This window comes from Urocampus carinirostris, chromosome 9 (assembly GCF_059441175.1).
Source record: "Urocampus carinirostris isolate Australia breed hairy pipefish chromosome 9, RoL_Ucar_1.0, whole genome shotgun sequence".
NCBI lineage: Eukaryota > Metazoa > Chordata > Actinopteri > Syngnathiformes > Syngnathidae > Urocampus > Urocampus carinirostris.
Genome location: NC_142357.1, coordinates 23,908,599 through 24,026,160, shown reverse-complemented (window position 1 = coordinate 24,026,160; position 117,562 = coordinate 23,908,599). Strand labels below are relative to the sequence as shown.

Below are 117,562 nucleotides of genomic sequence, written 5' to 3'. Positions count from 1 at the left end.
TGAGATAAAACCCAGGTAACAAAGTGCAAATTGTTAATTAAGTACGTAAGCATATATTTTTTCAAGATATCAAAAATACACAGAAAAATTGAATGAATAATCGTATTTCATTATCTTATTTATATTCCAAATCATTTGGGACTGGTTTAAAAAAATGAATGAATGATTGAAACTTCATTTGTAACATTATAAAAACAACACAAAACTACAAGTAAAAAAAAATAACAATATTAACGTAACATGTCCGAAAAGGAATAGGAAGAAGCATATGCTTATTCAATCTTACCCCCCAACTTCCTTAATAATTGTCTTATAGATAGATCTGTTGTTTATTTCCATGTAACAAACACCTCATTAATTCATATAGATTCTGAAGATCTACAGTTACTTCATCATGATCATTATGATCACATCACTATTTTTTTAACGTCATCAATACCACCATTGCTGTCTCGATAGTTTTTCAGTATATTTTAAAAAAAGAATATATTCTAATTACAATAATTCTTGTTGGTGCTCATGGCGACAACTCACTGGTTTGTGGTGTGTGTTGTCCATCATACAGAGTACAGTGGTACCTCAGTCCTAAACCATAATACATTCCTGGTTGTTGGTTGAGTACCGAAATTTTTTTTCCCATTGGAAACAATGGTAAGTATTTTAATCCGTTCCACCCCAAAAAAATCAGTAAAATATTAAGAAAACGTGTATTTAAACAACATTAAAGACCATAAATGTGTACATAATATATAACAAACACAAAAAAAGAAGAAATATAAACTATTTTGTATCGGTTACATACCTTTGAACAGTGGTGTGATGGCATAAAAGGATTGGGTGTAGGAAGGTTACTGCTTAGCCTTCCTCTTCTCTTTTAATAAAAAAAACCTTTCAATTTTCAGCCGCTTCTTCCTCTTTTGCACTATTTTTCTAAAGTGCGACATGACATTGTCATTAAAAATGTTCACTGCACGGTTTGCTACAGCTGTATCCGGGTGATATTTTTCAACAAAAGCCTGCAGCTCATTCCACTTCGCACAAATCTCATTCACCGCTGAACTCGAAAAATCCTTTCATACTTTGCGATTATTTCCTTTTTCAGTCCAATAGTTTGCCTCACTGTTTTCCTCTTATCCTTCCCTTTATCGCTGTTGTTCTTGGGACCCATGTTCAATAGCATGAACCATGAAAAAATAACTTCGAACACACCGTACCCATTCACTCATTGAAGGCCCGGATAGAAGTGGCGCAAAAGCTAGGCTAACTGGCACCGCAGAGTGCATCTCGGCTCTTCTCATTACATGCCAAATCTCATTCGATTCGACTATTTTTGGCTATTTTGACTCAGCTATTTTCGGTTGGGCACCAAATCCCGTGTCGAACATCGAAGCTTTTTTTGAACTAGATGCTTTCAGCACCAAGCTCCCATTTGACTGCCCTAACTATGAGATGAGCAGTGCCTGTCTGTTTTGTCTTCTTATTAAAATTGATCTTTACGTGATTGTATCCCCATATACTTATTCATTTAGTTTTTATATTTTATATTTTTGATTTTAGATCATTTATTCCTTATTTTCATAGAATAATTTTCTTTATGTATGAATACATCTAATTATTTAATCATTTGAATACATATAAATATAAAATACAAAAATACAAATACAAAACAAAGGGCCTTTGATGTCACAAAAGCAAAAGGGTGAACTTTCATCACAACAAAGTTGGATTTCAACCAAAATGATAAAGACACAAGTCATGTAATGCATATTGTACGGGTCGAGACCAGGTGAAAACATATGTTGGCCTGGAGAAAGATGGGTGCCACAAGGCTGTACTTGCCCAAGACACACCGCAGGAAATGGTGCCCCTTCCACTATAATGGTCAAGGGACCCAACCAACCAACCAACTATTTGATACTCAAATGTTTTCCCCAGTTAATTAGGATCTAGTATTAGTACTGCTACATGCTGCTGCCTGTCAATATCGAGATTCGGCTTATTTCTGAAAAGCGAGATGACACTTGACACTAAAAAACAATGACGACCAGATGATGAAGATGCTGTATCTGAGTCAGATCAAAAGACTTCTGCTACTGGCCATTATGGAAACCAGTACAATGTTTCATGCAGGGGAGGAACAAAAGAAAAGAGAAAAGAAAAGAGTAAGGTTGTAATTGTATCGTTAATCCACTGGAAGATACTTGTGTTTTTGTTTTTTTCAGGGGAAAAAACAAAATAAAATATTGTAAAACTTGAAATACAGATGAAAAATACAGAAAATTCCTAGATTACATCAAAATTATTAACCTAAACGAATGACTAGTAATACCTCTTGAGCCACCGTGACCAAAAAAGAAAAATTAACACTGTAATTCAAAGGAGCAATATTTAGCACCTCTTAACTGAAAAAAACCTTAATTGCAAAAATCAATATAGATTTGATAAGTGTTTGATAATGATACGTGAACATAAATTACCTTTAACATAAATATAAGATTAGGCCTACATAGAGGAAGCTGACAAAATTGTCTGCCATCTTGTATTTAACAGGTGCCTCAAAAAACATTTTCTTTTTTTCTGTTTTTTTTCCTACATTCATTTCCTTTTTCGATTTTATTGTATTCATCTTTTGTTCCTTTTTTTCATTTGTACCTTTTCACCTTCTGTATTATTTTTTTTAATCTGTACTTTATTCCGTCCATATTGCTTTTTTTTGCCTTTCTTTGTTTTTCTCTTTATTACATTTTTTCTTTTTTCTTTTTATTGATGTTCTTTTCTTCTCTCTTTTTCCTTTATTTCCTTCATTTTCTTGATTTTTAATTGTTTTCTGTGTTTTTACCTTCTTTCCTTTCTTTATTCTTCCCGTCAATTTTCTTCCCTTTGTATTTGTCCTTTGAATGGTAAATGGTCTGCATTTATATAACGTTTTCCAAGTCACTTCTTTTTTTTCTTTCCATTGTTATAGCTGTTCTTTTTTCCTCTCCTTTTTATTATGAAACGCAAGTCAATAAGATGAGAAGGCTAATGCTGCTTTTTGGTCGCTTTGATTCTCTATAGTTTTTAATCTTTGTTGTGATTTTTAGAACTCCTTTTTGGTTACACTTCACAAGAAAGTGACATTTAGTTTGGGATTTTTTATCAACATACTGGTGCTGGGAATTGATTTTTAAACATTTTCAACAGAAGGTGAAAAAAGTGTGCTGTGGCTCTAAAAAAGGTTGCGAAATGCTTGTCTATCCCAGGTGATTTTGAACAATCCTTGACTGCTTAGCCTTCAATTGTCAAATCCTCATCCATGACCATTTTAGTCTAAATTGACCTTAGCTTATTTTAGTTTTATCCCTGCATAACAAAATTTTAATGTGCATTTTCTTCTTTTTAAAAGCAACTTTCCAGGAATTGAAAAGTGCGCCTCAAGTCAGATTGCGGTGTTTGCGGTCGTTCAAAATGCTTCATTTGAACTCGTTTACTATCAGAGCACAGCACTCATTGCAGCCTTTGCACAACAATTCCCGTCAAAGGTCTTATCACAAGGAACATGATTGTACTTGTAAGCGCTCTCGTGGCGCAAGTCCGTACAAAAGTGGATTTGTAATCAACTGACTCCGTGTCGCTGCAAGCCATTTTTAAGGCCGATGCTATTACTGCTAATCAGACACTCTCAACCAGGGGAGCGGGGGCTATTTAGGGCTCAATAACCTTTTTCTTATGGCTGAATTCAAGCACTTTTTAAGAACCTTTGGTTCATGTTTCAAACTGCATTCGCTCAACTGTAAATATAAACCAGTTATTACATTCAATGCCCAACATGAAAATGTGTTCCCTATTGTTTGAGTCAAAAAAGGTGTTGGGTTTCGAAAAGATTCCACCCATGATTCTGAATGAAAGCATAATACTGAAAAACAAAGCTAGAAATTTGGAAGTGACATTCTTTTACAGATCTGGCCCGCATCAGAAAAGTAAGTCTGAATCCAGCCCCAGAGACAAACTGAGTTTGACTGCGCAATCGCCATTATACGCAACATTACACCCATCTATTAACTTAAACAATGTGAGAATACATTTAAATATGTTTTATATAAAGGTTGTAAGCAGTGTTTCCCTCTAAGCTGCACGCGTGCGCAATTGCACACGGCTCGCACATTCTCAGCACACAAGAAAATCTAGCCAGCGCACAAAAATCAGGGCTCAAAATTACTAATTAAGAAGCGACTTAAGTCAAAGTTACAGTGCATGAAGGTAAAAATACACGGGTTCCCCTGACGTTGTGTCCTAGATGCGGTATTTTGAAGTCGAGTCGAAGGAGAACGAAGTTGAGTAAAGTTAGTAGAGTTTGTCGGGGAACCGGCTTCTTCGGCTCGGCTCACTAAAAGCAACCGGCTCTTTCGGGTCCTAAACGGCTCTTTGGGTTGTTTTTGCTTCTTTAATCCCAACATGACCAAATATTATGTAAAATTTTGCACAAAATGACTTAAAGGAAGGGGGAATAGAACAAAAAAAATACCAAAATGAAAAAGTAGTGAAAAGCTGAGAAAAAAAGAAAAAAGGAAGAGAAAAAAGGAAACATTTAGAAAAAAAGCCAGAAAAAAAGAAAAGAAATGTAGGAAAAAAGTAAACAGAGAACAAAAAGAAAAAAGTAACAGCTCGGAAAAAATAAAAACAATGAGATTTTTTTTAAAGGAACTTAAAAAAAGTAGAAAAAAAACACAGAAAAAAATAAGAAAAAGTTTGTGTTGCATTCAAATAATTTCCAATTATATCAAGTGAATCTTGTTGCCAACATTGTACTTCCACTAAAAATGTGATTAAGTACAGTTCTGTATCTTACAACCGACTAAATAAGCCCCCAAAAATGTTAATACTATGCGACAAAATGTATCAGGAAATAAAAAGAAATGGATATCTTGTGAAAGAATTGTAAGAACAAACGACGTAGGCCGTACAACCTTTGCAATAGCACATGAGTCAATTCATTCAAAAGAGAAAAATAAATATGCATTGCCGGAAACTCAGCAAAATGTAACTTGATGTCAAGTTTTGACAATCAATTAATTATTTTGCCACACTTGGGATTATGGTTGCTCACTGTTGTTTGAAGCGCTGCTTACCGACCTTGTGTGAACACTCAGACCCATGGAAAATTAGAGGGAACATTGGTTGTGAGTATAATACAACAAAGCTTTGTGAAAGTAATTCACAACAAATTTCACTCTTGGGAAAAATGCCATTTTCTTTCTACCTATACCCCACAAAAACAATCCCATTTCCCATGATATGTTTATTACAGTAAAAAGAACAGATAAAAGAAAACAGTGTGAGACTAATTAACACATTGTCAGTGCATTGAAGTGCATACATTTTAATTCAAACATCAGACAGCGCTCGTTTTCAGCCAATCAGAACGTGAGGCAGACGACAGCCCGTGGCTGCCGACTTAAATCGGCCATCTTTGTATCACAAACAATGCACATGTGATCCACACGTGTTTTGTATCAAAATGGTTCGACGACGTGTCTGGGGCATTTGTAATGTAGATCAGAGGAATCCAGAACAATTGGTAGGGGTGAGGTTCGTCCTCGTTCCTCAGCCAAAAACTCGATTGGAGGAATGTTTGAGATGGATAAAGGCATGCTGGCGCGCTCCCGATCAACTCCATGTGCAGAGGATTGATGAGCCCCGGAACAAAGTTATTTGTTCTACAGTAAGTGTTTTATTTTTATGAAGTCTACGCTGCAGTTGAGTCAATTGTCAGTGAGATAATATGGTACCATAGGCTTGTGGCCATCGAGATTTTCTGACTTTGTAGTCAGATATTGGCGTACGCAGTTTAATGTGTATAAATAATAATGTCGAATTTGTATAAAATGAATGGATAACTTTATTGTATGTGTTTTGCAGTAATTAGATAAATATCCACTGTAACCAAGGCGGTCACTTTACTGTCATGAAGTTTGTAAGACACTGCAACGGCTTTACTTGCTTTACTACTTTGAGTACATCACCTGGCTCTCATTAGCATATGAAAAAATTAAATACAAGCGAAGGTGGCTTTTCGTCATTAAAGAAAAAAATAGTAAATATAAGATCAATAGGATATGCAATCCGTGATCCAGTGTATCAAATTCAAGACACTCTTGATGTAATTCTCGTATGTTCCTCGCCAGAGACCTTGAACAGATGGAAATAACACCAGTCGTTTCATAAATTTAGAATACTGGATAACTCAATGTATATCCCCTATATACCATTATCTCTCACAAATCTGAATTTATTTCTATGTGTAGTTGGTGTTGGGCTTCTAAATTCCTCATAGATCGCAAACATTTACCATCCAACCTTTTAAGGTTAGCGTTTTGGGACACCTTTTGCTATGAATAGAACTGTATATAACAATTGAAACCCTTTTCTACCGACTTTTGAGATAAGTTAGCATCATCCGGAAGAACTTATACAGCTATGCTATAAGGAATATCGACAAATATCGCTTGTGATAATTAGATACCGTAACTATGGTGCATGTGCCTCAGCGCTCGCTGTCGGATGTATGAATTCATATTATTGCACTATACCAAAATCTTAGGTCTGAACAGTGCAGTTCTATTATCAGACAAATGTGGTAGCTTTTGAGTTTATGAAGTGTAAAACGTAAACCAGCAGTCTCCCTGACAAAGCCCAGACAATTATAAATTAGATGTTTTTGTCAAAATACCTATCAAACACCATATCAACATATTTGCAAATTGTGGTCAAACACAAAAAACAACATGTAAAGAAGTGGCACAACGATTGTATTAGTGCACAAGGAACAGAGACAGTTTTTACATAGTTTCCCTAAGCCTTTCTTATTGAAATCTAACCTTTTAAATAGCTATACATTAACATATTCAAATAATCCAGTGCATTGGCAACAGAAATAACGGATTCTGACCAAGCATATTTATAAAAAAAAAAAAGAAAAAAAAAAGAAAACAAGAGTTTGTGTCTAGTACACATTGCTACGCACTTTGTGTTAACGTTGGGTTTGTGAACCCCTTTGTGACCATTTTGTCATTAAAAAGACAGTGTGTATGAGTTGACAACCAGATGCAAAACTGAAAACGAGTGCTAAAGAGCATAAGGAATAATACAAACTATGGGGACTCAAAGTGACCAAACCCCACTATTTTTGTTTCAATTTTTTGCTAAACCTTTGATAAGTTTTTGGGTTTTACGGGTACCCACAGCAATAAAATGGCCGATTATGATGTTGGCTCCCTCAAGGTGAGTCTCACATTTGCTAATTTTATCTACCTACAAATATTTCAAATTATGATAGTTCATGTATTATTCTTATATCAATTTTTAATTAAAAAAGGTAACCAATAGGAGGCAATAAATCATACACACTGTCCCTTTAAAAGCAATGCAAAAAAATGTGATCAACTTGACTAGCATGGATCAGTTTGATTACCTGATTACTTGTTGTATTAAAGGACTATCAAACTTTATTATAAATACCAGTGCACAGACAAATACTGAGTTCTTTTGAGTAAAATTGCATTAAAATATTTTGTAGTGCAGTCCTTAGATAGGATTGTAGGCAGCCAGAATGGTAGGAAGAATGTGTTCGGAGTACATGCAATAAAACACTTAAAATAAAAAATATGAATATTAACGTTGGTCAAATGGTTGCAGTTGCTGTAAACTAAGTAACGGAAAGAGACAGACGACTTTTGTCCTGTGCATTTTAAAAAGTGATACATAACAGTTAGATTTTTTTAAATGATTTATGTCGTAAGAGCTTTCTGAAGCACGAGGAATTGAATTCTCTCATCTGAAGGCTTCTCTCCATGGTCACCTTGCAAAATCAAAATCCATTTATGTCTTCTCTCCTTCTTTTGAGTGTCTACTAAAGTTTAAAGTTAACACATTGACAAAAATATATGAATGAAGATAGTAGATCCACTTGACGATCGATAACTTTTTAAATTATATTACTTGACTGGATTAGTAACAAGCAACTGTATGAGGTTCTATCAATGTTATAAAATAATCTGTTATTAATTCTTAACTTAACTATTTGTTACTTTTATTTTAGACATCAAAAATATATTTGAGGTTATTGGAGTGTTTCAATCAAAATGATTTGAGGGGCGTAGGGGTGGAAATACGGTCCAGCCTCACAACGTCGCTTCCAGCATCCCACCAGCTAAGGAAAGATCAGGCCTAAATAAAAATCCAACCTGACCCGGGCCAGCGGGCATTAATGCCCGACCCGGGCTGGGCCCGACCAATCAACTTCATTTGAAGGGCCGAGCCCTTAGAAAACCTGAATTTTTACATTTTATTTGCCTGCCTTCTGTCTCACTGGATTTTTTTTTTTAATTATCCACCCGTCATTTTTAATTGTTTCTTTTTCTTTGCGTTTGGGTCGGGCTCAGGCTTAGGACCTTAACTCTACCAGCGGGTAAATACCAGACAAAAGTGTATACATTTAGAGGTAATCAGGGGCAGAAAGAGCAGTGAATACCCCCAGTGAGGTCCGTGATGGTCCCGTCTTTAACAAGACTTTTAAGGACTTTGGTCTCCTCGTCAACGTTGTGCATCTTCTGCCAGAGCATGTAACTCATAGGCAGCTGGTCATAGTAATGCATGGGAATTTGTTCCTGGGACAGGTTGTAGCCAAAACCTGCAAGGCTCACCTCGTCACACAGCAAACTTGCTAGATTCAGTGCAGAGACGCCCAGGGTGGGTACATTCTATACAAGAAAAGAGAAAACAATGTACAGGTTATCAACTCATTCATTGCTAACAATAAAAGAAAAAAAAATCAAAGTTTGCCAAATATAAGCATCAGTGGGGCCCAATTTATTAAAACTGTTTCATGAAAGCCGATTTAGGCAGTTTGTTATGAGATTGGTGGTACGCTAAGGTTGACTAATGGCACCATTCAAATACAATTTGTTACTTGGGTTAAACCACTTAGATCAGAGGTGTCAGATATACGGCCCGTGGGCCAGATCAGGCCTTCCGACAGATTTAATCCATCTTGCGAGACAATGCTAAGAGAAGCATAATAAAAAAAAATGAGCCACATCACATCAAGCAATGACCTGCCATTTGAAATATCTCTATTGGGTGTCACCAAAGCCAGGCACCACTCCCAAAGCAAACCATCAACTGTAGCTTCATTTGCTGACTAACATTTATCAACCAGAAAACATTTGAGAAAAAAAACATTCCGGTGTTTTTTTTTTACTTATAGAAATTGCACGGAATTTGGAACTTTTTTTACCTGTGGCTGTCATTATTGCAACCTCCTTACGTTGCACGTGCAAGTACATGCATTTCCTAGACATGCTTGATTAACTCTTCTTTTTCCATCTTTCTTGGTGTTTGGTTTGGCATTTGGGCTGTGCTTACAACACACCTCTTCTTACTTTCACCATTTTCAATTTAAATTGACAAATACAAGAAAACAAACCCAACAGGGCTGACAAGCATGAAGTCACTGACGTGACAGTGTTTTTTCCTACAACGAGGCTCCTAAACTAAAATGATCTCGACCAGGGGTCTCCATTGTGGTGTCCCCTAAGGACCGTTCGGAAAATAGCCCACCAATGCTGGGTCTCATTGTGCTTTTCTAATAAAAGTATTTCTTATTCATTTACTGAGTCTATTTAACCATATTTTAATAATTAACCTGGTAACAACATAGTAATGACATAGTAATAAGATGATAAGTAGCCTAGATGGTAAGGCGCCCGCTTTGAGACTGGGAGGTCGGTGGTTCGCGCCCCGGCCGAGTCATTCCTAAGACTTAAAAAGTGGTCGGCGGCGCCCTCTGTTGGCTGCGGCTGCATCGGCTCGCTACAACGGGTCAGGTGCAATCGACCTTTCGTTCTGTGTACATTGTTACACAGAATGACAATACAAGGAAATTATTATTATTATTATTATAAATTGTTATTTTAGAAATTCATACAAATAATTTACAAGTCATGGGCTTCATGGAAAAAACTATATTCACGTATTGCTAATTATTTTAAAGAAATGAGAATCATCTTTATGGATTATTTTACAGGAAATACAACAAACTAAATTCCAATGTTTTGGGTTTATAAAGCGCATGAGCAAAAAATGTGAATTTTTCTTTAGCTAGCTATCTGTCTACCTTTTAGGCTTTCTAGCTAGCTATTTTCCTACTTTTTTAGCAAACTGACTTTTTTTGATAGTTAACAAGCTAAAATTTGGCCTCCTTTCTAGCTTGCTATCTCGTTTTTTTATAGCTTTCTACCTGCCCATTTATTTGGCTTTTCACTCTTTTAGCTAGCTATCTTTAAGTTTTGTTTTTTTTACCAGTTTACCTTTCTAGCTAACTACCAAGTTACTTTTTTTAGCTACTTAGCAAGTCAAAAAGCTCAGTTGTTATTTCAGAAATTCAAATCACACAGGGTGCCTTTTGCGATCATTAGTAACAAAAAGTAGCCGAACGCCCTGAAAAAGGTTGGAGACCCCTGATTTGGACAAAACCTCACAGTTTAGCTCCATGCTAACGAGACAGTTTAGTTTTAATTTGAAAAAAAAGAACACATAAATAGAAACACTGAATTCTGAAAGGTATGAGGAGAGATGCTGTAGGCTAAGGTATTTTATTTTAAAAGTAAATAAGAAATGTACTTTCTGTAAGTTGACACACCTGTTTTAGCACTTTGGGGCATATAGCCTCCATACTCCCTCCAAATATACTTTGGAAATGTCAAATCGAGGGTTGTTAAACAGTTACTATTTATTTTTTGTTTCATTTTGACTAATTCAGGGATAATAGAAACCAATTTGACGTTAGCTTAAATTTGGAAAGTAAAGGCTCAACAAATGGTCATGGGGTACGAGTGCAGGATGTAGTATCCTTACCATATCAGCTATCTCTATGCATACCAGACTTGTATGTGCTCCACTTTGAAGTTTTGGAGTAACAAAAAAATCTTACACCATTAGCAGGAAATTGTTATTAAAACAAATATTTAATATTTCACGATTTTATTGATTATTTTTTAGTATTTCTATCATTTTTTTTTTTTTTTTTTTTAAATAAAAGTACTTCTCAGCAAAATTATTTACTTATTCTTTCAAGCGGGAAAAAATATGGTATAAAAACAACAAAATAATACAGTGATAGCTCGGTACTCTGACGACTCTATATTTAAAAAAAAAATTGTTTGACCCCAAAAATGTCAGAGAAAATTAAATGGTCGAGTGACTCTTGCCCTGTCGGGTAAGTGTCATTTTGTCAGCCATTGCCAAAAAAGTGAACAGGGCAAGGAATAGGGAAACCAGTGAGAACAACAGATGATTTGGAGAAGAAAATTACGAAATACAAGATTGGTGTGTGAGTGTCTGCCATCAAACCACTGCTCAAATGTACAGTTAATAGTTAAAATTGTTTTATGTATTTATTTTCTTTTTAGGGAAAAGCGCTACGAGGCTGTACTCGCCCAAGACACACAACAGGAAATGGTGCCCCTAAGACCCTAATGATTAAAAGATGTAGTACACATCGAAATAATTTATTGTTCAGCTACATATTTTATTCATATTTTGGGTATTTTGGAATGCGTAGGAACGTATATAAGTAATACCGTTAAGCTGTAAGGGGAAAAATGTTTTGGTAGTTGAACGGTTCAGGTGGCGAAAACTGATCGTGGACGGATTATGGTAGAGTACCAAAGTATAAATGAGCAAACCTTCCCGATAGTAGGGAGGGGATTTTATTTTTTTCAGTAAAGACCGAATTACATACTCCGTTTATATTTTGTATAAACCACTGCAAATAGCCTACTCTCTCACTCAAATAGGTGTTCTGCAAAGGTGTCTTACCTGGTCCCAACCCCACAAACGCGTCGTAGGTGGGGAGAATTGCAGTAAATCCAACGCAGTCTCTTTGATGACAAGCGGATTTAAGAGTCTGAAGCGGTTACGTTCGAGTGGAATTTCCTCTGGAACGTTCTGCCAGAAGAATAGCCAGTCCCAAAGAGGCTGCAAGTCCAAAGCACGCTTGGATCATTATTACTTAATAATTAAGACAACAAAAACATTTTCTTTTCAAAAAAAGTCATTAATGGTAAGAACATAATCACCCCAAGGGTCAACAGTGTACTTCACCATTGACCCTGGAGAAGCCACGGGTTATGATTTTCCAAAGAAGAAATGGGTTCTCCAGGGTTATATTAACTCAATTCAATTCAGTTCACTTAAACATTTTGATGACTCTTATTTTACATAATAACTGTGACATTAACACAAAGAAAGTCATACGACTGCTAGTCCTCACCACAGCGAGCTTGTTAATCATAGCAGAAATCCAGCTGACATCCACCCCTTTGTATATCGCAGCTACAAACAGAACGTCTGGGTCTGTGTCAAACCATTGGGTGGGAGTTCCTTCTGGATAACTCATCCTGATGCTGGTTCGATTCCCAACGTCAGCACTGTACTTTCCCAGAGGGCCGCTGTTTAACCTGGGGAGGAGGAAAAGTCTTGCGTTAGCTACAGATCACTTCACTAGCATAATTTAATTTAGGAAGCACCAACATTAAAATAGTGTCTGAAATAATGTCTACCCGGACGCCCGGGGCGTGCATCATTTACGTCGGGTGTACAACTTTTCAAAACGTCTCCGCCCGGGTGGCCGACAACTTTTTCAAGAAAAAGAAAAACTGAAAGTTTTTTTTTTTCAAATCAAACGTTTGCTTTATTCCGATTTCGAAATCTTTTTTCGATTTGGAAATTTCGGAATTTCAGTTCATTTGGCAATTTGCATACTCAGCAGCCAATCGGAAGCCTGAATCGAATAACTTCCTGCTTCCAGACTTTCCCGAGCATTATAACGTAATGCATTTGCATATCGTTTTCCAAAGTAGGCGCACAGAGAACACAAGAAAGACGGATAAGTGGTTAGGTATCAAGCCAAAACCTCAGCCCCAGAAGAAAGATTCAAAAGAAGCTAACAAAATTTATGACGCTACAAAACGTAAACGTACGTTAAAAGCATCGTGGAAAGAATTCACGTGGCTTGTAGCAGACGACGCAACGCAAACATTGCATGAATGAAGATGAGTGAATACAGGTACATACAGATGGCAGATGGAAAACAGCGATGTCATAAACACGCAGTGAATGTTATAAGTACATTTATAATAACTTCATTTTAAAGAGTTGTTGTTATATATTCTGATTATCAATCCTTAATACTTCGCAACAATGTTTTTTTTTGTGATTAGTCATGTTATTATGTTTCAAGTTGTGAAAAATGGGGCAGGAAACTCTATGGCAGGCAACTTTTCAGAGTTGTCTGCCCTGGTGTCCGGTAACTTGTTGTGATGAATTTCAGACAATGCAATAAAACTACAAGAAAAATGAGCAAAAATGACAGCGAAAAAACCTTACGTAAATTGACCAAAAACAACCGTTAAACTGAAAAAAAACAAAGAACAAACATACCACTAAGAAAAACGCCTGAAAAATTACTCTGAAAAAGACACAAAAACAACACAAAAGACACAAAAACACTCATCCTCTTAATCAAGATGCCCTCTTTGACCTATCTCCAAGAAAAATTTGTTATCAATATTGGTCTGGATAAGCAGGATGTTATCTATACTGGTAGGGGGGAAGAGTTATCATTCAAACCTCATTTAAAATTCCCCAAAAATGATCATTTTGTAAATCTGTGTCATAAATCAAATACAATCCACATGTTAACCATAAAAAGAAAAGTGCTAACCTTATAATGATGTCGAAACGATCAATGGAAGGTCCCAGCTCCAAGCCTTTCAAAATGCCTCCGTTTCCAATGACAACACAGCGCTGACATGTATTTGGGCTCTTGTTAAACAGGGGTGCATCGTTTGCCTCAGGTAGCTTTTTTTTTTTTCAAAGAAACGAAAAGAGCACTAGGTTGAAAAATCCATAACAATTTTAATCCATCACTAAACAAGGATCAGTGGTGAAAACAGTACCAGTAAGCGATAATTTATCAAAACAGATTACCTGCTGAAGCAGATCGGGTATGGTTCCCCTCAGACCTCTGAATCCAAACGGGGGCGGATACTTAAAGAGGTTGCTTGAAAGCGGCATGTCCTTCCACAGGAAGGGCTCGGTCACATGAGTGGAACCGGTGAATTTAGACAAAAGCCTACGCCGGGTATTTCCATGCTGACATTCACGCCCCAGAATCTTCTCGACATGTTGGTGCACCAGCTGTGGCAAAGGTATTACGGTAACTTCCATCAATACTGATCAAATGGTTTAACACCATGTTTTTGTTTTTCACATCGGGCATGTTATTGAACAACTAAAACAAGTATGTGAAACATAGGATGGATTCGACCCGGATGATTTTACCTAGTCCCCCATAAGTTTTGGAGTATGTCAAAAAAGAAGCGTGTTCTAGGTGACTTCTATCAAAAGTTATGAGTTTTCAAACTAACGCAAAACAAATGTTCTCTCCAGATACTAGAGGACAGTGATGAGTTTGTAAGCGTGATGAGTTGGTTCAGTTGTAAAGCTCCATTCCCTCAAATGTTAAAATAAACTAGTTAATAATAAATTAAACATAAAAATCTTGGGCAGCACGGCGGCGCAGTGGTTACCGCATGTGCGGCACAGTTCATGTCTTGGGAACCTCCTGCGTGGGTTCAAATCCAGCTCCAGACTTCCTGTGCGGAGTTTGTATGTTCTCCCCGTGCTTGCGTGGGTTTCCTCCGGGCACTCCGGTTTCCTCCCACATTCCAAAAACATGCATTTCAGGTGAATTGGCCGGTCCAAATTGTCCCTAGGTATGAATGAGCGAGTGAGTTGTCTGTCCCCGTGTGCCCTGCGATTGGCTGGCAACCAGTTCAGGGTGTCCCCTGCCCACTGTCCGATGATTGCTGGGATGGGCTCCAGCACCCCCGCGACCCTACTGAGGATAAGCGGTGTAGCAAATGAGATGAGATCTTATTACTCATTGTTTCCGAATAAATGTGTTATGTTTAGAAAATATCCCTCATCCTCCATTATTATTACACGTAGGATAGGCTATTAAAGTTTGCTCAACAATAAAGCATAATACTCAAAAACATTTTCACTATGTTAAGTTTTCAATGGAAAATGGGTTAAACACTTTTCTAGAGGATTTAACCTCATTAGTAGCTTTAACCCCCTAGTATCGGTGTGTTTGACATAACTTCCATATTAGGAGTATTTGGTGTAAAGGGAGAGTATCTATTATTTAGCGCTTCTTAGTAAGATAAAAAAAATAATTGATACAAAAAATAAAAATAAATATTGATCAACGTAGTATATAAACTGTCCTTTTGCATTTATTTGACAAACCAAAAGCCTCTCTGAGAGGGAGCTGAAAAAAATGTCCACAATATTGCTGCTATGAGTACCCAAAAACCTTGCAAAAACTGAGGAAAAAAGAAAAAAATAATTGTGAAGTTTGGTCACTTTGAGTCCCCGTTGACTGTATTCTGCCTTGTGCGTTTTAGCACTCGTTTTCGGTTGCACGACACAATAGAGCAGGGGTGGCGAACACGTGGCTCTCGAGCCGCATGTGTCTCTTGGCCAATAAGAATGCAGCTCTTTGCCTCATCATATTTTCTATATACTGTGGCTCTTTGCCTTGTTTCATGTTTAGGTTTTTTTTGTGTGTATTGAGGGTGGACACTTTCCTTGAAATCAGCACTAAAACAATACTTGTATTGCAAGGAGAAGAATGTGTTATGAGAAATAATGTTTTTAATTGTGTGTGTGTGTGTCGGTGTCATGGCAGGTCAGTGCATGGTGTGGCTCTTTGACTCTCACAGTTAAAAATTTAGTCTCTTTGTGTCAAACTTGTTCGCCACCCCTGCAATAGAGTGTCAGATAATACACACTCTCCCTCTAAGAGCAGTTACTAGTATTGCCTATCCCAGGTAGTATAGAACATCCAAACGTGGATAAAATTGCCTTTGCCTTTTTTTACCATTACTGTAAGAAATAACATTAAATCCCAAACATACTTGGTAGAGGGGAGAATGATGCTTACCTTCTTATATTCGGGGTCGACATGCCAATCGAGCTTGGGTGTGACTTTCCCAGATCGTGATGTAACAATCACCAGGCATAGGACACAGAAAACAGCCGCTAAAAGAAGGGCACGTCTATAAAGAAACCAAAAATCAGAAAAGTTTAATTTACACAATTGTATTTGTGCCAAGCTCGAGTTTTGGGTGATTTTACATTACAATTCAAAAAGTTTGTGGTCGGTTAGAAATGTCATTTTTTTCAAGAAAAGCATGTTATGAAGATAAAATTAAACTAATATGAAACACATCCCATACATTGGTAACATAAATGACAATTTTCACTGCAAAGCTGTTTTTTTTGCAATATCTACATAGGTGTAAAGCGGCCTGTTTACAGCAACCAGCACTCTATGTTCTAATAGTACATAGTGTTGGCTAATTGTGTTAGAAGGTTATTTAATGGATGATCAAAAAAAAAAAAAAAAAAAAAAAACTACTAAATCTTTTTAGTCCAATAAGCAGGTTGGCGCCTTGCATGGCTGCACGGCCGCTATTTGTGTGTGAGTGTGTGTGAATGGGTAAGTGTAAGCACATTGTAAAGCGCTTTGGAAAGTCTTCATTGACTTGAAAAGCGCTATATAAATGCAGACCATGTACCATTTTAGTCAAAGAAAACATAAATCTTGCGTTTTCACATTTTTTAGATTTTCAAAAATTGAATTTAAGGTCTTGTTTTTAGAATAATAACAAGTCAACTTTCCTGTGTTCTAAGAATTAAAGGCTATTCCATGCAAGACATTGCAAAGAAACTGAAGATGTCCTTCAACGGTGTGTACTACTCCCTTCAGAGATCAGCACAAATACGCTTTAACCAGAGTACAAAGAAAAGAGGCAAGATGACAAGTACATTAGAGTCTCTAGTTTGAGAAATAGACCCCTAGCAGATCCTTTTCGAGCAGCTTGATTAAAAAGTACCCGCAAAACAACAGTATCAACATCTATAGTAAAGAGTTGACTCCAAAATGCTGGCCTTCAAGGCAGATTGTCAAAGAAAGGGCCATATCCAAGACTGGCCAACAAAAGGAAAAGATTATATCGGCAAAACAACACAGACACTGGACAATTCATTGGATAAACAAGTGTGACTTTTTAATGGAAATCCCGAAATTGTCTGGGTGGCCCTAAACTTTTAAATGGTAGTGTACGAGTACTACAATATTATAAATGTAAATTATAAACATATAGGTCATAAATACAACAACTTCCAACTACTACCAAAAAATCCCCTTGACCGTACTTTTAATTCATCAGACTTCTTGAACCAAGTACATGAAATTGTCTCTGCTCCCATATGAGTATGCCACATGCTACTTAAATTAACCCCACTTAGATGCGTTGGGAGTTTTTTTTTCTTTGTTCAGTCGACACACCAGTGCTTTTCTAGTGCAGCCACCTGACAGCATTCCAACTAGGCAATAAGTCAGAATGACTAATTGAGAAGAAAAATAAGCAGGTCAAAGTTATTTTAAAAAACCCACAAGCTGCCAATTAGGCAACTAGTTGGGAAGTGCTAACATATCCGTGTCAAACTTAAGGCTTGCAGGCCCGATCTGGCCCGTTGGATGATTTAATCTGGCCTGCCATAAATTACTGAGTACCGTATTTTCCAGAATATAAATCACAGTTTTTTTTATAGTTTGGCCAGGGGTGAGACGTATCTGTGAAATTATTAATACATTCTATCATCGTTCAGTTCAACACTTTTATTAGTAGTACTGTACATTACTTTACATGTTATTTTCACACTAAACCACAAGAGGGCGGTCTAGGCCTGTGTTGATCATTTCAACTTTGCTGTGTTGGGGGGAACATTTTTTTATTTTAAGTGACACCATGGATGAAATTTTGATTAGACTTTGTGATTTTGAGTGAAGATGATAGTTTGAGGAAGTATGTTCTTCATGCAAGAGTTTTATTTATTCATATATATATTTATAATCTGCAGCGCTTTTCCTCAGTAGGGTCACGGGGGTGCTGGAGCGCATCCCAGCCATCTTCAGTCAGTGGGCTAGGGACACCCAGAACTGGTTGCCAGCCAGTTGCAGGGCACACAGGGACAGACAATTTGCTCGCTCATTCACACCTAGGGACAATTTGGACCGGACAATTAACCTGACATGCATGTTTTTGGAATGTGGGAGGAAACTGGAGTTCCCGGGGGAAACCCACGCAAGCACGGGGAGAACATGCAAACTCCACACAGGAGGTTCAATCTCATGACCTCAGAACTGTGCCACACAGGCGCTAACCACTGCTCCGCCGTGCTGCCTATTAATTTATATATATATATATATATATATATATATATATATATATATGTTGTGTTGTTACTGACGAGCAAGTCAAAAGATATCCACGTACGTGTAACGTTAGTTTTCTTTTTTTAATTGCCTTCCAAGATATCATGTATGTTTTTAGTGTTTGATTCAATCAAACTAATTTCCCCCCAAAATGCGACTTGAACTCAGAGTGCGACATATACATGTTTTTTCCTCATTAATTATCCTTTTTTTTGGCTGGTGTGACTTATACTTATAAAAATATTGTATGTCAAGAATAGAAGAGTTTCTAGGTCATTTCTATCAAAAGGTACAAGTTTTTGAATAAATGCAGAAAAAATACTCTCTCTGGCCACTAAAGAGCAGTGTTAAATTTGTATAGTGTGGTGAGAAGGTTCATGTGTAAAACTGCATGCAGTCAACTGTTTAAAAAAAACAGTTAACACATTCAATGCAAAAAATGGGGGGAAAAAATCCCCATTCTTTGTGAATAAGTACTGTGTTTAGAAAAGATCCCTCGTCATCCGTGATTATAAAATGTAGGATAGGCTACTAAAGGAGACTGAATAATAAAGCATAATACTGAATAACAAAGCCAAAAAAAAATAGAGTTGACATTTTTTACTGATCCGACCCGCATGAGAACAGAGTCTGGATTCAGCCCCAGAGCAAAACTGAGTTTGACATCCCTGCGCTAACACCTACATCATTTTTTCATCAAATTACTTTTTCTTTAAATTTCGATTTAATCAACAACAAGAGGGCAGACAATATCAATGCCTGCTACCATAGCAAATACCAATACGTTGATAATAATAATAATAATAATAATTTCCTTTGTATTGTCATTCTTTGTAACAATGTACACAGAATGAAATGTCGATACACCTGACCCGTTGTAGCGAGTCGGTGCAGCCGCAGCCAGAGGGCGCCGCCATTATACCAATTAGGTATGTCTCGGTCGAGGCGCGAACCAGCGACCTCCCAGTCTCAAAGCTGGCACACTACCATCTAGGCTACAGGCAACGTATCAGTACTCACCCTTCCCTAGTATGAAGTAATTTCTCATTAATTCAACAAAGACAATTTTAAATCATAGTTTCCTTTTGTAATTAAAACACACCCTTTTTTTTGCTGTGAGTTACAAAACTTACCTGTGTACTACCCAACGTTTTGGGAGCCTCATGTTCCCGTCATTCACATCATAATAGGAGCTGATCTGCTTTTTTTGAGAAAATGAAGTACTTGTCCTGCACACATTGGAGAAAAATGGTTAACAGTGCTGTAATACTTTGTCATATGCAGTAGTGGGCCGTCAGGGCCTGCAAGGCATTCTCTGCTGACCTAAAAAATATCTTAATAATGAGATGTTGATTATATTTTGTCCATGAATAATTCAAAAATTGTTTGTCAGATTGCTTTAATTGCTTTTCCCCTGGTCGTGCTGCATCCAGATGTGTGCTGTAATATAGAAGCATTTAACCAATTACATTTCAGCCATTACTTGTAACCAGGGTCAGAAATCTACCCGGAGGCCTTCACAATCAGTTCTGCAGGCCCTGAGGCATAAAATAAGTGACAATAAAGCTGTTGGTTTAGCCAATCATATTCAGAGTTGGCGAACCTGTGCCTTTCAGAAAGCGACAAAAATTCAGCGGTTTCACCAACTATGATTGGTTACGGGGCAGTAATGGAAGTATCACAACCAACAAAAACATGAAAAAAATCCCCATGTCCAATGCTTCTGTCAAACAAACTTTTTCAGACTTTTCCCTGAATAGCATTGCAATTTTATGAGGTTATTATTATTTTTCATATATGTCACGGATGTAGCTGCAGTAAATGTTTTATAGCCATTAAATTTTTTCCACAAGCAGGCCTTTTGACATTAAAAAAGCGGTAGATGTTATCATACACTCTATTTTTACACACAAAACACAATCAGTCCCCAAAATATTATCTAAAAAAACAAACAAATAAATAAAACCTGCTTGGTGAAAACAAGAAGTGGCAAACTTTGACAAAAATGTCAATCTAATGCGATCGTTGGAGCAATTTATTTACGCACAAAGATTTTGTCTTGCTTCGAGATAAAGAAACTGCAGACCAAAATATTACTCTCTGGTCAAGATTATTTGTTGTTTAAATTCGGAGAGAAAAATGTTGGGTTTTTTTTTCTTTTTTTTAAGGAATGAAAAGCAGGAGTCCAACCAATAAAAATGTACTGTTGGTAAATATGTTCGGGGTCGGGCTGGTCTGGCTATAATGCCCGCAGGTCGGGTCGGGCCGGACCCTTAAGCTGCTCTCTGCCCAGTCTGGGAGACATTACTGGCTGGCGATACCACAACAGGGTCAAAAACATAATAAACGACTCTTCTCAAACCGGGCTACCAACTCTTTGACCTCTTGCCACCCAAGTCTCTTTGTCGCCCGATCTCTTCTCAAATCGGCGCCATCTTGATTCTGTTTGAGAGCAAGCACATCTCATCTTGTGATTTAGAGCGATTTATTACCTTTTTGTCAATTATATAGAGTCTTAAAGTTAGCATTAAGAGAAATGAAATAAAAAGGCGCTTCACATCCCTTAAAACAAGTACTACCAGAAAAAAAGGGTTTCCTTAGGGCCATAACCACCTTAAACAAGCACAGAAGACTGAACATTTATATCTTGCTAGTCAAATTAAAAAAAACACGCATTTTTAGGGAAAAATGGGTATCCATGTCTTATTTATAGACTTATTTGGGAAATATTATTGCACCACTTTTCACTCCACTATTGTTCTGATGCATTATATTTCATTGCATTACAACTTAAGCCATTCCCAAGCACTACATTGTAAAATTTAGGCCAATAATCATGACACTATTTTTATCTTCTTTTCCTCTTTTAAGTCTTTAAGACGTGTTTATCCTGTATTGCCGTGTCCAATCTCGTTTAAAACAATGTTCAATACATCATGAATGACAATAAAGAAAATTTTCATTCACAGTAGTTCCAAGCGATGCTCATACCCATGGAAAGTTACAGGCAACATTGGTCATGAGTGGAACAATCCATTAATTGGGTTCCATGCAGATTATTTCCATTAAAATTGTCTTATTGATGTAAACTTCCTGCTCCATTTTAACAGGATGTCTTCTAGTGCGGTCTTTTAAACCAGTGTGCCAGGAAACACTAGTAAGACCTCATCAAGTGTGCCAAAAGAAATTGCCCAATTTTATCTGGCAAAAAAGCATTCCATTGTTCACTATTTTTTCTTCCAAAGACCAGCAGAGTACCTGGAACATTCACCCTTATCAGTAGGGGGCAAATTATCTTTTTTTATAGTAATTATCTGCTCGTGAAAAGTACAGGGAAACATATTAAATAACCTTTTTTGATTGATGAAGCTGGTTGAGATTGCGCTGCAAAAATTGAAAAATATTCCAATGTAAAACTCTTTCTGGATTGAATTACTACTTTCTTATGTTACAAAAAAAAAAACTGAAAAACATTAAAGCAGGGGTCAAAAACCTACGGCTCACGAGCCATATATGGCTCTTTCCATGAGTACATTTGGTTCGGAGATAAAATTGTGGACATCTCAACTAAAGCATTACAATTATGATAAGCGAGGAGTCAAATCTATTGCAGGTAAAGATTATATGGTTCGGTCGAGTATATAAAAGAGCACAAACCCACTACAGTTTATAGTCCAAGTGTTACACCAACAGACTCCGTTTTGGCTGTATGTCGTAAAGAACCATTCATATAGAACATCATTAAACAATTTTGTTTCAATGTTGAAATTCTGAATGATAAAACCTATAGAAAAAATGTAAACAGCAAGAAACACCAGCCAAGCACACCGAGCAATCTGATTGGGTGAGCGCTAGGGGTGTGCGGAGTTATGCTCACAGCGCACTTGTCTGTCCAGCGCCGTCTGCACCGAAGGTAAATACGCCAATACCCTTGTTTGCAGTATTTTGTGACATTTTTAAAAAACTCTGCTCGCACCTCGTTTTGAAACCATTATTTAAAGAAAAAAAATTACGGTCAAAATGAGGCTCAACAATCTTAAGAAATTCCTGGAGGGAGACAAATTTAAAGTGGTATACAGAAGCTTCCCTTCTTACCAACATTCGACTTATGTAAAACTGTAGATACGAACATTTTTTTCGGGATTTCAAAAAATATCCGGACCTTGCTGTAATTTTTATTTTATTTTCCTCTTTAATTTTGTATTGTGTGCAACTCTTTCAGAGTACAGTACAGTACTGTAGTGCTTCTTTCTGCCGCTACCGGCGTGTGGTGGCGCTGTGAGAGGTCGCCCAGCATCCACCCCGAAGACAAAAATACGGCTTCTACTTCCTAGTTCGTGCGTAAAGATACTATGTGTACTGTATCTCTAGCGGGTTAAGAACTTTGAAATTTTTATGGTTTAATATCTCATGCATCCATTCAATATGGTTGGTATAAAGTGTAAAGAGGCATGCCGTTTCTTTTAAAATACAAGATGAATAAGAAAGCTTGATGCGGTTGAGAAAATGGTAGGAACGCTTTTTTTCGGCTACTTTTTACCACGGAAGAGGACTGCTTGAATCTCATCTTCCAAAAGTAAGTTAAACCGAACTTTATTTATCTTTATAGAGCATATTATTTTAGGAAATGTTTATGTTATAGTAACAAACAATACAGGTTACTTATACAAGCCTTAAACATACTAATATGAAATGAAATGATCTGCGTTTATATAGCGCTTTTCAAGTCAATGACTTCCCAAAGCGCTTTACATTGTGCTTCACGTTTCCCAATAGCGGCCGTGATCTGTGCAGCCATGTAAGGCGCTAACCTGTTTATCGGGGGTATTGGGGTTTCAGTGTCTTACCCAAGGACACTTCGGCATGTAACACGGACAAGCCACCCGTACAAACCATAAACACACATAATATAGCACTGAACCAACTTACGAACAAATTCAACTTACTAACAATCCTCCGGGACCTATCTCGTTCGTATGTAGGGCAGCATCTGTATTTGTTGATATGGGACGCAGGCTCTGGCATTGTTCTTATTTCATAAAATTGATCAAATCATCTAATACCACACAGTGAAATAAAATGTGTTGAAAAATTAGACTTTGTTTGGAGAGCAGGTTTGGATTGAATGTGTCTAAAAATATATAGTAGGACACTCTCAAAAAAGGAAAAATGCTTTTATGGCTCTTTTGGGTCAAAAAGCCCATAGGGAGCGCCGAAGAGCCAGATGTGCTTGTTGCAGCAAACTCTAGAGGTCACATTTTACACAGTGCCGCTTTAAAGTTGAAATCATTTTTTTTCTCTCTTCAATTTGGCATGTACTGTAGAAAGAGAATTTATTTGGGTTCCCGTAAATTGGGTCATTTTGTCAATAACCGCGCCACCGAAGTAAAAAATATCAGTTGTTTTTACACCCTATATATGAGCAGGGTTGGGTAGGGTTACTTTAACTGGAGTACTTTTGGATTACTCCAATACCAAATATGCTAATAAAAGACAAAAGAAACTAAATATGAATAAAATGATGACGCACAACACGTGGTAAGCTTTCTCTCCTGGCTTTGATCTCCAGCAAAACTAACATAAAATGCGACAGAAACAAAATGGAAATAAATCCAAACAGCTTGCCAACATCATTTTTGCCGTTCCATGTATTCTGTTACTCCCCAACCCTGCACAAAATTTAGTAATTGTATTCATATTTAGTTCCTTTTGTCTTTTATTAGCATATTTGGTATTGGCGTAATCCAAAAGTAATTGAAAGTAATCCAGTTAAAGTAACCCTACCCAACCCTGCATATGAGGCAGCGTTTTAAAACACTTGGTCTTTTTAACATTTAAACACGAAATATCCAAACTACATGTGATGTAGGAGAATGGCTACTTTGTCTACGGCAAATATTGAGATGTGCTAATAATGCACACATGTTCAGGTAAAATGACAAATAATACACTTTTCAGTCAAGTCATGCTTCTTTGTACAGCCCTTAATCACAAAAAGTCTCAAAAGGGCTGCATAGGCTACGATACAGCATAGCCCGATCTGAAACCTTCAGGACAGCGAGGGAAAAACTCAAAAACCTCAGAATGAGGAAAATAAAGAAACATTGAAAACGGTTTAAGAGACGATTGCTTCCAAGTAACCTCCATTCTGTCCCATTTTCCCCTTGGGGTAATTAAGGAAACATTGACTTTAACGACCGATTTATGGATGGGGTTACCTTATCATGAATCCCACTACGGCATAGCGTGAGCTTTGATTCTTGATATTTCTTTTAAAGTTGCTTTGAACCTTGGGAGTCTCTTTGATCCACCAACTGTCACATCTCCACTCGTCTTCGGCGATACCAGCGTTCCTACAACCGGAAGTGGAGAAAAGCACGCAAAACCTCGCGGGATTATAACGAGATTTTATTTTACCGGACGCATTGCACGTTTTTGATATTTTTTTTTAATAATTATTCAAAAATCAAATTAAGTCACCACATTTCTGAGGGAAACTCACTTTCTACATAAGTTCTGAAGAAAATTGAACATTTTCATTTATATGAATGAAGCGAGTTGATTTTTTAAGGGTCAGGAAGATGTCGTGCCAGCGCTTCGAAGTGTTTAAAAATCGTTCTTCAAAAAAAGAACAATATGTAATTGAATAACAGGGTTGGGTAGGGTTACTTTAACTGGATTACTTTCAATTACTTTTGGATTACTCCAATACCAAATATGCTAATAAAAGACAAAAAAAACTAAATATGAATAAAATTATGACCCGCAACACGTGGTAAGCTTTCTCTCCTGGCTTTGATCTGTTTGATCTCCGGCAAAACTAACATAAAATGCGACCGAAACGAAATGAAAATAAATCCAAACAGCTTGCAAATATCATTTTTGTCGTTCCATGTATTCCGTTACCCCCCGAGCCTGCACAAAATTTAGTAATTTTATTCATATTTAGTTTCTTTTGTCTTTTATTAGCATATTTGGTATTGGAGTAATCCAAAAGTAATTGAAAGTAATCCAGTTAAAGTAACCGTACCCAACCCTGTTGAATAATAAGCAAATATATACGAACTATCATAAAAATTTGCAATTTTTAAAATAATACTAAGTGGGTCAATTTATATTTGACATAAGAATCACAAATACATAGGAGCTGACATTATGACAGCCATCTTGGCCCCCAACACAAAAACAACCATCCATCCATTATCTGCACCGCTTATCCTCAGTAGGGTCGCAGGGGTGCTGGAGCCCATCCCAGCCATCCTCGGGCAGTGGGCAGGGGACACCCTGAAACAGTTGCCGGCCAGTCGCAGGGCACACAGAGACATACAAGCACTAGCTTCTTCACACCTAGGAACTATTTGGACCGGTCAATTAACCTGGCATGTATGTTTTGGAGTGTGGGAGGAAACCGGAGTGCCAAGAGGAATCACACACAAGCACGGGGAGAACATGCAAACTCCACACAGAAAGGTTCCATCTCATAACCTCAGAACTGCCGCAAACGCGTGAACCACTGCGCACTCATGGTGCTCATACAACCAATTCATTTTTTTTACTTTTTTCATTTGTTTCCTTTTCACTTTTACCTTTTCCCCATTTCTCTCATCCCTTTATTTTATCTATCCCACTATTTTTTTCCTTTTCTTTTTTTTACACTTTTCCTGTTTTTAATCTCAAAAGGCTGGTTAAAGAAAATGAGAGGAAAAAAATGGTCACATGTAAATTGTAATATTTTGTTTGTAGCACTTGTTATCAGTTGCACTACATCTAGTGGTCAAATGTTACACACTTTCCCTTCAAAGGAAAAAAGTGGCCAATACCTTTATCATGACAACCAAAAGCAATACATTGATTGTTACGGCTCACAGTCTTATTAATACTTTTTGTACAAACAAAATTGGCATGAAACAGTCAAACAATGCAAACTTAATTTCTAAGGGCACAAAAAAATCCTGCAGAGGTCAAAGTAAAAAATAGTCATATATAGCTAAATACAAAGAGATGATCAAGTATATTATATATCATTTGTACTTTAAGAATGTCTCTTTTATTTAAAAAAAAATACAAAATTTCTTGACATTTTGAAAATAAGTTTTACATTTCATTTTTTTTTCGTTAAAAAGATGTAGTTATACATAAAATGTGGCTCATTGCCCTTCTATCGTTCATGATTTGTACAATTTCGGAAAATGTGACATACAATAGCATCAAGATGTGTGCAGCTACTGCATTTGCTAAGTATACTACAAGTGGGTCTCTAGTTATGTTTTCGACAGCACAACCCACTGCCACTAGTGCTGAAAGCAGTTAAATGCTAATTGCTTCATGCTAATTAATTATGCTAATGTATATACGCTAACTGCTACATTTGAGCAAATAATGCTAACTGCTACATGCTAACAAGTGATGCTAATGGCCAAATGCTAACAGCTACATGCTAATAATTATGCTAACTGCTACATGCTAATGGATTTATGATAACATATATATGCTAACGAGTCATGATAACGAGTCCTGCTAACATTCAAATACTAACAACTCATTCAATTGTTAGCATCCACCATAAATCCATGGTTAAATTTCATGAGGGACATTGATACACTTGGGCCACCCTTGGAAACTTCCCTGGGTATCATGGTAACTCATCAAAATAAATGGGCCATCCATTTTGAACAGGCACATTCAAATGTTATTACAGTGTAATAACAGTATTAGGCTGCATCGGCTCACTACAGTTTAACTGTGCGGGTCAGATGTATCGACATTTCGTTCTGTGTGCATGAGCACAAGAATTACAATGAAAGTAAATTCTATTATATTCTATTATTATTTTATTACCATGAATGTGATTTTAGACTTTCAGCAATACATTCCCTTTTTGCAAACAATGTGCCCATCTCAAATTAACTTGCCAACACCGGGGGAGTTTGGGGCGCGGAGTCCCCGCCCAGAGAACCATGTTAAAAACTAGATACATCTGAATTGAAAATCTTTATGTTCACAATTATCTGCAAACAACTTAATGCTACCGGTTTTCAACCATAATCTTCCAGATCCATCACAACTCCGACATTGCCTCGGGAATTGTCTAGTTTGTTTTATTCTTGTATTAAAGATGCTTTGTCCTTAGGTGTCCTGAAAGGCGTTTTTGTCGGAACTTGGTACCATATTCCGTAAATGCCACGACATATGATGTGTATGCTGCAATATGTGCAATATTTTTTATGTTCCCCCAAAATACACACTTACATATGTAAATCGAAGACAACTGGTAAGTAATACAACAACCTATCTGTGGACATGGCTTTCAATTTGATCCTTTTAACAAGTTTACCCCTTCCCCACCTTTTTTCATTTTTTTTGTCTCATTCAAATTTTGATATTTTATAATGCAACTCCACTATTTTCCTTTCTGTCATGTTAAACTAATATTATGGTACTAGTAAAGTATTGAAAGGGTTACACGCATTTACCAACAGTGTAAATGAGATTGAGACGTTTTGAAAAGGCATTTTAATTTTATGACACACGACTTAAACATTAAAAAGACAAAATATATAATTTCTGGATGACAAAATAAAAAATATATGACTAAAAATCTTTGAGGTGCACCACCCCCTTTGTATGGAAACATTTCTGACGACTGACATCTTTAGTACACTGTATTTATATTACCATATTTCACAATTGCATTCGACCCAAAGACACCCATGATAAAGTGGTAAAAGTTTGACTTTTACATTTGGGACCATCACTGTCCGATGCATGATTCTTCTGCAACGATTGCACGAAGAAGAACCCCTGCTACTGCAGAGGTTGTTTGAGCTCAAAAAGTCCTGTCCCTCCTTTGACGACCTTCCCCGTTACTAGGCAGGCCGATGGCGAGACTAGCCGATCACTAAATCCTGTTAAGACAAAAACATTAAGAGGTATTATTATAACCGATTCTCCATGTTTAAACACATTGAGTTATAGCCAGTGTTGAGACAAATGCATTACAAAGGAACACATTCAAGTGCTGTAACTCCTTTTTCTCAATTTATAACTCCATTGTTGTTACTACTTTGTGTGATACTCACACAATTGACTTAAACTCCTGGCCAATAGGGGCACCATTTCCTTGTGGTGCCTCTTAAGCTAGTACAACCTGGCACTACCAGTCGTTGTGGAGGCCCTTTATTGGGTTGGGGTTTGCTCCCCCAATTGAAACAGATAGTACTGGTTTTTACAGTTACCATTAACAGGTAGAGCCTCCTGCTCCGACTCAGATACAGCACCTTCACCATTTGGTGGCCATCGTTTTTCGGTCCATTACTCCACTACATTATAAATGCAGATCATTAAGGTGTCATCAGATTGTTGAGCACCCTTGCTTCACTTGCATTGTCACGTACATCCCTCGAGCCGACAAAGTCAAACCCTAAAGGTTTATTGTGGGGGAAACTACTCTAAGTGTGCCTTTTAAACTATATTCTACACCACACCCAGTATATAACTTTATAGTTTTGTATCGTTTCTGTAGTGCTCAATAAGTGTGTGGTTTTACGATTTCACTTGGTGTTCAGAGACTAGCACCTCCAAGGTCAAAAGATTGCTTTTCCTCCCAAATTCCATTCATCTTTTCAGGTTTCAGTTCTGGAAGAGTTAGACTCCCAAATTTCAAGCAGAGAGCTTGCTTTTCTACTCACAGAAACGCATTGTTTTTTACAAAGTTCACTATTCCTATTGCTCATTTATTATACTCGCACACAATCTACAACCAACGTCATACACTGCATTTAAATATATGATTCCTGTCCGAACCAATCAGAAACCTTTTACATACACGTGGTTTATTGTGTCCTCCAATCATAATCAACAAGATCATATGAAAAAGAAGTGCACATTTCAGTCTGCGGAAGTATTTAATTTCAATTCAAGAACGCAACTTTGCCTTGTTTCAACGTGCTTGCTTTTCTTTACTAAAAGAGTTTGATTGTAACTTAAAAGTTTCTTATTTCATCCGGAAATGGTTTTTAACCTGACATTTATATTTTCATTTATTATTTATTTACCTACACATTTTCCATCTTTTTGTTTTACTTGCGCTGAAAGGAGAAGCCCTCCTATTTCTTTATGCTTTTATAATGACAATTAAGGCCATTCACTCATGAATACAATTATGGTAGCGCCGAGTGAGAGAACACTGAATTTTTCCTCATGGAGATATTCTCCCAAGGGTTACAAGTCAGTTTTTTTCCCCCTTGTTTGTCCGGGGTTTCAACCTGAGTATAAGTTGCACTCCCGGTGAGACTTATATGCGTAATTATTGACACACTGACATCATTGAGTTAAAAACATTACCAGTACATGTTATTTTAACACTAAACCGCAAGAGGGCGCTCAAGGTCTTTGTTGATTTCAACGTAGAAGCAGAAGGAAGAAGCTTTTCATCTATTTCACGAGTAGAGGGAGTTGTTTACCGGTTAAAGTGACTCAGGATACATTTTCAATTGGATTTAGTGATTTCGAGTAAAGCTGACTCTTTATGCTTGAGTTATCTGAATAACTTACAATGTTGCATCATTACTGACAAGCATGTCTAAGCTATGGACGTACGTGTAACATTAGTATACCGTGTTGCCTATTCTTATCTTAATTTCCTTTTCAAGATGACATGTATGTTTTTGTTGTTGGATTTTATTAAATACATTTCTTTCAAAAATGTGACCTATACTCAGAGTGCGACTTATACATGTTTTTTTCCCCTTCTTAATTATGCATTTGGCTGATGCAACTTATAGTCCAGAAAATTAGATACTCGCATTCAAGCCAAATTTACAACCATAAAATAAGTTATCTGGGAGTCAGCTTGTATGCTTGAATGTAGTTGTGTGCCACCAGTAACAAATTGTTGAAAACACATGAGGGGATGTGGCTTATGCAAGAGCAACAGAGACAGGAAATCAATAAAGAAGCACAACTTAGCAGTAAAGGTTTGCTGGATTTTGGTCTTTGTAAAATTATTTTTGCAATACACCATGCCTGAAAAACATCGTGGACAGTACTCAGAAATGGAGATGGCAATCTTTAAGTGGTTTGAAGACCAGAGACAAAATGGATATGGAGTATCTCAGCTATATCTTAGTTGGCAAGCTTTTAAGATTGCACAAGCCAAGAAATATGAAGAGTTAACTGCTTCCACAGTTTGGAGTACATGTCATCTTCCATTTCTTATGTGGGTATTTTAAAGCAGTTTAATGGGGTCAGCTTATAAGCGAATGTAGCAATTTGTAACTAGATAGTTACTTTCGGAGTAACGCGCTACTTTTGGGTGTTGGTAATCTGGGGGACTACTTCGTTATTTTCAGATGAAGTAAATAGTAACTATTTATTGTTTATCAGAAACACACCCAACACTGGTTCAAGCCATAGTAGTGTAATAATACCCCAATCACAACTCCTTACCCATCATGGTGGCTTGTTTGAGAAATTTGTAGCTAGTTTCGAAAGTCATCTGCTGCAGAGGAGAGGGGCTGGACCCAATTCCATGACGGTTCAGGGGCTTGTATATGCCCTCAAAACACATGTAGTCTGCTACCAGCGACAGATGTCTGGGGTCCACCTCGATACCTTGAAACGACAGAAAAACAGTAAGCAAAGCTTCTTTTAAACATCTCGGGGTTTTGCTGCGTGTGGTTTCCGTACCGTAAACGGCAAAGACATCTTTGATTTCTTTCTCAATGACTTTGAGAGCTACTTCAATCCCGTAGGTGTTCGCCATGGCGTGGACCTCATTGGAATATAACCTGTTGACGTTAAGGATCTGGGGAATTGGAATATTAACTATTAAGAAAATATAAATTAAACACAACAGTAGAAAATGTCTTTCGTGTTTTAGATACCAGACTTTTTAAATCTTTGAAATTACATTAAAAAATAGGGTCTTTTGAAGCTTTAGGCTATTTTAACTCAAAGTTACGACTGTTAATATGGTTCTAGACCGCTAGAGGCAGTGTTTCAAGCTCGAAGGTGTAACATTAGCATACTGTGGTGCTGAAGGTGGGGCGGCATTAGCTCCGGAGGGAGAGTGCTCGTCTTGGGATCAAGAGATCGCAGGTTCGATTCCCGGCTCCTCCGTGTTAAATGTTGAAGTGTCCTTGGGCAAAACACTGAATCCCTAATGCCCCCAATAAGCAGGTCGGCGCCTTGCATGGCTGCTATTGGTGTGTGTGAATGGGTAAGTGTGAAGTACATTGTAAAGCGCTTTGGGAGGTCTTCATTGACTTGAAAAGCGCTATAGAAATGCAGACCATTTACCATTCCCTGCTGGATGCAGGGCCTTTGGTGGTCGGTAGGGACGAAATAGAACACCAATTCCTCACTAAAAACACAGTCAACACGATGTTTTGCTTCAACTGCCCTGCTTGTGGGAACTCCAGCACAATTTTGGGCTTGGGTTCGTAATAGAAGTTATGTGCATTCAAGCGATAATCATTTGAAAAACTCAATTTAAAGGCATACCTATATTCTAATATAATAATATATAGAGATCAGGGGTGTCAAACTCATTTTAACTTGGGGGCCACGTGATAGAACAAACATTGTCTCGAGGGCCGGACTAGTAGATTAGAAAGAAAAAAAGAAATGAATAAGAGGAAGAGAGGGAGAGAAAAAGAGGACAAAGACGAATCAAGAAAGGGAGAGAGATAGAGAAGGGAGAGAGAACCTAAGAGAAAGAGAAATAGTGAGAGGGGGACAGAGAAAGAAAAATAAATCCAAAGAGAAAGAGAAACACTGAGTGAAAGAGAGAGAGAGGGGGACAGAGAAAGAGGGACAGAGAGGCAAATAGAGGGACAGAGACAGAGAGACGGACAGAGACAGAGACATACAAGTACAGCGACTTTGTGAGAGGCACCTGGATTTAGCAACATCAAGTGGACAAATTTCAACCCGCAGCTCTATTATCTCTTGCGCTTCTGAGCGTTCTCTCACGGGCCGGATTCAATCCCTTAGCGGGCCTGATCCGGCCGGGGGGCACCTGTTTGACACCTCTGATATAGATCATAACTGGAAAAAACAAACATTCAGACGCAAGAGGTTTTATAAGTTGAATTAATGCAAACTGCGTTTCTGGTTTTTGAACGCAGCAAGAGTCCAACGAGGGATGGCATCCATCTCCTGGTTTAAAATAATCTCCACCAAAATAATTTTTATTTTACATGAAAAGGCATTTTGGACTTTGTACCACTTGTTTTCAATTGCACTACACCAGGGCTCCCAGACCCTTTTCAGGGTTCGTACAACATTTTTACAGCCAAATTGAAAATTTTGAAGGACTCTTAAATCCAATGTACCAATTTCCCCAGTACCTCTAACCCCCAAACGTCTGCCTTCAGTCCATCTTGACGCTTGTTTTAATCACAGAATATATGACCTTCAAATGCTGATAATATTGAATATAGAAATAAACTCACATTACTGTGCTCGAACATCTTGTGCATGTTGATGCCCTCTGTGTTGAGAACCATCTCTTTTTCTCCAGTCTGTGTCGTGGTCTCACTTAGGAGGCATCGAGTCAGACCTTTGGTTTCCATGATTATGGCGTTGTGGGCCAGTGTCGACACAACTGACGTCAGGTCCAAGTGCACTTTGCTTACAGGCAATGCCAGGTCCACCTGGCAAAGAGGGGATGCCAAATTTGAAGACTTAATGGGTAAAGAGGTTTACCCTTATGTAGACATTGTGAGAGCTTACTTCACACCAGAGTTCCTCCGTGACGTCATAGCGGTATCCTTCTATTGCTGAATGAGAACCAAGGACCACATCCACTCTGGTCTGATCAATAGAGGCTTCCCCTCCCTGACTTTTTGCTCTTTTCTTTGACAGCAACTTCACACCCGTGGACTCCGTTTGGGACTTTTCCGCAATGTTCTCTTCATTCTCTTGCACCTCGTCTTCCTCGCCCTCATCCTCTTCATTCCCGCCTTCCTCTTCGCTGCCATAATCTACCTAAAAGGTAAGAGAGTAGAGTTCATTTTGGTGCAAAATGAGATTTTCAGGGTTTGTGAACCTGTTTCATGGCCAGATACAAACACTATTAAGGACTTTTAAAGCCAATTTTCCAATTTCTACAGTAGCATTAAAGGAAGAAATCTGGTGAATCATGCATTTTTCAGATTCACAAATATATCCACGATTTCCATACGCGATTTTTGATCAAGACACCAGAGTTTTACATGTCGAGTAAATCGCAAAATATATTTCTGGATCCTAACAATTAGTGTGTAAATAATTTCGACAGAAATCTCTTCCTATTAGGTTCTGGGTAAAGATTACGATAATATGCAGCTTACATTTTGGGGCGGCAGTAGCTCAGGAGGTAGAGCGATCGTTTTAGGATTAAGGGATCCCAGTTCGAATCCCGGCTTGTCCGTGTTACATGTCGAAGTGTCCTTGGGTAAGACATTGAACCCCCAATTACCCCCAATAAGCAGGTTAGCGCCTTACACGGCTGCACAGATCACGACCGCTATTGGGAAATGTGAAGCACAATGTAAAGCGCTTTGGGAAGTCATTGACTTGAAAAGCGCTATATAAATGCAGATCATTTCATTTCATTACATTTTGGAAACACTACCATAATTTTATTACAAGGCTCATAGGAAATGTACATAATCTGTATGTAAACCATGCACGAATACACATTTCATAATGCCCTCTTTAGGTGTTTCATGTAGTAAACAGTTATCAATAAAATCATTGATAAAATAGTCATCTTTGTGAATTTCCTTTCATACGTCTAGAAAAAAAAGAATTCCCATTGTTTTGCATACTTTGCAGCATGCTCTGCGTAGATTTGTTCCATGTTTTAGCCATTGTTTGTATTTTACCGTTTTCTAGCCAATGTTTAACAAAATGGCAGCCTCGGCATCTTGGGGGCCGTAGCAATACATATGCCAACGCCATACCAACCGATTCCTGCTGCCATTTGTCACAAGGGAGGAAGAAATGCAAAAGCAAATAGAAGCCACCAGAGCAGGCACGTCAAGGACATATTTTACCAGACTAGTTTGATTTTTTACTTAAAGCCCCAGTGTGTAATATTTGACAACTAGATGGCAAGGTACTGTCTAATAAGAACAAAAAACATTGCAAGAGCACAGCATAGCAGCAAGAAAACAATACAAATTTCTAAACCTATATTTTTTTATAAACGTTAACATTGCTAAGATAGTTTTGCCTAGTATTCATATCAATGTTTTTTACCGAATGAAAATTTTTTGTACTACTAGGAGGCAATAAATATTACACACTGATCCTTTAATGTGTGGTCTATCGGGTCAGACTGCTGAGAAATATGGCAACAGTTTAAAGGAATTACACTCAAAATTAAAGCACTTATCAAACCTTGGAAAAAAAAAAGAAAAAAAACCCAACAACAACCAAGATTCAAGGATTTAAGAATTTCAAGCATCCTTATGTACTCTGAATATGTTAAGTCCATTTTTGGTTATTACAGTCAAAGGTGCCTTTGAGAATCACATTTCTACAGGAAAAATGCTGACTCCCATTCTTCAGTAGCCATAAAACAGATTATAATACTGCAGTATAAGATCCATCAGAAATCCATAAAATACGCAATGGTTAGAAGTTTCCCTGATACGAAAACAAATGACATGCATAAAATGCATCCATCTGTTGGGAGTTTTTAAATTTTATACCTAGGGATTGGGATCATATGGCTTGTTCTTTTCATGAATACCTCTGGCTCTGACATAAAATTCACTTGTTTAACGCATATAGGCCCAAATGAAACACTGTTTCAACCACTAGGGGCAGGATCGCTGTAGCACTTTTTTACCTTTAAGGCGGGAAACAAATGTCACTATGATTTTTTTCCGCTTCACTTAGCCAGTGAGATGCATCAGAATACACATGAGTGTGACATCTGATTTATCATTCTCTGGATATTTTTTAAAGCGTAGTTTGTGCAATTTCCAAAAACAAACAAAAAAGAAACATGATTAGTAGGACTCTTCTGACGAATGCTTTGAGATTTCAAAGATTCACATCTATAAAACGGAATGGGGGTCAAATAATGACCACTCGATTCCGAAGGTAAGAACCGTGGCCGTGTCACGCAGCTGAAGGTGAATAGAATTATAGATTTCTTGTTTACAGTACTTTGTGCCATAATTACGAGATAATCACCATAAACAAAAATGGTTAACATCTTAACTACAAGAGAAAGACAATTTAAGTGGAGTATTTGTTGATATGGGGCACAGCTGCTGGCATTAATTATTATTATATAACTTATGAAATCTTAAGACATCACACAGTGAAGTAATGTATTGTGTGGCTCTCACTGAAAAAAACGATCTGTATTTTTCTATCATGTTGAGTCAAAAACGTCACGGAAACTTACTTAAATCAAATTACATTGAAAACAACAGCGAAAAATACAATTAATGCAATTCAATAGCACTCAGAGAAGTTTGATTCATTCTCTTACTTCCTCTTCCTGTTTTTCCTTTCTCTTGGCATCAGATGCATCAGCGTCGCCTTCATCCCCCTGGTCATCAACAATGTCCCGCTCCAGCTCTTCCTCCCCTTCATCCCCCTGACAACCGAAATATAATTATAGGGAACACATAAAACAGGGAAGCAAAATATTAATTAATCTCAAATATTCATATATGTCAAGCTGTACCCCTGCTGTGTCTGGCCCTGCCTCGCCGACATTGTCACTTAGGGTGGCTTTCCTGGTTTCCACGGCAATAGATGCCAGCTTGGCGCTGCGTTTTACAATCGCTTTAAGGAGGAGGGTAAAAAATCTGAGGAAAGAGTCAAAAATATTACTGTTAGATGTTTTCTCAAAAAAAAAAAAAAAAAATCATTTCCTGGAGAATGTTTATGGTTGACCTATTTTCCATGTAATCGAGAATTTGTCGTGGTGAGAGATCAATATCTTCAGAGTAACGGTCCGGATGAAGAAAGCTAAAAGTGATTTTAAAAATGCGCATGTTGGAGTGATGGCGACTCTGAATGCGCAGCGTCTCCACCACATCCACTTTGTGCAAAACCTGCCAATGAGTGAATGAAAACCAAAAAAGAAGGTAATCAGGTATACTAAAAATAGATAAATAAATAAATCCGTTGATACCTGAGCCAAGCAGACCCTAGTAAGTTTTCTCCTGAGCTTATGAGCTCTCTTCAAAGCCTTTTTGCTGTTGATCACCGGAACACTCATCATTGGGGTTTTGATGTTGGAGCTGGCCACCATCAGGATTTCTCTCAATCTGTAAAAAAAATAAAATAAAATAAAAAAACAACCATGTCAAACTTTGTGTATAAATAAACAACGGTTATAGCATCAAACATTACCGAGGGATTCCCAATGTGACGTTCATCTCTCCTCTGCCAGCAAAGTGGAAAGTGTTTAGAGTCATCTGGGTGGAGGGCTCACCAATGGACTGAGCTGCCAGAAGGCCCACCGCTTCCCCTGGATCACACAAGGAGCGCTGCCACTTGTAATGCAACAACTGTCGAAGCCTGTGAACAAAAAGACCATAATAACAGGACGTACTGTGCCTTGCAAAAGCATTTCGTAAGAACTTTTCGACATACTTCCATATTTCAGGCTTCCAATCTATGGATGCAAAACTGAAAATATTTTCCAAGAATCAACCCAGACCAGCGGGATTTTGTAAGTTGTATTTTATAAGTTTTGCACATCTTAAAACAGAAATATTTGCCCATTCTTCCTAACAAAACAGTTGATCGTTTTTGCACAGCATTTTTCAGATCTTTCCACAAAAATACTTTTGCTAGGCCCTGTAATAAGTGTAGGAGGGGCAGAGGTGTGGTATACCTGTCAGCATCCACAGCATGTGGATCCATTGTATCTCGATTCTGCAAGTATTTCTCCGTGATGTCATGAAAACTTTCCGAAACTGATCCAAAGTTCACATCAGGCCGGAATAAACCCAGGCTGGGCTCAGGGCAGCGGGAGGACTTTCTTTTGTATTTTGATTGCCCGGCTTCATCAAGAGCACGCCATTGTTCCATCAGCTGCCGGAAGACAAATATGTTAACAAGATTCAAGGTGCACAAAAACCAAACAACAACCTGCAGTACCTTCACAACAGCCACATCTCGGCCGCACATATTTTGTTTCACGCCGTTCCCGGTCTGGGTTAGTTTAGCTAACTTCTTTTGAGAATACAACAAAAATGCTCCTGTAGACAAAAAAAAAATAATTGACTGTGGTTGGTTTACAGGTATAAAGCAGGGGTGGGTTAACAGAGTTGAAGGTCGCATTGGGCTAAAAGAATTTGGTAGAAGGAGAGATAAAAATGACCGTATTTTTTGTAGCTACCGACTCAGTCTAAACTGATACGTCAGGAAATACATGAGGGAAATCGTTAATGTAGGATGATCAATTTCTCATATTAATGATGCTATATCAAAAAGACATCTACATTTTAAAGGGACAGTGTGTAATATTAAGTGCCTCCTAGATGTACAAAAAAAAATATTCGGTAAAGAAAAACATTGATTTGAATAAGAGTCGAAAATACATTAACTATCATACCAATGTTAATTAAAAAAAAATCATAGGTCGGGAGATTTGCATTTCTTTGACAAAGTGGAATCCCTACTCCTTAGTTTGCAAATTGTTTGATGTCTTGTTGCATGCTCTGGCACTGTTTTTTGTTCATATTAGACAACAGTGCCATTTGGTCATCAAATAAGACACCATAGGGCTTTAAGCATTTTTTTCACTGAAAATATTCCATTCATACAAAAAAATGCAAAGCAACTTTTTGAGGAAAGCAGCAACGATATGCATTTATGAAAAAATAATCATGCAGACACCTACAAGTCATACGTCAATTTTTAAGCACTAAATTCTATATGCAATTGAAAAACTAATGTAATACGGGTAGCTGAGAAGCGAGTTTTTTTTTTTTTTTGCATAGAATATCTTGATAAAATGAATACTTGTTTATTTTGTATTATGTCAAGAGAAATTTAGCCAGCTATTTGAATGCTGGGGAATGTGGGGAGAAAGATGGCACTAAAAGGAAAATATATATTTTTCCAAGTAGTACTGTTTTGGTTTTTACCATTTTATACATAATCTTATTTATTTTGTATTTTTACTTTAGGCAGGCCACATGTGATTGTTTGTTCACCCCTAATGTAAAGGCAACATTTAAGATGCGGACATCACCTCTGCGAGGACAAGCCAATTCATGCTTTGTTTTCCAGCGTTGTATGGCTGAAAAATGTCGACTAGCGCCATGTGGGTCCAATCGTGCCAAGGCCTGATCCATGCCTTGAGATTTAGTAATTACCTAGAGCCACATTAACATGAGTATTAATGAGTCAATGAGAAAACCTTTCGGTGCTTTAGCTTCATTACTGATGACAATTGGACACATAAAATCAATCCAGCATCTACATTTACGAAGACCAGAATTGTACAAAAAATAGCATTGACAATTCAATATTTGTGTGTAGTAAAATGTATCCCAGGTAGACATATCACAGTACCGTGGGGCATATTAACTACACTTTCACTATCGCAGCCATTTTGGCCAGTGGCACACACTGAGAAGGATGCACTGAATTTGACAAGGCTGCAAAAGTAACTACTCATTTACTGTACGACATTTTTCGGAACAAAGTGATAAACCACGCCCAGGATATTTGTAAAATGAAAAAAACAAACAAAACAAAAAAAACTTTTGTACACCTGAATATAAGCTGCGGCTGCCCAAATTGTAATATGAGATATTTGTTAAGATGATAAACGGAAATATTTAAAACATCTTTTTTTCAAACAGTACCTGTAGGATGGCTGCAATACAACACTAGGTAGGCACTAAAAGCTGCATTTTTTAAGGCCATTTTGACGTCTGTAGTTAAAACACCCTCTGGTGGTCGATTTGTTCATGATGCGCAAGAGGTTTTCGCTATTTATGTTTTTTTAAAAACCGTGTGAGTCAACAAGCAGATAAAGTTGTTCGTGACAAGCTAATTTCCGTAGAAAATTGGTGCGTAAATTAGCAGGCATGTGCATTTGTAAATTAAATTCAACCCACTTAGTGTTGCTGGTGCTTACGCCCCACTCAATCTACCAATTGGCAACATTGTACAGGTCACACGGTTCAAAACAAAGGAAAAAAGGTAAAGCTCAACAGTCTGGCAAATATATGGTATAAAATATAATAATGTTGCATAATTCCAATGCAGTTTACCTTAAAGTTGTCTTCAATAAAGGGAAACTGCCTTGGCTGAAGAAACTGTGTCTTGGGGATATCAAGCCCATCTTCACCATAAAGGAACTGGATGACAGACCCATCACTATCTCTCACTGTCAGATCATACTGTACCACCAAACCCTCTAGATGTTTTATAACACATCTACAAAAAAAAAAAACGGGGGGAGAGTAATATAATACATTCATCCTCTTCAGTTTCCCAAAGTTGGACTTACCTTTGAAGGTATCCTGATCTGGAAGTTTTTACAGCAGTATCCACCAACCCTTCTCTGCCAGCCATACAATGGAAGAAAAATTCCTGATGGTAACATAATCACCAGGTTATCAGTTATCACAAAAAAAAAAAGTCATTTTTTAAAAATGAAAACAGAAATAAAACCACACCTGTGGTTTGATGCCCGTGAGGAACCTTCCGGAAACAAAACCCCCGGCACTGGGCGCAGGGTCATATGGCTGGAAACAGGGTAGGGATTTCCCTGAGGGCATCAGCGGAGGTCTCCGACCCTCCAACTCAATCTGGCCCAGCAAGCACGAGATCTGAGACAAGAACACATGTTATTAAACTTTGAATGAACAGCAAAAGTCAAATCTCATTTGAGGATGAGACTATGTTTACCATACATGGAAAGATACTACCGGGCTTCCACTGAGTCTCATAAATGTCTACTATTAAAAAATATTTTATAAACATATATGAATGCAAAGTTAATCAAAATAACTTGCAGATTTCCCATTAAAATGATTACAAACGTCATGGTGTGTATTTGTGCAACATATTCGTCAGTCAGAAGGGATCAAAACACTGAGAAACGCTGATAAGAGCGGGAAAATCTACCTGCATGGTATTGACAGTGGAACCCTTGGCACCTGACTGGACCATCAGTTGGAGGTTGTTGTCTGGAAAGGAGGTGTGAAGGCCAATTGGCATACACACCTAAAAAAAAGACAACATGCTTAATGGAAATAAGGCGCCTTTTAATACACACTTCAGTGAGTTTGAGCGGACAGCTGTTACATTAACAGTTTGTGTGTAGAAGATTTTTATCCCCACATGCCATTTGGAGGCACAATGGGGCCCAACAACCACAACATTATTGTAGCAGCCATTTTGGCCAGTGAAACCCACTATGAAGGGTACACTGAATTTGACAAAGCTGCAATAGTTTTTAACATTTCAGCTGTGAACGCAGCCCTGATTGTATACCTCTAAATGTAACAGTGCTGACCATATTCGCTATTGAAAAAAACATTGAAAAGAAAAAGAAAAGGGATAGCATTAATAGTCTACATCAGAGGTGTCCAAACGAAATTGAGGGATCCAAGGAAAACCTTGGAACTGATTTTATGTAATTTAAGAAATTCTATCATATCTAGGTTTATTTGGTATTCGTTTTCTTTTGTATTTTGTTTAAGTTTGAAGGTAGGTTTATTTATTTAATATGTTCTGGGTGTTTTATGTTTTTGTCCGTTTTAAATGTACGCAGAGTTTATGACATGGAATATTCTTTTTGGGTTTTTTTTTTGGTCTTTTTTTGTGCTTGTTTTGAGTTTGGTGTGTTGAAGTTTATGTGTTTTTTGTGTGTATTTTGTTTGAGATTTGTTTTGCGTTTGTTTTTTGATGTTTCGAGAGATTTTCCCATGTGTCTTTTTTTGTGTTGCTGTTTTGTTAAGTTGTTTGTGTTTTGATATGCATTTCTAAGATACAATTTATGTTATTATCATATTGATACCAGTCTGTAACTATTGGAAAGGCATTCAAATTTTCTAGAAAATCGCACTGACCCATCACTGGTGAGCTATTTCAGGAACCCGTCCACAGGCTACTCAAGTCTTCATAGGGGACTAACTGGTGCAAGAGGGCCCCACGATAGAGACCCGTGATTAAAATGTTTTTTGTTTTGTTTGTGATTTGCTTTGTGTATGATTTTTGTTTTATTTTTTGAAGAGTTTTTTAAGTATGTTTTTGTGTGTGTTTTCCACGAGTCATGTATCATGCGGATGGTTTGTGTTTTTTATGTGTTTCGCATGAAACATAGTTTCCATAAGGTTAGTTTAGACATTTTACAAAATAAATGTAATGGAAAAAAATATCGTTGCCTTAAAAAATGATTAATTTGCATCTTTGGATATTTATATAAGATGTGCAAAACTTGTTAAGAGAAAGTCTATTTTTCCATCTATGCGAAAGTGGTTTCAGGGCTTGCATTTCGACACCCCTCTAAATGGGGTTGGGACTTTACCTTGTTGATGTCATTGTTCACACAGTTGGCCACCTCTTTAAATTTGTGGTCAGCCATACTAAAATCCCGCTGGTCTGGGTTGAGATGAGCATCCTGCCAGCGGCTTTTGGCTTCTGCTTCATCCACCTCCGGGGGGAGGTTAAATGCTGCCTGGAGGGCCTTTAAAAAGCAAAGAATGATCAAGTTACCAAGTCAAAATGTAAAACCTTTGCCAAGAAGCTGTTATCCTTGGAGAAAATAGTATTTGTGTGTAGCACATAATTATGCCCGGAGGCTATGATGGAGCACAACGGGGCCCACCGACTACACATTCACTATTGCAGCCATTTTGGCCAGTGTCACCCACTGAGAAGGACGCACTGAATTTGACCGGCTGCATTGATGCCGCTGTTAAACAATTCAACTAATGACAAACATTATGATGATCTGTTGAACCAAACAGAACAAAAGAAGCATATTCCTGAACTCACTTTGGTTCCAATTTTTAGTGAATCTCTGATAATGCTTCTCCTCTTTTTGTTGGCACCAGGTTTTACCAAGATATCCTCAACTCCTAGTGGAAAAATACATCAAAGGTAAATTCGCTCAAATATGCCTTTGGGAAGTTAAAGAAGATCAATTTACCTAGAGTGAATCCTCTGTATAATTGAAGGTAAGCAGTAAAAAGTCTGGCCAGACAGCTGAGCAGTTTTCCGCTCGTCTCCCCTCCGTAAAGTTCATAGCAACAATGCACCAGCCCATATGCAGAAGAACCATAGTGAGCTTTGTCCAGAACGCCCACTAACAACTCCCCATGCCGGATCACCACCTACAAAGTCAAATTCATTTTAATCGTAAAATTGCTGTAACTTTTACATTTCAGATGTACAGTAATCCCTCGCTGTATCACATTTTACTTATGGCAGGATTTTTGAAACTTTGCAGATTTTCATCGTGGATTGTGTTCTGCAGCCGAAAGACACGGTGAACGCCATCACGGGGCCAGGTCGCCGAGGGCTCTGTGTGTGTTGGGTGGGCGATTGTGTGCGCGACTCTGATAGGGTGGTTTATGCTGTCAGCCAAATAGCAGGGCGGGTGTACAGGCCAATGGGTCCACCCAAAATAAACTGCGAAGCATGGCAACAGCTATTATTTTAGCAGCTCGTTACATTGAAAATAAATTCATCTAAAATATCAGACTCTGATAAAAGTCAGAAGAGCAATCAGAAACACTGATCACCAGTGGGTGCTTTATGGACTGTTATCGGGTCCGGGAAGAGATTGAGGCGGTGTCAGAATAGAAAGCAACAGCAGGGCTATTGTTCCAGCCTACTGCTATGTAAAAACTCACACAGGGCACCCTTGCCCGACCTGTATCCCACTAATGACAGATCCATTACCCATGGAACAGATGACCTGGAGTTGCAACTTGTGGGAAGCCGCTAGATTCTTGACAGATGTATTTTAACGGAGACCTGGCTCAACTAAAGAATCGCCAATGCTAGTGTGCAGTTAGCCAGCTGCTCTCTACATTGTTTTCTTACACTGAAAGGAAAAGCCCTCCAGTTTTCTTTACTTTACTTAATTTAATTGTACTGTTGTATAATGACAAAAGACCAGTAATTTAACTGCAATTCTGTCTTCTGTGTTTTTATTTGCACATCCATCGTTTTTTTAGTTAGTTGAATACATTATATATTTTTTTGTATTGATATCTCATAAATGTTTTCACTTTGACTTTTTAGGAACGTAAACCCCTGCAAAAAACACACAAAAAAAAAGAACTGGAAGTGTTGGTGTGTAGGTACCTGCGATTCACACATGGTGTCAGGTTGATAGCCTTGAGCCGACCTTGGGGGAACTTGGATCCACGCTTTCCCGGGAATTTTTGATTTCCCAACCAGATTTAAAGGCACAGCTTTTTCTGGAATGACGTTGAGAAGGAGTGTGGATACCACCTAAAATAAGGCAAGGAAACTGCTTTATAGATATGGAAATAAATGAGCGTGTATGTCCACATTAATTTCATATTATTTTAGTGCCTTCCCTAAAAGGAAAAAATAATGAGGCTGATTTTTCTTCCTAGACATATTTTCTATTGTCACCTGAATATTTTTAAAATTCAAATATCTCCCATCTCAATATTTTTCTCTTATGTCAAGTCAAGTCATGTTTATTTGTATAGCCCTTAATCACAAAGAGTATCAAAGGGCTGCACAGATCAAAGACTATTGCGAACCATTATTACAGACTATTAACCTACATGAGGGCAAATGATACACATATTATCAACATTAAGTATAGGTTATTCATATGCTATAGAGTAGAAGTGTGTTTTAAGCTTAGATTTTAACATTTCCTCTGAGGTTGCAGATTGAATCTCAGGGGGAAATATTAAATATCAAATATTTAACATTTCGTTAACTAAAGGATTCACTTTCAGGTACCTTGAATGGAAATATGGTGACAGGAATTGAGCCCCACTACACTTGTGCTCATATACATTTCAAAAGGAAAATTATAATGTTATGGAGGACATATGTTTACATTAAAAAAACTCAGTTTATTCCCCAGGGCCATCACCACCCTAAACAAGCGTACATAACAAAGAAAATATTTTATGGCATTTTAATTGTTGCTAAATATTTTTTCACTCTATTATTACAACTTAAGCCAGTTTCAAAGCACTACCTTGTAATATTTTTTGCCTATTTATCCTGACATTCTTTCATCTTATTTTTCTTTGAAGTCCTTATTACAGGTTTAGCCTGGAGTGCAAAAGTTAATCTTGTTGTAAACAATGCTCACTATGACAATAACGACAGTTCAATTAAACATAAAATCTGGGTTATTTTTAATAATATCAAGGAAAAAAAATTCAAAAACTTAAAACCCCATTTTTTTTTTAGAAACCATTTGTTTGCCTTGAAATCCATTTTGTGAAGAATTCTGGTGACAACCTAAATAAAAAAAATCATGCTACCTGTTTCCCTGTCCATAATCTTTGTGGCTTCAATATCGCAGGTTGGAGAAGCTTAATTCTGCCCAATTTGTCAGTCAGTCCTCTGTACACAAGTTCGGTGTACTGATCTCTGGTGAAGAAACAGCCTCGGATTGTCATGCGTGTACCTGAAACCATGTGATCCTGAATAAGACCGGCCAATGGCTTTCCATCCTAATGAATGAAAAAAAATAATTATAATAATCATCAGTGATGCATATGTAACCATACAGTGCTGCAAAAACGTATTTGGCCAACTCCCAATTTTTGGGTATCAATGTATTTCACCTAAAACATCAACAACCGGAAATAATACATTGACTAGCCGGGAAACGTTTGCAACGTGCTGTACGAAATTTGGAACTTTTTCTGAACATGACACACTGCAAATAGTGAAATATACAGCAGAATAATTTATCGAGCAATAGAAAGTAAATTTGGAATTAGCCAGAAGCAGAGGTAACGATGAGTCTGCCGTAAGCGACGAATAAGCGGAATAAGAAAACTGTGCATCATCTATTGTGACATAGTGGATGAAGATGTTCTTGAATTTAGTGATTTGGAGTGAGACTGATCATTTGGTAAGCATGTTCTCAATGCTAAAGTTATCTGAATAACTCAATATGTTACATTGTTACTGACCCTATCCTGGCATGTCAGTCATGTAACGTTAGTACATCGTACACTTATTCAGCCTGTTGTTCTCCATTTTATTTTAAATTTCTTTTCAAGATGACATGTATGTTTTTGGAGTTGGATTTTATCAACTACATTTCCCCCCAAAAAATGCGACATACTCTAGGTGCTACCAACATGTGTTTTTTTTTCATTTTAATTATGCATTGTTTTGGCTGGTGTTTCTTATACTCCAGAGCAACTTTATAGCCCTAAAAATACAGTACCAATATTGGAACAAGTCAAGTGATTAATATGAAAAAAGGATGGTTGTTTAAACCAGTATTAGTGCTCATTTGTCTGATTCGCTTGATTTGACATATGCTAATATGAACTTTATACATGCATGTTGTCATCTACCTTTGGCACAAGGTACTGCTGGTTGGTGCTGACTAACGTGTAGGCCTCGGCTCGACCCAGCTCACTCTGGGGAAAGTGAGCGTTCATCTCATCTCCGTCAAAGTCTGCATTGTAAGCTTTGCAGTTGGCGTAGTGGAGCCTAAGGACCTTCAACGCACAACAAATGTTGCAATGGAGAAAAACGTAATTAAAGCTACTGGAATTGTTAACGGACTTCAGACCTTCTCTCCAGGCAAAATGCGAGCACAGTGACCCTGTATTGACGGTCGGTGCAAGGTGGGCTGTCTGTTTAACAACAAAACATCTCCGTTCTTGATATGACGGTTGACCTGGGAAAACAAAGACAGAATTTGTTCAATTTAACCCATTCAGAGCCATAACGTATAAATATGTTTTCCGAAATGTAAAAATGTTTTTTTTTCAATTTAAAAAAAAATGTTATAAAGGCTTTGGCGCTGCTTATCAGTAGCGGCAGGAATGGCGTTGAGCAGGTCTTTGCTGACACACTAACTCATTTCACTCCCTGTATCCACAGTATGGCAATGTATAGGCGGCCCATATGCTGAGTATGCGCAGTGTGGTGAGAAAAGCAAAAATCTAAGTACAAACTGTAACGCCTCAAAGCTTTATTCTTTCAAAAAAAAAAAGATGACTATGTTTCTTTGTCATCGTCAGGGCAGAGGAGGATGACGTTTTGTGCACATCCACGATCAGTATGGCGATCCAAATCATGCGATACCTTCAACGGAAACCTCGGACGCTGAAAAATCCTTGCAAAGTTCATGCATCGTTTATGCAAAAGTTTAGTGTTCTTGCAATTCGATTTTGCAAGCAAAGTGCCCTTGTGTTTATGGCAAGCACTGTTTGGATATTGGAGGTATCACAAACATACAGTATAATAAAAATAGTATTAACAAACAAAACAAAACACACCAAAGTGAAAGTTGTGCTCGAAATGCATTATTTCATTAAAAAAAAAATGTTCTCAGTTTTTTTGGAAATTATTATTTAAGAATTTAGTAATGTTAAACTGTTGTTTACCAGACAATGGTTAAGGCTAGAAACATATTTTTTTTCCTAATGAAAGATGGGTTCAAGCTTTCTTTTGATACGTCCTATGCCTATATAGCTAAGGGACCAAATTTTCTGTAGGCCTCAAAAAGTAGTCGAAATAGAAAAAATAGGCTTGCACCTGCACTTCCCATTTGAGAAAAACGTCTGGCATTGATTGAGTTAGTGTGCAGGTTAGAGGTAATATCGGGCCCAAAAAAAAAAATAAAAATCCAGCCTAACCCAAATCGGCCAGCGGGTATATAAGCCTGAACCCGGCCAAACGCAACAGATTAACTTGATTTCAGGGAACGAGTCAGAAGTAAATCTTAAGTTTTTTGTTTTTAGTGTAAAATCACATACATTGTCATTCAAAAACCTTACAATGTTGCATAATCAGTACACAAACTGTACAACAAACCAAAATAACCTGAAGCTTTACTTTGGTGTCCTAGTAAACTCTTGGCGCCAAAGTCTGCGTTTCGGGTTTACTTCGGTCCGAGTCCCTAAAATCAAGTGTGCACTTCGAAGTGCAGCACCGAAATGAACACCAAGGCATCAAAGGGCGCATTTCAGCAATGCAGCTAAATTAAACTGAATGAAATGGCAACAAAAACTGAAACATATTTTGCAAATTACAAGCAGCACATAGTGAAATATTAAGACGAAAAACAAGTTTAGGTCAAATTGTCGCACACTGTGACTTTTTACGGACTCACTATTTTCATCGGCATCTTGTGTGGACCCTGACAAGGCGTCAGCAGCTGCTTCGCAACCGCTTCTCTTTGTGCGTAGCTGCTGGATGACAAGATGGTTCTTCTACCATCCTCACTAATCACCATTGTCGCACCAGGGTGGACATTCGGACCATTCAAGACAGCCTGACGAAGCTGCTTCACGTTCCAGGGCGTAACCGGCTGAGGGTACGTCAACTTTGTGGCAAATACCTGTACATATATGACACGGCATTAAAAAATTGTGTAGAAATTCAACTGACGGAATGACTTATTCCAGCTCAACTAAGCTTACCATAGGAATTCCTATCTCATTGATTCCAATGTACATATCTGGACAGATGACGGATCGTGCAGCATAATCAACCCTTTTGCCCATCATGTGTTTGCGGAACAAGCCATCTTTTTTCTCCAGGATCTTTACATTTAAAAAAAGGAAGAAATAATCATGAAGGAATGAATTGGTTATAGGAAAGTACTAAAACATGAATGTAAACATTTCAGGTACTCTCGTATACCAGCATGTGTATAATTTTGATTAAAGGCTGGATATGATTTACAGTAAAATACAATGATTTCTAACTTCACATATTAGAATCATGCTCAACAAAAACTCTACGTGAATAGCAATTAAATACGTTTGAGGAGCATTATTAGTTATTGGTGTGTAGCCATTTTCAGAACTAATCCGGATTTTCTGTAATTACAATTGTGGCGGATATTCTATGCTGTATGATCGTTAACTGTTTTAGGAGTACAACATTTACGGATTTCATGTATTAGTAAGAATATTTTTCCAGCCCACGTTTTACTTGGCTGCAATAGTTGAGAGGAAATTGTATTACATTTTAGTTAGAAGCGCCTTTCAGGATCCCCAGGTCTCTGTACAGAAAATATTGAACAATGATAATAAAAATCAAATAAAAATAAGGTGTATTAAAAGAATGGGTGGGGGGCATGTGATGTATTTTTTGACAGGCTGGCAACTGTAGAGTATGTATCTAAAGTACATGTTGAATCAATAAATGGTATAAAAAAAATACTTTATCTTAAAAACAGTGGCATTAAAAACCCTTGATGGTATCATTTAAAGGACACCATTTAAAATTTGACCATTACATGTCGCTGTACTGTGTAGAGCAACCATAAAGTGAGAAGTAAAATACAAACTACGGAGTCTGACCAAACAGCAACATTTTTCTAGTTTTTTTGCCTTGCCCTTCACAAAGTTTTTGTCTATAAATACCCGTGGCAGAAAGTTACCGTATTTTCCGCACTATAAGGCGCACCTAAAAGCCTTTATTTTTTTCAAAAGCTGACCATGCGCCTTATAATACAGTGCGCCTTATTTATGGATCAATTTTAAAATTGCAAAGTTTTCCAACTAACTTGCAGCCGCCGACTATATTTTCCCCCGAACGCCAAGTAGTACGCGGTGTATGCTGGGATTTATTTACCGGCGTTTCATTGGCTAACCAACGTGTCAATCATCATTTGAATCGATCACTATTGGCTAAAGTTATTCGGAGGTCAAGGGGCGGATCCTTTTTATCATTTACAGGCTGGCATTGGCTTAAACGGCAAAGCCTGCAATTGGCCGAAAAAGATGTGTCAATCATCAGTTGAATCGATCACTATTGGCTAAAGTTATTCGGAGGTCAAGGGGCGGATCCTTTTTATCATTTAAAGGCTGGCATTGGCTTAAACAGCGAAACAAAGCCTGCAATTGGCCGAAAAAGATGAATGTGTATAGCACGTGGCTGACGGCATAGAGAAGGCATTTTTTTCTATTCTGTATTTGTAAATATTTTATTCTCCTGGATTTACTACCCTCATGGATATAAGAGGACATTGGCTGCACATTTTTATGAACACAACGACTTCGGTGAGCTACTCCGGGTTTTATATTGTCCCTGTATCTTGTTTCAGACTGAACTCGATGTTTCTGTGATAAGCGGTGCAGATAATGGATGGAATGGAGTGTCCATTTTTAAATTAAACTCAATTCCAAGTGTTTATTGTCATATGCACAGTAAAGTTGCGAGCGAAAAAGAAAATGGATACTAAGGAATGGTTGGCATTTCTTGAATCCCAAGACTTTAACCTTCCGAATGATCGAACGATGCATTTGAGTGACATCGTACGAACATCGCATCCGCACGTGTCCTCGACACGTATTTGCAAGCTTTGGGAATGTTAAGGTGGTAATAAGTTGGACTGAACTATCTGACTGTTTTGTCGACGTTCCCATTGTAGCGCCTTATAATCCGGTGCGTCTTATATATGTCAAAAATAGGACCAAAAACTATTTTTTCGGGGTGCGCCCTATAACCCGGTGCGCCCTACAGTGTGGAAAATACGGTAGTAAACAATTATGTCAGCTATGGGGGAGGCTCAAGTTTTGTAAAATAGATTTCTCAACATGCGAGTTTTCAAAAATGGCCGTTTATGATTTTTGTTTTTACTCATTATTCAAATTAATATCGAGTTTTTGGGTGAAAAATGATTTTTAACCACTAGAAGGCAGTAAATAATACACATTGTCCCTTTAAAAACAAGGGCCTTGCACAAGAATTATCCACATTGTTTCCCTCTTAATGCCAAGAAACAAAAATGGGAATTTATCAAAAAAAATCAAATATAAAGAGTTATTTATGTGTCATGTCAGTTTTATTTGGTTATCTAGGAAAAATATCTAGGGGCCAAATTGAAGAAAAAATTATATTCGTCCGGCTAAATAAAGAGGGTTTTTTTTTTGTGTGACACCACACAATACTAAAGATCAAATGTACCTTGAATGTGGCTTTGAGGTATTTAAAGTAAAGTTTTATTGTTAAAATGGCACACCTGTCTGATTCCAGGGTACTTTTCTGTCATCATTTTGTCCATGTCACTGTCAAAGACTATGTTGACATGGGTCTGTAAGCGAACCCACATGTTGTAAAGTTTATCTGATAAAGATTTTCCTGGAATCTCTGCGAGAAACGACTGGTCCGTTTCTTCAGTTTCCTGGTATTGGTGAAGAAAAGACAAGGAAACATGAACACTATAACAAGGTCTTTTTGTTTTGTTTTTAAAACGCAAAAAATATTACCTGATCCTCCTTAATGTCCTTCTCGGCAGCCATAACAGAAAGTAATTTTCTTACAATTGTACTGTCTTTCATGACGGCTTGCATGTTGACCGTCTGACCGTTGGTAAACATCTGATCGCCGAGTCGATTGATTGGACGATATCTGAAGAAAGAATACCTTTTGGTGACACATGTTAAAGCCTAAATGAACTGCACAGAATTTGGAAGTTTGTTGCTCTCTTTCGCCATCTCCTGGCTTTAAGTCATGGGCTTGTTTATGACGCGTGTACAAGTATGTGTTTCACAGACAAATTAAAAAATAAAAACCCGCATTCCCCCTGGTCCACATAATTCAAACCTATTCCTATACCTGTTCCGCCTCAACATCTAATGTAAGATCAAAGACAATAAGTGCAGTGGAATATAAAGCTTGAGGGCTCTTTTCAACTTAGTTGGGCATTGTTAAAACATATTTCACAGAAGATATTTAACTTTCAAAGCTTTAAGGACACTTCAAACCACGTACCCCACATTTAACCAAACACAGGCTGTCGTTCAAGTGGCTGTGTACCTGCAAGGTGGGACCACCAGCAAGTCCAGAAAGAAGAGCTCCGGATAGAAAGTTTTTTCATCTTTATTTGATCCCAAATCATCAACCAAACCAGAAAACAGACACTTCAGAAAGAACCCTACAAAGGAAAAAAAAGAGCATTATTGATGAAATAGTTCATTCTCAGCAAAACACGGGAGCATATGGATAATAGAGCAGTTTGGAAATTATTTAAATGCAATTAATCAGTTTGAGCAGAGCCCAGAGAAAAATCTATTACCTTACCCTCTTTCTCCCAGAGTTTATTGATGTGTTCTCTAGCAATGCTTGCAGTCAAGTAGGCCTTTTCTCCAGCCACTAAATCCTCTGCAGATGAGTTACAATTAGAATAACAAATATTTGGGTAGTATACGTTTCAGTAGATGAAAATGGGTTTTCAGTGTCTGAAAGTTCTTAAATTAGGTGAGTAGAAAATGAAAATTCTTCGCTCTTACCGCCATTTTTGACAATGTCTTTAGTATCAGGCGGCAATGTGACAATCAGCTTGCTGTTGTGCTCACGTCGAATGGTGAACCGTTTGCTTCTGTTTGCACGAATTGGTTTATAAATATGCAAGTAAGGCAACAACAATCTAAATGTAATGACAGGGATGGAAGAAATCTTTATTACTTGCAGTAAGGACATCTTCGGCTTTTCGTTTCATCTTTCCAGAAATTGTCTATTAAACTATTTCTTCTTTCCACAAGGTGTTTTATCTGGGGAGGGAAAAAGCCATGTATCACAGGAGCACTGTTCAGCAAGAAAAAAATCATTAAATAATTATATGTAGAATAATTTAAGAGTGAATTCAGCAACTGACTTGATTACTGTTTTTCGAGCCTTCAGTTGCTATGACAGAATCTGTAAACTCTTTAAGGGTTGATCCAATGTCGTCACCGGAAGCCGTGCTATTTTCCTCCAGAAACTGGCGCAAAAAACATGATTATCAAAACACACAATAAAAACATCTGACCGTTTTAGAGGCATTCCCGAATACCATAACATTTCCAATAATCTATAAAACATGTTGAGTGATTTATAAATAATTCACCCTAGAATTAAGATTTATTAGGTAAAATAAAGTTGTTATGTTACAAGTGTGAAAGCTCAATCCTCACATTGCAGAGAACTTGCTGTAGCTGGTAAACTTGCTGTATGGCTCCATAGTCCAGTAACTTCAGTTGGTTTAACAGAATGTGCATGGTTGCCCGTGTACACGTTAACAAATTGCACGAAAGACACGACCCACGAATCAGCATATAAAGTTTCTGAAAACAGCAAAAACACAAAAAGGACGTATTTTGATTTGGCGTATAATGTATAATTCCTATGTGGTTCCATCCATCCATTGTTTCCGCTTATCAAGGGCTGGGTCACGTGGGGCAGCAGCCTGAGCAGAGAAGACCAAACCTTCCTTAACCCCAGCCACTTCATCCAACTCATCTGACGGGATTCCGGGGTGTTACCAGGCCCAGCCTAGAGATGTAGTCTCTCCAGCATGTAGTGGGTCGTCCACAGTGCCTCCTGCTGGTAGGACATGCCCTGAACACCCTATGGGGAGGCCTCCAGAAGGCATTTTTATCAGATGCTCGAGCCACCTTAACTTGCTCCTCACAATGTGGAGGAGCAGCGGTACTTCACTGAGTACCTCCTGGATGACAAAGCTTCTCACCTTGAGTTAGAGCCCAAACACCCAGCGGAGGAAACTCATTTCAGCTGTGTGTATCCGGAATATTGTTCTTTCCGTTCATAACCGTAGATGAGGGTAGGAGAGCTTGGATTTTCTGCTCAGCTTCTTCACTACGACGGATCGGTACAGGGTCCGCATGACAGCAGACTCTGTCCCGATCAGTCTGTTGATCTCCCTTTCCATCCTTCTCTCACTCGTGAACCAAACCCCAAGATACTTCAACTCCTCCACTTAGAAAAGGATCTCATCCCCAAACCCTGAACAGAGAATGCCACCATTTTCTGTCCGAGAACCGTGGTCTTGAAATTAGAGGTTCTGATCTCCATCCCGGCTGCTGACCACCCAAGATCATGGCTTGAAGAAGCCAAAAGCACCACATAATCAGTAAAAAGCAGAGATATAATGCAGAGGCTTCCAAACCGGACCCCTTCCTCGCAAAGGCTGAGCCTAGAACTTCTGTGCATAATAGTTTTTAACAGAATTGGTGACAAGGGGCAGGCTTTGCGGAGTCTAACTCCCAGGGGAAACGGATCCGACTTATTCCGGCAATGCGGATCAAACTGGCACCGGGCATACAGGGACCACACAGCCCTGGTAAGCCCTGCAGTACCCCCATACTCCCAGATCGCCCCCACAGTGCTCTCCCTCTGCCTTCTCAAAGTCCAAAAAACACTTGCAGACCAGATAAGCAAACTCTCATGCAAAAAGATGAGAGATTGTCATGCATGCATTTGGTGCATAGACAGAATTGGGGCAATAATGGAACCCCATAAAATCCACAGATGCAGTCACAAGATTTTACATATATTTCATTGAAAATGTGTTTGGAAAAAAGTGGGCAAAATTCTTACGTCAAAAAACATTGGGTTGTATACAGGAAGTGGGAGTTCTACATGTCCCAGGTGACCTGGACAGTTGTTGAAGTCCTGGCAGCAAGTTGAACATGCCTGACAAAGCAAGACAATTAGTTCAGATAAACAAAACAAAAAACATATGGTACTTATTAATCATTTTATTAATATGCTAAATAGGCATGACGAAAAATTTTCTAACTCTTTCACCTCCTTGTTGTCGGCCGGTCCGAGGGCCAGGTCATACAAGCTATTTGGAAGCACATTGCCAACACCATCAAGCAACTTTGGGTTGGTGATCGTCTTTACACTCAACTTCCTAGAAAGTGCCCAAAAACATTTTATTACAACATGACTGACGGCAACTACAATTACTAATTTGACTACGCAATGGCACGCATTGCATATAAGAAGTAACCCACTTGTTTATGCATTTGTCATAGCACATAGCTAACAACCTCACCTTATCTCTTCGGCTGAGTACATGCCAAAAGACATGCCCTCCAGTCGCCTCCATGGCAGTTCTTTTCTAAAGAGCATATTTGATGATCATACAGGCTTATTTAACTCTATTGCTATAAAATCATCGTGACGATTTGGGGAGCACATGCGTGAGGCTTCGGTAGTTTTCTCCCACGTGTCTTCCAGGGCCCACGGACTCTCCAAAGAGTAAGTGGGGGGAGTCCCATGTATATAATTAGGATAAAATAGTCTTAATTACAAAATCACCGACGTAATAAAAAAAATAAGTAAATGCAAAAATGAAAGTCAAATTCCCAACAAAAAGCCAAATTTAAAGGGGAAACTAAGTTCCTCTGCTCGCACGCCCTTATGTCGCCTACTTGGTTTCTCCCTTCCCAGACGCCTTTGCGTGTAGACAAGATGGCAGCGTCCGGGAACCAATTATTAAAGTACATGTACAACAACAATCACATTTTATTAAACAGCCTCAAGCAATTATTTTTTCAAAGGTAAGATAAATTACAGGTTTTATTCCTAAATTGCGTTTACCTGGAAGGTTTTTGCTTGTCTTATTTCATATACGACTATTAACCTTTTACCGGAGGTCATTATGTCACATCTCTTTGCAGTCTGTTATCATTACATTTACAAGTTATTACGTAGATATCTTATTGTTATTTTTTTCCAATTTTAAGAAGCTTTGCTGGGACCTCGGCGTTACGTCAAAATGTCTTAGAAGGCAGTAAAGGTAAGATGACAGTATTACGACCTATAAGAATTGATCAATATCTGTCTGGGCTGGTCTATCTGCATGCATTCAATCATACATCATTGAATGGCTTAATTTTGCAACGATAATGCATTTAGGTGAATGTGTATGAATTTTGCATCCATCATGCATTTAGTTGATCGTGAAATCTGCATCTATCAATCATTTGGTTGAATGTGTGTGAATATTGCATCCACCAAGTCATGTTTATTTGTATAGCCTTTAATCACAAGTAGTCTCAAAGGGCTGCACAGACTACAGATAATTATTACACCATCCCCTGATCTATAACCTGCATGAGAGCAAGGAAAAACTCAAAAACCTCAAGATGAGGAAAATGGAGAAACCTCGAGAAGGGTGCTTTTATTTGAACGTGAAATTTGCATCGGTTGAATGTGTGTGATATTTGCATCTATCATGCATGTAGTTGAACGTGCAATTTGTCATCTATCATGCATTGGGTTGAATTACTGTGATTATTGTGTCTATCATGCAGCTCGTTGAATGTCAGTGATGTTTGCATCTAGCATGCATTTATTTGAATGTTTATGATTTTTGCATATCTATCTTTCCTGGCAGTTTTCAAACCCATTTTTAACATTTAATTCTATTTTGTTTAGCAGAATCCCCGGAACAAATTGCTGTCCCCAGAAAAAAAGAATGGTACGTGTTTGTTGGTCTGCGTATTCTATATTGAAATATATATCGCTTAGAAAGTATGTTTCCTTGTTTGTATATTTTTATTTTGTATTACGTTTAAGACTGATGTTCATGACTTAAAATGCAATTATTTGATTCACTTCTATTCATTTGTGATTGTTTTTTTAATTTACTTAAAAGGAGCAAAGAAGCAGTATTGGAGGCCTTGGCTAATACTGTGCACAGGGTGAGTTTGCTTTTTATGTATTCTGTTATTTCTTCCTTTGTCTGTGTTTATCCATTCTCTGGCAGTATAAGTAAAAACAGACATATTGGATAAACATGTTCAAAATGTTTTTATCTATTTAGAATTCTAAATGCTATCTTAAATGTAACTTATTTTCTTACTAGGATCCTACCGCTTATCCCTACCAGTTCCAGGATGATCCTTACCTCTCCCCAAGGACTTCCCCTGAATTTGTATGAAACATTCACGTTCTTACAATAATTTGATTGCGTTTGTTTTTTATCACAATGGTGTGTCTCTTTTAGTTGTCGTATTTGTTTCAAATGAAGTGTATATATTTATGGGAAAAGGTAAACAGGTCAAGTATTCATGTTATCTCCTTTGCTCTCACTGGCTTTTAGAAGCTCTACTCTCTCTCGCAAGAGTCTGGAAGGTCTGTAGCTAAATACTTTGTTGACAATAACCCAAAGTTCTTCACAAAAGAATTCGCAGAACCGCATATACCAGTAAGAAGCACACTCAATACAAGGTTGTGTCTGTTGTATTAACTAACTATAAAAATAAAACGTTTTTCTTGACGTATATGCAGTGTCTAATGCCAGACACAATATCGTTGCGCATTGAAGACGTGAGTGAAGAGGCACTGAAGGAAAGGATCAGCTTGAGAAAGGTCAAGGCTGCTGTCGACATGTATGATCAACTGCTGCAAGCTGGTAATTGCACAGCATGTAATAGAAATATTGTTTTAAACAGTAGTGTCCAAGCAATGGCCTGGGGACCATTTCAGCCCACCAACCATATTGTAACGTTAAAGAGGATATACCTATGTGGATAATTGCTCCTTTTTGTTTTTGATATAAAGTATACAGCACTGCAGCGCAGTGGTTAGCGCATGTGCGCCACAGTTCTGAGGTCATGAAATCGAACGTTCCTGTGTGGAGTTTGCATGTTCTCCCCATGCTTGCGTGGGTTTCCTCCAGGCACTCCGGTTTCCTCCCACATTCCAAAAAACATGCATGTCAGGTTAATTGGCCAGTCCAAATTGTCCCTAGGTGTGAATGAGCGAGTGAATTGTCTGTCCCTGTGTGCCCTGCGACTGTCTGGCAACCAGTTCAGGGTGTCCCCTGCCCACTTCCCCAAGATAGCTGGGATGGGCTCCAGCACCCTTGCGACCCTACTAAGGATAAGCCGTGCAGATAGGGATGGATATACAGTATAGAATGTCAAGCTTTTTTTTTCATATACAAAGAGGCAAAATAACTAAATAAAAACGTTTTTTCCTTCATTAAATGTGAAATTATACTTTCATTCTAAACCAACTTAAAAACTATTTTGGCTTTGTCTAAAAAAATGAAATAAAATAAAAATCACCAATTTGGCTTTGTATATCACAGTTTTCCAAAAAACAATTTGTTCAATTTCTGCCAGTACTTTTGGTCGGTTGCCCAAAGAGGTAACAATTTGGACACCTGTGTCCAGCAAAAATAGTTAAAGATAGGGTACATTGTTTGAGGTGTGCTTAAAAAGTTTAAATTACATATTTTATCTATAACGTGTGTTTTAACAATGTCCAACTGAGTACAAGGGCCTTTATTTATTTATTTTTCACACGGATTTTATCCTATTTTTCCCCTCAATGTTCCGGCTGCAGAGCGCATTACGCTGGAAGAAAAGAGGTAGGAGTATGGGGAGAGTAATTTCACTCGCATGGTAGCAGTTTTCTTTTATACTAGGATAAAAAAACAATGCATGTAGAAAAAGCCTGTTTCAAATACAGTCCAAATGCCAAACCAAACCCCCAAAAAGATTAAAAATCAAATGTTTATTCGAGCGCATATAAGAATCTTATATACACAACGAATGGAGCTGCAATTATGATTCCAGCCAGAAGATGGCGTCAGCAAGTAGAATGTTTTGAAGTTACGGACACCACCTCTAAGGATATATCTTATAGCTTTTTTGAGACCCTTCCACACTTAAAATTATAGATGTGAATGAAAATGTGGTTTTATATCATGATATAAATCGATTTTTATCTCTTTTTTTGTGAGATGTATGTCTCTCAGAGCATTTTTCTAGGTTTAATTCTGTCTTTTAGGGACGTCGGTGTCCATGGAGACCACCCGCAACCTTTTGGACTTGATCAGTCTCTTTTGTGACAAAGACCCTGTCCAGAAAGATGGGGATGGGCCCCAGACAGAGGACATGGTAACTCACTGTTAAGTCGGACAGAATGATGGAATTTCAACAAATGATTAAAAACAAAAAAATCACCCTGTTGAAAACGTTATGTACCTGTTGCTGAAAATTATACCCGCTTAGTTTTTCTGCACGTTGGCTTTTTTAGGAGGAATCCGGCAGTGATGTGAGGAAGTGGAAAGGGAAGGATCGTCGGCCCTCGGACTTGCTGAAGTTCACCTGGAAAGAAAATAACAATGCGGAAAGAATATTTAACCTGCTGCCAGAGAGAGATACTCACTGTTACTCTGCCCTCATCAGAGGCATGGTCATGGTAAGGCCTGCTTCATTTTACTACATGATTTAGAAATATTGAACTACAGCGATCCCTCAGTATTCGAATGACTCTGTATTTGAACAAATTGGTATTTGACCCAAAAGTTTGGGTATTTTTTTCTTCAGTATTCGAAAGAATAATCTAAACGCTAATGCGTGGCTAAGTCAGATACTCTTGCCAGGTTGGGTAACATCATTTTGATTGTCAGTCCAACAACATTTGTTAGGAGTGTATCCTTATTCATTGCATTTTATTGCCTTTTTGATGATAATAAGAAAGAAAGTTGGTGATAATGGGATGGGAAAGCAGTGAGAACAACGATCGTGTTGAAAAACAATCGTTGCGGATGGTATACGAGTGTCTGCTATTGAACTGCTATTCAAACGTACAGTAAATGTTCTCAAATTTTGTCACTTTTATGTTTGATCTTTTTTTATATACACATTAATATTAATTATCGGTTGTTTAACTACACTTTTTATTAACATTTTGGGTATTTATGGTTGTTTACGTACGTATTTTATTCATATTTGGGGTATTTTGGAACATGTACAAATAAATATACTCACCAACACTACTGCTTTATTCGTTGACTACTGCTTTTCTTCCCTTAAAAACGCCTACTCCTATTTTTTTTAATATATAACGCTTTTTCAAATTAAAAAAAATAACCCAAAATCTTGACTCAAGACTAGTATTTTAGTCTGTGGCTGCTTTATTTTTAGGCAAGTCTAAGTCTTTGTGCGTGAATAAACTGCTCAAACAATTGCATTAGATTCTCATTTACGTAAAGTTTGCCATTGTGGTGTAAAACAAGCACATGTGTTTTTTTGTTGTTGTTTTTGTTTTTCCTTCTTTAAAAAAATATATTCTGGAAACATATTCTCTCACAAAATTAGAGTTTGCAATAAAAATCCACTGGTTTTTAATATCAAAAGTTTTGTATGTATGAATTATTTCACATAGGAAGAAATGTTTCAGCACTCAAACAATTCGGTGTTCGAAATATTGAGGCATAATAGTACATCGTGTAGTTTCATCTGACATAATCCATTTATCTATGTGCAAGTGGTTAAAATTTTAATGTCTAAAATGTGTCTTTAGCATGGAGCGTATGCAAAGGCCTTCAGCTTGTACACAGACCTGCTGAACAACAGACTTACAGGTAAGCACATTTTAAGCAACTCCATCAAACTTAATAAAACGTTGGAATGTTAGAACCAACTTCATTAAGAAGAATTGGAAGAACATTTCAATTAGTTAATCAAGTTGGTGTATGTGAGAATGATCCAAAGAGATACATAATTAATTATACATTTTAATTTGGGAAAATGAATGTTTATTCAGGGTTACCGCAGATCCTTGAAAGGTTTTAAAAGGCATTTAATTTATTATTCTCAAAATCATTTTTTCTTAAAAATGTAAACACATAATAACATTTATATTTGTTTGAACTAAAACGATTTTGTACAAAAGTCATTTTTCATGCATCACGATAAAAATGCTTCATTAATGTAGCACGAGAGTACTTTGGAATTAGTAGTTATCTGCCGGTTTTGACTAAGAATTCTTGAAGTACTATAAATATCCTTTTCACGTATTGTTTTCCCTGTCTAAAACTTTGTAGAATGCAATTTTTTTCAGATGTAAAGTTTTCAACCTGACCAAAATATGATTTATTTATTTTTAAATAGTTAAAATTGCCTCTAATTCATGTGGTGCGTTTTTTTGTCGACTTGGTCTTAAATTTCAAAACGCATTAACAATTCTTAAATTCAACTTGCTTAAGCTCTAGGAACCCTATTACTGTGGAACAAACCCTACTGTCTCTCTTTCTAGCCGACGTCCACCTTTTCAATGCTCTGATCTTAGCGGTTCCTGATGTCCGAGACAGATATAACGAAAGATGGGAACTCGTCACTGTAAGGCCTCGGACAATTTTGCTGTACTTTTTTTCTGTTTTCATCTTCTTTCTTATGTTTATGTACCTATATTTGTAGGATATTTTAAACCAAATGAATCAACAGAAAGTTCAGCCCAACTTGCAAACCTTCAACAGTGTCCTGAAAGTCTTGCGGCGCAGTGGCTCTTTTGGCAGGACGGTGGCCCTACAGACTCTGAGCGAGATGGCGACTCTGCGAATAGGTCAGTTTAAATAAATGTCTTTCTCCAGCTTATAACAGCATTTAACTTGTTGTTGTATTTTCACATAGCTCCCAGTTTGACCACCTTTGACCATATCTTGGCTATATTTTACAAAGCAGGTAATCACACAAATTATTACACTTTTGAAGGGACAGAATGTATTATTTGACCACTTGATGTCACTGTATTGTATAGTGCTTCCGAAAACCTGTGTTAAAAACTCAAGAAGGAATACAAACTACTGAGGCTCAAAGTGACCAGACCGCGTAATTGTTCTTCTTTTTTTTTTTTTAAACAATCTTTTTTTCCTTTTGAGCTCCCCATAGCAGCAAAACGGCGGACACTTATTAATATTTTTTAAGGAAACATACACTGTACTTTTTTTTACCAAGTGTATATTCAAACGATTGGACCGCACATGAATGCAGGGTGGAGGATAGTCAAGTCATGTTGATTAGTATAGCCCTTAATCACAAGGAGTCTCAGAGGGCTGCACAGACCACAGAGTATTATGACACCCTCCCTTGATCTAAAACCTACATGAGGGCAAGGAAAAACTCAAAAACCTCAACACGAGGAAAATAAAGAAACCTTGAGAAGAGACCGCACATGAGGTAACCCCTTTTCCAGGATGACCAGACTGCAATGGATGTTGCATTAACAAACAATAAAATTAAAAATAAAATATGGAATAATTAAAGTATAATATAAAATGAAAAATAAAATAAATATAGTGTGTATATATGCAAATAATAAACACAAGAACATCAAGAGTCCCACCTGTTCTGCCCCACCTCAGTTAGACTTTATGTGGTTGACTACATACGTGTGTAATCAAAAATATACGCGCACAGCAAAAAATAAAATAATTACGCAACTTTGTCAGGCACGCATCTAGGAGGGCAAGAGTTTCAAGCTTCTCTTGTAAAAATGATTTCAGTTCCTGGTAAGTAAGACTCGTGTTATGTAAAATACATTCAAATTTCTAAACCTAGACCAAGTGTCAGGGACCTATAGCTCTTTTCATGAGTACATATGCCTCCGTGCTAAAATGTTAAGTGCAAATTCTTCTGTAGCATTCCTAATCTGGTTAACTCACTGACAGGTTTAGTGCGTGCATTGCTGAAGAAAATCCAATCATGCAAAAAGTTTTGTCAGGTATATAACGCACACACTTTACAAGTTTTACAATCAAGGAGTCACTCTAACAGACCCCATTTTGGCTATATAAAGCTACAGAATCCTTTATATGGAAGATCATTAAATAGCGAATGTTCACTGTTGAGACACTTTACTTTAAAAACCCACACGAACCAACTGTAATTACCCACAAAAGCTAGCCAAGTACACGGAACAATTTGATTGGGTGAGTGGTAGGGGTGGGCGTAGCAACACAACACTCTCCCCTCTTACAAGCATCCACTGCGCTGTTTTGAAATACATCCATGAACACTCGTCTGCAATTTTTTTGTGACATATTTACAAAAAAACTCTGCTTGCACCTTGTTTTGAAACCATTATTTACAAAATGACGGTCAAAAAAGTGTCACTGATCTTAGGCTGTGGCATGGAAACAAGTTTTAAGTGGACCACATGCTCTGGCATTATTATTATTTCATTATTTTTTATCAAATCATCTAACATTACACAGTGAAATAAAATGCGCAGAAAAATTAGCTTTCGTCTGAAAAGCAAGTTAGGCGGTTTTGGTGAATTTTGTCTTAAAATATATGGTATGGCTCTCTCGCAAACAAAAATTTAAATATTTTACTTTTAGGGCTTTTTAGGTTAAAAAGGTTTGCAACCCCTAGAGTATTTTAAAAATGCACGTTAACATGTCAGTTCGTGTGTTTTTGCTTATTATTTAAATACAAATTGTTCTTTCTCATGAATTAAGTGTTGTTTTTTTTACCACTAGAAGGCGTTAAGTAATACACGCTGTCCCTTTTAAAGATTGTATAACAGTCCCATTGGAATTCGTTCAGTCATGCTACAATGTTTCACTTTTTAGCTTCAGCTGGCCAGGGCAACACTGACATTTTACAGGAAGTGATTTCAGAGTTGTCAGGGAAAAGTTTTACATGCCAGGACCCTGGTGACGGTATGTGTGTGTATATATATATATATATATATATATATATATATATATATTAATCCTAAAATTATCCACATAACTTTTGTGTTAGAAAGTGTATAATTGATTTTTTCCCCCCCTCATCAGTTATGTTTTTCTCCAATGCCATGAGAATTGTAAGTCTATTTACAATTGTTTTGCGAATGTTGTTTATAAATTTGTATTTAAATGTTTTTCAAATAGCAATCAACCGTTTCATTGGATGTTATTTTCTTCTTCACATTTATCACTGTAGTGTTTGGATTATAAAGAAGTGGAGTTGGGCTATAAAATCCAAAATCTGGTGGAGTTCGGAGAGAATTGGAGGCTTCTGGGTGATTCTTACCAACGGAGTATATATTAGTAAGATTTGTATTAATTTGTGCAGTGTTTCTGAACTTTGTTTGAGCCAAGGCACACCTCTTTCATTTAAAAAAATCTCTGCACACAGGCCATTGAAAATGTTTGACAATTATTCATGATACCTGTTACGATTTTTGTCTTGTTTTTTCTCAGCTTAAATAATCATATTGGCTAAATAAAAATTAGATAAATGTTCTTATTATTTTTGGTCACTGTGGTTAAGTGAGTAATAAGGATTACAGACGCTGCCCTACTTACGAGCGAGATAGGTTCCGGGCGATTGTTCGTAAGTTGAATTCGTTCGTAAGTTGCTTTAGTGCTATATTTTGTCTGTTTAAGGCTTGCGTAAGTAACCTGTATTGTTTTGAAACTGAAAAATAAACTTTTGATAAAATAATATGCTCTATAACGTCACAAAGCAGGCTGAATGATAACGCATAATACTGAAAAACAAAGCTACACATTAGGCATTGACATTCTGTGGTCTGTTAAGCCATTTGAGACTCCATGTGATTAAGGGCGTCACAAACAAACTTGACTTGATTATAAAGATAAATAAAGTGAAGTTTAACTTTTTGAAGAGTTAGGCGACTTCCTCTTCCGTGGTAAAAAATGGATTGAAAAAAAAACCGATCCAACCATTTTCTCAACCACATTAAGCTTTCTTATTCCACTTTCATTTCAAAAGAAACGGCTTGCCTCTTCCTTACACTTTACATCAACCATATTGAATGGATGCACGAGATAAACACTAGTTAAACAATAAAAACGCCAAAGTTCTTAACGCGCTAGAGATACAGTACACGTAGTATGTTTACGCAAGAACTAGGAAGTAGAAGCCGGGTTTCTTCTTCAGGGTGAATGCTGGGTGACCTCTCACAGCGCCACCACACGCCGGTAGCGGCGGAAAGAAGCACTACAGTACTGTCCTATTCGGAAATAGGTGCACAAAACAAAATGTAACTTACAGCAATGTCCGGATATTTTTCGACATCCCGAAAAAAATGATCGTATCCACCGTTTTGCGTAAGTCGAATGGTCTTAAGTAGGGGAGCGTCTGTCCATATTTTTTAACCTGTTTTCAAGTTTTACTCTATTTCCATCTTGTTTTCCAGAAAAACAACGAAAATAATACTTATGAGCAGAGACGTAGCATTTTTTTTAAGATGATCTGCCACCTACTGATATGGATGAGTGTTACAGTTACAGCTACTCGGCCGATTACTGGAAGAAGGCAAAGACTATGAACAATAGAATGCTTTTTTGCAAAGATAAAATTGGGCAATTTCTTGCAGCACACTAGGTAATGTCGCCCGCCATCGTTAGCGAGCCCCGGCACATTGATTGAAAAGAAATGCATTTGTCTGCTAAAAAATAAAATCGTTGGCAGCAAAGAATGTACCATTCCTTGAACAACTGATTTTTGGGGGAAACAAAATTAAGGAGGTGGACCTCCCTTCTTTTATTTTTTTAGTGGTCGCTTCTTCAGCCTTTTATGTTCAGTGGAGCACGTTGATGAAGTCCTGAAGTGGTATAAGAATCTCATTCCTTCAGTGAGTAAATCTGTGTGTCTGATGGAATTATAATTTTTGGTTGACGATTGAATTTTTTTTAAACTTGTCATTTTAGATGTTTTACCCAAACTCACAAGGACTGAGAGATCTCCTGCAAGCATTGGACACAGACAGTCGTTTGGAGATGTTGCCTACCATATGGAAAGGTTGTTTAAATATTACCCTGCCCTAGTACTGACTCTTAAAACCAGTTTTTTAATTTCTCTCTTTCTAGATATCCGGTCTCTGGGACATTATAATAAAACGCAATTAGTTGAAGAGTTTCTCAACTTGATGGCCAGAGAAAAACACAGTCCTGAGGTCAGTTTAGGTACTATTGTATTTGGACCTTGAGATTCTTTTTTACATGTCCAATTTTGATATGTGTTAAGGTCCAAGAGTCCTTTGCTGTGTGTGCACTGGATGTCAAGAGTGCATTTGATGACAATAGAAGTAAGGGCGGTCCGGAGTGGAGCGGCACCAGCCTCTCCAATGTTACTTCTTTGCTGCTGCGGGCAAACAAGACTCAAGAGGCTTGGTATGAGATGAGGAAGCACAAAATTTATATTTGTTTCATTTATCATACTCCGAACATGTTTAGGGACATGTTTCAAGTAACTAAACTTACCAGTCTCTCTTCCTTTCCATGCAGGGAGATGCTACAGCTTTTTAAACAAAATAACAGAGTTCCTTCGTAAGTGACCTTGTTGCACATTTTATCTACAGGGAGTGCAGAATTATTAGGCAAGTTGTATTTTTGAGGATTAATTTTATTATTGAACAACAACCATGTTCTTAATGAACCCAAAAGTCTCATTAATATCAAAGCTGAATATTTTGGAAGTTGGAGTGGGGCTTTTTTAGTTTTAGCTATTTTAGGAGGATATCTGTGTGTGCAGGTGACTATTACTGTGCATAATTATTAGGCAACTTAACAAAAAACAAATGTATACCCATTTCAATTATTTATTTTCATCAGGGAAACCAATATAACAGCTCAACATTCACAAATATACATTTCTGACATTCAAAAACAAAACAAAAACAAATCAGTGACCAATATAGTCACCTTTCTTTGCAAGGACACTCAAAAGCCTGCCATCCATGGATTCTGTCAGTGCTTTGATCTGTTCACGATCAACATTGCGTGCAGCAGCAACCACAGCGTCCCAGACACTGTTCAGAGAGGTGTACTGTTTTCCCTCCTTGTAAATCTCACATTTGATGAGGGACCACAGGTTCTCTATGGGGTTCAGAACAGGTGAACAAGGAGGCCATGTCATTAGTTTTTCTTCTTTTAGACCCTTTCTTGCCAGCCACGCTGTGGAGTACTTGGATGCGTGTGATGGAGCGTTGTCCTGCATGAAAATCATGTTTTTCTTGAAGGATGCGGATTTCTTCCTGTACCACTGCTTGAAGAAGGTGTCTTCCAGAAACTGGCAGTAGGACTGGGAGTTGAGCTTGAGTCCATCCTCAACCCGAAAAGGCCCCACAAGCTCATCTTTGATGATACCAGCCCATACCAGTACCCCACCTCCACCTTGCTGGCGTCTGAGGCGGACTGGAGCTCTCTGCCCTTTACCGATCCAGCCACGGGCCCATCCATCTGGCCCATCAAGACTCACTCTCATTTCATCAGTCCATAAAACCTTAGAAAAATCCGTCTTGAGATTTTTCTTGGCCCAGTCTTGACGTTTCAGCTTGTGTGTCTTGTTCAGTGGTGGTCGTTTTTCAGCCTTTCTTACCTTGGCCATGTCTCTGAGTATTGCACACCTTGTGCTTTTGGGCACTCCAGTGATGTTGCAGCCCTGAAATATGGCAAAACTGGTGGCAAGTGGCATCTTGGCAGCTGTACGCTTGACTTTTCTCAGTTCACGGGCAGTTATTTTGCGCCTTGGTTTTTCTACACGCTTCTTGCGACCCTGTTGACTATTTTGAATGTAACGCTTGATTGTTCGATGATCACGCTTCAGAAGCTTGGCAATTTTAAGAGTGCTGCATCCCTCTGCAAGATATCTCACTATTTTTGACTTTTCAGAGCCTGTCAAGTCCCTCTTCTGACCCATTTTGCCAAAGGAAAGGAAGTTGCCTAATAATTATGCACACCTGATATAGGGTCTTGATGTCATTAGACCACACCCCTTCTCATTACAGAGATGCACATCACCTGATATGCTTAATTGGTAGTAGGCTTTCGAGCCTATACAGCTTGGAGTAAGACAACATGCATAAAGAAGATGATGTGGTCAAAATACTCATTTGCCTAATAATTCTGCACTCCCTGTATTCATTTTTACTAGTGAGAAAACTTTTCCAGAATTCTAGTGTTCAACACTAGAAACAGCAGCAACTCTGATCAAATCAAAATGTATTTATAAAGCACTTTTTTTGCAATGAATTGCAATTCAAAGTGCTGTAGAACAACATTCACTGTTCAATAAAATAAAAACAAAATAAATAATAATACAAATAATAATACAAATTTAAAAAAAACAACAAGGAATGAAATAAAGGCACACAAATCGCTACCTTTACCAAGTTGCATGGCTGTAACCAGTCAACGATTGAAAAGTTTTAACAAACTACCATTACCACAAAAATGCTGATATGCTATTGGCTGAACTAATTACCACAATTCCTTTCCCTTCGGCGATAAAATATTGTAGTTTTTGTCCTGTATTTAATCACTATGGGTCCTAAGACTCACAGTGATGCTAAAGGGAGAAGCGCGATATGATAACCATGATAACATGATAACCATGGAAACAAGGCTTGCAAAGGCACTTAATCACTACCTTTACTAAGTCGCATGGCTGTAACCAATCGACAATTGGAAAGCATTCGCCAATTACAAATACCATGAAAAGGCCAAAATGCTATTGGCTGAAATGCCTCCCACAATGCCTTTTTGTCTCTTCATTCAATTCAGAATCCCATGTTTTTCATAAAGACTGAGTGTCGATACAATACTGTACATTTTATTTTGTATTGATTAGTTATGAGTCATACCTAAGACTTACAACATTGGGGTGGAATGGGGGGTTTGCTCACCTAATGACTAAAAATGGCTGCGCCCTGTTTGGCTGCGGCTGCATCGGCTTCGCTACAGTTTAACTGTACGGGTCAGGTGTATCGACATTTCGTTCTGTGTGCATTGTTACATAGAATGACAATACAAGGAAATTATTATTATTATTATCATTATAGGTGATGCTAAAGGGAGAAGCAAAAACATGATAACCATGGAAACTAACCTTGAGATGACGGGCTGTTGATCTGCTACCATTAGTTTTACCATCAGTGTGATTTCTGATTTGAATCTCTCCAGCAATCAGTTGTTGGAGGACTTCCTGTCGGCGTGCCGGAGCGATGGTTCGGCCCAAAGAGCCGTGGAGCTCGTTCAGCTGTCGGCCGCCTTCTGTCTAGAGGTCACCCCCAAACTTGCCAAAATAGTGCTGGCTGAGTTTAATCCAAACAAGGAACAGAGGTAAATGGGGCAGGGGAGTAATGTTTTTGCATGTTTCAAGATTTTCATTGAGGATATTGTTTCTTCTAACCAGAACCATATTGTCCGAGCTGGAGAGTGTGGCAGAACCTGCAGACTGAAGACACAACTCAACTTTTGTAACAAAAAATGACGATTTCAAATATTTGGTGCAAATTGTAAAGTAAGTTCAGCAGAAAATTCAACAAGCATAACCTGAGATTCATTTGTGGGCTATGAAGTACTTAAGCTGTGTGAGTGCCAGCCAGATGGCGCCATAACCCTACAAACTAGTACGTTTTTGTATTCTGTGCTGTAAAATTAAAGGGGATCGTCAATGTTGTCCCTTTTCAACTTAAACTAAAAAAAATATCAGTTTTTTTGTGCTTTTCCATCTGTTCTGTATTTATAATTTGAGTTGCCCAAAAATCTCATGATGCTGCACAATAGGGAAACGAAAGTTTTGGTTCCCCTACCCAATCAGAGCAACTTCATGGACAGAGGAGATAAGCTACATCCTGCATCATTTCTTTTCATATTTATTGTGTTGAGAAAATAGCAGCGTAAAACTAAAGAGGATTCCCTTAAATTTCTCCACCCTATTGATGATTAGTGCAAAATTAAAATAGCATTCTATTCTGCATATTTGATCACTTTTCAGTTGATTCATACATTTGAGTAAGTTATTAATCCCTCATATATGCCCTAAAATTGTGTAACGACATCTTTAGGATTTATCATAAATATATTATTAATTTTCTAATGCCTCCAAAAGGTACATTTAAAACTAAGGTATCAAAAGTAATTTGTTGTTTTTGGGGGAAAAGTAGATTTCCACCAACACACAAAAGTCAAAATTTGTGCACGGCGTCAACACACAGGTGTGGGTCTCAGAACGGAGCCCTTTATTTCCTCCACCAATCACAAGCTTATCCTTTCATTTCCTCCACCAATCCCCAGCCGAGCTGATAGTACAACCAAATAAGGGCATTAGGTCCAACAAGCGGGAGGCCGGATACTTTAGAAATGGGTGTGGTGAGGCTTTCATCATCATTTGACAGTGTGGCAAACTCCACATTTTTGTACAAACAGGAAACAAGGGGGAAAAGGAAACATGTTGGCGTAATAACAAACATTCACAAAAGTTGCTAATTTGACCAACATTCCGTTTTATACTTTAGTGCCTCCGCGCAACATTCTGCATGTGACGGAGGGTCAAACAAACACAGGATGTGATTGCACATCCCCCTGGGATTTTGATACCTATTCCATGTGTTCTTATGGAAGCATTAGAGAGTTAAAAGGAGGGATTTGCGTTATTCATTGCTAAGGGTTTGTCGTGAAATTACATCTATTGCTTCACTCGCTTCCTGAAATTAAAATGAGGGTGAAAGAAAAAGCAGTGAGAGAACATTCTGTGGTTAGGAGATTAAAAGACTGCTTGTCCCTTCTTACTCTAACACTGTAAATATGATTTAAGTTATTTTCCGGCAGTGTTTCTTAACTAGTGAGTCAGGACCCAAAGGGGGATACCAATGCGTGCCTTACCCTTGGCAATATAATGATAAGTAAATTAAAAAATAGAGGGTAACTAATTTTTTGAAGCATTGGTTCTCAACTGGTTTGACTTACAAAGACCCACCATTCCACCCAAGCTGCAACCCGGTATCCATCCATCCATTATCTGCACCCGCTTATCCTCAGTAGGGTCACGGGCGTGCTGGAGCCCATCCCAGCTGTTCTCGGTCAGTGGGGAGGGGACATCCTGAAGTGATTACCAGCCAGTCGCAGGTCACACAAAGACAACTGACTCGCTCATTCACACAATTTTGACCGGCCATGCGTGTTTTTGGAATGTGTGATGAAACCAGAGTGAAAGTGATTAAACTCACGCGGGCACGGGGGGAACATGCAAACTCACCACCGGGAGGCTTCGGTCGCTGGACTTGGACCCTTAACTTCCGCACCATGCAGCTGTGTGCTAACCACCCAGCCGCCGTGCCGCCCAAGCTGCGACCCAAATCAAGAAAAAAGATCCACTTCTAAAATATATCTGAAGGGAGTAAGGGGATGATAAAAGGAAGTGATTGTGCAGCTCAAGGCAGAGACGGTAAAATATATTTACCGTTTTTAAAAAATAATAAAGAACAGCAAACCTAAAATGACTACGTACTGTATAACTCTCATATAAGCCTACATCACATACAAACGACCCCATAAAAATGCTTTAAAATACTCTCATACTGAAAGAAATTGAAATTATCAATAAAGTGTGCACCTTAACATAGATAATTATTTAACTATGTATTCAATAAAAAATTGATACACTGGTAAAAAGCTAAAAATATTACATTTTAAACCATTTACTGTACCTTCTAGCAGTCTTTTAATGACACCCTTGTACACTATATTCATATTTCACAATCGTTTCAATCATTGTCACTGTTTACTAGTTTCCCTTCCCTCTTTCTTGGGACCCATTGTTTTGGACAGAAAAATGGTAAATGGTCTTCATTTATATAGCGCTTTTCAAGTCAATGAAGACCGCCCAAAGCGCTTTACAATATGCTTCACACTTACCCATACACACACACTCACACACCAATAGCAGCCAGGCAGCCAAGAAAATAAAATCACAATAAAATGAGATGTGGTCCCTCTCAAACGTTCTTATTAACTGAACAGGTAGAAGAGACGGAGCAGGACATTGTCTCCATCGACTGTTAAGGAGGGACCCTCTGAAAACGTGTTAGCAAACCCAGTCTTGGGTCTCAAACTACCAGTTGAGAACCTATTTTAGAGGGTACTAATAACTTCATTAACTTCAAAGAAATTGTTGGGTGACTATTGTACTGGAAAAAAGGTTGGAATATTTTAGGGTTAAAAACTTCTCACAATTATATTTCTGTTTAAAGTTGATGAAAAAATGCTTCTTATTTTACCCTCAAGCCATTTTCTTGCTTTGGCTCCTCGCCCGCACATGGTCTCCAAACACTGTTATTACAACTTTCTGTTTCTTTCTGCCGCCAAATTTGTATTGTATTAATTTCTGAGTATTTTAAAAAAAAAGAAGTGCGTCTCTAGGTCATTCCTATCAAAAGTTATGATTTTTTTAAATAAATGCAAACCAAACGCCCTCTCTGGCTGCTAGAATGCAGTAAAGAATATCCTTTCAGCTTTAGTAGGCCCAGCCTAGAAGTTTGATGAATGTAATCTAATTTTGTCGCCCATGATCTGCTAAAAATGTTTGAATTTCTTTTTTATTCATTTCAAACCAGTATGGCATTTAAGACAAACTTTATATTTTTTCATAGCTCCTATTTGAGTTTGTGTAGAGTTGTGAGTTGGTTCAGGTGTAAAACTGCATTTACTCAGCTGTTAAAATAAACACATTCAACGTCAAACATGAAAATATTTTTTTTCCTATTGTTTGTGAATAAATGGGTTATGCTTGAAAAATATATTTTGGAATCCATGATTAGTATTGGAATGTTCTTTATTGTCAATTATATCAATGCTGTGAAACATTGTATGCAATGAGATTAGACATGGCACTCTAGGATAAAACTTTTGATATAGAGACGTTGAAGAGAAAATAGAGATCAAAAACTATAAGGATGAATAGGCAAAGAAAATTAAATCAAGTCAAGTCATGTTTATTTATATAGCCCTTAATCACAAATACTGTAGTCTCAGACCACAGATTATTGCAAACCACACTACTATTACAAAATCCCCTGATCTAAAACCTACATGAGGGTGAGGAAAAAATTCAGAAACCTCAACATGAGGAAAATGAAGAACCTTTGAGAAGGGACCGCACATGAGCTCAGAGTTCTGATGCTTTATTTTCCACAACCCCTATTAATTGCCATTTTTTACGTGAATAATGTGTTCTCATTTAAACTAATTGAAAAATCAGTTGTCCTTGTCTAAACATTTAGCAAAAGATGCATTTTATACAGTTCTTTATAAATGAAATGTCTGCTAAGTAAGTTTTATTGTTTATTGTCCATTCAAATTATACTTATCCAGAATGACTGATAAAATTAAGCTTTTGTTTTTGGGCCCTAAAGTTGAGCTATCAAATAGATTACTTACAGTTTCTACCGTGCTATAAATTGAAGTAAACTAAGTCTTACCTGCAACACTGCTGCAAGGGAGCTAAGATTGACAGCTCATCTTGAGAATGACGCCCAAACGCCTGTCCGTTGTCCAAAGGCAGCAGGAACGTTTGATTGCCAAATTTCTCAAACGTCTTGTAATGATGAACAACATAGTGCTTAGAAAGATTGAATGCATAATTAAAATATGAAGGGTAAGATACACAAGTATGATAAAGCATAATACCGAAAATCCACGGTAATCTAAAATTGTTAAGTTTACATTATTTTACTGATCTTGTCCACCTGAGAACTGAAAGCCTGGAACCGGTGTTCTGATTTAAAGGAACAGTTCGTGTAATTTGACCACTAGATGTCACTGTACTGTGTAGTGCAATGGAAAACAAGTGCAAAAAAGCACAAGGAAAAACCCAAATTACGGAGACTCAAAATGACCAAACCACAAGATTTTTCTTCTCTTTGTCCAACCTTTCACAGTTTTTTTGGGGGTTCCTGTAGCAGCAAGATGCAGGAAAATTATTTCAGCTCCCTCTATATCTGGCTCCTGTTTCGTCAAATAAATTCAAATTTCTTAACCAACCGGTATTTAGAAATGCACATTTATCTTATTGTTCATGTAGTTTTGCTTATTTTTTAAATTAGTATTCCTTTTTTTACAACAAAAAATTACACACTGTCCCTTTGATTATGAAAATACTCTTAAATTAAAGTTGCCTATCTGAAGTTTAAGTGCTTTACATGTGTTTTACTTCAAATCGTCTTTCATGTGTGCTTAAAATAGCCCAAAATATGATCATTATTGCGACAATCTAATACAGACCTGGGCACTCCGGTCCTGGAGGGCCGCACGTCCTGCCAGATTTTGAAGTTTGCTCTTCTTTAACTCAGGTGATACAAATTATAACCTCGTTAGCAAGCTAGCAAGTGCTCGTTAACGATACTGGTGATTGGAATCACCTGTATTGGATCAGAGAAACCTCAAAAATCATGCAGAACATGCGGCCCTCCAGGACCGGAGTGCCCAGGTCTGATCTAATACATCACAATTAATGGTTTCTTTTGAATAATAAAATTGGGCCAAACAACATTTTCACATGTTGCTGAAAGGAACGAAGCATTTAGAACCAAACAACGTTTTCACTATAAGTAAAATGGTATCAGTAAAGTTAATGGGAACAAGTGCTGCTCTGGAGCGTAACAATTTGCACTCCAGAGCAAAGGAAAAGGTCAAGCGATAGCAGATTTACAGGCACATCGGTTTAAATAGACGGATGAGTGAAGCGAAACAGCCACTGGCCTTGACTGCAATGCATCAATTTGCTGTAGTGCCGGCTTCTCATCTTTAAAAAACAGTTTTTCTTTTTGTAGATTTTCAGTCATCCAAATTATTTGAAAAATGTTGAATTGAGACAAATAGGCTTGTGTTTGACAGGGGTAAGGATGCTATATTAGGCCAATGACGAGGTAAAAATCATGGTGTCATCTGCTTGAATGAGCTCACAGAATCACTATGATGGTTTCATTTTCTATTTTATTAGATAATGCATGCTAAAGTCATATTTATACATGGTGTTTTATTGAGTGTTATTGTGCCGACTGTGTTGTATGGTGCAGAGACTTGGAGCCTGAACGCAGATTTGAGAAGGAAATCAAATGTTTTTGAGATGACGTGTTTGCACAGTCAGCTGTTATATATTTAGTCTTTGATTTCCTTCTTCACAAAGAGAAAACAGACAAATGTAAATGTTGACTCTGCATCTGTTTTACAAGAACTGAATACAATCAGTTAATTAAGTTATGAGGAGTATGTTAGGAGGGACAAGATTGGATAGATTGAGAAATGAAATTGTGAGAGACAGAACTGGAGTAGTAGAGGAACTGAGCAAGCGTGTGGATAAGAGAGTACTCTGTTGGTTTGGACACATGGAGAGGATGGGTTTGGAGAGAATGTTGAAGATCTACAGAGCAGAAGTAAATGGAAGGAGACCAAGAGGAAGGCCGTGATTGACGTGAATGGGTGGTGTTATGAGTGCACTGCAGGAAAGAGGTCTAAATGTAGTGGAAGCTAGAGCTCTTGTTGGTAATAGGAATGAGTGGAGAAGTGTTGTAAAAGGATAGTGAGATGTTTGGACACGTTCTAAGGGATGGGCAGGGCACCTGTATGATGCGGCAGGGGTAAACCATTGAAAGCGATCGGGCTCTGCTGTTGAAAAATAGAGTGTTGTGTCAGCCTGACCTGAGTGACATGGCCACTTTCTTGTGTCCCGTTTCTTCTGGAGGGATGAAAGCATGACCAACTTGGGTGCCGAGGTGCTTAACTTGTTTGGGTGTTTGGCCATTCGGGTTGGCCATGGTCAAATATTTTGTGTTTTTTGCTGTCGGTCACTCCTGTCGAGGGATATTGCCAGGGTAGATAGATAGTTTTATTGGTAATGCAAAAATGAGAGGATGCTGTATATCAGGGGTCAACAACATTTTTGGTGTGGAGTGCCACTTTCAGATTTCCTTGTAAATCAGTGTGCCACACCAAGTTTAATGACTCGCACAACAATTTTTTTTACATCCAACAGAGCTGTCATTTTACACTAGTCCAAACATACAACATGGATATACATTGAAATTGTGTATCTGACCAATTTATCTTCTGCTATACTTGTTCATCAATAAACTAAAAATGAATGCGAGCAACATGTTCAAAGGCCTGTAGACATCCATGACTTCAACTTTTTACCACAAGAATTAACCATTCTTCATCAACAATGAACTACAATCAAAAAAACAAGTTATATGGACAGCTACCATACCATTTATCAATGAAATCTTATTGCAGAAAATATTAAAACTGGCATGCGTGTCATAGGTTGCCGACCCCTGCTGTATATGAACAAAAGGTATAGTTTACCGATTAAATTATTCTAAGTATGGCACAAATTGGGCACGGTGGTTGACTCGTAAGTGCATCCAATGTGACCATGCAAACTCCACACTTGAAGAGAAGACAGTATTGGAATTGAACTCCGTTTTTTTGGTTTGAACAATTTTATTGACACTTTTAACAGCAAATAAACAATGTGAGGTTTGAACAATTTTTCTCAAAACTTTTAACAGCAATTAAGCATATTCACAATTTCGTTATACCATTTTCTAACAATATGACGTTTGAACAATATTTGTTGACATTTTTAACAGCAATTAAACACTTTCACAATTTCATTATATCATATTCCAACAATATGAGGTTTTATTGACACTTTTAACAGCAATTAAATACATTCACAATTTCATTTTATTATATTCTAACAAAATGAGGTTTGAACAATTTTTATCGACACTTTTAACAGCAGTTAACCAATGTGTAAAGGGCAATACTATTGTGCAGGGGCATAGCTCTGTCTTCGCAAGTGGGATTTCTTCCTACCCTCCCAAGCAGCATCCTCCAGTCCTTTGCCTGGGATGCTTAGATGGGTCCTTTCCCTTCTTGCTTCTACTTTCCACAACTAACCGAATAGCCAGGCCGTTGCTGCCGGGAACTCCACAGTGGAGCTCCGGTTCCCTCCTCCAGGTGGGTATAGATGATTCTTTATGGCTGCGTCCTAGGCTTGCCGCTCGCAGATTGTATGGTATCTGCAGCCATTCGGAGCACAGCCACGGGGGGCATCTGCCTGCACCTCCTTACCAGCAGGTTTCTGGAGGTCCAGATGGCGTCTTTGATGGCGGCGAGAGTAAGCCAGTCCTTGGCAAAGTCGTTCTGTGACCTTTTCGACCGACTCACCCCGTAAAGCACGTACTGTGCGTCAGGGACCTCCCCTGCTGGCAAGTCCCTCAATTTTCCTAGGTGTCCGGCTATTGCCCACAGGTCCTCGGCAGCGCTGCACTCCCCAAAAAGGTGCCTCACCGACTCCTGGGCGCCAAAGCCAGGTCGAGGGCAGGTCGGAATCGCTGACATTCCTCGGTGGTGCATTACGGTTCTGACTGAGAGAACCTCATGAGCCACCATCCATGACAGGTTCCGTCGTCTGTTTGGGAGGGCAAGATGATTCACGTTGCTCCAGACCGTTGTAGGCTTGCCAAACGCAAGCCTCCGCACAGGAGTCACTGTTGCTCGCTCCTGCACAATAGCAATAAGGGCCCTGTGGTTGTGACATTCTTGTGTTTCTAAATCAGGTCCTGAATAAAAAGATGTGTTTGTGGCAAGTTAAAGGACACTGGTATGAAGTGATTGTTTTGTACAAGGTTTAGTTTCCGCAAGTACGAGCCCATCCAGAACCGGGTCATCGCTTGACTCTTCGGGTAAAACCATATTTTTGCAGTACCCTGAAGAGGTATTGGTGCGAGACACGATCAAAGGCTTTCTCAAAGTCTAGGCTTAGGACCACTAGTCGCACGTTTCTGTCTCTCGCATAACAGATGGTGTCACGGTTTAGCATGAGACTGTCGCTGATCTTCCTTCCCACGATCGCACAGGTTTGGTCCGGATCAACCAAGTCTCCTTAGACTACAGACATACGTGTTGCTAAAAGCTTGCTGAAGAGTTTGCAGTCCACATTCAAAAGCGTTATGTGTCGCCAGTTTTTTAAGTCAGTTTTGTCCCCTTTTTTGTGCAATAAAGTCACTATCCCTATTCTGAAACTGTCTGGCATGTTGTCTTGACTGGAAAATTCGTTAAAAACAGTAATCAGATCCGGTGCTAAAATATCCCAAAAAGTTTGATAAAATTCGAGGCTGAGCCCGTCCTCCCCGGGTGATTTTCCTTTTTTAAAATTCTTAATGCAATCATCCAGTTGGTCTTGGGTAAAATCTGATGCTAAAAAGGGGTTTTGACGCACTGATCTCGAGATATAATCTAACACTTGCCCCATTTAATTCTCATGTGTTTCTTTCCTTTCATATAATTTTTTGTAGTAGTCTTTGACTAATTTAGTTATTTCACTATTTTCCTTTGTTATTAGCCCGTTTTCGTTTTGGAGTTTAAAAAGCCCCTTACTTTTGCTCATTTTTTTTTTTTTAATAGCGCATACATTTTTCCCCTTCTTCTATTTCTCTTTCTTTGCTTCTTAGTATGATGCCTTTGCTCTTTATTTCCGCCAAAGCGTTTAGTTCTTGTTTGATCTCTCTGATTTCATCATTAAAGTCAATCCCCTTTTGTGTTAGGGTAAAATAACGTTGGAGTCTTCTTTGTAGTCCTGACGTGTGTTTCATCTCTTTAAGTTTATTATTTTTCCCTGCATTTAAAAAAAAAATCTGCGTTTGTTTATTTGTCATCTCCCACCATTGTGCTCGTGAATCATACTAGTCTTGAAGGCTCTGCCAGTCCTTGTACCGCTCCCTGTATTGCGCGGCTAAGGCCTCATCCTCCAGCAGGGAGCAGTTCAACTTTCACAGACCCCTCCCAACAGTCATACCTGAAGGAAGTGAGAGAGAGCAGGACAGTAGCAAGTGATCTGAAAAAAGACCGGAATTAATCTGGCATCACTCAGTGTTAAACCCCTTGTAAATATGTAGTCTATTCGAAAGGCTCTGGCGTTGTCACTACTGAACCAGGTAAAGCCCTCCTCTCCTGGATGTATGGATTTGAAACAATCTTCCAGTTTAAATGTCCGGCACATGTCGTGTAATAAAATTTATGTTTTATCTACTTTAAACTCCTCATCAGTCCCCTTTCTATCCTTTCGACTTGGGATGCAATTAAATTCTCCTCCCACGATTAGTGGTATATGGTCTAGCATATGTGACTGGATGTCTTCTAAGAGTTCGTACCTGAGGTGTTTGTCAGGATGGCCGTATATGTAATGAGGTTAAAATCGTGCCCTATATAGGAAAGTCTTGCTAAAATTTGTCCTATTTTTACCCCTCTTTCCCGTGGCCGGTAGTGGAGGTAAACTCAAGTTTGATTTTTTTTGGCCTCACTAATAGGGGTTTTGGGAGAGACATTCGCCTTTTCAATTTGATTGTCTTGTTCAAATTCCGGTAGTCGAGGAAAATACAATTTTGATTTTTTTTTGGCCTCTCCTCCAGGCCCTTCCTGATTAATATGGGTTTTGGAGGGGACATTCGCATTTTTAATAGGGGTTTTGGGGAGGGACAGTTGCCTTTTTTATTTGTTTGTCTTGTCTAAATTCAGGTATTGTAGGAAAATTCAAATTTGATTTTTTTGGCCTCTCCTCCAGGTCCTTCCTGACTAGGGGTTTTGGGAGGGACATCTGCATTTTCAATTTGTTTGTCTTGTCCATTTTCTTTGTGCATTTCTTGTTCCTTTTCTTTGGGCATTTCCATAACTTTATTAATTTCATTGTCTTTGTTATCTTTATTCATTTCATTGTCTTTATTGTCTTTGTTACCTTCCTTCCTAGCTTTCAACTTGTTAGCAAACAATTTCTGGCAGTTCCTATAGAGGTGGCTCGTTTCTCCACAAAGGTTGCACTTTCTGCCATTGGTACACCCCTTTAAAAGAATGTCCAATTTTTCTGCACTTTCCAAAAATAATTCGATCATATACCTCAGCTAGATGCCCATGCTCACCACATTTGCAGCAGAGTTTGGGTTGTCCTTGATAGTGGATACAGCCCCGGTTTTCCCCCGGACTATCATCGACGGGGGGTGTTTCAGTCCCTGGAAGCCCTGAGGGTCTTGCCATTGTTGGATGGGTATCCTCCAGGTACAATTCCAAATGCCGTCCTCATCCTTCACCCTCATAGCCTGGCCTTTTATCAAGCAGTATCTGCTCAACCAAAAACAGTTGTCATCTGCATTCACCACTTCAATATGCATTCTGACAATGACTGTCTTGCAAGCATTGTCAGTCAGCTTCTCCACCGTAAATCCAGAAAACTGGGGCTTCAGCCCCTCAAAGCGATCCCAAAACTCTTGCAAAAGAGCCGCCTTTACAAAACTTACATCAAAGCCCTTGGCAAAAGGCAGGGTTATAATGCAATATATCTCCTCCGGTTTAAATTTCAGACACTTTTGAACCAACCTCCTCAAAAAATCCAGCCTTGACATTTTTTCGGATTCAGCTCCCACATCTTTGAACAGGAATCGCACGCAGTTATGTCTCCGCCCGCCGGCATAATGCCCGGCCATCGCGGGACTCGGCTGCTTTACTTTGCTAATAAGAACACAATATATCGCAGACAGAAAGGATGCAATATGATAGTGGTCAATATACCTCTTAAAACAGATTGATACCAGAGCCACAAGCCAAAGTTCTCAATTCTAACAGAGGCAATCATGCGACATACTCACCCTCCGCCAGTACACTTGATCGTGTGTGTTTGTTGAACTCAGTACTCCCAAACTGTGAGGAGGACGTGATGACCAGTCTTCCAACATGCTACCATGTTGCATTGAATTAAAGACAATTTGCTATTCTTTTGGATACAGGTTTCCGGTTAAATAGCCTACCATTGTGGTTACCTATACCATAAAAAGTCTAATACAGCTACAGATACAGTAACCGCTTTCAGTCCACGTCCATTTTTACGTATCATAAATTCAACCAATCTGAAATGAATTTAGAATAGAATAGAATAGAATATTGTTATTGATATCAATGTGGTGTGGTCATTGTATGCAACAAGGTTTGACATGGCACTGCAAGGTAAACATGCAATAAATACTTTGAAGAGAAAAATAAGATAAAAGACGGTCTGAATCAATGGGCAAAAATGTAAAAATACAACACAGTGCATGGAGACTGACCCAAATTGTAATAGTGCAATGAAATAATAGTGCATCATAACAAGAGTGAGAGGAAAAGTTGTTTAGCAGCGTCTAAAATTTCAAAATAAATCGCAAGATATTTTTACAGTTTATGCACTTGTTAAGGGTGGTAATGGCCTTGGGAAATAAATTGTGTCTAATCCTGTTAGTCCTAGTTTTAAGGGACCCGTAGCATCTACCAGACTTCTGCAGTACAAAGAGGTGGTGGCAGGCGTTACAAGAATATTTTATGATAGTATTGGAGCTGTCCTACAGACTGGGCAGAGAGTAGCCAAGGATTTTCTGGGCTGTGTTCTTGACTCTCAGTAAGGATTTTCTGTTTGCTGCCATTCTCCCAGCGTATGAATGATAATTTAGTAACAACTCCTAGGGTAGACTACAAAATGAAAAACTTGTCCATAAAAATGTCATAAGTATACCACATCTTTGTTATGGAGAGGGGTTAAAACGCTATGCGCACTTTCTGACAATGTGCACAGGACTGCCACCTACTGTAGTAGATATGCAATTACACTTAATTATACTTTAGTACGGTTTAAAACGTTATCAATTTTAAAAAGTTTGTCAATTACACGGATTTTCGATCGCCCTGGACTTTACTTCGAATGGAAAAAGCCTTATCATAAGTGTTTTGTGGGAATCTGATGGAATTTACTTTGTATGTGTGTGTTTATCAGGGATGTTGGGGCGGGGCGGGGATTTTACTATGCTCGGGCAAGTATGAGGAGAAGAGAAATAAGGAATTCATACATGTAGAGACTGGTAGAAGCAGCAACAGAGAGATCTGGCAATACCTTGTTACTTCACAGGGAAAGAAGCATTCAATACGTATGAAATTAGAAAGTGGCAGTGTCATTTGAAGCATATGTACTTTATTCAATCAAATCAATTTTTTGTATAACTCTTTTCAAACAACAAACTGCAACTTAAAGTGCTGTGTAAAACCATTCTGCTAAAAATAATAAAATAATCCCTAACCCCCTGCTCCCCACACCAACACAGAACGCCACATACACAAACATGATGAGTTTGTTTTCTAATAATACGATGTATTTTTTTTTTACTGAAATCCTTAATAAAAGTAAACTGTATTTATCTATTTATGCTATTTTTATTGTTTATATATTTTACCAGCTACTACTGTTAGTTCTACAAATTAATTGTTAAATCTAGGCTTAAACCCACCTTTATTCTATACATTATGAATGACCTATATCTCATGTTGACAATATTAGTGTATTATTTGTTATAGCAACACCAAGTGCAGCCTGGTCATCCTGGAAGGGGGATTACCTCATGTGCGGTCCATTCTCAAGGTTTCTTCATTTTCCTCATGTTAAGGTTTTTGAGATTTTCCTTGCCCTCATGTAGGTTTTATATCAGGGGATGGTGTGAAAAAAGTCTGTAGTCTGTATTAGTCATTGGTCTGTGCAGCCCTTTGAGACTCCTTGTGATTAAGGGCTATACAAATAAACATGACTTGACTGTCATTGCCAAAAATATGATCATCTTATGTCATGGTCACAAAATGGCACTTGTTTCTTTTTTAAATCGCGCCAATTTTATGATATTTTACTTAATTTTATAACCAGGGTTGGGTAGGGTTACTCTAAATTGATTAATTTTAATTACTTTTGGATTACTCCAATACCAAATATGCTAATAAAAGACAAAAAAACTAAATATGAATAAAATTACTTAATTTTGTGCAGGTTTGGGGAGTAATGGATACAAGCAACGGCAAAAATGATGTTGGCAAGCTGTTTGGATTTATTTTCATTTTGTTTCTGTCGCATTTTATGTTAGTTTTGCCGGAGATCAAAGAGATCAACGCCAGGAGAGAAAGCTTACCACGTGTTGTGAGTCATAATTTTATTCATATTTAGTTTATTTTGTCTTTTATTAGCATATTTGGTATTGGAGTAATCCAAAAGTAATTGAAAGTAATCCCGTTAAAGTAACCCTACCCAACCCTGTTTATAACTAATGTAAGGGGGGAAATAAATCTTACTCCGTTATTTTTTTCATTTGGCTCTGATGTCCATCCTCGTTCCATTTATTTATTTATTTGTTTGTTTGTTTGTTTGTTTGTTTATTTGGGAAAAACTATTTTTATTTTTAAATGAATTCTATTGTCCAAAAGCAAAAACATCAGACTGATTCTTTTGTTAGTGGAGAACAAAATTAAAACAATTGACCGCCGATTTCAAAAAAGAGGTAGGAGGGCGTGGTTCGATTAAGAACAAGGGCAGCGCGGGTGGGCGGAGCTACAGTTCGCACCGGGCGGTGTTGGTGAGAGAAAACGGGGAGCTTCCCGAAGCTGACGCAGCGGGCACTTCTCTCCTGGACTTCAATCACTCGGCGGACTTCAGGTGAGAATTGACGTTTTTTATTCGACTTACTCTCCTCAAATGTAGAAAATGCCTCTATTTTTTTACACTATAATCTTGCAAGATGCTAAATCATTATTCATCTTCCATGTGTGTAGGCAGTCAACCATTTTAAGTCTTTCTTACAATAGTATTTGTATCACTTTTACCTCTTTATAAACCACAGCGTTAAACCTTCAGTATGGAGGGCATTTAAATGTCATTGTTTGTTATTTCTTCAATGAACCGTATATTGATAAACTGCCTCGTCATCGTGCATGAAAAATGGTAGAAATTTCGTGTATCTTAATGAAATTGGGGCTTCTGTAATGCGTTATGGCGATGGAGTCAATTGCATACACCTGCGTTTCAGTTGGTTTCCTTTTGTTAATTTGATATCATACGTTTAACATGAAAATAAACGATAATACGAATGTTTTATTTTCTGAGGCTGTCAAAGAGATGTACGAAGCACATTATTTTGATAGGAAACACTTATAGTTTTTAAATAGCAAAAAAGAAATTAAAAATTGGAAAAATCAATCGTTTCCCTTGAAGCAGTGTCCTCTAGCGAAAACAAAGGAACATTACAACTAAATTCAGTCGTCCCAGACAAAGATAGGCCTCAATTCATCCAAATGAGGATATCGAGGCAGTGGACAAGATTTCCACTATTTTATATTCCTCACCACAAAAAAGGACAATGCTTAATGTCTGTAACACAATACCTAAATGTCCTCTCTAGTAGGCGCTAAGGCTTGTTTAAAACAAGGATGAAAAGGAATCAGAAAGTTTCTTTCCCCTGAACAACTCCACAAAACAATGAAAATATATTCATATTTCACTGCACGACTGCTATGGTGCACTAATATTATTAAAAAGGCTAAGCAAAAATTAAGAAAGAAAATGGTGTGTTTTGTTCACTTTAAATCCCTGTAGTTTGTATTCTTCTATGTGCTTTTTCGGTTGCACTACCTCAGAGGGTCACCAAACCTTTTTAAGCAGAGAGCTACGTTTTGTTACTGATTGGTAGGAAGTGCTACCCTATACATTTGTAATATAACAATTTATGTCATTGCTACGTTTTTACAATGTTATTACCAATATGTAATGATTTGGAGTAAAGGCAACCCCTAATACATCAGGTCAGTTTAAAATCAGATTCCCCCAATAAGTGGGTAGTTGCCTTGCATGACTGACGCCGCTATCGGTGTGTGTGAATGGGTAAGTGTGAAGCACATTGTAAAGCGCTTTGGGAGGTCTTCAGCGACTTCAAAAGCGCTATATAAATGCGGACTATTTACCAGTTACTACAAATCACAATAACATAGGCCAGTCTCGAATCACTACTTATTTACATTTTTGCCTTTTTACCCTGACAGTGTTATCTTATTATCTTTTAAATACTCTATTACATGCTTACCATGGAGTGCCATGTCTAATCTGGTTGTATACAATGTTTCTCAACATTGATATAAATGACAATAAAGACTATTCAGTTCAACGTGTTTTCCTCGGTCAGGATGTCGGATAAGATGAGCCCCGAGGAAATGGAGGAGATCCGAGAAGGATTTCAGAAATTTGGTAAGTAAATAATTGATATTGTGCATTGTTTTAGGACACACACATTAGCTGCATACACTTGAAAGAAATTACTGGCACATGCATTCAAATTGAAAAAGGTGGAAGACAAGACAGCGAGGACAAGCACAGACTGGCCCATGGGGTGTGCGAGTCTCTGACTACTGCAGGTTAAACATTTAGTCCAGCTCGCTACTCCATAAAAAACGTATTTGAAGGATATAGTGAGTGGAACTGTACACACGGATGTGTTCAAATAATTCAGTTATGACATTTTGAGTTGAATGTAGGTTAATTTGGACTTGCAAGGCTTCATTCGGGCTAGGACTAGGACACAGATCATAGACATAACTTAAATTCCAAAGCTTTTCTGGTCTACCTGGGGGCTGGTGGGTTTTTAAGAAAGCCTTTCGAGATGCACAAAATTGTCACGTCAGGCAACCAAAAAGTCAAAAGGTTTAATAGTCAACCAAATTAAATTTCTCCCAAAAACAAAGATCTAAGATACTAAAGAAACAGTATAAAGGTTTACTCTTTGCACTGTGTGGTATAGACTAGATGTCATGTGCCAGTTCAAAGCCCTGCTTTACCTTAAATGCCTGACTTTTGTTTATTTCAAACTTTGTAATGTTGTCTTAAGATTTACATCACCCACATTCTCTACATCAGTTCTATTGTCACAATGCCTGGGAGACTATGCGTAAACATGTTAAACCCAATGTTTTGCTTTTTTCTTCTTTTTTGATTACATTGCCGTAACCCTCAATTTTCTTTTAAATATTTAAAGGGAGAGTGTCTAATATTTACTGCGTCGTACAAAAAACTTCATTAACAAAAAAAACATTGACTTGAATAATAGGCAAAAATAAATAATACCAATGTAGAGAAAATGGCTATAAATCATATTTATTTGGTTCAGAATTTAATTTGGTGGTCACCTATTTGGCCAGCAGGCAGTGCTCTCGGTTTCCTACCCAAAATAATTCGAATAGTGTGACTAGCATTTATTATGAAGGAAGCCATGGGGTGGTTGGTTTGATGCCTTAACCACAAGGGTCGTAGGGGCACTATTTCCTGCGCTGTGTTTTGGGCGTTTACCTGGTGCTCATAATCAAACAAGTCAAGAAAAAAATTCTTTAATTACCAAAGGTCAATTGAAAACACTGTGAGTTAAATAAGAAACATTAGCTATTAGCGTTAGCTCATGTGTTTCCTCCATTAGGTTTCACTTCACTGAGTCATCAACATGGCCCAGAAAATCCTCCGATGTTCTCCGCCCAATCAGGAGGAAATTGCCAGCTTGCCCTACCGCTGCATAGCTGAAAACATTCAAAAGCACAGGGGTCAAACAGGCAGCCTACGGGCCACAACAGTCCCGTCAGGGGTTTTAATCTGGCCTGAAAGACAACACTGAGAGAAGCACAAGAGAAGAATAAAATGCCGTTTGAAACATGTCCACTTGATGTCACCCAAGCCAGGCACTACTCGCAAATCAACTGTAGTAATATTTCTCTCTTTTGCTCTCGCTCTCTCGCTCTAGATCAGGGGATGGTATAGTCATAGTTTGTAATAATCTGTGGTCTGTGCAGCCCTTTGAGACTCCTAGTGATCAAGGGCTATACAAATAGACTTGACTTGGCTCTTTCCCTCTCTATTGTGCTCTCTCCATTTCTCTCACTCTCTCTTTTTTCTGTCTCCTACCTTCTCTCTCTTACTGTCTCCCTTGTTCTCCCGCTCTCTCGCTTTCCTTCTCTCGCTTTCTCTTTACCTCCTTCTCTTAAACTTACTAGTCCGGCCCCCGTGAGATTTGTTTTGTAGCATGTGGCCCCCAGCTAAAATGGGTTTGACACTCCTGTTCTAAAGGATTCCTCTCATCCTGGCCACCACCTCTTTGACCTATTGTCCACTGGTAGATGCTACAAGTCCCTTAAAACAAAGACTAACAGGCTCGAAGACAGTCTCTTCCCATCACAACCCTAAAAAACATATCTCGCAACGATTTTGGATGTATTCCTCTTTTTGTTGTTGCCATATGAAACTCTGCAAAATTATATATACAATATGTATATGTATATGTGGACCGCACGGCAGCTGGGTGATTAGCTGCAGCCCCACGGTGCAGAGGTTTAGGGTTCAAGTTCAGCTACCGCAGCCTCCCTGTGTGGAGTTTGCATGTTCTCCCCGTGCCTGCGTGTGTTTCCTCTGGGAACTCCGGTTTCTTCCCACTTTCCAAAAACTTGCATGTCATGTTAATTGGCTGGTCCAAATTGTCCCTAGGTGTGAATGAGCGTGTGGTCTGTCTGTCTCTGTGTGCCCTGGACTGGCTGGCAACCAGTTCAGGGTGTTCTAATTCTATTCAACGACATTAAAAACAATTCTATTTCTATTATATCCAATGTCTGCAGATTTAGATAGCAATGGCTACATCACCATCAATGAAATTGGCGATGTTTTCCGTGAGCTGGGTGACCCCATACCTGGTTACCAACTCCGTGACCTCATTCAGAAACTCGACCGGGACAAAGACAGCCGCATCAACTTCGACGAGTTCGCCGCTGTAGGTAACACTAACTAACAGACTGACTTTGCTACGGACTAACTGATTTACCAACCGAAGAAACCAGAAGCTAAACTGCAAAATAAGGGATTCTGTCAAGAGAAGAGTCGAATTTTAGTTTTGAACTTTGTGGACTCACCTAGATTTTCATCGATGTGAAGAACGACCGTATTGCCAAAGGGTTCCGAAAAGCTCTCAACAAGAAGGAAGGCATTGTTGCCATTGGGGGCACCAGTGAAATTTCAAGTGAAGGAACGCAACATTCAATCTCTGGTAAGCCCGGAGAAACTCTCTGTGATGAAACTATCAAAAATGTGACGCTATACAATCTCGAGTTTGTTTAGAAATAAAATTTGCTCCAAGGTGATTAGATGGGAATAAATACATTATTGAAAAAGTAATTTGACTCCCAATCATGTGCACTTTTTGTCACTAGGTGGTGATCAAACTTCTGCCATTTAGACACACATGAAATCATGTCCATTTTTCTTTACACCTTCATCCTTGGACAAAAATCCAAATTCACTTTCAACATTGTGATCAAAGCTGTTTGTCAGAAAAAGTATCTATTTATGCTCTTGCCAGCTGTTGAGTTTCCAAAGGTGCTATATTTTCCAGAACAGGAGCGCTACGCCTTTGCAAACTATATCAACTCTACACTGGAGAATGATCCGGACTGCAAACACGTTCTCCCCATAGACCCCAACACCGGAGCGCTGTTCAAAGCGCTGGCAGACGGCATTGTACTTTGGTAAATGTTTTATGGACATTTATTTATAGGAGCAGCATCTTCATGCATTATAGTTGGTATCGGTCATCAATATTTAATTGCCAAATGGATTCACAAAGTTTTGTAATTCACATCACTTAAGCTGTTGAATAATTGTTTTTTATACACTATCAAAAAGATTCTGCTGAAATTTGGTGCGTGCTCTTTCCTGCTGGAGTTCCCTACAGATACCCGTGTATAGATGTGTGTTTTTCTATGTAAAACCTTGGCATTGTTCTATTATTTTATGGATGGTTTATAATAGACTTACCTGTCATAACGTTGACCTCTCATTGGATGTGTTTGTGCAGCAAACTCATCAACCAATCGGTTCCTGAGACCATTGATGAGCGAACCATCAATACAAAGAAACTTACGCCATTCACTACTCAGGTGGGCGATTGTGTAGATTTTGTTTGTATTAGCATTAATGCAATGTTACCGCAGGGCTTTGTGAATACTACAGCAAATGTATAGAGCACTTGAGAAATGGACTGGGTGCAGGTGTATTGTACTGCAAAAAGCCCAGTCAGATAATGGAGGGGAAAGAAGTCAAATAATTATCCATTTAATAAAGTCATTGTGGTTTTTTTGTATTTTACAATTAATTTATTTCTTTAGTGAAATAAAAAAAATATCTATTCAAAGCTCTAAATATTTGGAATTTGAGTTTTTGAGAATTATTTAATCAAAATAAGAAAGTCAACTGTATTTTTCCTGTTTTACCATTTTAAAAATCATATTTTGTGAAAGAGGAAAATATTACTTGAAATGAGATATATTCCTTGCCATTTGTTACGTAAGGTGTTTATACAATTTTTTTCAATATACTCTACAGTTTGGGATCACCCAGACAGTAGTGTTTAGCATGAAAAATTTAGGTTTGTAATAATGATTTTTATTTGAAAACTAATTGTCCTTCAAACTTTGCTTTCTTCAAAGAATGGAGATTTCTAAGCCACTCCAACCTTTTGAATGCTAGTGTAGGCATACTAGAAAAAAACATGTATGGGAAGAATAGGAAAATAAAAACACTTATAATTTAGAGAAATTTTTTGGGGGGGATTTTACTATCTTTTTTTTGGAAACTAAAATATTTTCTATGTGTGTTCGTTTGTCTTTACTTGTGTGTCTACCAAACAGGAGAATCTCAATCTTGCCCTGAATTCAGCCTCTGCTATCGGCTGCCAAGTCGTCAACATCGGAGCTCAAGATCTGAAAGAGGGAAAACCTCATCTGGTCCTCGGACTTCTCTGGCAAATCATAAAGATCGGACTTTTTGCAGATATTGAGCTGAGTCGGAATGAAGGTACTTGTATGAAAACCTTGCATTCTATAAGCTTGGCGATGGATATTAAGACTGTAATTCAACCGTTGCTATGTCTGTGAAAACGATCGACTTTTTAAACCAACATTTTTCCTTTTTCATTATAAAGCAATTGCGGCATTACTGGAGGAAGGTGAGAGTTTGGAGGAGTTGATGAAACTAAGCCCAGAGGAGTTGTTGCTGCGCTGGGCCAATTTTCACCTGAAGAAAGTTGGCATGACCCTGACAAACTTTTCGGGGGATATTAAGGTCAGATAACGCTTTCATTACTGGTATGCAAGATAAAGCGCTTCAGTAATTTCAAAATGCTCAATAAAAGAATTTCTTTCTGCACTCATTTGAAGGCTTATTTGAATCTTTGTGTACAGGACTCAAAGGCGTATTTCCACCTTTTGGAGCAGATCGCCCCCGATGGTAGCAAGGAGGACGTTGAGCGAGTAGAAATTGATATGACTGGACTCTATGTAAGTTGATGTAGCATGAAACCTACTAAATGAGGCTTTTTCTAATTAATTGGATCACTTAGGTTTTTTTTCTCGTGGTTGTCTTAAGATTTACATCACTCACATTCTCTACATCAGCTCTATTGTCACAGTGCCTGGGAGACTATGCATAAGCATGTTAAACCCAATGTTTTGCTTTTCTTCTTTTTTTGATTACATTTGCGTAACCCTCAATTTTCTTTTCTTTAAATGTTTAAAAGGGAGAGTGTGTAATATTTAGTGCCTCCTAGTCATACAAAAAACTTCACTAAAAAAAAAAACATTGACTTGGATAATAGGCAAAAATAAATAAACCATCATACCAATGTAGAGAAAATGGCTTTGAATCATTATTATTTGGTTCAGGATTTAATTCAGTGGTCACCTATTTGGCGGTGCTCTCGGTTTCCCACACAAAATAATTCGAAATGTGTGACTAGCATTTATTATGAAGGAAGCAATGGTTGGTTGGTTTGATGACTTTACCACTAGGGTCGTAGGGGCATTATTTTCTGCAAGTACAGCCTGGAGGCGCCCACCCCTCTCTAGGACAATATATGTTTCCACCCAATTTTGGACCAGGGACTTTTTCAGGCGAATGTGCTAACCACTGCACTACGGAAACACGATACACTAAACATATTGTATTTTAAGCTTCAAACAAGCGATTGTGCAGTTCATTAAAATGGATAATGATTGATCAGTCCAGAAGGAAAACAAGTAGCGACACACAAATGAATATAGCATGTGGTTTGATTCCAACAGAAACATTTTATTTACATGACAAGGGAAACTGGGTCAAACAAAAAAAAAAATCTTAATTCAAGCCCGTTTTATATACACTGCTGGAAAGTCCAGTCACTTCTCGTAGAGGCAGTTCAGTGGGTGGAGTTGGATGGCGGCATTATCCCTACACTAATGTTAATATTCATTGGTCGAAAAATGAGTACGGTATTTCTTTAACATTGCTGAATCCATACCCAATAGTAGCTGGCATGTTTGCCTGGCATCTTGCTGCTAGGCTGTGCTCATTTGACACTGGTTTTTGTCAGCATTAGACAATACAGTGCCATCTAGTGGTCAAATATTACACAATGTACCTTTAGGCTTTTCTGTTTTCTTTTGCATTTATTTTATATAACATGAGGTTCACCTACAGGGAGGTGACATGATTGTTCGCCAAATCCCTGCTAATAGTACCCTACAACAGGTAAGCTGTTGTAAAAGGCTGTGCAAATAAAATGGAACACGGGGTTTGCTTCTTTGAGTCTCAGTAGTTTGTAATCTTCCTTGTGCTTTGTAGCACTCATTTTCAATTATCCAGTGGTCATAAATTACAGTCTTCCTTTGATTAGTGAAATATGTACTAATACAGTACTTCACAAGTTTGCTGCTTTTTAAAAAATTTTACTGCCTATATTGATACAAAAATGAAGAATCTGCAAGCATTGTGGTTCTGTTCTGTCGACAAAATCGGGTCTCAAACTAGCCCTATATGTGCACCACCAGGAGAAAAATCTGGCAAAGCGGGCCGAGCTCATGCTGGAGCAGGCCGACCTTCTCGGCTGCCGACAATTCGTGACAGCGAATGACGTTGTATCGGGAAATGCAAAGCTCAACTTGGCCTTTGTGGCCACGCTTTTCAACAAACACCCGGCCCTAACCAAACCAGAGAACCAAGACTGGAATCTTGCAAGTAAGACGCGTTCAATGACACTGATTTACATTCCCAGAAATTGAGTTGGAAAATTCTATATGGTCCGTTAAAATGGTTCCTTTTTGGATTTGCAGTAAAAAATAATCTACACTCTTCAAATATCAAATATGTCCCATATTAAGTAAAAAGAGGACCAATCATGGATCAATTTGATCCAACTTTTAAGGATTTATGTCAGACATGACCCAATATTTTGTGTTGACGTAAACAAAAACCGAAGACATACATAATGGTTCCATCATGTTTTTTTATTGCAGAATGATTATTTTGATTTATGCACAGCACGACCGTTTGGGGGTTTAAAATCAAATAACCCTATCTTCGGTTAAAACAATGTCATGATTTTCATGGTTTTAATCTATCGTAAGGACCCAAATTTTGGATAATTTTAGATAAAATGAGCTAGTTATTTTGGGGCTGTTTTTGACAACAAGGACCTATTTTTTTAGTTAAAAATAAATGACACTATTCTATGACGTTCAAACAAAATGACTTAATTTTTGGATGGCCAATTAGCATATTTTGGGAGGATTCTTACAAAATAATCTTATTTTTTGAGATATAAATAAAAATTACCTATTTCTGGACATTTTATTTTGCATAAAACGCCCCGATGTTTGGTTTTGTTTTTTGGAAATTGATTATTTTGTTTTTTACTGAAAAAAGAAAAAAATAAATCTGCATAATAACTGTTAATAAATGTCATGTTGCTCTTCCAAGGTGAGACCAGAGAAGAGCGGACATTCAGGAACTGGATGAACTCCCTAGGAGTCAGTCCACGAGTACACCATATATATGGGTCTGTGTCTTTCTACTTTTCAAATGAATTCTTGCAAAATAGATGGACCCACCCTTGATTGAGTCTACACAAACGCATCTCACGTTTGCCCCTTCTAATACAGCGACCTACAGGATGCAATGGCCATTCTCCAACTCTATGAAAAAAGCAAAGTGCCAGTGGACTGGGACAGAGTTAACAAGCCTCCATTTAAAAAAGTAGGAGGCGGCCATCTGAAAAAGGTAAGTGTATAAATCATGTCGCCTTACATTTGGTAACACATTTTCACTTATTAGAGGGGTAATGAAATTTTTGTGGCAGATTGAAAACTGTAACTATGCCGTGGAGCTGGGAAAAAAAGGAGCAGGTTTCTCGCTAGTAGGAATTGCTGGACAGGACCTCTATGACGGGAATTCAACTCTCACCCTCGCGCTGGTTTGGCAGCTGATGAGAAGGTAATTTTTGGTCAGCTGCATGAAGACTAGTTGTATCGGAGTCAAAACACATGTTATTTTTTGGTTCTATATTTATAGGTACACGTTAAATATTCTTGAAGATCTTGGGGATGGACAAGTAGCAGGAGAGGATATAATTATTGCCTGGGTGAATAAAACTTTATCTGATGCTGGCAAGTCTTCCTCTATCAAAAGCTTCAAGGTAAGAACATTATTTTTCAGGGAGAGTCTAACAATGATTGATACATAATTAATCTGCAACTGGCATAAAATAAAGACTGACAGTGGTGTGCAGTAGGTGGTGCTAGAGCTCCTGAGCCTTTTTATTCTTTGTTTTTTGCTCATAATTATTAGCTTAATTTATTATACCACCAAATATTGTGCAGAATTTCTACTATTTTTGTCCTAGGCTTGTGTAAAATTGCAATTGTTCTAAATGGCACCGTGTTAAACAATTGCAGTTTTCTTTTTTTAGCATACACTCCTAAAATCCCGAATATTTGTTCCGTGGGGAACATATTAAATTTGGGTAGAAATACAAGAAGTAAAATCATTCATTTTATGTGTGCATATTAAAACTGTTTCTGTTTCTATTCTAGATAATATACCCTTTTTATAACGAAATGCTGAAGTTGACCAGGTTATTTTATCCGGGCACTTGACCGCCCAACATTTAAGACAAAATGAGGCATTTACTAATAGCCCAGTAAAAATTCATTTTTGCCATTTATGGCACTAAATGATTTTGATGACAATATTTATTCATCAGTTTCCATCGAGAAAGTGTGACTTGTATATCGTAAGCGTTCTATTTTTTTTTGCCACGCAGGACAAGGCACTCGGTACTAGTCTTCCAGTCTTGGACCTCATCGAAGCCATCCAGCCAGGGAGTGTGAACTTTGAGCTGGTCCAGAAAGAAAATCTGACGGATGAGGACAAACTCAAGAATGCCAAGTGAATATTGATCTTTGCCTGCATTTTGGTTTCCCCCTGACCATTCTTGACTGTAATTGTGGTCTTCCAACAGATATGCCATTTCCATGGCACGGAAAATCGGCGCCAAAGTATATGCTCTACCCGAGGACTTGGTGGAGATCAACCCTAAAATGGTGATGACAATCTTTGCCTGTCTGATGGGTAGAGGCATGAAGAAAGTTTAAAAGCGAGACTGGTTCTGACGATCCACTCCTACCGGTTGATTTTCTGCACCGGATGGACTGCCATGTTGCTTCTTTGGAAGCCAAATGAGTAAAAGGTGTCCATTTAGCAGCTTGGGGTCTCTTCTAATATAGGTTTTTTTTCGAGAAGCATAATTTTTCGACTGAGTATTCAATCAGGGTCATGACACAACTCTGTAGTAGTGTAGCCTTAATTCCTATCCAGTGCATGCTAGAGTGATGCAACCTGACGGAGTAGGAATGAGCCCGTTTCACATTTGTATTCAGTAATTGTACATGGGAATCATTTCAAGACTATTTTGTGCAATTTTACAGAAAAAAATATAACATGGCTTACTTAAATGTAATAAATAATTTCCCATGATGTGCTATAAGTTATGCTATTGTGAATGATTCAAATACTGTCCAAAATGAATCAAGAGTTACAAGTCAGTCCGAGGTCTCCAATAATTTACAAAGCTCCGATGATAGATTCAAATTGATTGACTCGCTCATTCCAGCAAGCAGTCAGCAGAAACGATGCCGACTTTGAGACAATTGAGTTCGTTCTCTTCTCTCCTTTGAATTGAAGCAATAAGATAAATGTTACAATAAACAATGGGTTAAAACATGTTGGTTTGATGCGTGGTTCTTTTTTTTTCCTTGATGCTTTTATGACAATGGTCATCGTTGGCATAGGAATTGATATGTAGAAGAATTGTCTTAATTGATAACAACGTAGTGTGCATTTAGAACGAGATGGGTTGTGGTTCTCTAGGATAAACAGGTGTTAAAAGACTTGATAGAAAAAAAATGAGAAGTAATATTTGGATAGATGGGTAATATTTACAAGGTAGCAGTTATAGAGACAGGCCTAATTTGTATGTACCTTGGAATTAGTGCAAGGACATCGGCAGCAACATTGTGGAAAAGAGAGAATGATATCATTGGTAAATGGTCTGGACCCATATAGCGCTTTTCAAGTCATTACATATTTTACTAAGGAATTTACATTTTTCCTCAACTGGACATTACAATTAGTGTCACAGTTTCATCTGCGTGAATAGGTTGCGATATTGCAGTAAAAAGTACTTCAGATGATAACTCTTGTGTGGCCCCTTCTCAAGGTTTAATTCCTTCTGTTGAGGTTTTCCTTACCTGCATGTCTGGTTCTAGATCAGTGGGATGGTATAATTGTGGCTGTAGTAAAATAAATCACCCAATTTTTTTTCTTTGTGCCTCTTTCTGCCTCTTTCTTATTTCTCTTCCTCTATTCTTTATTCAATTTTAAACAAAAGTCTTTTCCCTTCTTTTTGTCTTTGAGAAAGGCTTGGTTTTTTTTTTTTTTTTTACAAAAAGGGCTTCACTTTTGGTTTCCGTAGTCTTCCTTGGACTCATTATTGGTCGCGCCATACTTTACAGCGACATCAAGTGGACAAATACAAAACACTGTCCCTCTAAGAACAGCAGAATGTTCTTATTAGCGCAGTGTTTGTGGAAAACCCCATTTGGCCGAACAACACCCAGATCCTAGCTTCAGAAACCCCCGACTCAATTGAGTTCGAGACCCCTGCCGGGAATCGCAATGATTAGGGATGCATCTTTATCGCTAGATGGCGATCATGCCCTCTTTGAGGTTGTCAGCTGCCATGAAACATCAAAGAATTTAAGCGAGCGAGTTGCCTATTGGCTTATTTGAGTGACGTCACCATAAATGTGGCAGAGCTTTCAAACGCGTGTACAGAAAAGCCAAACAAATCCATGGAGACGACGCCGTTGCCAAATCTAAATATTCCAACGAAATCCCCGATGCGCCAGCGAAGAACTACGACCGTCGCGCAGCGGCAAAGCCGCATCAGCCCCCTCGGGAAAGGCGAAGACTTCACGCAAAGAAGCCCCAAAAGCTCCAGCACGCCTAAGACTTCTTTCTTGACCACATGCTCGACTCCTTCCAAGATGAAGGCTTCGCCATTCTACGAAGGGTCGCCGGAGCAACCGTCGCGACAAGTCCTCAACGCGAGATGCCGAAACGCCAGGAAACGGAGACTTTTTGACTCTCCGCTTAAAAACACGGTTTGCGTTTTACTTTTACGCTTTTCTAGATTTGCATGAACTCTTATACATTTAGTTTGTTTGCACATGAGTCCTTCCTCGCCATTCCTACGAGCATTTATTCATAAATGTCTACTAATGTTGTATAACTTTCAGTTTCAAGCTTAAAACAAATTATTCGATTACTACATGAAATCGTTTGAGAGGGAAAGTGACTATTTGAGAACTATCGTGAACTTTAAAATGCGTATTCATACCTGTCAACTTCAGTCAATGGCTCCCCTTAATAAGATTGCATTTCACCTCATTCATTGAAATTAAACCTTACAAACACACCGTGGCGCCTATTTGTTCACAGCAACACACATACAAACAAATGTCATTTTTGGCAACCAAATAAATTATATAAACAATTCTTACAGCTTCTTCGTTTTCCCCCCTCTAAAACGATCGGTCGAACAAAAAATTAACGTGTATATGTAGAGGCCTGTACAATATCATATTTCTGTACAAAACTGTTATATGCTGTGCACAATTAAATGATCAAAAACGGGGAACGTAAGGTATGCCTATTCAATAATGTAATCAACTAAAGTACATTATTATTAATGTTGCATTTCTTCTAAAACCTTCAGTCAGTCTTCCTTAAACAGTACCAGCACTTCATCCATCTATCCATTATCTGCACCGCTTATCCTCAGTAGGGTCGCGGGGGTGCTGGAGCCCATCCCACCTGTCGTCTGGCACTGGGCAGGGGAGACCTTGAACTGGTTGACAGTTGCAGGGACAATTGACCGGACACACGTTTTTCGAATGTGTGAGGACCCCGGAGGAAACTCACGTAAGTGCGGGGGGAATATGCAAACTCCAAACAGGAAGGCTGGTAGCTGGATTTGATCCCATGACTTCAGAACTGTGCTGCGGATGCGCTCACCACTCATTTGCCGTGCTGACCGGAAGTTTAACTTTTAAGTGTTTCTGCCTTCGTTGATCATTATATGATTCTAAATGGACGGCAATACGGATACCCAAGTTAGAAAACAATACAGTTACTTTTTCTAATACTCTTATATCAAACTTTTACTTTTTCCCCGGTTAATTGATCGTAAAGAAAATTATATAGTAGAAAATAACAGAATTGTCTTTATTTCCATTGGTTACAATGTAGTGTAAATTTTTTACAAGATTATACGTGACACTCTGGGATATACTTGTAATAAAAGATCTTACAGATAAAAATAATGCTAGAAATGATCCATAGTAGACTTACCCTAATTGTATGTAGATCAGATGATCGAGGAATAGTAACGAGAAATTCAATCCATCTACCCTGGTCATTTCCCTCAAGAGGGGTGACCGACAGCAAGACAAACCCATACAAAAACAAAGAAAATTAAAAGAAGGGGAAAAAGTAGCAAAAAACACACACAAAAATGTTTGGACCGTGGCCAGCCCAAACACCCAAACAAGTTAGGCACCTCGGCACCTAAGTTGGTCATACTTTCGTCCCTCCAGATGAAACGGGACACAAGAAAGCGGCCATGTCACTCGGGTCAGGGTGACACAACACACTCTTTGTTCAACAGCAGGGCCCGACAGCTTTCACTGGTTTACCCCTGCTGCGTCATACAGGTGCCCTGCCCATCCCTTAGAACGGGTCTAAACATCCCACTATCCTTTTACAACACCTCTCCACCCATTCCTATCACCACAGCAGCAACAAGAAATAAATCATATATATATTAGTATGGTTGTTTGGAACCCCTTAACCACTAAGGTCGTAGGGGCACCATTTTCAGTGGTTGGTCTTGGGCAAGTACAACCTGATGGCGCCCATTCCTTTCCGGCCACTATATGTTTCTACATATATATTAGTTTTTTAAGACAGCGGTGGCCCTGTGTCAGAAACCGTCGCTCCGAATCATTTTTGTCAGCTTTGTTGAGGTAGCGATAGCTAGCAATGTCCTCCATGACTGGGCAGATGTCTCATGATAGTTAAACACTCACTCTCTTTCTTTGAATTCCATAAAATAAAATGTGTTTGTACAGTTTTTTATAGCATTTTTTTACTATAATTTAATAAAATCAATATTGTCATCCCTGAGTTTTACATATGCACACAAAAATTTTGTAAGAAAGCATGGCAAAGCACAGATTAACGTTGTGAGGAAAGGAACCTAAGGGAGGCATATCCAGACTGGTAGATAGATACTTTATCCATCCCTGTAGGGAAATTCACACTTCCAGCAGTATCCTTGTGTTGAAAATAAAACGATAATAAAGTAAAAGGAATATAAATACCAAATGTAACGTGTTGGTAGCCCACTGTTGTAGGAAATGTTTGAGTCCTGCTTTAGAGCCAAACCATTTTACTGCGCTGTATTCCCGCATATTTCTTTCAATTACTGGTATACATTTAGTACGATCAATTAGTCCAGAATTTTAAGAACAACAGAACTAATGTCTTGTTGAATTTCAATTTAAGTCCTGATCAAGGGCAGGGATCCCATTGATTATTTTGCATGTGTGTGTTTGCAGAGTGTATTATCCCCAGCAAAAACCTCCAGCCCCACGTTCCACTGCAGGCGATCCCTGTTCAAAAATGCAAAACCTTCAGCAAAATCCATTACAGAAGTCAATAACAACCGACCTGAAGTCAATTTAAATCCATTCAGTCCCATCTCACTCCACATCCAAGATTCCACATCGCAGAAGAACTGCCGCAAGAGAACACGGGCGAGTCGTTCTACAGGAGACTCTAAGGTATTCGTACTTCTTTGAAAATATTAAAACTATTTAACCAAAAATGGAATTTAATTCGTGTTGTCCCCCCACATCTCAGAAGCTGTGTGGCGAGAACTGCCTGTAATCTTTCGTTTGCCACTTTTAGAGGCCGACTGCAATAAGAACCGAAGTGACCTCCAGGTACACCTCAGAGTTCCTCGAGCTGGAGACGATCGGCAGTGGGGAGTTCGGCGCCGTGTTCAAGTGTGTGAAAAGACTCGACGGCTGCCTCTACGCCATCAAGCGGTCAAAACAACCACTCGTGGGATTGGGAGATAAGTAAGTCGCGACAGATAATTTTGGGAATTTTTTGTATCTTGAACAAATTTCCTCCCTAAGAAATAACTGAAAACCAATTAATCCGTTCCTGCCCTCCTAAAATCATCCAAGTTGACTCAACATATCTATCTCTCTATTTATATCTATCTATCTATCTCTCTCTCTATCCATCTATCTCCATCTCCATGATGTTGTCAAAGCCAGGTGCCTCTCACAAAGACACTGTACTTGTATTTATTTATCTCTTTCTCTCTTCCTTTTCCACCCCTTTTCTCCCACTCTGTCTATTTCACTCTCTGTGTCTTTTATTTTTTTCCTTTGTTGCTCTTTGTCTCTTTCTCTTTGTGTCTTTTAACCTCTTTTGCTCTAACTTCCTTTTTTCCTTTTCTCTCTTTTCTCTTTATCTCTTCATACCCTTCGCGCTTTATTTTCTCTCTTTCTGTCTTTCTATTTCTCGTTGGATTTCTTCCTCTCCCTTTCTTTTCCCCCTCTCTCATGACTTTTTATCTTTTGTTTCTCACGCTCTCCCTCTCTTTCTTTGTCCTGCCCTCTCTCCTTTTCCCTCCCTCTTTCTCTTATTTCTTTGTCTCTTTTTCTTTCTCTTTAATCTATTAGTCCGGCCCCCGACAGAATGTTTGTTCTATCGTGTGGCCCCCGAGTTAAAATGAGTTTGACACCCCTGCTCTAGACGTAGCGTCTGAAAATTGTCATAAGTTGGATTTTCTCTCATATTTGGCAAGATTTTTCTGATGAAAACATCTCCTAGCTTGAATTCCTCATAACTAGAATAGCTCATATTTAGAGGGGCCACTCTTCTGTATTTTTTGTGTGTGTCTACGGTAGGGTTTCAAGTGATGACGAATGATTTTAATAGTCGACTAGTCACCGACTATTTAAACGATTACCGATAGTCGAATAATCAGATAATTAGCATAACATTGATAAAATTATTTGGCAAATGATAATAAACCCAATTAATCAATCACACAGTGAGAAATGCACATTTTATTGAACATACTGCAGATTTGTAAGTAAAATTCACAGTGAGTAGAAACCTACATCGATAAATCTGTACATTTTTGGGGACAGGTGAATCTAATCTAAATCTAAACTTATTTAAAAATCCCCCGTGTGTGTTTGTGACTTATGGACTTCGAAACGGCCTAACCAATTTTTGAGGAAAATTTACACAGTTGTACATTAGGCGTTTGGGCATTGTCTTTAGCTAGGTTTCGTGTCAAGGCACCGCCTATAAATACCAACACAATTGATAATCATGTGCCTTCATGTGTAAGCAGCTCTGGGGCTGCATCTGGCTCTTTAGCACTTCCTAGTGGCTCCCTGGCCACTTTTCAACCTAACACGGCCCCAACAACCTCGCCCAAGATCAATGCCTGGCAACAGCAGGCTGTTTATGCTTGTTAATACGAAATTAAAATCAAGTAAACCAAGAACTTTCTCATTAGCAGCAGCAGTACAGTAAATTAACCAAATGTGTGGATTTTGTGATTTACCTTCAGTAGTCAACTCCTAAGTCTATAACTCATTTATGTAATGATTCTCAACTGTTTAGAATCAAATGATTTTAAGAAGTGATGTTTGTGGTTTTTAACGTTTTAACGACTGACTTTTGTTCTTCAGACTGCACGCATTTAATTTCAAATACGTTTCTCAGCCACTTTCTGGCTCAAGCTCTCTTTTATAGCGAAATATCCGCGTATCAAATGTACAATGCATGTCATCAAATCCATATCAGCTTGAGTGTTATTTGAATCCTACAGAGGCGAGTCAGACTCCATTGCCATCAACTGTCTCGATTGTTCTCTTGAAAGGTTTTTCCATCACCAAGGTACTATCATGATAGAGGAGGTGTGCTTTGCCATTTCCAGGCTAAGATACTCCCAAACTTGACTGTTTTGCACGCGTACATCGTGTTTGACTGTATGTTACAGTTTTAGACCAAGAAACTCTGCAGAGATTAAATTCATGTCGAGAATGCTTCTCTGTTGGAAAAATGTGTCTTACAAATATAGTCGACAGTTGAATTAATAGTCAAATATTTCTATTAGCGATTTATGTTCGACAACGTCAAATAATCTTTGCAGTCCTAGTCTCAGGGAGGTGCTTAGCTTCAGATTTCATTGCACCCTGTGGTACCATAATACAATTGTCCTGATTTAGTGTTGTTCTCTCAAGCAGACAACACATCATGCGAGAAGTGTTTGCCCACGCTGTACTGGCCCAACATCCCAACGTGGTGCGTTACTATTCCTCCTGGGTGGAGGACGACGACCACTTGCTCATTCAAAACGAGTACTGCGACGGCGGCACGCTCGCCGAGGCCATCGAACGCAACACCAAGCGCCCCGCCCTCATGTCAGAAGTCGAACTCAGGTGCCTGCTGCTGCAAGTCGCCCGAGGCCTTGAATGCATCCACTCCATGTCTCTAGTGCACATGGATATCAAACCGAGTGAGTTTTGGTAGTTGTAAGTCAGAAAACGTCAAACTGGAAAACTGAGGGAAGCTGTTTTTGTTTCCTAGGTAACATCTTCATATCCAAAAAGTCTGGTAGCAGCTGGGATGAGGAGGACTTTTTGAGCGGCGGTGTTATTTACAAAATAGGTTTGGCCGCTTTCTTTAAAGGGACGGTGTGTGTTATTTGACCACTAGATGTCACTCTATTGCGTTATGCAAATGAAAACGAGTGCTCAAAAGCACAAGACCGAGTACAAACTACGGAGTCTCAGTGACCAAACTAATAATTAGTTTTTTATATAAATCAGTATTGTTTTTTTACTGATTTAATATTTCTTTTTACCACTATGAGGCGCTAAATAATACACACAGTCTTTTTAATACATTTCCCCACTTTCTAGTTGACGTTGTTTACATAAAATCACATGGTTTCTTTTAGGTGATCTCGGTCACGTAACGCAGGTCAACAGTCCTCAAGTGGAAGAAGGTGACAGCAGATATCTGGCCAATGAAGTTCTACAAGAGGTCTGTCATAACTTTAAAATGTTTTACATTCAGGAAATTTACACACGTTTATGTCTGTCATATTTTGTTTTAAGGACTACAGTAACTTGACAAAAGCAGACATTTTTGCACTGGCTCTGACTGTCGTTAGCGCCTCGGGAGCCGATGCTTTGCCCCCTAACGGTCACAAGTGGCACAAAATCCGAAAGGGCGTGCTTCCCCCCATGCCACGTGTGCTCGGGTCAGAGTTTCTTTCTCTCCTTGAGGTAATACTGTTGTTTTAAATATTTTATCTTTTAGGTTTAAATCACGGTGCATACCCAAACCTAAAATTATTAGTTAGAAAAATAAGTATTTATGCTCTCAATAGAAAAATATATGCCCATATTTCATTCATTTATACTTCTTGTACTAATTTTGTCTTTAGATGATGATAAACCCTGACCCAGCAAAGCGGCCTTCAACATCTGACATCATCAGACATCCAGCAAACCGATTGGTGTTGTAAATACTATGTATCGATAAAATATTTGTATACTTTGAGTCACGTTTTCTGTTGTTGTACATTTGTTTGATTAAAAAAAAATGAAGACTACAAAGTTTTAGAATCATCAATCTATCAAGTGTGATTATGTTGTTTCCAGAATTACATTGGAAGGATACAATTAACTCATTCTCAATCACTACCTCAAGGCTTCTGTTATTGTGAGGTGGTGGGTTTGTCCTTAATATCCATTGGCTTGGCTGTATAATGGATTTTTGTTTTGGCCTGAGAATGACATTTTTTTCTCTCCAGTCCATTGCAGAAACCAAAGTATGTCCCGGTTATAGGTGGCAAACACACGTTCGTGACTAATGGGCTGGTTTCACACTTTTTGTCCTAATTAGTTGCTGTCCATGGCTCTTCATTTGTGATTTAACAAAAAATGTTTCGTTTACAAATTGATTTAAAATAATTTGTACTCTGCCTATGCTATCGTACCAAAAACTGGATGGTTTTATGTTTTGAGGTCCGCAATCAAAGCGGTGCATCACTTTACAAGCGTGATTGGAGCATTTTTTCTTAAAACAAGACTATCTATCTACCCATGTCATATCCCTCGAGAGGGGGTGACCGATAGCAAGACAAACACATAAAAGAAAACAAAAGGGGAAGAAGTAGCAAAAAAATCCCACAATTTCTTAGACTATGGCCAACCCAAATGCCCACAAGTTAAGCACCTCGGCACCCAAGTCGGTCATGCTTTTGTCCCTCCAGATGAAATGGGACACAAGAAAGCGGCCATGTCATCCGGGTCAGGTTGATGCAACACACTCTTCTGTTCAAAAGCAGGGCTCGAAAGCTTTCACTGGTTTACCCCTGCCGCATCATACGGTGCCCTGCCCATCCACTAGAACGCGTCCAAACAACCTACTATCCTTTCACAACACCTCTCCACTCCTTCCGATCACCAACAAGAGCTCTAGCTTCCATTATATTTAGACCTCTTTCCTGCAGTGCACTAATAACACTATCCATCCATGTCAATCGCGGCCTTCCTCTTGGTCTCCTTCCATTTATTTCTGGTCTGTAGATCCTCTTCAACATTCGCTCCTCATCCATCCTCTCCATGTGTCCAAAACAAGACGTGGGTAACAAACTGTTTAAAAGGACAGTGTATGCTATGGGTACCTACAAAAACTTCAAGGAAGGCGAAGCAAAACATTGAGAAAATTATGCGGTTCGGACACTTTGAGTAGCCATAGTTTGTATTCTACCTTGTGGTTTGAAGCACTCATTTTCGTTTGTACGAGAATACAGCAACATTTAGTAGTCAAATAAAACTTCCTTTTCAATCTAAACTGACATGAAGTGATGAATTTGACCAAACCCTCATTCACCTCAATTCAGGACGGTCTAATATTGTCAAGGAAATTTTTGAAATTTTGCAGGAACTGCTAAACGCTGAGTTTCTGTAGTTCCATGCAATGTTTTGTCAAAATGTCTTACTTTACTCCATTTTATAGTTATCATTTGGTTGATCAATGTGATAATTGCCCAATTAGACGTCTGACAGAGAGCCTCTGTCCATGGTGCTGGTTGTACATGCATTTAAGTAGCCCGATGTGAGTCAAACTGGCCGATCTAAGGCAATAGTGTCCACAATACAGCCGGATTTCCTTTCCAACTGTCACCTGTGCATTTTCATACCAGTATAGATATCTGAAGCTTGTATTAAAAAAGAAAAAATGTGAGCAACAGGCTTAAAACAGAAGACTAAGTCCATGTGTGTACAGTAACAGGTCCCTCTCTAATCAGGAGACAAGACACACTTGCGACCACTTCAAACGATGCTCTTGAATTCAGATGAGTTCAAAGCCGCACATGCACATTTGCATTGTAAAGGATCCTTTTGACAATGTTTCAGTGTCGTGATCACCCAGGAGATGTTACCCTCATTTTCAGTTTTTTGTATCAACCCTCACGATCTCTCCTGCTTGAAACCGTTGGTACATAGTTGGACAGAAACTTCTACGTTGGGCTGAATATCACATCAGGAAATTAAGCAGGTGTGTTAAACAGTCTTTTTTTATATAAAACTAGTTCATCGCTGTTACATTAGGTTTCCATGGTGATGCATTTCCTTCCTGATTAGTTTGCCATTGAATTTCTGTTTACCGACTTTCTTCCTAGAATTTCTCCTAACCGTTCTAAGTTTCTGATACGTAATGAGAAATCGACTCAATAATGTCTTTGGTCACAATTTTTTATGTCGGACAAAGTGAACACAGATAAGTTGATGTGGACGACTGTAAGGAAATTGATGGATTGTTGTGTGGAAAGACAAACAGCCTGGCTTTTTAGTTGAGCCTTTTTCAATAAAGAACAGCAATTACAATAGACACTCATGCTTGATTTACGCATGTGGCGTAGCGTATTTACACTCATTGTTTTTGCAGCTCTCCCAGCATTTCATTGAAAAGGTTGCATCACATATACAGGACTGTCTCAGAAAATTAGAATATTGTGATAAAGTTCTTTATTTTCTGTAATGCAATTAAAAAAACAAAAATGTCATACATTCTGGATTCATTACACATCAACTGAACTATTTCAAGCCTTTTATTATTTTAATATTGCTGAATTTGGCTTACAGCTTAAGAAAACTCAAAAATCCTATCTCAAAATATTAGAATATCATGAAAAAGTATACAAGTAGGCTATTCAACTAATCACCTGAATCATCTAATTAACTCGAAACACCTTGTGAGGGTTTCCTGAGCCTTAAAAACACTCAGCTTGGTTCAGTAAACTAAATCACAAGTATGGGGAAGACTGCTGATCTGACTGCTGTCCAGAGGACCATCATTGATACCCTCCATCAGGAGGGTAAGACACAAAAAGAAATTTCTCAAAGAGCAGGCTGTTCACAGAGTGCAGTTTCAAAGCATATCCACAAAAAGTCTGTTGGAAGGGAAAAATGTGGCCGGAAACGCTGCACAACCAAGAGAGATGACCGCAGCCTTAACAAAATTGTGAAGAAGAGCCGCTTCCAGAATTTGGGGGAGCTTCAAAGACAGTGGGCTGAAGCTGGAGTCCAGGTATCAAAAGCCACAGTTCACAGATGTGTCCGGGAAATGGGCTACAATAGCCGTATTCCCATAGTCAAGCCACTTCTGAACTCAAGACAACGGAAGAAGCGTCTGACTTGGGCTATGGAGAAGAACACTGGACAGTTGCAGAGTGGTCCAAAGTCCTCTTTTTAGACAAAAGCAAGTTTTGCATTTCATTTGGAAGTCAAGGCGCCAGAGTCTGGAGAAAGGCTGGAGAGGAGCAAAATCCAAGTTGCTTGAAATCCAGTGTGAAGTTCCCACAGTCAGCAATGGTTTGGGGAGCCATGTCAGCTGCTGGTGTTGGTCCACTGTGTTTCATCAAGTCCAGAGTAAATGCAACTGTGTACCAAGAGATTTTAGAGCACTACATGCTTCCATCTGCTGAAAAGCTCTATGGAGATGAGGATTTCATTTTCCAGCATGATCTGGCACCTGCCCGCAGTGCCAAAACCACCAGTAACTGGTGCACTGACCATGGCATCACTGTCCTTGATTGGCCTGCTAATTCCCCTGACCTGAACCCTATCGAGAATTTGTGGGGTATAGTTAAGAAGAAGATGAAAGACACCAGACCTACAAATGCAAATGAGCTGAAGGCCGCTATCGAAGCACCCTGGGCATCAATAACACCTCAGCAATGCCACAGGCTGATTGCCTCCATGCCACGCCGGATTGATGCAGTAATCCGTGCAAAAGGATTCCCAACCAAGTACTGAGTGCATCAATGGACATTTTCAAATGTTTGATTTAGTTTTGCTGTTATAAAATTATTTTTTTACTTGGTCTGAGGAAGTATTCTAATATTTTGAGATAGGATTTTTGAGTTTTTTTCAGCTGTAAGCCAAAATCAGCAATATTTAAATAACAAAAGGCTTGAAATAGTTCAGTTGATGCGTAATGAATCCAGAATGTATGACATTTTTGTTTTTTTAATTGCATTACAGAAAATAAAGAACTTTATCACAATATTCTAATTTTCTGAGACAGTCCTGTATACCGGTCCTCTGTTGGACACATGTTAAACAAATGTCCAACTTTGAAGATGTGCAAAGGAACAAGTATCATTCATATCTCAATAAGCGCATTTAAGCTTAATAGGTTACCCAAAATTTAAAACATACAAAATGTGACAAAAGAGTACATGTTTGTTTTTGCATATTATCTATGGCTATGTCCTTGGTATATTCCAATTATTTTAAAGATAATTAATTTTAAATACAGCCTGTCCCGTCTTTGGCTTCCTGAGCTCTGACATGTGAAGCATACCAGCACCCTAGCAAGCCAGTCACCCTATTCGTTTAGATGTTAACTAGGCTAAAAGGTTTTGAGTGTTTTTAGCCTAGTTTCTGTGGATAATTCCTAGGTGTCGTGTCGCAGGTGGGTGCAGCAATGGTACAACAAATGGCAAGCAGCCAAAATGGTGAGAACTGGCAAAATAAAACACAGAGAACCTGAACCAATGGGCGGAAAAACGGGACGCTAGATGACCGAAAACGTGCAGTAAGCAACCAAGATAACCGCAAGCCAGCGACAAAGAATAATTACGGCAACAAGCATGAAACCAGCCGGGAGAAAAAAATGAGCACTGCAAGCAAGCCAGCTAACCGACTGCTGATGATGCTAACCTGGACAAAACCAAACTGGAAGCCTTACGGAGACCACACGCTAACGGGAGGCTATCTGGACAATATTATATTTTTTGCAAGACCCACGGCGAAAAAACATTAGAAAGATCACAATCACATACCTAAAAGGAGGCAATGGCAAAAAAGGAATGCACGATGTACAAGACGGCAGGTAAACTTACTAGCTTGAAATGATCAAAGCACGCGCCTCGGACAAAACGGTTAAAAATCGACCAGAGACATGGTAAACAAAATTTAAATTACTCCAAGCTGAAATGAGCGCTATGCATTCACTGTTTACTACTATCGCTGTCTGTTTTTCGCCATTTGTTTTGGTTCTTGTTGTCATCTGACAACGTCATCGCTTTAGTGCATATGAGATCAAACTGTGTACTTTGAAAATTATTCCTCAAGATCCATGGCACAATGAATATTTTGAAACATATCTGCGTGATTGTGGGAAGGAACACTACAAGTTTTGTGTCTATAAATACAACTGAAATCTACATGTCAACAAATAAAAGAGGAGATATTTGATAAGAATCTTATATCTTTGATAGCCATTTACCATTTATTGGTTTTGGTTCTTCTTTTTGGGTACCAGTACGTGCAATCTTTGCTATTACTTGTCTCACAGTGTTGTAATGGCAGTTTAATAATTAGTAACCTGAAATCTGAGGAATAGTAAATCGCCATTACATAAATTGTGTATCAAAGAAAATTTATATTGCGGTCTATAGCCTTATGCTCTAAAAATATTAATTGCAGGAGGAAGGAAATTGTATGTACTAATTTTATCAGTGTGTGATCTTGGTATTGTTGACTTCTCAAAAGTATGAAAAAAATTGTGGTATCGAACATCGTATAAGTGTCTCCTGCAATTATTTTTGTGCAGTATGCCACGCCCAGTGCATGATTCACAAAGGTTATCCGTGAAAACATGGGAAGAGGAGGACAGTGATCACGCTGACAGTCCACTTAGCAGGTACACGAGAATACACCCCTGATTAGCTTCCATCCGGAGTGTATTATTTGGGAATGTTTTACTAACATACAAATATCTAACCCCAATCCCCTTATCCATAACCCAAAACCCTCACCATTTCCCTAAACATCTACCCTTAAAGTAAAATCTACCATTTCCAAGCAAGAGTTGGGAGCATTTTAAGTTATCAGCTATTAGTTACACATTTGTAACTACGTTTGTATTTTAGAGCCCAGTCAATATGTGATGACACTTCCTCAGAACTACAGAGAATGGCGGCCATTGACAGGAAAGATGTGAAATCACAGAGTTCCTATAATGGACGAGGTGCTCTCTCCAGGTAAGAGCTCAATGGATTTTGAACAGTACAAACAAAGGGTGATTTTGGTTCCTTTAGGTTTTTATTGTTTTGTTTAGAATAGTAAACATGGTGATGACTATCAGAGATTGGGCTCACAAGAACGTGGGGGAAGAAACAGAGCGGCCCGATTCTTTTTTGGAGCGTTTCCGAGGGCCCGCTCATTTGGACATACACGCCCCACCCAGCCGGTACAGTTGCAACGGCTCTGATACAGAAAGTGAAAGGAGACGTGCTCAAAGAAAGTAAGGAAGTTATATTTTATGAGAGTAGCACACGCATGTCAAGTCACAATTATTTGTATAGCCCTTAATCAGAAAAATGTCTCAAAGGACTGCACAGGATTACAATTACACCACAACAACTTGTTTAACTTTTGCATTCCTTATTTTAGGAGGAAGTGTATCAATGTCATTTTATCGCCATCGGATGATGTGTATTACCACTGGCTGTTGGTGATTGGTCCTGCTGTTTTTTACAACTGGACTCTATTAGTTGTCAGGTTGGAAACCGTTTAGCTTACTTTTACAGTTATTAACAAACATCCAACGTCTTTTTATCAATTCCTCTTCATTCATCAGTCTGCGTTGGATGCGGTCTCAAAATTGTGTCAATGCATTTGGTTCTGCAGGGCTTGCTTTGACGAGCTGCAGATGAAGAATGTTTTAGTATGGCTGGTCATGGACTATATCTGCGATGGGGTTTACATTCTGGACATTGTGGTCCGTCTCCATACAGGTACTCAACATTTGATTGTAAAATAGAATTTAATGGATTGATCAGATATGCTATCATCTGCTTATGGACAGAACCTAGTATTGTAATTCTGAGTTTGACTGAAAACGTTGGCAGATTTTCTTCATGGTAACACAAAACTGTAGAAATTGAAAGCCCCTGTCATGAAAATATCAAATACATTTGTGTGTTTTCCTCAAGGTTTCCTAGAGCAGGGGCTGATGGTAAAAGACGGCCACCGTTTGAGGGAAACGTACGCCCGAACCTTACAATGCAAACTCGACATCTGCTCAATCCTTCCCACCGATCTGTTGTATTTGACATTCGGAGTCAGTCACACTCCTCTTCTTCGGTTCAATCGTCTATTGCGCCTGCCGCGGCTCTTTGAGTTCTTTGAACGCACCGAGACAAGAACAGGCTACCCAAACACCTTTCGCATCTGTAAACTTGTTGTCTACATCCTGGTGATCATACACTGGAATGCCTGCGGGTACTACAGTTTCTCTAAAGTCCTGGGACTGGGTTCAGACTCCTGGGTGTATCCCAACTCCTCAGATCCGGAGTATGCCTCCTTGACTCGAAGTTACATCTACTGCCTTTACTGGTCCACTTTAACGTTGACTACCATTGGGGAGACTCCACCTCCTGTGAGAGATGAAGAGTATCTATTCCTGATATTTGACTTTCTGGTAGGTCATTGGTAAACCCCATCATACTATGACAAAGCAATTTGTCACATTTTTTTCTTTAGGTTTTTGAGATAAAGATTGATTTGTTTTCCAGATAGGGGTTCTCATCTTTGCATCCATTGTGGGAAATGTTGGAGCCATGATCTCAAATATGAATGCGACGAGAGCAGGCTTTCAGGCTCGGGTAGACTCTCTAAAACATTACATGCACTTCAGACATGTCAACAAGGTGCTAGAACAGCGTGTCATTCGCTGGTTCGACTACCTCTGGACCAATAAGAAGACTATAGATGAACAGGAAGTGCTGAGAAGCCTACCGAGTAAACTAAGAGCAGAAATTGCAATCAATGTTCATCTGGACACACTAAAAAAGGTATGGATCTTGAATATTCTTCAGTGCACGTTGTTCCAGTCCAGCTTCTCTTATATTTATTTTTGTGCATACATAGGTGCGTATTTTCCAAGACTGTGAAGCAGGCCTTTTGGTAGAGTTGGTGCTCAAACTTCAACCTCAGGTTTTCAGTCCAGGAGACTACATCTGTAGAAAGGTCAGTTCTAAGTACCAGTATGCTTAAGTGAAGCACTGGAGCAGGTAGGACCTGGTTTTGGTGATCTTGCAGTTGAGCGTGGACTGGCTGGTCATTTAGAACAGCATTGTTCAACCTTTTTTGTGGATGTTCCCCCTGGAAAGGGTCTTTGACATTGTACATTGTAGTGTCAGGTTCAAAACGATGTCCGAGACTTTTGAGTTACAAACAAACGTATTTATTAAAGAGAAGCAAACACAGAGTACGAGGCAAAGATCCCCTTGGATTGACATGTGATGAATTACAAAGTCTGAAACCTGAGCGTCCTTCTCATAGCGTTTCATAGATTCTGATTGGAGGATAGAATAAACCACATGCACGTAAAAGGATTCTGATTGGAAAATTTCTTTGGTTACATGGTGTGATATACAATGCTGGCCACTAAAGGCCACTCTAACCTAACAAGTCAAGTCATGTTTATTTGTATAGCCCTTAATCACAAGGAGTCTCAAAGGGCTGGACGGAACACAGATTATTGCAAATCACAGACTATTATTAAACCATCCCCTGATCTAAAACCTACATGAGGGCAAGGAAAAGCTCAAATACCTCAACATGAGGGAAATAAAGAAACCTTGAGAAGGGACCGCACATGAGGTAAGCCCCTTCCAGGATGACCAGGCTGCTACGGATGTTGCAATAACAAAAAACATGAAAAGAATTTAGTAGACTCTTCCACTGGAGGGCAAGTTAACATAACAATATTCTTGAAGGCTGTATCTTTTTCCAACAAATTCCTTTGAATGATTTCTGTGAGACATTACAGAAGTTCATTGTTAGAAAATAGATAGGAGTCTTGAGAAAATTGCCAGTGGCCTTGAAGTTGTAGATTGGTTAGCAAAAGGATTTCCGTGCATCTGTTTGATAACAGATAGGAGTCTACCATGAGTTTCTGAATTGTAGCTTTTAATGAGAGACAAATTCTTTTGACTTGGGAAACGTATTATCTTGACCTTGAAGGTGCTTGCTCCTGAAAACAACTTGAAAACGTAACTGGTTTTGAGTGCACTATAGAAAATATATAGACGTATAAAGATATAAAAGTATGAAGTATATATTGGGTGTAAAATATAGAACACAGTATAAAAAGCATACCCAGACCATAAGTTCCCCCACAGTAGCACCATAAAGAAACTAAGAGACTAATTTATTCAAACGTTTTTTGTTTGTTTTTTAATAGTATTTACTACATAATCAACCTTTTTTTTCTAATTAAATAATATTTTCAAGAATTTTTTTCTCCTATAAAACCACATAGAATTAAGAAAGTAATACTAGAATCAACTTTATTTTTAATAAAATATTTTTTTAAACGTCTCAAATTATTTTTCTACAATTACTAAAATAGCAAAATAAAGTACAGTAAATTCCAGACTCCAAAGTGCGCCTGAATAAAAGCTCCATGCTCAAATTTAAGAACAAAACTCAATTTGTCTTTGTACAAGCCGCACTGGATTTTAAGCCGCTGTTTTAAGCCCGGCACACACCTGACACAAACCGCATGAAGATTTTGCTGTTAAGCCCCACACATTGGAAGCAATTTTTAGCTCGACTACAAGTTGTTTATATTTTGGTTTTCATTTTATGTGACCATTCAAGATGGGGATTAGAGGAGTGATTACAATAACAAGCACATATTTACTACTACGCCAAAAGAAAATGCGAACCAGGGCTGCATTGCGGATAATATGAGCCCTATAATTCTAGACCAGGGCAACCATACTGTGGAGAATAGTGCCAGATTGCAACACGGGCGTGGTTTTTGTGCTGTTGTCATTATTGTGTCCACGGTCACAAACCAAATCATTCCTTTGGCAATAAAGGAAACTCCAGTGACGTGACAATTACTCAGATGAAGCAGGAAGAAGTACCGTTTTATGGCTGTTTAGTTCTAATGTATAAATTGAGGACTTAATTTGTGAAAAAGTGTAACTATTGTGGCTCCTGTATGTATTTCATAACCAGGGTTGGGTAAGGTTACTTTAACTGGATTACTTTCAATTACTTTTGCAATCCTCCAATACCAAATATGCTAATAAAAGACAAAAAAAAACTAAATATGAATAAAATGATGACTCACAACACGTGGTAAGCTTTCTCTCCTGGCTTTGATCTCCGGCAAAACTAACATCAAATGCGACAGAAACAAAATGAAAATAAATCCAAACAGCTTGCCAACATCATTTTTGCCGTTCCATGTATTCCGTTACTCCCCAGGCATGTACAAAATTTAGTCATTTTATTCATATTTAGTTTCTTTTGTCTTTTATTAGCATATTTGGTATTGGAGTAATCCAAAATCAATTGAAAGTAATCAAGTTAAAGTAACCCTACCCAACCCTGTTCATAACATAGTTCTTCCTGCTCGCCCCTCCACTTTCTTATCATTGATTCATGTTTGCCAAGTTTACAGGCGCTAGCTTGATTTCCTATTTTAACTGCCGGAGGGATCGCTTTAATGAGGGTTATTGCATGTGACTGATCCACAAAAACTGATGTGATTAATCACACAATTCAATTGGACTTCTGTAAACTGCTTAATCATTTTATTGGTCTACTTTTACTAGGTTAATCATTTGAATAAGTGTCACCGCGGTGTACCTGTCCCACCAAAGATCCACATTCACGCTGGACTGGATGATGAGGTTTTTTTTAATACAGTTTCTGCAGATGAAATGAGTCACAACATGAGCTTTTCTGCTGGCTTTTGATCTCTTTGGTCTCGTTAGCAGCTCTCTCTGTAGACTGCCCAACAAAGCATATCAAAGAGCTTTCTTTTCAATTTACATAAAATACATTTTAGAATATCACAATACATTTTACATCCATTTTAACCAGATACTTTTAACAAGGGATCGTATAGTGGATTTTTAACGTTTACAATGAATTCAACATACTTTTCTTTAGTCTGAATTTTAACCAACATCATCCTTTTTAATATATATGAGAAAATAGAAATAAGAACAATAATGAGTATAAAAACGGGTACAATTTACCTGCAGATGAAATGAGTCACAACATTAGCTTTTCTGCTGGCTTTTGATCTCTTTGATGGCTACAGAGGAATTAACATTTTAGTAAAACAGAAACAAAACGAAAATAAATCCAAACAGCTTGACAACATCAATCACATTACTGTGCATGTTGAGAGATTTGTCAGCTGGGGTTATAATGTATAAAATTAACTTCTTTTGTGGAGCACCAACAGATGTGTCTTACCGTTAGCAGCTCTCTCTGTAGACTGCCAACAAACCCCGCCTTTCGGTCACATGTCCAAAGCCAAAACCAAACCCCACCCCATACCAGCAGGTGGAACTGCTGGACTCATCATTGCAGGACACTTACCAAAAACTATACACATATTTCAGCAGGAATTTCAATAAAACAAAGGTTATTGTTACACCCGTTACATAAGTGTTTAAAGAACAATCGTTTTAAAATCTTATTATTGTAATAACTATTTTATACTCATTCCAATCAAATGTAACATTTTCTTTTTAATTCTTTCTTTTCTAAGGGAGATGTAGGTAAGGAGATGTATATTATAAAAGACGGCCGCCTGGCTGTGGTGGGGGAAGATGGAGCCACGCAGTTAGCCGTCCTTACAGCTGGTAGCTGCTTTGGAGAAATCAGCATCCTGAATATCAGCGGCAGCAAAATGGGGAACCGACGGACGGCTAATATTCGCAGTCTGGGCTACTCGGATCTTTTCTGCCTTTCCAAACAAGACCTGATGGATGCGCTGCAGGAGTTCCCCCATGCCAGGGCACAGTTGGAGCAGAGAGGCCGAGATATCCTGGAGAAAGAGGGGCTCCTGGAAGAGGTCAATATATCAGCTGGAGAGGAGCTGGAGCAGAAGGTGGAGAGGTTGGAAACCAGTGTGGATCGACTACAGGTCAGTTGAGGCCAGTATTTGGAACGTTACCGGAAAAAAGTAATTAGTTACAGTTACTAGTCACTTCTTTTAAAAAAGTAAATGGGTTACCCCAACAGATTACGACACTGAAACGACACTTGCCTATGCATTTTTTTAATTTTGAAAGGGGGGCAAGGACAAATCTTCCTGGATATATTATTCTCCAAAAGATCTTTAGAAAGTGAAAGTGTTGCGAGTCCTGCTGAAAGAGCAAAATAAAGTGATACAGTAACTTTAATTTTAAGTGTACAGTAAGTGCTTATGTCGTCAAGTCACTCCAACCCCTGTTACATAACTACGCGTTGTATTGGCCAGGGATGATCCAAATGTGGACATACGTGTCAGATTGACAGTTTTCAAATGGGACAAGGGAAGTAAAAAAAGGTGCTCCGCAGTGGAAGGGGAAATGTAAGTTTTACTTTATAACAAAGAAGGCGTTAAGGGTTTTTTGGAGAACGGTGCAGACGGGCATGAACGTCAACGTTCCAACACTGAAAGTCAGTCAAAGCTGTCCTTAAATACTAAGATTAATGAGCACCAGCAACCCTTGCGTCCTCTGATGGGCAATGGCACGTGGCGACCTCACACTATGAGCATGATCCTGGAGCAAATAAAGCTTATATAGATGTATCATCTGGTTACAAATTAATGTGTATATACCCACTAAAATTGTTCCGGGCTTCAAACAACTCAAATGTTTCCTTCTCCATTTATGGGGTACTGTAGAGTGTTTTTTTTCAGCATAGTGTATCGCAAAAATAATTTGTAAAACTAATAGACCGAAATTCAAAACACTTTTACTGTAAATTATGTGCTCACGTTTGCCACATTGGTTTGTTGTTCCTGTATTAACCACAACCCTCTCCCCAAGTACTGCACCATTCACTGCTTGTGACCCAAAACTAAATAAATATGAGTATAAAAACTAGTCCTCTGATTTCAGTATTTTAATCTTAAAGTTATAAATTTGGCTTGGGGGCAAGTATACATGGTCGGGAGAATATCTCCATGAGGAGAATTTCAGCACTCTGGTAGTCTCTGCCTGGAAGGCGCGACCGTTAGTGTATTCAGTTTTACTTTGTAGGTTGACATATGCATGCCAACCTAAGATAGAATGCTGCTGCCGGATTAGAGGTTGCGTGTAACAACATGAGTAATGCAGGGGTGCATCTTGAATATAATGGAATAACCCAGTCATGCACAATTCTGTAACGACAGTAGAGTTGAAAAATGATTAGTTGTTATTAATAATGTGATACAGTACTTGTCCCCCCCCCAAAATAATTACATTCCTTTGTAACGCGTCAGTCCCAAAACTGTTTAAAGCCGAGGATGATTTCAATTGGTAAGTCGAGTACCGTATTTTCCGCACTATAAGGCGCACCTAAAATCCTTTATTTTTTTCAAAAGCTGACCATGCGCCCTATAATACACTGCGCCTTACATATGGATCAATATTAAGTTGCAAAGTCTTGCAACTAAGGCAAGCAGCCACCGACTACATTTTCCCCCGAAGGCGAAGTCGTCCGCCGTGTATGCTGGGATTTATATACCGGCGTTTTATTTCCTAACCAATGTGTCAATCATCATTTGAATCAGTCACTATTGGCTAAAGTTATTCGGAGGTAAAGGGGGCGGATCCTTTTTATCACTTACAGGCTCGCATAAGCTAAAGGGGCGAAACAAAGCCTGCAATTGGCCGAAAAAGATGAATGTGAATCACACGTTGGGTTGCACTACGGCATAGAGAAAACCTTTTTACTATTCTGTATTTGTAAATATTTTACTCTCCTGGATTTACCACACTCACGGTTGTAAGAAGACCATGGTTACGTATCATTATTGAACGTGATGGCTGCAAGAGAACTTAGGTGAGCTATGCGGCTTTATATTTTCCCGGTATCTTGTTTTAGAACGATCTTGATGTTTCTGTGATGAGTCTATTTTTAAACTAAATTCAATTCAAAGTGTTTATTGTCATATGCACCGTAAAGAACCTCGTCTCCCTGCACAATAAAATTCTTACTTTGCTGTCCACACAGTTGCCAGCAAAAAATAAAATGGATACTAAGAAATGTTTGGCATTCCTTGAATCCCAAGACTTTAACCTTCCGAATGATATTTGGAACGATGCATTTGAGTGATTGGTGACATCATACAGACACCGTTTCCGTACATGTCTGAGACACGTATTTGCTTTTTTGCAAGCTTTCGGAATGTTAAGGGGGTAATAAGTTTGACTGAACTATCTGACTGTTTTGTCAACGTTCCCATTGTAGCGCCGTATAATCCGGTGCGCCTTATGTATGGAAAATATAGGACCAAAAACTATTTTTGGGGGGTGCGCCCTATAACCCAGTGCGCCTCATAGTGCAGAAAATACGGTAACTGTTGTACCGTTACTTTACATTGTTCAATGTTACATTTACGACACATTGTTACTGTTACCGTCTCATTGTGATGTTGTCATGGAGATGTGGCTATATTTTTCAGACGAGTTTGGCGCGTCTGCAAAGCGAGTTCAACTCGGCTCAGCTTCGAATAAAGCAACGGGTCACGGCCCTCGAACGCAACATCACCGCGGTCACCACCGGCAGCGGCTTCCTGTCAGACACAGACGGCAACGACAGCGCCTCCGGTGGTGGAGGGGTGCGCAGCCAAATAGATATTCGGCTCCAATGAATTCGATCACAGATCTGTTGAATAAAACAATAATAATTTAACAGTTTTAAATAAAGCAGTGGATTTTTTTATTTAATATTTGATCAATAAAGGGACAATGTGTGTTATTTAGCGACACTATTGATTTGTATAAAAGTACATGAACTATCATATAAACGTGCATTCTTGTTAAACTGGGGGGACTGGCTGGAGAGTTCTCACTTGCATCTCATTATTGCAGCTCTTCATACTAACTGGCTCCTACAGCAATCACATTACATCGGTTTCTTGTTTGGACACCATGATTTTTTGAGGGCATTAGTTTTTTTTTTTTTTTTTTAACATAGGTTTTATTTATTCAATGCCCTACTTTTTTTTAGCACACTTGCTTTGTTTCCTGCTTCCCTGCATGTAGGTCGAATCGTGATAATTTGTAGTTTGAAATATTGGACTAAGGGGTGCTGTCTAAATAGCAGGGTTGGGTAGGGTTACTTTAACTTGATTACTTTCAATTACTTTTGGATTACTCCAATACCAAAGATGCTAATGAAAAACAAAAGAAACTAAATATGAATAAAATTATGACTCACAACACGTGGTAAGCTTTCTCTCCTGGCTTTGATCTCTTTGATCTCCGGCAAAACTAACATAAAATACGACAGAACAAAATGAAACTAAATCCAAATAGCTTGCCAACATCATTTTTGGCGTTCCATGTGTTCCGTTACTCCCCAAGCCTGCACAAAAATTAGTAATTTTATTCATATTTAGTTTCTTTTGTCTTTTATTGGCATATTTGGTATTGGAGTAATCCAAAAGTAATTGAAAGTAGTCAAGTTAAAGTATCCCTACCCAACCCTGCTAAATAGTGATATATATTCTGGATCTACATTACGATGTATTTTTTATTTTCATTTCAAAACATAGATAGAGTATTTTTATATTCAATTAAAGGTTAATTTTTTTAAAATAAGTAATTGAATTAACATTCTGCTTCAAACAACTTCTCGAGTACACCAAGACACAAAAAAATCTTCCCCCTGCATGTTCTGAAGCTATGTCAGCCAATGACTTGTAACGACCA

The 117,562-nt window shown here is 38.4% G+C and overlaps 6 protein-coding genes and 3 non-coding genes across 12 annotated transcripts; 4 read left to right on the top strand and 5 right to left on the bottom strand.

Moving 5' to 3' along the window:
• Window positions 1–5,263: 5,263 nt before the first annotated feature.
• st3gal5 (ST3 beta-galactoside alpha-2,3-sialyltransferase 5) lies at window positions 5,264–24,742 on the bottom strand. Its single transcript, XM_088343324.1, has 8 exons — window positions 24,610–24,742; window positions 19,525–19,620; window positions 16,052–16,166; window positions 14,029–14,238; window positions 13,763–13,899; window positions 12,311–12,497; window positions 11,857–12,015; window positions 5,264–8,738 (listed from the first exon to the last, which is right to left on the bottom strand). The coding sequence occupies exons 1-8, from the start codon at window positions 24,615–24,617 to the stop codon at window positions 8,484–8,486; spliced, it is 1,167 nt and encodes a 388-aa protein (XP_088199450.1). The 5' UTR covers window positions 24,618–24,742; the 3' UTR covers window positions 5,264–8,483.
• Window positions 24,743–27,886: 3,144 nt separating this feature from the next.
• Window positions 27,887–54,779, bottom strand: polr1a (RNA polymerase I subunit A). Its single transcript, XM_088343321.1, has 37 exons — window positions 54,372–54,779; window positions 54,119–54,227; window positions 53,909–54,004; window positions 52,486–52,635; window positions 52,188–52,292; window positions 51,998–52,083; window positions 51,823–51,911; window positions 51,614–51,694; window positions 51,350–51,467; window positions 50,800–50,941; window positions 50,553–50,714; window positions 48,001–48,123; window positions 47,691–47,918; window positions 46,143–46,250; window positions 45,922–46,068; window positions 44,869–45,060; window positions 43,694–43,843; window positions 42,531–42,714; window positions 42,377–42,459; window positions 41,907–42,065; window positions 40,502–40,600; window positions 40,051–40,203; window positions 39,882–39,964; window positions 39,643–39,808; window positions 38,613–38,736; window positions 37,514–37,614; window positions 37,248–37,447; window positions 36,761–36,928; window positions 36,540–36,675; window positions 36,299–36,459; window positions 36,087–36,210; window positions 35,889–35,996; window positions 33,128–33,382; window positions 32,848–33,048; window positions 31,079–31,196; window positions 30,839–31,003; window positions 27,887–28,296 (listed from the first exon to the last, which is right to left on the bottom strand). The coding sequence occupies exons 1-37, from the start codon at window positions 54,446–54,448 to the stop codon at window positions 28,196–28,198; spliced, it is 5,052 nt and encodes a 1,683-aa protein (XP_088199447.1). The 5' UTR covers window positions 54,449–54,779; the 3' UTR covers window positions 27,887–28,195.
• LOC148359654 (small nucleolar RNA SNORA5) lies at window positions 38,891–39,026 on the bottom strand. Its single transcript, XR_015851448.1, has one exon. It is a non-coding gene; the product is annotated as a small nucleolar RNA SNORA5 (small nucleolar RNA).
• Window positions 40,689–40,825, bottom strand: LOC148359653 (small nucleolar RNA SNORA5). Its single transcript, XR_015851449.1, has one exon. It is a non-coding gene; the product is annotated as a small nucleolar RNA SNORA5 (small nucleolar RNA).
• Window positions 42,149–42,284, bottom strand: LOC148359652 (small nucleolar RNA SNORA5). The gene has a single exon (XR_015851450.1). It is a non-coding gene; the product is annotated as a small nucleolar RNA SNORA5 (small nucleolar RNA).
• On the top strand, window positions 54,751–68,576 carry ptcd3 (pentatricopeptide repeat domain 3). Of its 2 annotated transcripts, none has more exons than XM_088343323.1 (23): window positions 54,751–54,879; window positions 55,066–55,118; window positions 55,763–55,802; window positions 55,980–56,025; window positions 56,190–56,258; window positions 56,427–56,531; window positions 56,615–56,738; window positions 58,124–58,233; window positions 58,373–58,537; window positions 59,645–59,705; window positions 60,380–60,462; window positions 60,541–60,685; window positions 60,754–60,804; window positions 62,697–62,786; window positions 62,907–62,935; window positions 63,055–63,161; window positions 64,636–64,714; window positions 64,791–64,881; window positions 64,950–65,035; window positions 65,107–65,252; window positions 65,367–65,408; window positions 68,043–68,201; window positions 68,275–68,576. In XM_088343323.1, the coding sequence occupies exons 1-23, from the start codon at window positions 54,791–54,793 to the stop codon at window positions 68,318–68,320; spliced, it is 2,016 nt and encodes a 671-aa protein (XP_088199449.1). In that variant the 5' UTR covers window positions 54,751–54,790; the 3' UTR covers window positions 68,321–68,576. The 2 variants fall into 2 exon arrangements, with proteins under 2 accessions (XP_088199449.1, XP_088199448.1); XM_088343322.1 differs by having other exon boundaries at window positions 55,760–55,802.
• Window positions 68,577–82,299: 13,723 nt separating this feature from the next.
• On the top strand, window positions 82,300–93,865 carry LOC148359649 (plastin-3-like). Its single transcript, XM_088343317.1, has 16 exons — window positions 82,300–82,413; window positions 83,933–83,994; window positions 86,397–86,548; window positions 86,692–86,821; window positions 87,167–87,299; window positions 87,629–87,710; window positions 88,461–88,626; window positions 88,754–88,893; window positions 89,013–89,108; window positions 90,636–90,822; window positions 91,564–91,642; window positions 91,746–91,863; window positions 91,943–92,076; window positions 92,155–92,278; window positions 92,906–93,030; window positions 93,104–93,865. The coding sequence occupies exons 2-16, from the start codon at window positions 83,934–83,936 to the stop codon at window positions 93,234–93,236; spliced, it is 1,860 nt and encodes a 619-aa protein (XP_088199443.1). The 5' UTR covers window positions 82,300–82,413; window position 83,933; the 3' UTR covers window positions 93,237–93,865.
• Window positions 93,866–94,910: 1,045 nt separating this feature from the next.
• LOC148359648 (wee1-like protein kinase 1-A) lies at window positions 94,911–101,939 on the top strand. 2 transcript variants are annotated; one of them, XM_088343319.1, is made up of 8 exons: window positions 94,911–95,306; window positions 97,824–98,048; window positions 98,176–98,348; window positions 100,545–100,819; window positions 100,891–100,971; window positions 101,264–101,349; window positions 101,424–101,594; window positions 101,756–101,939. In XM_088343319.1, exons 1-8 carry the CDS (start codon window positions 94,995–94,997, stop codon window positions 101,834–101,836), a joined length of 1,404 nt encoding a protein of 467 aa, XP_088199445.1. In that variant the 5' UTR covers window positions 94,911–94,994; the 3' UTR covers window positions 101,837–101,939. The 2 variants fall into 2 exon arrangements, with proteins under 2 accessions (XP_088199445.1, XP_088199446.1); XM_088343320.1 differs by having other exon boundaries at window positions 94,912–95,306; window positions 100,548–100,819.
• A 1,852-nt stretch (window positions 101,940–103,791) lies between these two features.
• Window positions 103,792–116,667, top strand: LOC148359647 (cyclic nucleotide-gated channel alpha-2-like). 2 transcript variants are annotated; one of them, XM_088344055.1, is made up of 11 exons: window positions 103,792–103,878; window positions 107,443–107,532; window positions 107,762–107,872; window positions 107,950–108,135; window positions 108,285–108,392; window positions 108,522–108,628; window positions 108,827–109,314; window positions 109,409–109,687; window positions 109,764–109,862; window positions 113,419–113,796; window positions 116,311–116,667. In XM_088344055.1, the coding sequence occupies exons 2-11, from the start codon at window positions 107,444–107,446 to the stop codon at window positions 116,497–116,499; spliced, it is 2,034 nt and encodes a 677-aa protein (XP_088200181.1). In that variant the 5' UTR covers window positions 103,792–103,878; window position 107,443; the 3' UTR covers window positions 116,500–116,667. The 2 variants fall into 2 exon arrangements, with proteins under 2 accessions (XP_088200181.1, XP_088200182.1); XM_088344056.1 differs by lacking the exon at window positions 103,792–103,878 and adding an exon at window positions 107,052–107,150.
• Window positions 116,668–117,562: the final 895 nt, after the last annotated feature.

Excerpts from the sequence above, each read along its gene's own strand:
- LOC148359648 (XM_088343319.1), top strand. The coding sequence starts at position 94,995 with ATGGAGACGACGCCGTTGCCAAATCTAAATATTCCAACGAAATCCCCG. Across the intron at positions 98,049-98,175 it reads GTTCTACAGGAGACTCTAAG|AGGCCGACTGCAATAAGAAC; the intron begins GTATTCGTACTT and ends TGCCACTTTTAG. Across the intron at positions 98,349-100,544 it reads CTCGTGGGATTGGGAGATAA|CAGACAACACATCATGCGAG; the intron begins GTAAGTCGCGAC and ends TGTTCTCTCAAG.
- polr1a (XM_088343321.1), bottom strand. The coding sequence starts at position 54,448 with ATGCTCTTTAGAAAAGAACTGCCATGGAGGCGACTGGAGGGCATGTCT. Across the intron at positions 36,929-37,247 it reads CATGCTGTGGATGCTGACAG|GCTTCGACAGTTGTTGCATT; the intron begins GTATACCACACC and ends TTTTGTTCACAG. Across the intron at positions 28,297-30,838 it reads CAAACAAGCCACCATGATGG|GATTTAGTGATCGGCTAGTC; the intron begins GTAAGGAGTTGT and ends TTGTCTTAACAG.
- LOC148359647 (XM_088344055.1), top strand. The coding sequence starts at position 107,444 with ATGCCACGCCCAGTGCATGATTCACAAAGGTTATCCGTGAAAACATGG. Across the intron at positions 107,533-107,761 it reads GCTGACAGTCCACTTAGCAG|AGCCCAGTCAATATGTGATG; the intron begins GTACACGAGAAT and ends TTTGTATTTTAG. Across the intron at positions 108,629-108,826 it reads TGTGGTCCGTCTCCATACAG|GTTTCCTAGAGCAGGGGCTG; the intron begins GTACTCAACATT and ends GTTTTCCTCAAG.
- st3gal5 (XM_088343324.1), bottom strand. Across the intron at positions 16,167-19,524 it reads AAACGTTGGGTAGTACACAG|ACGTGCCCTTCTTTTAGCGG; the intron begins GTAAGTTTTGTA and ends GTTTCTTTATAG. Across the intron at positions 8,739-11,856 it reads GTTTGTGGGGTTGGGACCAG|AATGTACCCACCCTGGGCGT; the intron begins GTAAGACACCTT and ends TTTCTTGTATAG.
- ptcd3 (XM_088343322.1), top strand. The coding sequence starts at position 54,791 with ATGGCAGCGTCCGGGAACCAATTATTAAAGTACATGTACAACAACAAT. Across the intron at positions 56,739-58,123 it reads TGATCAACTGCTGCAAGCTG|GGACGTCGGTGTCCATGGAG; the intron begins GTAATTGCACAG and ends TCTGTCTTTTAG. Across the intron at positions 65,253-65,366 it reads AACAAGACTCAAGAGGCTTG|GGAGATGCTACAGCTTTTTA; the intron begins GTATGAGATGAG and ends CTTTCCATGCAG.
- LOC148359649 (XM_088343317.1), top strand. The coding sequence starts at position 83,934 with ATGTCGGATAAGATGAGCCCCGAGGAAATGGAGGAGATCCGAGAAGGA. Across the intron at positions 86,822-87,166 it reads AACGCAACATTCAATCTCTG|AACAGGAGCGCTACGCCTTT; the intron begins GTAAGCCCGGAG and ends TATATTTTCCAG. Across the intron at positions 93,031-93,103 it reads GACAAACTCAAGAATGCCAA|ATATGCCATTTCCATGGCAC; the intron begins GTGAATATTGAT and ends GTCTTCCAACAG.